This window comes from Dermacentor silvarum, chromosome 6 (genome assembly GCF_013339745.2).
Source record: "Dermacentor silvarum isolate Dsil-2018 chromosome 6, BIME_Dsil_1.4, whole genome shotgun sequence".
Lineage (NCBI taxonomy): Eukaryota > Metazoa > Arthropoda > Arachnida > Ixodida > Ixodidae > Dermacentor > Dermacentor silvarum.
Window position 1 is genome coordinate 74,949,780 of NC_051159.1, and position 144,179 is coordinate 75,093,958.

Sequence of the window (144,179 nt, forward strand, 5' to 3'; positions counted from 1 at the left end):
GGAAAGTTCGATCACGTGGTACTACGCAAGGGGGATATAATGGCTGTGCTCGTTGGCGATGACGAGTAGATAGCTTTTCATGAATATGCTGTATAGCGCTTCGACAGGGCGCTTGGTGTCGACGCGCCGTTGCATACAGAAAGCGTCACGAATACGAGAAGCGGGGGTGGGGGATAACAATTGGGATAAAAGACCTTGGGTTCGCTTATGGATATGCTGTTACGAAACCTCCGCACCCGAGTGGCGCGCCAAGAATACTGTATACCCACCAACGTATACCCGCTGGAGGAAATGGAAAGGTATACAGTGGGGTAGGTGGAGGCGCATGTTGTTAATTTAAGGGAAAATGTGATACGATACTGAGGCAGGCTGCTAATTAAACCTATAAGCTGATGCGTGCACTTTTATAGCATGCTTCGACCGCAAATAGCAATTTGCTGTCGAAGCATGTTAGAAAAGTGTGGATTTTTTTTTCTTACAGCGGAAACTCAACTCGAGTTGAGCTCAAACTCAACTGAAGCCCATTCATTGTGTTTTTACTGTCAAATCGGCCGAACTTAATAGTGACAATTCTTTTAGTTCGAGCCGGCTATACCTTCATAACATACTTGTGACAGAGTCTCATACGGAGCCGCTCGGTGACTCACAGCTGCCTAGTTATAATTGTGAGGATGATGTACGATAAGGAGCAACGCATAAATATCAAGGGCGATTGGTTGAGGTGAACAGAGTTAAGCGAACGGGCGATTCAGTATTTCTGTTTGAAGTCAGTAGCTTCTCTGATTGTAAGCAAAGTTTCAGTCGCTTTGGTTGTTTGAGCGCGCCGAATCAAACCCCTACTCTCACTTCCCCCTCCCCATTTCATGTTTTCCCCGCAGAATACAGGAAAAAAAAAGGTATTAATCAGTATACTGCTCCATTTTTCAAGGAAGCCTGGCCGTACGACAGAAAAGAAACACAACATCGCTAACCACGCAGTTCCGCGCTTGACATTCGAGCAGCTGTATTACGTCTCTTTCAGCATGTGATCTCGCTCGTTATTCGCAAGGTCTCTGTAGCGGTAAGCAACCATCGCTCCGTCAATGTTCTTATCAGTCGTTGCTTGTTCATTTCTACCACTTCGGTGTGCCTGTAAGGTATTTTTATTTGTTTTATAAGCCCATGCAAATCAATGCATTCGCCTCGCCTTGCATCTGCACACGCGAATCTGTTTCAATCATAATGACGACAAAAGTGAGGACTATGGTTCGATTTGAATACAGATCAGAATAGATCTTCCCGTAATATTTCTGTTGTGTTTAAACTATTCTAATCCATTTTCTCCAAACCGCGCAATTCTTGCTCGATCACCCCCCCCCCCCCCCCCCCCGGTGGGTATGTGCCATTTGTAAAGCGGATCATCATCATCATCATCATCATCATCATCATCATCATCATCATCATCATCATCATCAGTTCTGCGTCACGTGTTCTTCATATGCTAAGAAGACGCAGAAGAAGAAAATGTACGAGGAAGAGAGAAACGCGAACGACAGTCGGCTGTCTATTTGGGAGCGAATTTGTAAGTACAGCTCCTTGGAGTAACGGTGTTGGACACGAGGTCGCGGGATCAAATCCCGGCCACGGCCGCCGCATTTCGATGGGGGCGAAATGCAGAAAACACCCGTGTACTTAGATTTAGGTGCACGTTAAAGAGCCTCAGGTGGTCCAAAATAAGTATTCCGGAGTCCCCCACTACGGCGTACCTCATAATCAGATCGTGGTTTTGTCACGTAAAACAGCGTCATTTAATTTAGATCCGTGGAGCTATGCTCGTGCTCGAGGCACTCGCGTAGAAAGTCGAAGTCTTTCGCTTTCTAGCACATTTGGGCCGCCAATTTTTTTACTTACCCGCGCGCATGCTGTTCTGGAGCCCTTCCCCATTATGCAGATTTCGCAATGAAAACGAAACCGTGCGTAATTTCTTCCTTTCCTTTCAAAGGATAATGTCTACTTTACGCAAAGCGACCTTGCAAACGCCGTTTCATCGATTTGCCCATTATTAGAAAAAAAGTAAAATAAATAAATTTTGGGGATTTTCGCGCCAGAACCACAATTTTATATGAGGCACGCCGGACTAGGAGGCTCCGGATTAATTCTGACCACCTTGAGTTCTTTAACGTGCACCCAATGCAGGCGGTACAACAAGCGTTCTGGCATTCCGCCCCCGATGGAATGCGGCCGCAGAGACCGGGACCGGACCCGCGACCTGCGCCCTTCATTACACTACTGCTGTATTCAATGGGTGTATGCAACTCCCAGTGGGCGTCTCTGCATGCTGTCGGACACAGACACAGGCAGATGCGCTCAGCTATTTAGGATTTGGTTTCTGCTTCCAGTCGATCATGGGCCTAAATTCACGATTGCTTTATTCTAACGCGATAGCGTTAAGGGCCCCGTGTCGCAGAAAATCCGGCGCCGGCGTCGTTGGCGGAAATAATCATGCTGAACCACATCATCCCGAGCCACCCCGGCCGGGCAGGCCCTTCGCGTGGCGCAAGGTGTTAGGGAACAAAAATTGAATTTCTCAAGGTAAAATCTGTCAGAAAATCGTAAAGTGCGACCTAACCACAACCTACAGACGTGATGGCGTCGGATTGTAATTTGAATATATGAGAAAAAAGCCTGATAAGCAGCCAGAGATCTTGGAATGCTATAGCGTTCCACTTTTAAAGGCGTACCTTAAGCGTCCTTCAAATTTTTAATGTTTTACTTGATCAGTCCATAATAAGTTATTCTCTTTTTGAATACTATCCAGAAAGATACCGAAATCGTCGTAATTCTGTTCATTTTGCTTCCTTCCGTGGATGCGCTCGACTCGTAGCACTTCATCTGTCTCACAGGTATCGGCGTCGCGCTGATGGCCATCGTGGGTTCGCTGCTGCTGCTCATTGACTACCTGGCGCGCAACAGCGTTTCGCAAGCCCAAGCCGGCGGTCACAAGGCTCTGCACGACTGGGGAACCCACGCGACGCGCTCACTCGCGAACTCCACATCAACGGTTCTGTGACACCTCGATCAGCCGCAACTCGACCGCAGTCCAGTGCGTGGAACGATGCGTTTCATCAACCTGATGGAACAGACCCGGATTCGCCAACGGAATATTATCGCGCCTCTTATTTCTTGATGAACTTCCTAATAGTCTCACTATTTTTGGTATATGCGAAATGAATGAAATGGTCTACCGATTACCTCGAAAACCTGAATTCATCTCGAATGTGCACCTGCGTGTAAAAGTAAAACACTAAGCCCGTTATTGTTTTAAACTTGAGCTTTGGAGCCATTGGCCATTACACGAATATCAATCTCTTTTTACGTACCAACGGAAGTTCAAATGTGGACTTATTTTTCAGAGGTAGAGGCATGCCTTGTGCGCCATCTGTCAAAAAAAAAGTCTTTTGTTGACTTGTTGAAAACTTTATTTATAAAAAGTAGCTTTCTGGGTTGTTTCTAGACAATCGGTGACGACATTTAGGAAATTTTGAAGTGCACGTAGGCGCGCCTTGCGCTGAGCCGTAACACTTTAACAGGGGTTAGTCTTAAAAACGGCCAGCGGTGAGAGATAGGCCGGTATAATGTAGTGATTCCTTCCACTCCACTCAGTTCTATGCCACTCTTTTTATTCCCCGTTCACGGCCGGCTGATCCCACTGATAACGCTGGTGGACCTCCGCTCTGACCACTGACTAAGCGCGCCAAGAAATAGTATTTGAATAGAGGCGAAGTAGAGTTGAAGTGGCATTAAAATAGAATCAGGCATGAACAATGTATGCGCGTGTCAGTATGTATGAATCTAAAGCTAATGCAAGTCGTTTTATGCCTAGTCCGGAACGGTGCCGTATAGCGGGTGTCGTTACATTGGCCTTAGCCTGATGCAGGGTTGGCAGATGACTAGAGAGAGTGAAAGTACCTTGAAAGCACCGTGTCACCGCTGTTAGCTTTGCAGATACACTGTGAGTGAGTTGGTGTCTTCGTCTTAAATAATAATTATAATCATCATCATCATCATCATCATCATCATCATCATCATCATCATCATCATCATCATCACTGCAGGACGAAGGCCTTTTCCCGTGATCAGCCGCTACCTCTGTCATGTGCCAGCTGGCCCTACCTTATGTATGCAGGTTTCCTAACTGCAACCCACCACCTAAGTTCACTGTCGTCCTCGACTGTGCTTCCCTTCTCTTGGTACCCACTCTTTAACTCTAATAGATCACAGGTTATCCACCCTACGCATAACATGGCCTGCCCAGCTCCATCTTGTCGTCGTAATGTCAAGAATACCTTAACACAGAATATCATCTTAAGTAGCACAGCACCAACAGAGACATGGACTAGAATGAAAGAAGCAGCGGGAAAGGCGCTGGGCTCTGAACTCGAAGGTTTATTAGAAGAAAAACAACTTTTATATCCTCAGTCATGTCACATGAGTAGTGGAAACACTCATCAAAAAAGAAAGGAAGAACTGAAACAGAAAACGACGCACGCACGCACACGCACACGCACACGCACACACGCACACACACACACACACACACACACACACACACACACACACACACACACACACACACACACACACACACACACACACACACACACACACACACACACACACACACACACACACACACACACACACACACACACACACACACACACACACACACACACACACACACACACACACACACACACACACACACACACACACACACACACACACACACACACACACACACACACACACACACACACACACACACACACACACACGCAACAAGCTCACTTAATTTGTAGCAATATGCGTGTCTGAAGCTGTATGTCACATAGAACACGATTGCGCGGATACCAAATTGTGTGTGCCTTACGCTGCACTATATGTGCATGTCAGCGGTTCCATAAACGCCGGTAAAAATCAGTTTTCTAATAGATAGCTTTTCTTTCTCTGTACCATGATAAGGTGAGTAACAAGAAGACAACAAAAAAGAGCATCGACACCTTGGCGTTGAAATTTCTTTCATTCGAAAAAAAAAAGAAAAAAAAAAGAAATGCAGGCCGTTCCCTCGATTGTAAGCGTTGTCGAATGCCTTCCTTAAACCCTTATAAGCACAGACATGGTATGACACCTTCCTCACTGTACCCATTCTGTGGAGAAGATGAGGCGATTGAAAATTATTTTTATTATTCTGTTAGCGTTTCGCATATGAAGGAAATACATTTTAGAAATAACATTTAGACAGATTGTAGCGAAATTTTCAATTCCAGGAATTCTTTCACTGAGAGCCTCCTCCAATGGATGCTGTCACGTGATTGTTCAGCCGTTGAAGAAATTCTAATTACTTCAAGGTGACTTTCTTGCTAAAATTATAGTACTTTGAGCTATTTTTAATTATTTGTAATCTGTCCCGAATATTTCAGTTGTTTTCCAGCTAATACTACGCGATTTCCTATAATTCCATTCGAATCTCGGCCAATCCGCCATAGTGGGTATGAGCCATCAGCAGAGGGAAAACAAAACAATGCGTCACTCAGGCAAAGTACCCAGAGGCGGTCCCTTCACGGTCCTGCAGAAAGCATGTACGTAATTGCAGTCTAGAACGACTGAAGGTTGAGCAAGTTGGTTGGTGTTCATGGTACGCAAAAGCAGGCGTGCAAACACGGACACAAGAAGAAACGAAAAGGACAACGCGAACGGCTGGTATTGGTGTCGTTCTTTTCGTTCTACCTATGTTAGGTTTTGCAGGCCTGCGCTTCCGTACCATAAACCATACCTTTTTTTTTTCATTGTTTTTCAAGGGACGCACCAGTCACTGTGTTTCGATAACGCACTAACATCCAGGAGCACAAGTCGACAGAAACGCACAAGCAAAAGTTTGAGACCATGACCGAAATATTTTAATTTCTTTTCGCACAGTCGTGCAACGGGGGAACTAGTTCAATGCATCGCATTGGTCGAACAGGGGCACGTGGTCTGCGCCACTTGGTTTTAGCGAGCATGTCTAGGCTGATATATATATATATATATATATATATATATATATATATATATATATATATATATATAAACTTTATTTAAAGAGCAGACGAAGATGGTCGTCCCCAGGTGGGCGGCATCCTCAGTCCAGTACGCCGTGGTCCCTCTCGCTACCCGCCGTGCTCTGTCGACGAGTCGAAGCTGGTCCTCGGAGCACGAGCTGGCAGCAGGTTCTCCCACGGAGTAGGGGGATCGGGGGCAGTGCCTTGTTGTGCTCACACTCCCATACCATATGGTAGAGAGTGCACGGCGCTGAGCACTTCTTGCAGGCGTATAGTCGTAGCGTGTGGGATACATCACGTGGAACAATGTCCCGTGCGGAAATCTGTTTGTCTGTAGCCTTCTCCTAGGCTGAAAAAAAAATGGTGGCATAAGTGGTAAGCAAACTTTTGCTCTCGAGTGTCCACTCTTTGTCATAAGGTAAACGGCTACGTTGCCTGCGACCGGCATGCTGACTTCAGACTGTTTAAAGGAGTTCATGTAGTTTGTGACAAGTTACAACAACCCGGGAAAGGAAAACAACTTTCGCACTCGCCATCAGGCAGTCTGGAGTGTCGAAGCATCACGGGAACTTCGCCTCACAGCCGAAAAAAACATGTCTGATGAAGGCGTGAAATAGCCTGTATACTTTTGACAAAGACTGCACATGCCTTACGAAATGGTACCTGACAGTCGAATTGGCTCAGTGTGCTGTAAGCAGCCAATGCGCATCTCTGTAAGAGTCACATTACGAGAGCAGTAAAGGAAGCGTTATTGCACAAGGATGGCGAATCAGATGAGTGGGAACTTATCCGCGGTAGCCGTGCGAAGCAAAACGAGGACACAGAAAGAGATATACGGCACAAGTGCTGTCTCGTCTTTTTATTTCAATGAGTTCGTTTACTGTGCGCTGCTAGCATAGAATTTTTATTAATTCTTGTGAGGGCATTGAAAAAACAATATGAGAAGGCGAACCGACCCCCCCCCCCCCCCCCCCCCCCCCCTGAAATCAGTACCTCGTTGTAAACACCCCCTAAAATTACTCGTTAAGTCCTATACGTATGCCACTGTAAGGAGAAAAACGGAGTACCTCTGTGTTTTTAGACCATGTAAAGGTGCATTAGTGTACGAGAAGGATCATTTATATATTACAACCATGTGCTTAGAACAATGTGCAGCCCCTTCACTGTGAGTTGACATGGCGGTTACCGGTCATTTCTTCAGACTGAGGGCTCTCAGAGTACTTAGTTATTCGTACGTTGAGCATACTGTTCTTGCGGTACCCGCGTCATTCGTAACGACTTTGTTTCTCTTGTCAGGCATCACGGTCACCGTGGCGATAATAGTGGCGTCCCTGGTACTTGTGTTCGCTCTGCTTTTGCGCACGGGCATGGTTTCCAAACCCGGGGGCCAGCAGGCACTGCGAGCTACTCCATTCTCTGGACGTCTGCCGAACAACGACACATTTGCGCTGAACTGTACCGATGACTGCCTTCGATAGATAAAAAAAAAAAGGAGGGGGGGGGGGCGGACCTGTTACGAGAAGCAGACGAATGTGAAAAAATCGTCTGAGTGCGACCGTCTTTTGTCTTGCTATAATAAACTGCAGAAACAGCACGCACTGCGTAACGAGTTTTATACAGGGGATATGGTAGTGGGATGCGATCATGTGAACTAGTAGCTGTATTGTATTACAGGTGAGCACATTCTGTCCACAAGCCTAGTGGGTGGGTAGGTGGGTAGGTAGGTAGGTAGATAGGTAGGTAGGTAGGTAGGTAGGTAGGTAGGTGTGTGTGTGTGTACGCGCACGCGCGGACGCACACATGTGTGAGCAAGTGTGATCGCGTGCTTCTGCTCCGTGCACACTCCATCCCTTCTACGCTGTCTTTGCTAGACCTCACGCACTCATTACAACGTCGCATTCAGCTTTATATCGCATGAAATTCTGCACGTGGTTCCAATAGGTATGAAAATCACCTGAGCTGCATGACAAAAAGAAAAAGTAAAACGAAAAAAAAAAAACAACTCGGACGTTTTCAATTTACAGAACAAAACGCCTGCCACGTCGGAATCTTTGCAAGAAGAACGTGCCCTCCAAATGAACACGAAAATTAATACTCAATTTCTCAGGTCAATCACCTGAAGTTGTCCATAAACCTTACGAATACTCGTGTTGGTGCTTCAGCTTGTGAAGAGCTGTGGCCAAGGAAACACATGAAATACCCAAACATGCCCTTCACGTGCACTTTATTAACATTATTACAATTTCACAAAATGACTATACACGCCCCGTGCGAGAGGCGCTGTGTACAGTTGGGGGCAGCGTCGTTTGGGAAATCTGCGAGATCTTAAGCCTCAGCTTCCCGACTGTTGATGCTTCACTGTTCTCGGTTCCCGAGAATCCACTGGACGAGCTGACGCCTGACAAGTTTTCCGAGATTGTTGCGTGGAATCTTGTGGACAAATGTGACGCCGCCTTCCAAGTGGCAACCCTTCGGTGCGTTGGCTGGACAGAGATGAAAAAAAACAAACAAAAAATTGAATAATAAATGAGAAAAAAAAAACACTCACGTTGTCTAAGATAATGCTAGGAATCTCTCGGTTAAATACTGTTTGCTGGTATAAATTGAACACCGGTTTTAGTGGAAGGAAATAAGTCTGCGCAGCGCAATCAGCTGCTTTTCAGCAAATATTGATGTGCTAAGAATAGATATGCAGTTTGCTTACAATAGAACGTAGCGGCCACATTTCGATGGGGGCGAAATGCGAAAACGCCGTGTACTTAAATTTCGGTGGACGTAAAAGAACCCCAAGTGGGTCTAAATTATTCCGTGTTCCCCCACTACGGTGCGCCTCATAATCAGATCGTGGTTTGGCACGTAAAACCTCGTAACTTTTTTTTTTACAATAGAACCTAAAGTGCGCGCATGCCAGTAATAACAAAGTGGGCAGTTTTGCCCGAAGGCCAAGCATTGAAGCAAGGTTTGGTGTTCCACCGAAAGCATCTCGGAAAGCTTGCTTGATGAGGAGCGCCATCAGCAGCGTGGCAGGCATCGCAACTCGATGATCCCCGAGATGAGACCGAAGGCCAAATGATCGGCGTTTGTCAGCCCTCAAAGGCAGGATTAGATAGATTGGCGCTTGTTAGCAGGATTAGATAGACAGAATTGGCTTGACGTTTTACAGTCCGTTCTGCTCAGATCAGTGCATGCACCGAGCTGTGGTACGCACACAGCTGCTCAGCAGCAACACTAATGTGTGAGCGCATAGGGCTCGTGCCAGCAGCGACAGCCAGAACGCTGATCTTGTTCTTGCACAGCCGATTGAGTGAAACACGATGGTGCGCCCCTTTTGCTGCATCGCTTTTTGCAACCAGGTGAACCATCCAAGTTCGAACAGTGGACGCAACCGGTTGGAAGACGATCTACGGAAGACGATGTTAGATACACTCCTTGCTGTGCGAAACTCTGTATACTCTGTAAACTCTGTAAGGAATGATGGCAATGAGTTAACAAGCACAAAGTTTTCCACCTGCTGAAAAAAGATTGGGCAATGAGTTGGCGTCCGGGTAGTCTTTTATGCCCGTTTCAAATTAGTTAGTGTGCAAAACTAACCAGTGGCCTAAAGAAACAGTCTGACATCTTTGTGGAGTGTGCGCGGGGGATGGTCTATAATGTACCTCTGTCAAGCGGCGTAATTTACGTGGGTGAAACTGGCAGATGTCCGAAACGCCCGCCTACGAGAACACGCGAATCATTTCGGCAACGGCAAAGATGGCTTTTTTGCACAACACTGCACTTTTTGAGGATTTGGGAATATTGCATAAACACTGGGACGACTGCACTCACATCATCGTTGTAGCTGCTCAGATAACACGGGAGCACGGCTTATTTGTGAGCAAGCCCTCTCCGTCTCTTTCTGGCAAAGAAATAAGCTTTCTGGGAGGTGCCGATGGCGCGCACCTTGCGATAGTACGGCTTCTGTTGATTGTTTCTTAGCTCCATCTCTTGCCGATGCCGTGTTTTTCATTCGTCTACTTATTTCCGTGCTCTGACACAAGAAAGCTGAGTTGGAAGTTAGCGTTTGTCATCGTCTGCCACGTTGTGTACTCGTCCTTTGCTTAGCGATATAGCTGTCGCTAATTATGACATACCAAGTAGCCCAGTCCGCTACCCTTTTAAGCTGAAGAACCAGTTAAGTTGATGTGCGAAGTTACGATAACGCTGGTAACCATGAGAACTTTCTACATGAGGACACCGAACGTAGCACGTTTAAAGAAGGGACAAGAAAAAAAGAAATGCTAACCTTCCACAAATTGCATGACGTCATCGGCGCTCAGTGTTCTTGCTTCTGGCTCGGGCACAACCAGAGCGTGCGCCACTTCTCCAGCTTCGGGATGAGGCATTCCTACGACGGCGCAGTCATGAACCTCTGGACACTTGAGCAGCACGGCCTCGACTTCGGCCGGCCAATACTTGCCCCCACGGCAGCAGAAGAAGTCGCTCAGCCGCGCAACTAGGTATAGCCAGCCGTCGTTGTCGTAGTAGCACTGGTCGCCTGCGTAGCCCCCGAACGAAAGCGCTTTAACGGGCTGCTTCCTAGCTTGGTGCGGTTGTGCAGTATATATATATATATATATATATATATATATATATATATATATATATATATGCAACGTGATTTATTCACGTGTAGACGTCAATGAATGCGAGAAACGTCAGGCGAACGTCAAGAAGCGGCGAGGCGACCAGCAGTTCAAAATCCGGGCAAGCGCAAGCTCGGGGCGCGTGGTTAGCACCAACACTGTGGCTTGCTTGCTGACTGCTTCGTCGTCGTCTTGTCTTCTTCATTACAATATATATATATATATATATATATATATATATATATATATATATATATATATATATATAAGCTTTCCGAAGTCGCTATCATAGGCTTGTGATGGATTAGGCTAGCTGGCAGTTTTTCCGTGCTACTGAGGTTACAGCGCGAAAGCAGAACACAGGGCAATATTGGAACCGACGAGGACAGCGCTTGTACTCGACGCTTTTAATTTTGTACCGTGTCCTACTTTGCGCTGTCTCTATAGTGCCCGGAAAAGCTATCCTAGGGTCATGGCCGGACCAATCATGTGCTCGCTCAGAGATTAGACGCTATGTGGAGTTTTCAGTGAATTGTGGTTTAGATGAATGACTGTAATGAAAGCTTGTATTGACTATGTGCACGAACGCGTCTACCATCACCGTCACCATCGAATTCCTTCTTCGTTTACTTTTATTCCTCTTCTCCAAAGCCGAATGGCTGCACAGCATGGGATGACTCAGGCAACCTCTCAGACCTTCGCTCATGACAAACCTTTATCTAATCGCTTTAAAGGCACATACCTGGTCGTCCACACCTGGTTGTGGGCTTTAGCAGCTGGTTGTGTGCTTTAGCAGCCTAATTTGGTGAACCTAAACACAGGCGCCTTGCACAGGCATGGACTAGCACAGATACTGCCTGACAAGAACGACGGCTATGCAAAAGCTGTTCACGCTTATAAAGAGGAGTACTAGTGAAGGCATTCAGTGTGTTCCTTCACACTAAATGTATTCCAAAAAAAAGAAAGCTTTACAAAAACTTTTGAGATGCTTACGTAGTTTTGTGGGAAGTCTTATATCGTCCCTGAACGAAGTGGTTAAAATATGTTGATGAACAAATAAAGAAACGTAGAGATAATAATACATTTGCCTTCCGTGTTTTACGTGGGTAGAAGTACGATTTGAATCGTAAGCATTACTGCTTATTTCACTGGGCGCTCATCTGGCAAGTTCTATCGCTCAACGGTTTCTCAAACCTCGTAGTACGTGCACGTTCCACATGCACTCCTACCTGTACTGTACCAGCCTTCTTCGTCGGTGATGGGCTCGTGCAGTCTTCCCCAGTAGCCACGCATCAGGCTTGGACTTCGTATCACGAGTTCTCCACGTTGCCATGGTCCCAGAGGCTTCTTCGTTTCTGTGTCCCTCACCTGTGTGAAAGCCACGACGGCAGCTATACTAAATCTCAATTTAGGGAGTCTAGGAGAGATTTTTATTCGTAAGACGGGTGGAAGGGTGGCACGGACGAGCGTGCTTCTGGTTCACTACCACATGCTAGGAAAGGTGGACAAGAGGAAGCAAAAACAAAATAAGATTAGATGTAACGAGATACTTCTATGAGCGTCGGCAATTCGACCAGTATACTACATACTATACATAGATTTCATGTATCTTCAAAACACCTGGACACATGCGGGAGCACGTGGCGAAGAGAAACGTTACACTGGAAAGTTGTGCAGCTTACACATAGGATGGTTTTAGGATGTTATGGGCTCATTCCAATAGCCCTTTCGGTTCGCGATGATGCCGCCGGTCACGGTGTACGCCGCCGTATGCCGCTATCGCCGGAAATGCGAAAAAAGTACACGATTCCCGCCGGGATCGAGCCCGCGCCCGCTGCGTGGGAGCCAGATACTCTACCACTGAGCCACGCAAGCGCTTGCTATCGGGCCGCGAAATCGCCCTATAAGCCAAGCGCGCAGGGGCAAAGGACCCGAGCTTCCGCCAGTATGGTGGCGCCATCTAGGTAAGGCGTCTGCAAACGCAGCGTGCGCAGGCGCAGACGACGAGATGCGATTCAGACGAGGCGCGCAATCAACGCGATCCCGAGCTGCCCAAGCTACCGAGCCTCCGCCAGTATGGTGGCGCCATCTAGTTAGGGTGCCTGCAAACGCAGCGTGCCCGACATGTAAATTGCAGTTGTAAGGCTTGATCGGGCTCAGCAGATTGCTGTGCAGAGAGCATTACAAGTCGCAGCTCGCCGTCGACGCCGGGCGGACAGTTCAGATCGTTCTCGTCAAAACGAGGCGAACAGACTGCCGCGAAGACCCGTGCTGTGCGTGGTGCCAAAGTTGGAGCTACTCTTGAGCCGCTCCACCAGCTTACGCTGGGACTGTGCTGCGTGTGCCGCGCAGGCCTGTGACTTTTTTAACTGCGATGGGAGAGGCACACGTGGCCCTTTCCACTACAGCTGAGCCCAGTCTAATAAATAAAAGCAAAACGGAGGACGTCTTTAGCCAGGCAAGACAAGCCGTCCGCTATACTAAACTTCGCATGTCCTTACTTCTTGAAGAAACAAACAGCAATTATTATTTTCACCCGTTCTCATCATGTAGTACACAATATCAACAAACCATCAATTTGAGCAAGAGCAAAAATGGATTTGGTTATGACACTGATTGAGTATAGTCTTGTTTAGTCCCACTGAATATCTTCATATTGGGCGTCCGTGCATTAGTCGCGGTGCCACTGTTACGCAAAGCTTTTGCACGCCTCTCTACACACACAATTTTAAATATGCGGTTTATGGGGGCAGTGACATAATCAAACACATACCGATTGCAGAATTTAGCGCTGCCTATATTCCTGCTAGATGAATCTGACACGTGAAACTTGCGTTGTTTTAAGCAGACAAGAAGATTGGCATTCTTACCACTGCTTGGACGCCAACTGCCAAACAACCGATGGACTTGTATTTGCTTGGCGCGTTGTAAAGACCCGCTGAGATGAAAGGTATCTCCGACTGACCGTACACTGCTCAAATGAAAAAGCAAGAGCCGAAACAAAGTTTTGTTATCATCCCACTATGAATCTTCACGCAACGTTGGTACTTTCGCGACTCACTCGTAACACCAGCCTACTACGTTCATGTAAACCACCGTGATGATTAGGGACTACAAGTGCTGGAGATAATACGTATCATAGGACACTGAAAACGCCGAGACGGTTTCAGATTATTTGAAGCAATCTCTTGGGAATGTAGCCGTTAATCTAATGTTAACTCATTACGAAATGAAAGCGAAAGCTGCTTTCAACGAGATATCGCGGCTAAATAAATGTGTTCAGAGTAGCAACACGAAATACTTACACTGTATAAACGATTTGAGATTAAATTCTTTGACCAGTGTCTTCGCAACGTCTTCTCCAATGATTGTGGTCGCCGTAGTGACGTATTGGAGACAATCAAGGTCATAGCCTTTGCGCCGTTCGTTGTCCAACAGGCACCTCACAGTGTAAGGCGTTGTGCTCATGGCTGTGACCTGTTGAGAACATAAACATTAGCCTTCGGTGTTTGCTAACGTACCAAGAATAGCACAGCAGAAGATATCATATATAAAGGCAATGGGCACGTCTCCGAAATTGGTAGTGTTGGTAATTTCACCGGCTTTGAAACTTTTCGTACACAATATCCTAGGACTAGTTATCTCGCACCTCGTGGCATACTTCCACGGCCGTTTACCGAGCGACACCGCGTAATTAACTCTTTGATCCGAAATCCAAGCCTCGCGTTGATTGAAGCTTTTGTCTTTTTCCGAGAGTTGCTGCATCAGATTCCCTTTGCATTTTATTTGCTTCTTCAGTGATTTCAACTATTGACCACAACTGAACTCACATTTCCTGCTGCTTAAACAGCGAGGACTTCTTGACCAGGAAACTGTCTAGAGTATGAGATGTGCGCGACACCAAACGCAGCACTGAAAGGGCAAAATTGTCATCCACACGTGAGTACAGAACGAAGCTACAAAGGGACCCCATACGAGTTTACCCCCCAAAATAAAGGAAATTCGTATAGGTTTCTATTGTAACTTCGTACTGCTGTTGAGTAGATGACAATTTTCCCATTTCGTAAAACTTCCTCCGCCTTGCCTCCTTAGTACAGATTTGGCGAAATGCAGCAATCAATCAATGTAGGTTAAGCACATGCGAAAACATTAAATAATGTATAAAGAACGGGAAGTTTAGCTAAAGTAATGGAACTACAAATGTAACACCGATTTTCTTGATGTGATTTCAATATGTGACATGAAAAGCGTTCTTGGAGGTTGTTCTTTCACACGATGAACTTTTTTTTCGGGCTTGGGGCGCGCCTGAGCACATGTATGTCTTTGTGTTCGAGAGAAAGAGACGAACTACTTACGGAAATCCAAATAATGGTATGTCAAAGCCGACTATAACATATATACTAAATATTCTCTATTGCCCTTTGTTGAGCAAGGAATTATACTTAGATTACAGCCAATAGCTTCAGTGGTGGGTGGAAGGTGTCCAACCCGACATACAGCCAGTATGGTACTGGAGTTGCTTTGAAGGTGTTGGCATGACTAATCTGATTTCAGGATTGACGAGACGAGAAGGTTGAATGCAACCTCTTGCATTATCTATCCAACATGCACAGAATTGGTTCTAACAGAAGCATTTGGAGCTTTGTCAAAAATTAACATTTGCTGCGGTATGAGACATTACGCCTCTACAAGAATGACGAAGGCTAGAAGAAGTTTTGTGTCAATGAAAAACGCATGGCATTGAAGTCAACTTTATCTGAAGAATTGGTTACGTTTTTACGTGACCGATCTAGTGAAGTCATGCTATTTATTAGAGATACACTGATAACCATAGGATAACACGTGAAAACTTTAATGTAGACGTTGACATAGTATTTACTCATACGGACGTTCATAATATTTAACCTTTACGAGAATATCTTTTGGGACAGCGTGGAAAGACAGGCCAAGCTTAGGTAACACGAACACTGTCCCGTATCGCTCTGTCACTAAAATGATTTATCAACTCTCTAAACTGCGGAAAAAGGTGAAATGACTGACTTCTGTTGGCACTTTTGAGCATCGACCCGAGCCGGTGTACTTGTTAGAAATTCAGGTTGAGCAGTATGGCTACTGGGAAAATAGTATTTCCTGTTATGTTGATACTGACGTGTTGTCCCTCTTTTCTCTATTAGTCGTATTTTTCTGCCTTCCCTGCATTTCTCTCTTACAAAAGTAGCAAACCGATTTTTTTCCCCTTCGCGTGGTCCTCCTGGTGTTTACTCTTTTATTTCGTGCCTGTTCTTCTCTCCCAGCGTTTTCACGTATTTATTACGCTTACCCTGTGCTTGTGAATCGCCTCGAGTATAGCAGTGTCATCAGCGGTCTCCATAAAGGCAGCCGACGCTCCCTGGGCGATAGCCTTGCAGACCCCGTCAAAAAGTGCATACACGTGGCTCAATGACGTTGTGGAGAGGGACACGTCCTCTGGACCTAGACCCATATGCCCAGGGTGACTGGAAAACGGCAATGACGAAGAGAAAATATTAGGGATTTTGGCTTGGTGGGCATTTACCCGCAGCACAGCGAAGGCTATAGCTAGGTGTCAAGCAACGAGAACCAGCTACCAGTTTCAAAGAAAGATGGAGGGCTCGCCCATTGTTTACCACTGATTCATTCGTGAAGCTTCCGATCAGTCGGCATCGCGTAAAGGGGGGGGGGGGGGGTCAGCGGCGGTCGATAGAGACGTCCTTGTTTTGGTTCTCCGCTCAGACCGCTTCGTTTGGCTGCGAGGTGACTGCGTGACTCTTACATTTCCTTACACTGCACGGAAGCGGTTAAATAGACAGTAGGCAGACGTACATTTTGAGTACATTTTGAGCACATTTCTGACACATTTTTTAATAACTTCACGTCGGTGCCTTTAATATAATCTTTATGTTGATATTATGTTCATATAATGCATAATGTCATTGTTCATATAATGCTTATGAGATGTTGGCGCCTGTAAGTGATGCCGGATACTCATGCTCACATAGAAATACATCCAATGGAATGCCGATTGAATGGAACACTCATACATTCAACTCTTATAAAAAATGAAACATACTCAATCATAAAGTTGAGTCACATATTTACACCGTAGACAGATCGCAAAAGGTGTCACATAAAGAAACACTGAAACGTAAAGCCCATTCACATAGATCCCCTAAATGCAGGGCACAGAGGTAAACACGGAGTAAGGTAACAGAAAGGCAGATGAAGTAAGGCATAGGATTCGACAAAGGTTTTCTTAATCAGCATGTTCTTATACGGGTTTAGCATGGTGAGCACGGCATAATTAAAATAAAAAGTGAAAACCCCTCCCCTACCGGGAAGAGGGGTGCACGCGAAGCTCGTCCAACCCTAGGGGAGGGGTTGGTTAGTTTTTTGAGCGTTTGAGACACATTAAAGAGACATGGTTGGTGGATGAGAAACGGTGGATTCGCCCGGCGAGCACTTTCACGAGCCCGCTACCGCTGCCGTTCCTTCAACGCAGTCTACTCGCCGTTCTCTTTCTCCTTCGGCACGCCTAGCCCTAACCTCCGGCTGGGCCCGTCGTTGTCGTTCCGCTTCGGCTTGTCGAACTCCTTCATCGGCCCGGCGTTGGCGTTTCGCTCCTGCTTCGGCTTGCCGAAACGCAGGATTATTTCGGCGAGTGCGCGCACGTTCACAGGCCCGCTCCCGTTGTCGTTATTTGAAGGCTGCCTCTTATTCGATGGAGGAGACCAAGCGCGTCCTACTCATAGCGCAGCTGGCCTTTAACTGGCGAGAAACGGTGTGCGCGGAGCGGATGAGGAGGCGAACCTGTCAAGCAGCTGTGGGTGAGGAGCGCGGTTTTCGCATACGACGACAGCCAAACCGACGGCGCGAGTCAGGCAATACAAGCTCCGCTTGAGAAAGCCGGCAGATCCCACGCCGTGTGGGAATAGATGTTATGCGAAGCAGTGTGCGGGGAGCCTACCAAGTTAACGAAACGACCATGAGAGCACCAAGACGTAGGCGGCTCTTTCATGACCTACATCACGCACATGTTATGACATTCATGTCATGAATCCTCAGGAGTCCCTTTAGCTACACTTACGAGACCTTAAGGCCCAAGCCTTAGTCATGCTCATGACTATGACTTCGACCATCAACCTTTAGCCTTTTCTTTCACTTAGTACCACATCCGAACCCATTTCAGTGGTTTTTGAGTGTTATTCTTTTTTTTTGCTGACTCATTGTCATTTTTGCTAAATCATGCTTATGACTACGACTTCTACCAGCATCCGTTAGTGGTTCCTTCACTTAGTACCCACGTCAGAACCCATTCCATTGGTTTTAGAGTGTTAATCTTTTTTCGTGGAGTCACTTATTTTTGCTGAGTCATGCTCATGGCTATGACTTCTAGCAGCATCCTTTAGCAACGCCTCCTTTACTAGGATGCCTGGCGCGTCAGCGCCGAAGCCCCCGCTCAACCCTCTCCTGTTTACGCGCGCCGCTGCCGCGCAGCGGCGCTGTACGTGTTCTGACCCTATCGTGCGCCCAACCGGCAACGCCAGTGCCCGCGCAGTCTCTGTGGTAGCCCATTCGGAGTGAGGATTGACGTTCTAGGTCTTTAGTCTTTCTCGGCGCCCGACGTGCTACTTTTTATCGTGTGTATTGCCGCCTTATTGCTCTGCCTACTAACCGCAGTTGAAGCCCAGCCACACGGTATTACTGCTTGCCCATAGCGCAGCTGGCCTTTAACTGGTGAGAAACGGTGCGCGCGGAGCGGATGAGGAGGCGAACCTGTCAAGCAGCTGTGGGTGAGGAGCGCGGTTTTCCGCATACGACGACAGCCAAACCAGCGCAAGAAGCTCCCTGGCTTTTCTGTCTTATATATCTCGCGTAGTTAGTGAAAAAAATTGCGTGTGCGAACTGTGTGGCTTTAGTTAAGAAGCCAAAGAGAAACTCTGCTATGGATGGTTTGATTTCCCACCAAGATAGGGGTGGCCTCTATACCCGACCGTAGAACTCATTAGTTCTTTGTGGTCGGAAGAAATTTGTGAAATGCTATCAGACCGAAAATATCTCCTGAAACCTATGGAGTAGTGTTTGTAGCACAGCGTGAGTGTAATCACAGTCTTGCCTGTGTTGAAATGTGAAAGCTGAAACTATAACCACGGGAGGCTACAGCTCATATGAAAAAAAAATAAATGAAGCCGATGTCTGCATCTAATAACATCAATATTGAAACTGCATATAATAACTGTAGGCTTCGATGTTCTTTGTTTGTTAAGCGAAGTGACTTTATCGGACTGCAGACATGAAAAACTATGATAACAGTGTTATGAATTGGGGAACCTTTCTTCCCTATTCCCTGTTTTCAGTAATTGTTGGCTTCCTTCATATGTATGGCATAACAAACCCCCTCATTTCCCTACCCTTGTGTGTGATAGCAAAGTCATTTCCTGTTTTAGACCTCCATTAACTGTCTATCTTTTGCATTTCTCTTCATAGCTGGGACTGCTACTAATATGCATAAACAGTGTCATACTTATTCTTGCCATAAAATGTTTACATATTGTTTTTTCTTCTTTGTTCATAATTCCTTATCATTATGTGCATGAACCCATATTTGACCTCGCTTTGCATTCTTGCTTTTGTCATTTTCATATTGAATCAATTTCTGATCTCATTATTACCGTTCTGTGACAATGCGCTAGGGCACCAAATGCGTATCGTGCAACCGAGCACAAGGGGAACTGGCAACGCAATCTCCCACGCGAAAGCAAAAAAGCGGTAGGCAGCGCGGGAGGGAAGGGGGGGGGGCGAGCAGCTTCTACTCTGCCAACAAATACGCTTGCACTGGCTGTGGTGACAGTCGACCGCACCGTCTCTTATCTCCACACGGCTCTAACCTTTGTATGCGCTGTGCATTCGCCGCTCAGTTTCCGTTGAAGCGATAGAACGCACGATTCTTCGCCCGCTGCAGCGGCTGCGCCAGCGTTTTGACAGTCGTTGTCTGCGGTCATTCAGTGTGATCTATTCATGTTTGCTTGTGCGCGATGACACCACGCTTGTAAATTCAGTTAGAAAGCGAATGTGTCCAAGTTTATGCAGCCGATAAAACTGCTATCCCTACTCCGAGTAGCTCTCTACCAATTTGCTATCGCAATTGATGCTTCGCCTTTCGGGCGAAACTGCGACTTTTTTTCATTTCGTCTTCAAAACTACATAATTTCACTCTGCTGAGCTTTGCAAATCTTGAAGCACAAAATTTTTCCACAGTTAAGCGCCGCAAACCTTCGGACGGGGGACTGGAGCAGTGACTTTCTATTGCGGAGCAAATGGTGCGCAGTGTCAGAAGTTAGCGTCACCTCGCGGAAAGCCGGAGAAACAAAGCGGTCCCGGGCGAGCAGTGACTTTCTATTGCGGAGCAAATGGTGCGCAGTGTCAGAAGTTAGCGTCACCTCGCGGAAAGCCGGAGAAACAAAGCGGTCCCGGGCGAACAATAGGAGCGCGGCCGACGTGCCAGGCATCTCAGAGTAGAGGAGGCGCTGCCTTTAGTGTTTCAAAAAATCTGAGCTGTGGTCATCTCCGCTGAAACAACTGTCTCTGCTTCTTCTACACAAGAGGTATGCGGGCAGTGTACATATTTATACTGATGGTTCCACAAACCTCCAGTGTTCGTCCAGTGCTGTAGTTGTCCAGTAAGAGCTACTACCATTAGCTTCAGGACTGACCACCCAACGACATCGACATCTGCGGAACTAGCTGCTCTTCGCACTGCACTTTGTTTCGTCAATCGGGAGCCACCTCGACAATGGTCAATCTTCAGTGACTCAAAGGCAGCCCTACAATCTGTGCTATCAGCTCTGCGTCATGGGCCATACTAACAGTTCGTATTCGATATTAGATACCTACTCCATACATCACATGAGAAAGCACACCACGTGACATTTCAGTGGCTTCCAAGTCACTGCGGTGTCATGGCGAACGGAGACGCCGATAATGCTGCTCGGGCAGCTCTTGACGACACACAGGAAGAGGCCATATCACTCTCACGGTCCGACGCAGCCAGCAGACTTCGAGTGCTTGCACAGGAGATCACGCTCTCTCTATGGTGCACACCAAGCAGCCAGACCAACCGGAGCAATCGTCAATACCACCTGCCCTCTCTGATGCATCTCTGTATGCCAACTGGCATACAAGGCAAAGAGACACAATCTCTCCAATGCTATTCACTGCATGCTTAGAAGTATTCAAGCTCTTAGACTGGGAAGGCTTAGGAGTGAGGATCAACGGCGAATATCTCAGCAACCTTCGGTTTGCAGATGACATGGTCCTATTCAGCAAAAATGGACACAAATTACAGCAAATGATTGAGGACCTTAATCGAGAAAGTGTAAGAATTGGATTGAAGATGAATATGCAGAAGACAAACATAATGATCAATAGCCTGGCAAGAAAACAAGAATTCAGGATTGCCAGTCAGCCTCTAGAGTCTGTAAAGGAGTACGTTTATCTAGATCAATTACTCACAGGAGACCCGTGATCATGAGAAAGAAATTTACACAAGTATAAATTAGGGTGGAGTGCATATGGCAGGCATTCCCAAATTCTGACTGGGAGCTTACCACTGTCGTTGAAAAGAAAAGTGTACAATAATTGCATTCTACCAGTGCTAACATATGGGGCAGAAACTTGGAGGTTAACAATGAAGCTCGAGAATAAGTTAAGGACTGCACAAGAGCAATGGAACAAAAATTTTTAGGACTAACGTTAAGAGACAGGAAGAGAGCGGTGTGGATCAGAGAACAAACGGGGATAGCCGATATTCTAGTTGAGATCAAGCGGAAGAAATGGAGCTGGGCAGGCCATGTAATGCGTAGGATGGATAACCGATGGACCATTAAGATTACAGAACGGATACCAAGACAAGGGAAGCGCAGTCGAGGTCGGCAGAAAACCAGATGGGATGATGAAGTTTGTAAATTTGCAGGCGCAAGTTGGAATACGGTAGCGCAAGACAGGGGTAATTGGAGAAGGCAGGGAGAGGCCTTCGTCTTGCAGTGGACATAAAATATAGGCTTATGATGATGATGATGCCAACTGGACTCTGCCGAAGAGAGGCCACTATGCTTTATCGCTTATGGCTAGGGGTGGCATTCACTAAATCTTATTCATTTCTCATTGGAATGGCCGACAACGCTTTTTGCAATGCCTGTCTTTGCGAGGAGACGCTATAACACATTCCATGCGACTGTCCTGAATATTGACACGTATACATGTTTATCTTTCACCGGTAGCCGCTTTCCACCGGCTAACAAATGTTAAACGTTATCGCTTGGCGTAGGACGCGCCTGTATCGGAAGTTTCTAGAACGTTATCGATGCTTCTTTCCGTTGCCTGTTTTCACCGACGCTTATGTTATCTGATTGTATGACCGACGCGAATTGTCTAGAACTTTCTGGAAGACCCGCGGGCATCAGGGATTAATCTGGAACCTTCGATGATTCAGGTATAAAAGCCGACGCGTTTCGCCGCTTATCAGATTTTCGACGATCGCCGACTGTGTTCGCCGCTATCGTTGTGCTTTGAGTGTAGCTTGCTTTTGTCGGCCACAGGTTCGCCCAATAAACAGCCACTTTCGTCATACACAGTTTTGCGACTGTTTTCTTTACCGTCACTACTACGTGACAATATAATGCTCCGAGACAGTCCCTGGCGTCCGTTCTAGCGCACCTTGACAATAGACCAATGTCAATTGAAACGATTCTCACGTGTCGTCGACAGAAGACATCGCAGCTGAAGGCGACGAAGGGACTACTTAGGTTTTTAAAGGAAACGGGCTTGGACAAGCGGCTGTGACAGTGATGTCAGGTACCACGCAAGAGTGACGGACTGTGACTGACGATGTGTGTGCTGTGCTATGTGCTCTCTCTCTCCTCCCCATATTTCATTCCCCCTCATCCCGCTCCCATGTGTAGGGTAGCAAACCGGTTGTGCTGAACTGGTTAACCTCCCTGCCTTTCCTTCTCCACTCTTTCCTTCCTTCCTTCCTTTAGTGTTTCCTTCACTTAGTACCCACGTCCGCACCCATTTCAGTGGTTTTGGAGTGTTATTCCTTTTTCGCTGAGTCATGTTCGTGACTATATGACTTCTACCAGCATCCTTTAGTGTCTCGTTCACTTAGTGCTCACTTCCGAACCCATTCCAGTGGTTTTTGAGCGTTAATATTTTTTCGCTGGGTCATTGTCATTTTCGCCGAGTTATGCTCATGACTATGACTGCTGCCATCATCCTTTAGTGTTTCCTTCGCTTAGTGCCCACGTCCGAACCCATTTGTGTGGTTTTTGAGTGTTAATATTTTTTCGCTGAGTCATTGACGTTTTTGGTGAGTCATGCTCATGACTATGACTTATACCACCCTTCTTTAGTGTTTCCTTCACTTAGAAACCACGTCCGAACCCATTCCAGAAGTTTTTGAGTGTTAATCTTTTTCGCTGGGTCATTGTCATGACCTACATGACACGTATGTCGTGACATTTATGTCCTGACCTATCACTTATGGTCGGTTACACTCCTGTCATACTATGCCAATTTCGGTAACTACCAAGTAAACGAAACGATCATGAGATCACCAATATGTAGGCGGCTGTTTCATGACCTACATGACATGCATGTCATGACATTCGTGTCAGGAGATATAATTTATGTTCGTCATATACTCTTGTAATAGTGTGTCAATTTTGGTATATACCAAGTTAACGAAACGGCCATGAGAGCACAAAGTTGTAGGCGGCTAGATAGATAGATAGATAGATAGATAGATAGATAGATAGATAGATAGATAGATAGATAGATAGATAGATAGATAGATACTGTCAAAGTGGCAAATGTTCGCCAAGAAATGCTTCGCATTTAAAATCTAACCTGTTTGATTGAACGATGGCCAGGAGGGACTCATGACAATGCACAACCAGCTTCGGTTTGCCAGTCGTACCACTTGTAGACGTCATGTAACAGATCTGGTTCTCTCGATACTCGGCAGGCGGTGGCATTGGGCTTCCTTCTTCGCGGCCCTTCTTCAGTAGCTCATTCCATGTGATTATGCTGTTCGTTGTCCCGTCCATTTTATGCGCCGGTTCATCCAGTACTATGATGTGCTGCAGTTCAAACAACAGACGAATGTTCAGAATGCCGTTGTCACGAAATATGGGCGGAAGGTTTTATGCTTTGTGTAGTGCAGGAAATTTGTCGGAAATTACGGGGATGTACCTTTCAGATATTAGATGGGAAGGAGGGGGGGCAAGGAAAGCTTGGCAAGGTCTGAGATAACAACTTCATAACCACTCATTAAAGTAGTTTGATACAGAAATTTTGTAAACTGCATCTATTAGAGCCTTTAGACGTCCCCTTTTAATATGCTTGCTTACAAGTAACGTGAGTTACTACTTTGAGCGTTTACAAAGGCTTTGCTGGTACTTGAGACTTCTATAATAAAAAGGCTGGCTGTAAAGTATTGATGTACTTCAATACTATGTGCGACATCTCTTTTGATTGATTAATTTATTGATTCAAGGGGCTTAATGTTTCAAAGGGGCATCCGCTTTATACTTGTCCGCTTTATGCGCCCTAAAGCACTGACTCCGATAATTATACTTGTCCTGTGGCCTCTGACGACGAAATGATACGTTTTCCCAGCGTCTCATTGAAAATGTAGTGAAGACTTGCAGTTTAGTACGTACTTACATCTGGATGGAACTGTATATATAAGTGCTTGGCAGTCCGACTGTAAAAAACTGTACTGACAGTATCTTTAGCATGAATACTACATTTTACGTTATAAACAACCAACGCTGGCCAGGAGGCGTTACGGTAGTTTGAGTAATTTACTAAAATGTGCTGACGCCGTCCGATAAGGATGCCACGAGAATGGTGTGGTGTCGTGAACGATGAAAGACGCGCTCTTGTATCTATGCTTGATAGTACCCGGCGCGTAGCAGTGCGCATTCCGAGGAGCGCATGAGCTCCTGCATGCGTTCAAGCTCGCCGGCGCCCGGTCAGTTTAGATGCTGGAAACAGGTGCCTCAAGGTGAGCGGTGAACTTGCTGATGCGAAATCAAGGCATGTCTCACCAAAAAAACATTTTTCTCAGCCCGTTATAGGCTATGTGTTATGATGCTGCTGTTGGCACGCGAAGTTTCAGCGCTGGTTGCCTATGGACGTAATGCTAGACGCTCTGCTGTGCGATCCAAAGAAGCCGCTTTTCTCATGAACGCGTGCTACACATCGTATAAGCATAATCAGGGACTTTGTAAGGGTATGCCAGCAAACGGAAAGGATACCTAGACAAATATATGGTTGAGCCCTTTTTCATACGAATCGGTAGAATACGAAAGTGAAACGTGTCTTCACAGAGCTGTTGCACGTTTGTTTCGTGAGCTCACGGTACGCTGCAGCGAAAGACGCCCGATTTCCGGGTCGGCGACCGTGTTGCAGGTTTGCTTGGCGAGTGGCATCCTGCTACGAAGGTACGAGCATTCTGTCCCGGCTTCGTAGTGTCTTGGGCAGCCAATTAAGTTACGACACGCTCAGCTTCAGGAATGCGAATGGCAGAGTTCGCAGCGTGCGCCTCGAATGCGCGAAGGCGTTCTTCTTCACGCTGGGACGTCTCTCGCCGGACCAAAGCGAGACTCACCCGTTGACGTCGTTGCCTTTTTCCGCCGCTTAGCGCGGAAGTTTTCTTAGTTGGTGCCATCGCAAGCGAAGCAGTACGCGGCGTGTAATCACTGCTGATGCAAGTTGAAGCTGCATTCCGTAGGCGACGAGGCGTCACAGGCTAATCGGACGCGAAAGACACGCGTTGTCAACTAAGCAGAAGGCCTACACCGCCTTGACCAGGCTATACCGCGTTGGAGCCTCCGCTACGCTGAGACTACCGAACCGCTCATTGTCGGTGCTCGTTATTGTCATAATGCAATATTTCGCTTCACCGCTGCTAGATGGCTGCGCTATCCCTGTCAACGAAAAGCATATCTTGCGCGTTCGCGCCGACGCCACATTCGCTACAGGCAGTTGATAGTGGACCTTGGCATAAAACACTTTCGTGCTAAAAATCGTGAGGCAAGACACATGTAAAGGAACAGGAAGAGTGCTGGAACAATCAGGGCTTGCAACACGCCTTAGCGTAATGCGTAAAGCTCCCGCTACCGCTGCCTTTTAAGAACTATCTAATCTGCAGGACATGCCAACTGAGGCTTCTTGCGGAAAAGGTGTGAACAGGCTGCGACAAAAGCAACTTGTTTCGCGGTTATTCATTCCAGCACTAACACTTTCTTCGCAAGTTACAAAATGTTAATATCCACAAGATTGTTTTAAACTTAGGACGGCTCAAACCCTTTGCGTTTTTGCTTAAACTAGGAACTGCTAAGAATCTCGCCAGAAACTACGCTTTGTCGCATACTAGGCGAGCGCTTTTACGTATAGGCGAAACTGAGAGGCAGCCCAAGGACTGCGTGGTACTACTGCGTCATTGTACTTCCTTTATCGAAGTAGTTAGGCAGCGATATTACAAAGCCGAAATCAAACAGAAATCTCTCTCTCCTCTCAAATTACTTATCTCTCTTTCGCAGTAATTGGTCATAACACGAGAATGAAACGTGTATTATAAGCAGCAGTGGCAGCTTTGTTTCACATTCACAAAAGCAAGTGCATAAAGCTGAATTTTTATTAATTTCAGTTCTGCTCGGAGGGCGAAGCAATGACAATGATAAAAAGCATGCGAGGCCTGTGCTTCTGCGCCGCCTAAACAGTACGCCGGAGGCTACCAGGCGTCATAGGCATATCCGACGCGACGGTGAGTGCGTGTGTGAAGAAAGTGCGTCTTTATAGCTCTGGCGGCATCGCGCATGCGTGCACCCATACACACATCTTCAAAATGGGAGGACACGCGTTCTGCGAGTGCGCTTATCGAGTGGCATCTCTGGGCTAAAGGTGAGCATGAGCGAATAACTTTATTTGAAATCCGGTGATTGGGACATCCGGGCCTGCGGCCGTCTAGATGGCCACTGGAAGCTGTTGCTCCTGCACGGCCTCCATGGCTCGCTGGACGGCCCAAAGTTGGTCTTGGAGCTCTGAGCTGAGCAGCGTGGCCGACCACCACGCCCGCAGATTTTCCGGGGAGACTGCCATTTTATCTTGATATATTTTACATCCCCACAAAATGTGTTGAAGGGTGGCTCTAGCAGACTTGCATAGCTTGCATATATCGCTCGCGTATATCTCGGGGTAGAAAGTCTTTAATTGCACGGAACTCGTATAGGTTTCTGTGTGTAATCGCTCGGTGTAAATAACCATAAATAAATACAGTGAAAAGCGAGCGACCTTGGCGGGGCGGACGCGCCGTTTCCCTCCACCTTCCGCTCTCAAACCCGTCCCCTCCCATCCTTCCGCAAGAGGCGCCTCTCTCTCCCGTTCGTGTTGTCCAACCGTTCTCCGACCGTGCCCCTTTCAGATCCCACCAACTCACAAAACTTCGAAATTGCGCCATGTCTCGTGAATGCCAGGAAACTTGCATGATGATGATTTCGTGACGTGCGTGTAACTCGGTATTATTTGCTGATGGGCCATTCAGTTCTAGTGAACAACTTCAGGCCATGGAACCTATGGCCGCTTAGGTTGTATGGGGCCACATAAGTGGGAACAGCTTTTGCTGTCTCGCATGGTTAGGCAAAGAAAACGTTAGTGTTATAAAAACAACAAAAGGCGTTATATTTGTCCAAATATGGTATGTAATATTGAATGCGGAAGGACATGTGTGTACAATGGATAAAATGCCAGAGAAAATTTACACAGCAATTAGTGTTCGCTTGTGTGTTTATCTTGTGACCTTTGTGTCTTTGTGTTTATCTTTGTGTATTGTGAGACTATCTTACATGTGTTTCAATGTACGACTCATTCATTATAAGTTTTTTAAAGCTAGTTATCTAATCTGCGAATACCTATATAGCTTTAAAAGCTTTAAGAGAACATTTGTAAAAAAAATAAAATAAAAGGCACTGAGCTATATTTATATCTTTCTAGAAGATTTGATAAACAGACTAGCAGAGTCTCGTAGACACCTAATTATCACCACTATATGCATAAGCGTTTTTCGAACACCAGGGAATTAGCGGGATGATTATTGCGTGACATAGGCACATGGGACAGATTTGCGCTGGAGCTCGACAGAGCACACTTCCGTGTTAAAAGATTCCTTTAAGTTCGAAGCTCCACCCGCTCCATAATTACAATACCCTATTAAATTAAATTGAACGAATAACATACGAATAATAATTCAATACGCATTTCTGGTTACCTTGTTTCTAAGCATCTGAGAAATGTAATTTCGATTTCTTCTCGCGATTTTAGCATGATTTTGCTTACATTTGTTTACAAAGTTGTTTTAAGTTGTGGGTACTAAAGCAAAAAACTGCTTGTGAAAAGTCGTAGCGCCACAGTAGTTCTTATGACTGTTTAGAATTCATTTTATTCGCAAATTATTAAACATTTTTTTATTCGCTGACAAAATGCAGGTAGAGTTTGTAAATAGTAATAAATCAGTCTAAACTGACTTCGTGCTTCCCTTTAACGTCTCTTCATTAAATTTTGACGTTGCTTTCAACGTCAGACGCCTCCCCCCCTCCATGTACCATTCGCCCTTAATTTTATTTGTTATTGTGGTGATGGTAAAAATGAATTTAACTCTGTGCTTCGATCTGGAGCTTTACCTTCTGCACAAAAACTGTGTGAGAAGATCCAAGCGGCAATTCAATACAGAGGTGGCAAATATAGTTTAACGTGACCAGTATTTTTGGCGCGTACCTTTATAGAAACAAGTCTTCGTTGCAGTTCGAGAGCCTCTTGCACCCGGTCTGGTTCACAGCAGACGCAGACCAGGGACAGGGTTTGCATTGCATCAGCCAGGACATCTGCATTGGCGCATGATTCACTATCGATGAGCACATTCGTAGTGGGGGTAGGCAATCAGCGAAGACCAGAGAACCAGCACAATATGCGAAGGCATTTAGATATTTTAGAAGAGAAAGACCGCCTGAACAAATTGTAATGTTCAGAAATAAATCTTATCAGTCGTGACAGAAACATCATTTTGAGCGATTACACAGGCCTGTTCAAACGTGATATGCCAAGCAAGAAATTTATGCAGAAACGTTGTTCATTGGCTTTGTGAGATTTAACCGTTGCCCCCTGTTTTTGAAGCGAAAGCTTTGCCACAGGCAAAAGTAGTGCAAGAGAAAAACCTGTGAGCGAATAATTTCATTATTAGTTTCTTTTCACTTGTTCTGTTTCAAATGAACACCAGACCGATTTCTAGAAACTTTGCAAGTAAAAAAAGAAATATGCAGGAGGACAATAGTTTTAGTAATTTTCCAGTAGGAGAAAGTAAGGTTGGAGAATCATGTGTTCAGTACTTTCGGTAATGAACACAGATATATATGAAAAAGCAGTTCGCACATTAAGGTCTACGTTGATGAGGTTTGCGCTAGCATAGCGCCGATACTACACGCCTTGGTGAAGACTGCTGCGGCGAGCCACTGTGGAGCCATCTTGCGTGCGTTCGGCGACGACTGCTACCTCCTACATTGAGGTGCAGGCCTTTTCGTCCTTTTGCACCTTTTCTTTTTATCCTAATCTGAATAACACACAATGGAGGACTCAGACAAGGTGACGCGATAAATCTAAACAACAAGTATAACTTGTTATCGCTAGTAAAATTATGGGCGATTACACATTTCAGAGGCAAATATGACACACAAGAGGCTTCGCATAAGAGGCTTTACGAACCAGTGCAAAAACTATGCAAACACTACCAGCGCAATAAAACATGTATCGAAAGAGCAAACAGTGCGGAATTTTTTGAAATGCACCGGAGCATTCCACTACGATGTCTGTCACAGCCCGTAAGTCGCTTTGGGATGGTAAACTCAACCAACTTTCAGTATATTCACTGCAGTGTATATTCACTAAATATAGCTTCCGGAACTAACTTACACGTGGAAAGGAAGAATAGATGCCAAGAAGTGTCAGGTGCTAACCAATGTTAATGGCGATTTGTCGAGCCAACAAAAGATCCAAGTCACAGCTCGCAATTCAACAGGTTTTTGTAAAGGCAAACGAAATTCTTATTTTCATTCGTGATTTTTCGTTAATTTTATGTGTGAATAATTTAGTCGGTGTGCTCGTAGATTCAGAGTAAAACATGAGAATCGAGAATGACATAGGAATGTTTCGGTACCAGTGCTGCCAACCCTTGGGGAATTTCCTTAGGTCTAGGGAATTTGCGCCGTCTTTAGGGAAAAAGGGAAATTTGTCAAAATCCATGGAAGTTTTCCGCTTACACAAGGAGGAAAGAAAGTACTGTCGCGATGGAAGTACAAAGGTGACGGCGTGTTTTGATTTTAGTTCCCGCAAATTACCTTTGCATTGGAATGTTGAGTACAACCTAATTATAATCGTACGTCAGCTCAGTGAACGCATATTGTCAAGTAAACGACAAGGTGTGGATGTCCTGTGGCAGTTCGATCCCTTTTACTTAACTACTGCCGTTCATACCTAGCTGCGTACCTAGCCAAATGAACTGTCGGTATGATGAGGGCAGAACCGAAGTCATCTTTTAAGAAATGTATTGAAAAGTACAAGTTATCCGATGCGAATGAGCGGAGCCGTTGAGGCCGGTATATGACAGCAGCTTATATCTGCTTTCTTGTACAGAACACACATGCTCCTTGGGCTTTCTTGTCCACAGGAGAGAAGCTCCACGTTCACGTCGTCGCGCACATGCGGCTTCTCTACTTTTGGCTAATGTACGTTTTCTTGCTCCTGCATTGAAGCAGAACGTAGCACTTTTACAGCGAAGCTGTATATGGCTATCCCGGCACATTTTCTGCGTCCGTGCGTGTACACCGTCGCGTCGACAAAGAAAAATTTCGTCTCCAGAGCTAGCGTAATTTTGAGTTTCCCCGTAACAGAGTTTTCTTTTCTCGTATGTTCGAATTGTGCAGGTTGTGTGTAAGTCGTACTTTACAAATTTTGTGACGCACTTTAAAAGGTCGAATTAGTCCAATATCGCACTTGCGACAGGCGGAGGGTCTACTAGAATGAGGATATATGCTGCACTCCGGCACACCTGCGTGCGCGCTTGACGAACATGCGCACACGATATATGTGTCCTTGACGAGTGGGCGCTCTGTCCGTTGCATCTGTCGTGCAGAGTGTGCTGCGACCGTAATCAACATCTGGGCAAGACTGTTAAAAAATTACAGTGACGCAGAGTGTGCTGCGACCGCAAAATAATAATACTTTATTATTATTATTATTATTATTATTATTATTATTATTATTATTATTATTATTATTATTATTATTATTATTATTATTATTATTATTATTATTATTATTATTACCGCGTGCCTGATGGTAACAAAAGCGCCTCGATAGGAACAATTTTGCTCCTACGTTTGACATTGAGTTCTAGAGTTTGTTCGAGAGTTCCGTGAACAAAAAAATAATTGAAGACATACTTGAATTACCGCCAGTTAGTATTGAGCGAATCCACCGTTTGGGTAAACGTGCAGAAAACAAAATTAGGTCAGTTATATTCAAGCTACTGGACTTCCGTCAAAAAACAGAAGTTCTAAAAAACGGACGTAAACTAAAAAATAGTGGCATATCGATCGGCGAAGACTTTTCCCTAAAAATAAGGGACATCAGAAGAAAGCTCTGGAACAGTGCCAAGCCGAACCGTGATAAGAAGGATAAAGTTTCATTAGCATTTGACAAACTTTATATCAACAATAAAGCCTACATCTGGGACGATGTGAAGAACGATAATGTACCATTGCAAAAAAACTACCCCAAAAAGTAAGCGCAATCCAAAGCATAGTTACAAATGCAATCAACACCATAGAGGATAACTATATAAGCAATCAGAATGCTTGCACTTTCGAAAGCAGATTGCCCCAAAATAAACGTACTCGAAGTAACAAGGGAAGTACTTTAAAGGACAAGCAGCTCCGAATACTCAACACTAATGCCAGAAGCATTACTAATAAGTCTGATAAGCTTGAAATTCTTCTGCTTCAACATGACCCTCACGTAACTATTGTAACCGAAACGTCGCTTCACAACGAGATTCCTGATGACCTTATCTTTCCCCGTTCATACAGAATATTTCGTAAAGATAGGCCCTCGAGGGGTGGAGGAGTGGCCGTGATTGTTAAAAACCAAATACAGGCTGTTCTGCTCGAATACGTACCTGATCTTGAGTGTCTTTGCTTGAAACTGTTGTGCTGGGGACATTGCTTTATTTTATATGCGGTTTATAGGCCACCTAACGTCGCGCATGATTATTTAACTATGTTACAACTTCACATGTCAAAATACAGAAAGTACAAGACATTATTGGTTGGAGACTTCAACTTACCTGGCATTGACTAGGAAAGACTGCAGCCGTGCTCACAGTACAACAAGCACGTAGATCTTGTCTTCGACATAATGTTTACGCACGACTTGTGCCAAGAGGTTCGTGAACCTACAGGTGTATCTCGTACCAATAGTTCAATCTTAGATCTTGTATTTGGTGCTCATGACTTCCATGGCTACTCTGTATCGGTCGAGCAAGGACTTTCAGATCATAACCTTGTCAGCGTTTCAATGCCCATAAACCCTCTTTCCAATCCAAAAAAGTGTGAAGCACGTTGTATCCTAGACTTTACACATGCCGATGACGCATCAGTGATTGATCATCTTGAAACATGCATTGTTGATTTCGAAGGTAATGACGCCTGCGCACTCTGGCATCAGTGTAAAGAAATGTGCCATTATTGCCTAAATAATTTCATACCTAAAAAGTACAAAAACATTCGGAAGCAGACGCCTTGGATGAATCGCAATATCATCCATCTCAAACGCCGACTAAAAAGGCTAAAGAAACAACGCGTACACAGAAGCACCATCGATCAACTCAGAGAAAGCCTCGCCCTTGCTGTTCGTCAATCAAAGGATTATTAGTTCAAAACAACGTTGCCAAACTTCTTAAAAAATGATCCTAGTAAATTCTGGAGCCACATTAGCGAATCAACAGCACCTATATCTGAAGTAACAGTAGACAATACAACTATTACCAATCAGACTTCCATAGCTAAGATTTTTAACAGTTACTTCCATAGCGTGTTTTCGCCACCAAAGCTGTTTGACGTGCCATGCTCAACACCTGCACACCAATCACAAGTTAACTTCATCTCGTATGACGGCGTCGTTCATATGTTACTAAACTTGAAGACCAAATCATCCCCAGGATCGGACGATATCCCCAATGCGTTGCTTCGGAGGCACGCCGAATCACTAGCCAGATATTTGGTTATCATATTTCGTGCCTCTTTGTTGACCGGTAGGGTACCTGATGACTGGAGGATGGCCCGAGTTGTGCCTGTTTTTAAAAAAGGTGATCGCTTTCAGGTAGAAAACTACCGGCCTATATCTTTAACATCATCTTGCTGCAAATTAATGGAACATGTAATCGCAACTAGTACTAATGAATTTTTAGATCGCCACAACATTTTCACAGATTTCCAACATGGCTTCCGTAATGGATTTTCCACAGTAACACAGCTACTTTCAGTTGTCTACTCTTTTGCAAGAACTCTTGACATTAACGGCCAGATCGATGCAATCTTTCTGGATTTCAGTAAAGCATTTGACAAGGTTCCTCACCATAGCCTAATTCAAAAACTAAAATCTACTGGCCTTCCGACCATTTTCATCTCCTGGATACAAGATTATTTGACTAATCGCAAACAACAAGTTGCGCTTGATCTACACCATTCGGGTTGTCTACCAGTGTCATCAGGTGTACCACAAGGAAGCGTTCTGGGGCCACTACTTTTCTTAGTATATATAAACGACATTATTGCGGAAGTTTTCCCGGGTGTACAAATCCGATTGTACGCAGATGATTGTGTTCTATTCCATGAAATTATTAATGCTAACAATCAATGTGACTTACAAAATAGCCTTAACAATATTGGACAATGGTGCAAGCAGTGGGCCATGACTTTTTTCTTCGAGTAAGCGTTTTTCTTCGAGTAACTAACAAGAAAACCCCACTAGAGTATGCGTACAAACTCGACTCATCACTATTACAACAAGTAACATCCGTAAAGTACTTAATTGTAACACTTTCTAATAACCTCACTTGGAACACTCACATAGACAGCATCTGTTCACTCGCGCTCCGTAAGCTGCGGTATCTCAGGCATAAGCTTCGTAACGCCCCGCTAACGTTAAGCTATTAAGATATAATACTCTAGTTAGGCCGAAGCTCGAATACGCTTGCATAATTTGGGACCCACATACCAAATCTAATATAAAGAAGCTCGAAAGCATACAAAGAAAAGCAGTCCGATTCATATATTCGAAATTTCTACCTACTGACTCCCCGTCAGATTTGATGCGCGCCCACGGCATCGATTATCTTCAGTTGAGAAGGCGAAATTCTCGTTTAGATTTTCTTTCATTACTTCGCAACAATAAACTCAGACTGGACCCTTCACCGTACCTTTCCCCAATGCCAGCAAAAAATACACGATTCTATAACAAAGATTTATTAACACCGCTTTTTGCACAGACCGATCTGTACAAATTTTCTTTTTTTCCACGCACCATAAATGACTGGAATCCATTAACCGTATCTAGCCTACCCCATTGAATCTAACATAAGTTTGTGTTACAATGTTTCTATGATTCTGTGTTGTATACTTATCTGTTATATTACTGTATTGCTATGTATCTATATTGTTATATTGTGACTATATTATCCTATTTTGCATAGATTTTGCCCTTGTATAACTGTGCCCTTCCTGCCTGGACCTAACCATGGTCTGCAGTACGTACATAAAAAAATGCTGTTGTAAGCATTGCACCTTCGACTGTGACGTCATTTCATCTTAAGCACAGTGACCAATAGATCCTTTTAAACGAATACATAAATAAGTCGTAAAACTAAGATCTTCAGTGTATTTGTAAAGCACATACGCAGTTTATCTTACAGAAAGCATACTCAATAACCGGAGTTTGCCTAAATCTAGGGAAATCTAGGGAAATTTCCTATCCGAGTTACGGGAAAATTAGCTCCGGAGGTTGGCAACTATGGGTAGCGACGCTAAAATAAGCAGGTGGGCAACAATTCTAAATGCGTAGCAGGGCTCGCGTAGCCAAAAAAAAAAAAAAAAAGAAACAGCAACAACGAAATTCAAATAGAATCCTCAGTCTTAGGCCACTTTTTTTTACATACTTCTTGACGTGCCACCTGCAACTTGACTATAGAATTACCCTTCGTCCTTGTTAGCTACGGTCGTAATCTTCTAGCGCAATAATAACTAATAAAAAAAAGGTGGACAGAGAACGAGGGCACAAGATAAGTAACAATGCACGAGTCGACAATTCACGCTCACCCTGTGACCTCCATGTTATTTTATTATTTTATTGCGTTGTAAACATCTGACTGCATGCAACCGCACGTTCGTCGTTCCCAGTCACGGCGGCACATGCGATATTTTGGCGAACGTTGCTGGGGCTGATGATCATGACGTCGATTCACACAGGGTAATGGCAATTGTTGCTCCTTAGCATCACTTTTCTGGATATAAACGTGTGCTATCACTTCTTGGTCAGTTCAGATTCTTGCATGAAAAATAAGAAGCTAGCAGAGTGCGCTGAGAATGTTCCGACAGCTATCATCGGAGGTTTAGATGAAGCAATGTGCAGAGTTGCACCAGTTTATGCAAAGTATGTTTCTTGCACTGATGTATAAACGTCTGTCGAGATCAAGAAGAGGACGATTGTCCAAGTTGTCGAGGGCTATGGTCAGCGCTTATTTCACTTCAGTCCTCGATAAGCAGGACAACGCAGCTTAGCAGGATAAAGTGGATTGCTTTTTAGAGAGCTAAATATCTGCAAAAAGTTGGTCCGCTTTCGGAAATAGAATTCTACCCGTTTCGCTTTGGCGAATGCTTGCAAATCATACTTTTAAAGGCCCTGCTCCGATGTTTAGTGAAGAACGAGTTAAGTGACCCGCCGCGATGGCTTAGCGCCTATGGTGTTGCGCTGTTGAGCACGAGGTCGCGGGGTCAAATCCCGGCCGCGGCGGCCGCATTTCGATGGGGGCGAAATGCAAAAACGCCCGTGTCCCGCGTGTTGGGGGCACGTGAAAGATCCCCTGGTGGTCAAAATCACTCCGGAGGCGCCCCCCCCCCCCCCCCCCCCCCCCACTACGGCGTGTCTCATTATCAAATCGTGGTTTTGGTACATAAAACCACTGAATTCATTCATTCAACGACTTCTGTGATCAACTCTGACCACGTGCCGCCGTGACTCCCTTCTTTTTTCCTCCCCCTTTCACTCTCATAACCCCTTTCTTGCGCGTGTAGGGTAAAGCAAACTAGAGTAACTCCCTTATTAACCTCGGTATGTTTCATTTTGCTCTTCTCTGGCCAAGTTGGCCACAGAAGAGCAAACCGGACGTGCGTCGGGTTAACCTCCCAGCCTTTCCTCTCTTCTATTTCTCTCTCTCTTCTCTGGCCAACCTCGCTGCCATTTCTTCTCTCCTTTTCTCTCTCTACGTGTATTTACTTATTGAGCGACACACTTGGACAACTAGGTTGCTATTACATTGCTTTCGTTGAGTCGTTTTTACGCCCATTCGTCATGCTTTGTTCTTATGTTAGATCTTCTGTCGCTTTTCGATCGTCAACGCTCGGATGTTGAAGAACGTGGTTTGCATACGCACCGACACTGAAGCCCGGGCTTTCGCTGACGGACGCCACGTTGGCGCACGCTGCACCCAGAAACATCGGCAGAAATTGCGTCCGATTGGCGCTGAGGAGAAGGATCTTGTCGCCCGCTTCATGACCCAGTCGCCAGAGCGCTGTCCGCACGGCATCCACCTGCTCTGCTACTTCGCCATAGGTGAAGGCTTCGTGGCTTGTGCCGTTGATCTGATTAGAGAAGAATATGAGCAGTCGGAAAACTAATTCAGAGATAAGCGAATGATACAGTTTGTTTGCTTCTAAAAAACGAAGCTTCTGGTACAGTAATCCCTCCTGAAAAGGCATTTCAAGCGAGCCAGCGCTAGGCTGCATTAAATGAAAATGCACTATGGGTAAGCAAATAAATGTGATGATTCGTGTGCGCTACCTTCAATGAATTGAGCACTGTATGGTGACGCGGAGCTATGCTTGAATAAATTACAGATTAATGTGATAAGGTCTGAGAATACACTCCACTTAATAATTTGTTATTTTAATTTGACAGATTTACCGCGTCATACGCATTAACACAACAAACAACGAACTTCAATAAAAGTATTCAGTCCTAAGTTGTAGAGGTGCTGCATCAATCACATTGCGAACTTGTTGTCGATGAACCAACTTGCGTGCATATTCCATGGAACAAGGTGCGGTCCTCGAAGTATCGGGTGTATCAAAATCATTCGATATTTTTGAAAGACAGCTAATTTTGAATTTCGCCCATTCTGGCGGCTGAGTGGCTACGGCGTTGTGCTGTGGCCGTGGTGGTGCATCCCGACGGGGTGGAATGCGATAACGCCCGGGTACCGTGCATTTGTGATTGAGAACTTGTACCACCCTTCTGAAGCAAACAGTATGCACATTTAAGCGTCAACTCTCACGTGGTACGCGTTGACCGAAAAGCCCAGAAAAACAAACAGATAGTGAAGTCTACGACCCCACAAAGCCCGCGTCGTGAGCCGTTATCAAGTTTACACTCCCAGATAAGGCTTCGGAGACGGAGCAGTCAGCAGAGCGGACAACAAATCAGCCTCAAAACGACCTCCACGCGATCTTTCACCGACGCGAATTGTTTCTTCGCCTCTTCCGTCGTCTCGAGCACGTGTTAGATAGGATCCGATGTGGCAGGGGCAACGGGGTCGTGGATACCCCACCACTAATTTGCGATTCCTTGTAGTCTTCTTCAGACTCTTTCTGACCCAGAATAGCTTTCTTTTTTCCCAAGTAGCTAAGTGTAGCGAAAACCACGCACGGCTAAGTGTACCTGGCGAGGTTCATCTAGTTCTCTCTCAAGGATGCCGCCTGTGAGAGCCTGGACTTGGAGACCCTTCCACTACCATGGTATAATCAATATATCGCGATGTTCACACAACGCACGTTTCCCGTTTTGTGCTGCCGTCTGTGCTGTTCAAGATGGTATTAACAAACCAACGAGCCCAATTTCGTACTCTTGTCATCTTATGTGATAAGATGTCTTTATTTTTAATAAAATGTTTACCTGTCTTTTCCGGCGAGGCATACCTCAGTTTCCAGTACAACGCTTTCTTCGCATAACATGTTGCTGGCGCATACTTTACTCATCGCGTTAGTTTAGATTCCTACATGGACGTGTCCACAAAGTGTTCAAGCTCGCAAATGAGATGTTTATACGCCCTGAATATGAATTTGAATAGTTTAGCATATTTATTTACACTCAAGGTACTCCATGAATGTACTACACCAGAATGTACTACACCATTAAGCTTTAAAAAATATGCCAACTCCCGCTTTTTAGCATTAGTGACATGATTACGTGCGAGAGTGAAAGAAAACGAGGCAGAGCAGTTTGATAGTCGATACTTTATTCATTCTTGTTCATCGTAGCGTGCTTAGCTTCTCGTTTTGACACCTAGGAGTACTGGTGAATATATATGGACAGGAGCAATTTGCGGTGGCGGCTTCAAGCGAAACCTAACACGTGCCATCGTTCGCGAGTAGAATGTGTCCATATAAGCATAAAATTGTTGCCGAAGTGTTAGAAGATTGCATAATATCCTATTAATGGGATTAAGGTTCTCGCATGAGTTCCTTTCTCGCGCGAGCGTTGCACCATATCTGAGATAACCTCTCAGTGTAGTTGACTGGTTGTAATAATCTAGTTCCAGGTCGGTTGTGTTAACCAGCGCTGGAGAAGTTGGAGAGAATTCAGCCCGCTGGAGAGAATTCAACTGGACAAGTTGGAAGCAGCGCGCTTCCGGCAACGCCATTTCAATTATAGAGAAATATGAATTTGTTTAAACCTAAAATGACCAACTGTGTAACATATGCTACGCTGTTTTGATACTGCAAAATTCTGATTTACGCACGAGGAACCTAACGCATATCCTATAGCTTTTTTTGATGCACTGGACAGAGTTCTCAACCCAGTCGTGGATAGTTAAGCAAACCAATTATATATAATGAATTACTGTGCTGCTAATTATGTTATAACTCAAATACCTTTTAATTGTCTTTGTACTAACGCTCTCCCCACGGCTCATATAATGGTGAACAAGTCTTAATTTTCTTTTTGTGAAACGGGTGTTGGAGCATTACAGGGTTAAAGAACCTGTTCAATGAGAGTGATTTGTCTAGCTGGAGAGTCAAGGATTTCGGTATTTTTGTTCTTTTTGTTCTTTTTGTTGACCTGAATAAACGTTTGTTATACGTGGAATGAATTACATTCAAATCACTGGAAAGTTTGCGCAAAAAACAGCGTTGTGTTTCGTGCATCTGTACTTGTACAGGTGAAACGGAGTTAGGAAATGCTTTTAAGCGAAGTATCTCTTTGCGCAAGCAAACCCAGGCATGTTCAAATAACTTTTCAAATTCATGCAGACGTGGCAATTATTATTCTCATGGTTTGACACGGGGCATAAAATGCGATTCAAATTTTTACGAAAGCATGGAGGCCCCTTTTGCGCAGTTACTGCAAGAGTGACTGTATAATTATGTTTGCCATTTGACATCACTTATAATCTTCAGGTTCATCTGTGTGTAACCGAATAATATCCCTGAGTGCTTCTTGAAGGACAGTGCCAATGCAGTGTCCAAAGGGCTTTTGATAGTAAGTTATAGAACCGAATAACGCATGCATACGCATGTGGCTTCTATCGAGGAGAACTGAAACGCGAACGGAACGATAAAAAGTCCACCTCTGACAAGTTAAAGCATGAGAGTAAGACTTTGCACCGCTACTTGTCCAGTAGCGAAAGGTGATGCAAAACTCTAACTTGTTAGAAATTCATTTGCTCCCCAACGTTCAATTGTGTATGTGTACTTGCAGGCGTTCTGAATCGTTCTAAAGAATTCTTCTTCTAGGTGAATATTGTGAAATGTACTACTGAGATATATTTCTGCAAAGTGCTGTTCCAGATGTAAACGTTGGGCATCTGCTTTCTCACCAGTTTTGAGCCTGCGTGGCGCCTGAGATGCTGGACCATGTACTCCCCAAAGTTTCTTCGGGTGTCGAACGGGTGTTCCGTCGGATCGATGTAGCTCTTGAGTGGGGAGGTCATCTTTGGAAGTATGTTGAGCTTAGAATGCGCTGTGACCAGTAGTTGACATGCGTACTAGCGCAACGCATCTGCTCGTTTGCGTCGGTGGACGAGAAAACAAACCGGACCCCGGTTATCTCTGTCGTATGATAAGACATGCATCGCAAAGATTAGTTTCATAGTTATAGCTACGCGTATACCTTGCAGTCCTTGGAGTTTCTTGCTTTTTGCCTTTTCTTTCTGTCCGTGTCAAGACGGATATTTGGTCGTAAACGGAACAGCGATGGTGATGTTCATCTCTCTTTCTTACGCGCACGCACGCACGCACACACACACGCACGCACGTTTTCAGCTTTGCAATGTGCGTGTAGACATTGACAAATACAACGAACAAGCTTACTTAAAAGAGCGTAAGATTGAGCGAGTTGGTATTCCATGTCTTGTACTTAATAGCGCATAAAAAGGGACGAGGCACAAATGGACGACGCGGACACAGCGCTAACTTCCAACAATCTTTTATTCTACGAAGCACTTCACACATATATAGTCAACAGATAGCAGCGCACGCAAGCGCATAATTACTGGTTTTTGAACACATGACGGCAACGTGACATGTGTAATGGAAAAGATGAGATCGAAGATGAAAAAGGTGAAAAAAAAAGATTAAAAAAAGATTAAAAAAAGATTAAAAAAAGGTTAAAAGAAATTTTTTTTGTTTCTTGTAGCGACAGATTGGGATGCTATCTTCATCACGCCACCCTCTGTACCTTGTTTAAAAAATCTAATTCTTTTTTCGAAAGATCAATTGAAGGCGCGCTAACACAAGCATTCCCCAAACTAGCGATCTTCGCCGCTTCAATGGTCTCACGTGTTGTTTGCATTGGGCTTCTTCCTATCGCTGTGCACTGCTTATAAACGGGACTGCACCCATGCTTTCTACAGTGGAAAGCCAGATGGCCCACTCCTCCAGTTCGCACGTTATTTGCGTGTTCACGCAGCCTATCATTTATACACCTTCCCGTTTGGCCAATGTATTCTTTGCCACACGACAAGGGTAGTTCGTACACGATATTGTTCTCGCTCTGAACATGGCTTTCCTTGTGCTTTGTCTGGCAACGGGGTTTTCCAGAACCACTATAGCTGGCCTTGCACAAGTTGCACAGCGTTTTTGGCGCTGAGAAGATGACGCTTACATTTGCGTTGTTGCCAATGTTTTTCAGCCTGTGTGAGATATCGTGGATGTACGGTATTATTGAGCGTTTCTGCTTCCTTCGAACGATGTCCGGAGAAGCGAACTGCTCATCATTTTGCCCGCGCTTCACGGTCTTAAGGAGGCCTTCGGCCACCGCTGTGATAATATACTGCGGAAAACCAGCCTGTTTGAGGCGTTCCTCTTGCGCAAGGAAACTGGAAAAACACTTATGAGGGCATGAGCGGCGAAGCGCATTCATTAGGGTTTACTTTGCGATGCCTCTTTTAACCAACTTAGAGTGGCCTGACGAAAATGGCAGTAGCAGCTTGTTCGCCCTTGGTTCATATGCCCAGTACACTTGGTCTCCCTCAAACAACATTCTTATGTCGAGGAACCGTAAAGTACCGTTTTGAGGCATTTCATGCGTGATAGTGAGCGGGTGCAAACACTTATTAAAAATATCTAGCACTTGCGTAACATCAGGAAAAACCTTCCCGCTTGAACTTGAATCGAGAAGTACAAGGTAGTCGTCAACATACCTATATACCTTCTTTACATTTGGGTTATCTAATCTGGCATCCAGTGTCCTGTTTACACGAGCAAGATAAAGGTCACTTAAAATTGGCGCAATACAGGAACCAATGCAAATTCCTTGTGTTTGGAGCACGGTGGAAGAATATTTAGGTGTTGACACTGCGCGCGAGCGAGCGTCCAGATTATGTTCGGCCGCGCGCGGGCGCACCGAGTAGCTCTGCTGCGAGCAGGTAGAGGGCGCCGCGGCCAGCGGTCCCAGCTTAGCGGCGCCGGCGGCTTGGCATTCCTCTGCCTCCGCAAAATTTTCGTTCATAGTGGAGTGAGTAAATCTCAAAGCGCGAAAAAAAAAAACGTTATTTCACATTAAAGTGATAAGTGTACCAGGCTTCGCTAACATGAAGGTTCCTTGCGCAGGGCGTGGATGACGTGAACACGGATCAATCGGGCAGCACTCAAAGCCTACTGAAGTTGCCCTCTCGCGCACAGTTTGTTTCGTCCGGTCTAGCCGCTCATCCGAGCATAAAAAAATGAAAGTGTTAGCCCACGTGCTACCCCTCGATCAGAAGAAAATAGTGACTGCACCAGAAAATGTATTTCATGCTTATCGCTGCTTCCATGCACACTCAGAAAACCGTTCAATCATCGTTGCGCGAATTCAATGTGGCCGCGATATAAATTAAGAAATGAAACGGCACAAGCTTGCGATATGCAATGCACTAGAGCAAAGTTCTTCTTCTTCTTTCTGGGGTTTTACGTGCCAAAACCAGTTCTGATTATGAGGCACGCCGTAGTGGAGGGCTCCGGATTAATTTTGACCACCTGGGGTTCTTTAACGTGCACTACAACGCAAGCACACGGGCGTTTTTGCATTTCGCCTCCATCGAAATGCGGCCGCCGCGGCCGGGATCCGATCCCGCGATCTCGTGCTCAGCAGCGCAACGCCTTAGCTGACTAAGCCACCGCGGCGGGTCCTAGAGCAAAGTGGCTGTTCATGGCTAGAAATTAAGATGAGAATGCACATCAGCTATGTAAAAACTCTTTCAAATGGGAATTTATTAGGTGGGACGAAGGCAGGCGTCTATCTTGAATTAGAGCATCACTACCACAGTTTACTGATGAAAACCTGAACAAATGCCTTTTTATTCCAATTCCACTTGACATAGACCGTGTATATTATTCATTGGGCTTTCGTCCATTGAATAATATACACGGCTCTTGCAAGATCTAAAAAAAGAGGTGACTTTCTTTTTTCTTAAATTACATATGAGAATGTGCCATTGTAAGCGTGTTTCACAATGCATGCTACAGCCTGTCCACAAATACACTTACACCCACCACACAATAATCCCATAGACCTTTTTATTGCGATAGCAATTATATGGACACTCCAAAGCAGATTTCTGCCGTCGGCGTCGCCGTCGCCGTGAGGTTCCGTATGACGTCAATGGAGATAAAATGGTCGCCGCGCGCCGAACGCTGTATGTGCGCGTGAAAGGACGCGAGGGACGTGCGCTTTCACGGGGAGTGAACCCACGGCGGAGAACAAACGCGCGTTCTCCCTTAAGGGCTGCAGAAGTAGGCGTTTCTTTCCTCCTTTACAATCACCACATATGTAGAGCAAACGCGCCTTCTTCCGACGCGCGAAAGGCCGTGGGGGGGGGGGGGGGGGGGGCAGGGAGGCGACGTTCAGCTGCGGCACCAAGTGCCTATTTATATTTTTTTGCGTAGACACAATACGAAAAAACTTGTGCATGAAGCAGCTCGATAATTTTAATAGGGGATAACCATCCCAGAAGCTTGCGGTCTCATACACTCCCACAATGGAAAATTTTGTATAAAAACATGCAAGCGTGTAATATACACCGCACGTGCATTGTATAAAAAAAATTCAGTAGCCAGGAGGGAACAAATTTGAAAATCAGGCACACATCTCCACAGAAAGCAGCAGTATTTTACAGGGTGCACAAATATTTCAAAATATGCAAATGTCACGTAGCTGGACAGAACCACACTAACGTTGTTGCCATCCCTTGGAGATACTCAGTTATTTTTTACATTTCGCCTGATTAGATAATTAGTCTTATTTATTGATCAACTTCTCAATTATTATAGCTAGATTAAAAGTGTCAATGAGGAAATTGTAGAGAAACATCAAAGACTATCTTTTTTCACCTTTTCCTCTTTCGATCTCATATTTTTCTATACACATGTCACGTTGCCGTCATGTGTTCCAAAACCAGTACTTATGCGCTTGCGTGCCGCTGCTATCTGTGACTATACTGTGTGACAGTGCTACGTAGAATAAAAGATTGTTGGAAGTTAGCGCTGTGTCCGCGTCGTCCATCTGTGCCTCGTCCCTTTTTATGCGCTATTAAGTACAAGCTTACTTAATTTGCTGTAATGCCCTATGCGTGTCTGAAGCTGCATGTCAGGTGGAACGCCATTCCGCAGATACAAATTGTGTGTGCCTTATGCTGCATTACGACGTAGTGTGTCAGCGTTTGCATACAGGCGGGCAAGAATTTGTCCGGTTTCTAATAGAGAGCTCTCTCCATCTCGCTAACTGCACTAAAAATTGATGAAGGTGGCAGAGACGCGTAGCGACACCTTGGCGTATAAATTCCTTCCATTGTAAAAAAAAAAAAATCTGTTGTCGATTACGTTGTCGAACACTTTTCTTTAATTTTATCAGAGCAGAGCTGGTTTCGCTCTTTCTGCACTGTGCCCATTATGTGGAGAAATTGAGAAGACGGATCATTTTTTTCTTATTGTGTTGCTGTTTCGCATGTGTAAGGAAAATCATTTTAGAAATAACATTTAGGCAAATTGTACTCAATTTTTCAATTACTCCAATTCTTTCTCTGAGATCCTCCTCTCTCCGACACTGTCGCGTAAGGATGGTTGCTCAACTGTCGAAAAATTTTTAATTGTTTCAAGGCAATTTTATTGCTAAATTTCTAGTACCTTATGTTATTTTTCATTCTTTGGATTCCTCCTCAAATAGTTCTGTTGTTTTCTGTTGAATACTAAACGCTTTCCTATAGTGAGTGAGCAAAAACTTTATTGAAAATAAATAAATAAAAGAAGGCACGCTGGTTGGGGCCCCTATTCCAGGGCTCCACTGGCACGAGCGGCTCGCTCGGCTTGCTCCAGAAGAGCCAATTGGGTCTCCCGGCCCTCGTCCGCAAGCCATGCCTCCCACTGCCTATTCCTCATGAGTGGATGTTTCAGTATTATTGGCCTATCTATGTGCGGATGCCTCTTGGGACACTTCCATGTGATATGTTTTAGTGTGGGTATTTCTGTGCACCACGGGCACTCGTCAATGAACCCCGTGGGGTGTATTCTGTGTAGGTGGTGCAGGTTGGGGTATGTATTCGTCTGAATACGACGCCAGTCCCTCTCCTCTTGGCTGTTCAAATTCGAGTGAGGATGTCCAAAACGTCTCCGCTGCTGCCTTTGCTGTAAAAGGATGTCACGAGGATTCGGTGGAAGGTCGTCGCTGGGCCCTGCCGTTGCTCGGACGTTTAATCCTCGAGCAATACGGTTTGCCTTCGCGTTCCCTGCCAGTCCCTCGTGTGCTGGACACCATATGATAGTGTGGTGCCCTTCTAGTCGATTGCCCAAAATTTTGATTATTGACTGGGGTGCCGTCCCATTTAGAAACAGGCGGCAAGCTGCTTGAGAGTCGGATAATATGACAGTCGAATTGGCTTGGCGCTCGGCGTCCTGAATGGCCAAGACGATGGCTGCAGCCTCTGCCACGCATGCCGAGGAGGTTTTGAAGGATGCCGTTGTAACGTTGGTCTGACACGTAGAGACTACGGTGAACGTGTCGGAGCTGGTTAGACACTCCCGGTCCCATGCCGAAACGTTTGTGAAGAGTCTTTGCCTTTGCTCTGCGTCGTCCGGGATGTTACTTGGGGGGCATGTTCTTAGGAATTGGGGCCACCGCGATGTGAGATCGAACATTGCGGTCTATCTGTGCCGTCTCCTCTCCGCAATACTGGGGCCTCAGCGCAAAGCCTAACCTCGCCAATACTTCCCTGCCCTGAGTTGAAGAACAAAGTCGTTCTTTCTGAGCATATAACGTCGCGACTGCGTACTCATCAAAAGTATTGTGCCGGCCTAGTCCCCGAATCTCTGTGCTAGCGCATTCGGGAAGACCAAGGGCGGCTTTGAAGGCTTTTCTGATTATCGTGTTTTCCTGTATTGTCTCTTGGTTCGTCAAGGCCTCATACGGAAGGGCGTATGTGATCCGGCTGATTACGAATGCGTGGACCAGGCTGATGGTCTCTCCTTCAGTTAGGCCATCTCTGCTTCTTGCCACTCTCCGTATCATCCTGGCAACGTTTCCTGTGACCGCCTTTAGTTTTTGAAGGGTGTGTGTTGTTCCAGCGTTCTGCTGTATCCACATCCCCAATATTCTGAGTGTCTCCACTTCTCTAATCGGCACCCCGTCGAGAGTCAGATTGATTGGCACCCAGTCTTTCTTTCTTGCGTATTTCGCATATAATTCCATCAGAATCTCGGGCAATCCGCCTTAGTGGGTATGAGCCTTCAGCAGACAGAAAACAAAACGCAACAATGCGTCGCCTAGGCAACATTCCGAGAGGCGGTCCCTTCACGTTCCTGCAGATGACATGTACGTAATTGCAGCCTAGAACGATTGAAGTTTGAGCAAGTTGGTTGATGTTCATGGTACGCAAAGGCAGGCGGGCAAACACGGACACAGGAAGAAACGAAAAGGAGAACGCAAACGGCCGGCATTGGGGTTGCCCTTTTCTTCCGACCTGTGTTCGGTTTTACAGGCCTGCGTTGCCGTACCATAAACCATAGCTTCGTTTTTTCCAAGTTGCTCACCAGTAACTGTGACTCGATGTCACACTGGCACAACTTGACAGAAACGCACACGCACGAGCAAAAGTTTGAGACCACGCAATCAGCGAAAAATTTTAAATTCATTGAGAAAAGCCGTGCAATTTGGAACTGTCTCAATGGATTGCATTGGTTGAACAGATGCACGTGGGCTGCAACACTTGGTTTTAGCGAGAAACAAAATCGCGGCACATGTGGTAACCAAACTTTTGCTTGTGAGTGTCCGCTCTTTGTCATAAGGTAAACGAGCTACGTTGCCTGCGACCGCCACGGTGACTTCAGGCTGTTTAAAGGAGTTCATGTGCTATGCGACAAGTTCCAACAACCTGGGAAATCACCTCTCGTACTTGCCATCCAGAGTTCTGGAGTGTACTAGCGCAACGGGAACCGAGCCTCACAGCCGAACAGCATATCTGGTGAACGCGTGAAATATCCCCTATCTTTTTGACAAAGGCTGTATATGCCTTATACGAAACAGTTCCTGGCCCTCGAATTGGCTGTAAGGAGTCAATTTGCATGCTTATTAGGGGCACATTACGAGAAGAGTTCAGGAAGTTTTATTGAACAAGGATGGTGAATCGGGCGAGTTGGAACTTATCAGCACCTGGGAAAATGAAGACACAGAAAGAGATAAACAGGACAAGCGCTGTCTCGCCCTTTCATTTTTATGACTTCGACTCTCGTGTGCTGCTATCATGGAAGTTTTATTAATTTTTGTGAGAAGATTAAAAAACTATGAGAAGGTTAAAAACAAGGAACCTCTGAAATTAGTACCCTTGTTGAAAACAACCCATAAAATTACTCGAAGTTTTAGCTATATCACTGTAGGGAGAAAAAAAGGAGTAGTTCTGTGGTGTTGGACCATGGAAAGTTGTATTGCTGCACGAAGAGGGTCATTTGTGTATTCCAACCAGGTGCATACAATAATGTGCAACCTCTTCATGGCGAGTTGATATGGCGGTTGCCGATCAGGCCACATGTTTGTAATTTCTTCAAACAAGAGGCTCTCATAGTACCTAATTTTTCGTTCGTTGACCGTGCTGTTCTTGCGGTATCCGTGTCATTCGTAACGACTTTCTCTCTCTTGTCAGGCATCACTGTCACCCTGACAATAACAGCGGTGTCTCTGATACTTGTGTTTGGTCTGCTTTTGCGTACGGGCATGGTGGCCAGCAGGCACTGTGAGCTACACCATTCTCCGGACGTCCACCGAGCCACGACACATCCGCGCCGAAATGTACTGACTGCCTTCCATATGCGAAAAAAAAAAAAAATGGTGCGACCATCTGTTGTCTTGCTGTAATAAAGCGCAGGAAAAGCACGGACTGCGCAACGAGTTGCAGGAGATTTTAGCAAGCAGTGGATATGGTAGCGGGAGTCTATCAAGTAAGATGGTATATCTCTATTGTGAGCGCCTTCTGCCAGAAATCTCTGTGCCATATAATGTCTATCTTGCTTCTTTGTACTTTCTTTCAAAAAACTAAGTAATGATCGACGAGCGCTCAACTGCTTGCGAAGTAGACCACGTTACGCATTAAAACGTGCAGCCTCTCTCACTACCTTTAAGAAAGTGCATAATCGGTAGCATGTATAGGTGTTCACCTCCCAAACACCCATGTACGCGCACGTATTGGTGTTTCATGTTTCTTGTTCGCGCTTCATGTTGATGTTTTCACGTTCTTCATATTCCTTTTCGCGCTGCGCACAGCTGTTGATCCATACCAACTCGCCCGCTCGCAATTCGGACTTTGTGACATTCTACGTTCTTTCCTGGCGCGCGCGACCTCCACCCGCCGGAGTACTCGAGAACAGCAGTTAGAGGGAAAGGGGTACATTAATATAATATGTTAGGCTAGTATTCATGGGCGGCTCATTGTACACGTCATCACCTTGTCAGCTTTCTTTGTTAGACACATGCAGCGAAAATGAGACCACCTTCATTCATTAAAACGCCACATTCAGCTTTATTTTGCGTGAAATTGTGCACATGGCTCTAATAATTACGAAAAACTCCTGAGCTGCACAACCAAAAGAAAAAAGTTGAACTTAGGTAAAAATGCCGCACTCGTGCGTTTTTAATATATAGAACAGAACGCCTGCTACGTCACGGTGTGCACGAGCCTTGCGACCATTCTGCTTGGGGCTTCAACATGTTAGGATCCGTGGCCAAGAAATCAGCATGACATATCCGGAGGTCATTCAACGTGGAATTTATTAATAAGTGACAGTCACTTAAGTATCCTTACGTGATTTGAATGTGAAAGCATGATGACTTGTTTAAGTTATCACCTTAAATTAAAGCTCCAACTTAATCAACCTTGCTCTAATTTGTACCATCCTCAATCCACCTTTACCCACCTTAATCCGGCTTACTCCATTTTAATCCACCTTAATTCACGTTAATCCACCTTAATACAATTTTGGTAGTGATCCAGGTCCAATGTAGTGGCTGTTCACCGTGGGATTTCGCAGTGCGAGCCGCAGCAGGTCCAGCGTTGGGAACATTACGTCATCACTTGGTCACGTGGTTTTTGGTACCATCGGATGATAGCAATGGACGCCGGATTTTCCCCTTAACGGGGCGCATAATGCTTTATTATAAATAATATTACAATTTTACAACTCGACTATAGACCTGTGCTTTGGGGTGTTCGGGACAGCGTGCTTTGAGGAATCTGTTAGATCTTACGCGTCAGCTTTCCTACTGTTGATGCCTCCCTGTTCACGCTTCCTGAGAATCCACTGTACGAGTTGACGCCTGACAAGTTTTCCTATATGGCTGCGTGGAATCTTGTCGACAAATGTGACGCCACCTTCCAAGTGGCAACCCGTTGGTGCGTTAGCTGGACAGAGAGGAAAAGAAATGATTAAATAATAAACTGAGTGAAAAAACAGTCACCTTGATTAAGATAACGCTAGGAGGCTCTTGGTTAAATGCTGTTTGCCAGCGTACATTTCCCACCGGCTTTAGTTGAACGAAATAATGGTCGCCGTCTCGCCCGAAAGGCGAAGCATCGATTGCGATAGTAAATTAGTGGACAGCTGTATGAAGTAAGGATAGTAGGTTTATCGACCATATAAACTTGCAAACACAGGCATACTAACTAAATTAACAAGCATGGTGTCACGCGCGAACAAGCAAATATGAACGCATCTCACTCGATGACCGCGGAAACTCGCTGTCAAAACGCTGTAGCGAGTAAGCGCGGCCACTAGCAGCTAGCGAATTGACCTTCGGCTGCCGCTCGCATGCACGCGAAGTAAGCCGCGAAAACACAGCGCAAGGCGGACTTTGTCCCCGCTGCACATGGCTTTCAAGATAAAGTGGCCGGGACGGTCGCGTGTGGCGTGGAAAGGCTCGGTTTTCAACATTCCTCTCAATGTTGAGCTAGAACCTAAGTACAGCGAAACACCATCAGAATTGGAGGACGCTTAAGCTTCGCCTTTAATAGTGGAACACGATAGCATTCAACGATCCCTGGCTACTTATAAGGCTTTTTTCTCGTATATTCATATTACATTCCGACGCTATCACGTCTGTAGGTTGTGGTTAAGTCGTACTTTACGGATTTTACTTTGAGAAATTCAATTTTTGTTCACTAACGCCTTGCGCCACGCGAAGGGCTCGCTCGGTCGCGGTGGTTCGGGATGATGTGGTTCGGCATGATTATTTCCGCCAGACGCCGATGCTTAACGCCGAAGCTGACACCGACGACGGATTTTCTGCGACAGGGGGCCCTTAACGCTATCTCGTTAAAAGATTGGGCAATGTGCTGGTGTTCCGGCTATGTTTTCTGCCTCTTTCAAATGAGTTAGCGTTGCAAAACTAACCAGTACCCTAAAGAAACAGTGACATTTACAATGTTAAGCACAGGCGCAGCTTTGTGGAGTGTGCTCGGAGGGTGGTTAATACGATACCTCTGTCATGCGGCGCATTTTACGTGGGTCAGACCGGCAGATGTCTGAACGCCCGCCTACGAGAACAATAGCAAAGATGGCATTCTTGCACAACAACGCAGTTTTCGAAGACATGCAGATATTGTATAAACACTGGGACGACCGCACTTGCATCATCATTGAGCTCGGCTTATCTGTGAGCAAGCCGTCTGTGTCTCTTTCTGGCAAAGAAATCAGCTTTCTGGGAGGTGCATACGCGCGCACCTTGCGATAGTACAGCTCCTGCTAGTTTTTATAGAGCGAAAGCTCTACTACGCCATGTCTCGCAAGTTCATTCATTGCTTCGCAATGACCTTGCGCCGCCGGAGCGTGAGTCGCTGGAGCGCAAGTGTGGAAGCTGTGACGTCATGCTACTTGATCCGCTGCGGAGAGGCGTCACAGCTGCGCTAGCTCGGAGCCTCGCCGCTGCTCTACCACGTAACAAGGTGAGGCTTTAACGGCTGCTTCGCCGGCGCTTGGTCTCTCAGTCTCGCCAAGGATGACGCGCAGGCTGGGCCGTCTGTGCGTGCGCTTCAGCGCAAGCGACGGGCTAAATATAATCATCGAGTAGATGAGCTAGATGGCAGGTTGCGAAATCTCAAGCAAAGGCAAAGTTGGCTGCTGAAACACCGCATCAATGAGAGGCCAGATTAGCACGTTATGCAGAAGCTTACCAAGTGCTGAAGCGTGCAATAATGAAACACTATGTGCATAGTCTTTGCAAAACCAAGCCAAGCAGACCTTTCGCTCGTGATAACTAGGTATAAAAGAGTTAAAGCTCATCCAATTTTGAAGTCGAAAGCTTTATACGTCTCATCGTTCAGTCGACCTTCAACTTTCTTGAGCGAGAACCGTGTCGTCGAAGCGATATCGTACATTAGGACGACTCGGTGTAGTAATTCACTTACAACACCGACCTGGCGTCGTGTCTTACCTATATGCAAACGCTCACGCAACAATTGTGATGGTGCGCGGATCAAGCAAGCAATGCTCACGCAGCAATTTTGATGGTGCGCCGATCACCGTCGTGATCGTGTGAAGACTTGAATCCACCACCTTCGGTGGGAGTCGAACCCTCAAGCTTATGTGGGAGTAGAACCCACTACCTTTGGCGTTAAGGCGAAGTTAATGAAGGCACAGGTTTTTAATATAGAGTTAATTAGGCCCTCGAACCCACGATCTTTGGTGGGAATCAAACCCATGACCTTTGGTGTTAATTAGCGCTAGGTTAATTAAGACACCGTTAATTAAGGTAGCGTCAATTGAGGCAGCTCGAACTCGCGACATTTGGTCGGAAAAAGCAAGTAATAAGGTGTAACAACGCATTCGAATGAGAATGTCGCTTGAGGGCGCAAGCTTTTGCCTTCACCTAAAGCCCCTATATATAAAAAGTAGCGTCACGCTTTGAAGAATGCCGCCGCCTCCTCGCACACCCTGTCCGAGGCCGACGCCGCGTCGGTATTGGCCTAATGGCATCACGTGGACCGTCGCGCGCCGGGCGCTGGCTGCGTTTGTTTACGATCACGCTCCATCGCCATTTTCGCCAGAGGAGCGTATACCGACTGGCGAGGAGCACAACGATAGCGGCGAACACAGTCGGCGATCGTCGAATCTGATCAGCGGCGAAAGATAAACAAGTGCACGTGTTTCAAGCGGTGTAGGCGGCGTAACGGTCGAAAAAGGAGCGCGAAAGAGAGGAGAAACCAGGAGGAGGGAAGGCGGAGGAGGAAAGTGTCGCTACTTTTTATATATAGGGGTTTTACCTTCACCCTCTTTGGCGTATGCTAAAGTAACCGTCAATTTTTTCTGCGCTTCCGCTCTTGTTATCACATGTTTTAGACCGCATCTCGTAGGCGCCTGTTCCTACGTCGAGCGTCATCGGAGTAGCTTAACCGAGCGAACGAGCACAGCGAAATATGAAAGAGGGAACGCATAGCGAAAGATGAAAGACGTGAGACGCGAACGGCGGAGACCAATGAGAGCGGCCCGGGCCCTTCAGTGACGTCCTCGAGGGAAACTGGTGTTATGCGGAACTAGAGCACTGCACGGGCCTGATTTTTCGGCCCGAGCCCGGCCCGGGCCCTGCTTTACGAGGCCCGAGCCCAGCCCGGGCCCGTAATACAAAGCCCGAGCCCGGCCCCGGCCCGAGCGTACATGACCGAGCCCGGCCCCGGCCCGAGCGTACATGACCGAGACCAGCCCGGGCCCGGCCCGGGCCCGTGGTTCCAAGCCCGGGCCCGACCCAGGCCCGTGTTACTGAGCCCGGGCCTGGCCCGGGCCCGGGCGTTCATTACTAAGCTTAGCTAGGGCCCGCGTGTGCATGACCAGGCCCGGCCTGTAAGAAAAAATTCCTTTTTTTTTACTTACAGATTGTACCGTATCTGTCAGCCTCACCTTCTCGAGGTTTAATCAGCTGCAGTATATAAGCAATAAAAGGCCGAAATCTTTGTTTCTCCCACGGGAACATCAGTAATCCGGCCCATTGCCTGTGCTACTATTTTTCTGGTGGTGCGCATGTACTTACCTTGATTTGTACGATATGGTTCTATGATGTCATTTAGCATGCAAATATACAGGGCGTTTCATTTTAGCTGAACCAAATTTTTAAAGATTGCCTGTGGCAGATAGCACAGTTACAATCCTTGATCTAAACTACTCGATGAGGCGGCCATTACTTCCCCGAGAAATCAAAACGCGTAATTGAAGAATTAACATAATTACGCTAATTAACGTTTTAATTAATTATTTCATGGCACTTCTTTCAATCCACTAATTATATCCGCCGAGTTCGCAAGGCGTATCCACTTGGAACGAATTCTCAGGACTAAACCAGTTTCGAGATAATAATTTTCAAAGTGTCCGACGAAATCAATCAAATCAAATCAATTTATCGTGCAGTTTGCATGCTGGACGGTCATTTTGGACTAGAAGCTACATATGTAGCTTGACATGACCCGAAAGACCACACATGCAAAATAATTCATATATTTCCAGCTATCGCTGGAATTCCTCATCGACAAAATAGCTATGAATGGAAAGGCAAAGAATATTTGCGTAACGGCGAGTTCACAGAATTGGAAAAGTTTTAACAGAATGCATTTTAAACAACACTACAATAACAATACTAGCTATACAAAACAACGCAGCACCAGCTATACAACATAGCATGAGACTGAATTTTACAAGATCAACATTTGCTAAGAAAACGAAACAGGATTTACATTATATACTCAGAACCATACAGAAAGGCAGAATAATAATCACATCAGATACATTACAAGGGACCAAAATGTCAGCTGAGTTCCTTCTTACTGAAATTACCGCCATTTTTGTATCTGTGGAAAGTGAATGGTAGGTCATGTATTAACGACTGATGCTTATAGAGTGTTCTGAAGTATGGAATTGACAATATCTCAGGATTTCTTGTGTTCGCATTAATGCGACGACGCTCTAAGGAGGCTAATTGTTTTTTGTAGTTACAAGCTAATTCTGACATGGATGGCCTAATGGATGGTAAAAACGCCTAATTGAATATTTAACATAATTACGCAAATTAACTTTTTAATTATTTTACGGCACATCTTTCAATCTACGAATTATAGCCGCTGAGTTCGCAAGGCGTATCCACTTGGAACGAATTCTCAGGACTGAACCAGTTTCGAGATATTAATTTTCAATATGCCCGACAAAATTCATGGGCGTTCCACTTAACTTTTTGAGGAAAACGCTGTTTTATGCATTGAAGCAAAAAGTAACTGGCCTTAGCGCTAAAATAATGCCATATTATCGACACTGGTAATAGTGCGATCGCAAAAGCGGTAACATGGAAATGGTTTGAGGAGTGGTTCTTTGTATAATTTATTTTTCCTAACGCGGAAACAATGTTCGTTTTTGCGGAAAAGGAAAAAAAACAAATTAGCGTAGCTTGCACTGGCTGCGCAATGCTAAAGAGACAGCGGAGATGATGGGCACCTAGCTAGTCCTGGCTTCTGGACTAGACTAAGCACTACCAAGTCATTCCCAGCATTTCCCGGAATTTATTTATTATTTATTGATTATCGATTGGCTTTTGATTGTCTATTGCAAGATATTGGCCACGTATTTGGGATAGGCTAAGCACAACCAAGTTATCAGAATTTATTGATTATTGATCCATTATCGATTAGCTATTGATTGGCTGCCGATTGGCTATCGTAAGGTATTGGCCACGTATTTGGGCTAGGCTGAGCACTACCAAGTCATCCCCAGCATTTTCGGGAATTTATTGATTATTGATCAATTATCGACTAGCTATTGATTGGCTATCAATTGCCTATCGATAGGCAATTAGTCCCCACTATTCTTAGCTAGACTTATCCAGGCTCAGCTTCGCTAGTTCACAGGTGTATGTGCCATTGCGCTTGGACCCTTTCTGCACTACTGCCAGGATCGGCCCACATTTTTGGATTCAGCGGACACATTAGGCCCGGCTGAAACAGCTCCGCTATTAAAAATGAGAACTTGATCTGTTTTACTATTTTCTTTGATAAGATATAGTCATCTGATAAGATATACAGTCAAGGGAGCGGTGTGGATCTGAGAACAAACGGGGATAACCGATATTCTAATTGACATTGAGCGGAAAAAATGGAGCTGGGCAGGCCATGTAATGCGTAGGATGGTTAACCGATGGACCATTAGAGCTACAGAATGGATACCAAGAGAAGCGACGCGCAGTCCAGGACGACAGAAAACTAGATGGGGTGATGAAGTTAGGAAATTCGCAGGCGCACATTGGAATCAGCTAGCGCAAGACAGGGTTAATTGGAGATCGCAGGGAGAGGCCTTCGTCCTGCAGTGGACATAAATATAGACTGATGACAGTCATCTTGCACGTGTCACTTCAGCTTGGCACAGAATGCATTGAACCATGCAATGCAAAACGGTCGCGTGTGCTCGAAGGCCTACTTAGGCCCTTCAATGAGCGGGCCCGAGTCTGGCCCGGGCCCGTGGCTTCAAGCCCGAGCCCGGCCCGGGCCCGTGGCCTCAAGCCTGAGCCCGGCCCGGGCCCGTGGCTATAAGCCCGGGCCCGGCCCGAGCCCGCCGACAAAACGATTCGGACGGCCCGGCCCGGCCCGCGGGCCGGGCCCGGGCTTTAGGGCTGGCCCGGGCCCGTGCAGTGCTCTATGCGGAACCGCCCGACCGCTCGATGCGCGCTCGTATCTGATCTAAGAGGGACCGCTCGTTTCGCACTATCGTCTGATCGCGTCAGCGATCACAGCTCGCGCTTGTTTGGTTAGTTTGGTTTGGTATCGTTCACGCTTGTTTCTATTCTCACGGTTTGCGATTGTTTTTTGCAATGATGGGTCTAAATTGAGACGTCCTGATGGAAAGGCTTTACTGCGATGACAATTATCTGGACACTCCAGGCGCATTTCTGCCGTCGCCGTGAGGTTCCGTATAAAGTCCACAGGCGATAAAATGCCCCATAGAGCCGTACGCTCATGTGCGAGTGAAGGCATGCGAGAATGAGCCGGAGAACGCGGCTCAATCTCACACACCAAGGGCAGGAAGCGGGTCGCGCGCAAAGCTCCGGAGTGAGGGTAGGGAGGGGGAGGAGAGCATTTTACTCCGCGCCGCCATGCGACCGCGCGCGCCCGCCGGGGCCAGAAGGTTCCGCAGGCTCCGGGGGGAGGGCAGGGGGGGGGGGAGGCCGCGTACTACGCCGCGCGGTCCCACCCAGGCGGCTGTCTCTTGAAAGCCACCTGCAACGGGGGCAGAGTTATTATTGCGATAGCAATTATATGGACACTCAAAAGCAGATTTCTGCCGTCGGCGTCGCCGTCGCCGTGAGGTTCCGTATGACGTCATTTGGAGATGAAATCGTCGCCGCGCGCCGAACGCTGTATGTGCGAGTGAAAGGGCGCGAGGGGCGCGTCTTTCACGGGGAGTGAACGCACGGCGGAGAACAAACGCGCTTTCTGCGCCGTGCTCGCTTAAGGGCTGCAGAAGTAGGCGTCTCTTTTCTCCTTTACAATCACCATATATGTAGAGCAAACGCGCCTTCTTCCGACGCGCGAGAGGCCGTGGGGGAGGGGGAGGGAAGGGAGGCGACGTTTAGCTGCGGCACCAAGTGCCCATTTATATCAGAGGCTCCGGCAACAGTCAACAACGCCGCACGCACTTTGAGCGAACGCGGGCAAAACGCCGATGGCGTCGACAACAGTTCTGAGAGTTGCCGATGCTGCTGCATGTCCAAGTTTATACAGCTGATAAAGCTAATATCATTACTCCGTATAGCTCTCTACAAGTTTGCTATCGAAATTGATGCTTCGCCTTTCAGGTGAAACTGCGACAACTTTTTCCCTGCGCTGTGTTTTCCCCGGCTTGGTTCGCGTTGATGCGAGCGGCGGGACGAAAGCCAATTCGCTCGCTACTGTTGCTGCGCTTACTCACTCCAGCGTTTGACAGCGAGTTTCCGCGATCATCGAGTGAGATGCGTTCATGTTTGCTTGTTCGCGCCTGACACAATGCTTGTTAATTTAGTTAGTATGCCTATGTTTACAAGTGTATACGACCGATAAGACTACTATCCTTACTTCGTATCGCTGTCCACTAGTTTGCTATAGCAATCGATGCTCCGCCTTTCGGGCGAAACTGAGACTTTTTTTTGGAGACAGTGCACCATATTCGATTCTGAACGACAAGACGAACCCTGAATACAAGGACGCGGAGGCGACACCTAGTACCTCATTCTCTTTGTCTTTGGAATGCGGCGACGCCACAAGAGAAGAGCGCCTACCATTATGATTATGATTAGTGGCAACGACGTTGTCATCTTCATAAGACATGACTCTCGTTAAGAACGAAGGTCGAAAAACGTAAACACAGCGCCGACCTGTCGGCAGACGAAGGAAAACGCACGCGGCATCTCGCATCTACAAAGTGGAGCCGAGATTTTCATGCTGTCACGTGATTTTCATGCTGTCACGTGACTGCCGCAGCAGCTCGCCGCCAGTTGGTGCGGCCGCTCTGCCGCAGCTGCATTGTAACGCGGGCGGCGCGCCGCGCGCGTTTTACCACTAGTGTGTATGGAGTACAGTGTACTAGACAATGGTCGAGTGGGCCGAACGGCGCTCTCGCGCTGAGGCGCCGTGTGTGGAAAAATTGTGCGAGGGCGCTGCGAACGAACTGGATTGGGGCGGAGACGCGCTCCGCGGCATATTCAACGTACTTTCGCTGCGGGCGCCGAGGTCGATTGCGCATAGTAGCTCTTAAAATAGTGCTTTATTTCAACAGCAAATTTATGTTTACACCATTTTGCCAAACATATATATTTGAGGTATGGATTATACAACGCAACGTCTTCAATTTTGCTGTCGTTGTCAAGCGCGCCGTCTGCTAGCGAGCGCGCGTTCGCTACGCGGACGCTGGCGGACGCCCAGTTTTTCTCGCAGAACGTCTGTGCAGTACACCTTTTTTATGTTTAGTTGCTTTGGTGCGCCCATGACTCTTGACGGCCGGTACCAAATGTAGGTTTAGCCTGGTGAAGTGCTGTTTTTACCACTGCCTTCTCAAAGTAACTGGTATCTCTGCAACATGAAGCTACGTAAGAAAATTTTATTATTGATATCTTGTCATTTTACACACGCTTCTTGTTGGTGGATGTTGATCAGCTACAACCATTGAAGAAAACAGCATTAGACGGAAATAAACTACGTTTATTAACTGCGTGGCGCGGAGAATGACCAATGTATTTCTAGATAATTAAATCAAAGGGTACATAGAGTACATTAAATCAAAGGGTACAAAGGCCCTAGCGTGCCCCAAGGGAGCGCACTAGGGCCTATACTCTTTAATATATATGTCTCCGATCTCGGCCTCCTAACACTGAAATCAAAACTTTTTCATTACACTGACGACACTGCGATAGCGCTACAAATGAGTGACTATAACTCGGAATGTGAAATCTTCCAAAGGGACGTATCAGTAATCGTAGACTGGTTCGCACACAATTCAATTTTCATAAATCATCAAAAAACTAAACCTATCTGCTTCAGGAATCCACATAAAGCGCTTTCATTTAACATGAATGTATACTTGCACGCCCCACATTGCAATGCATGTGTTTGTCAACCATTACAGTTCGAGCGTGTGGTTAAGTATTTAGGAATTTTATTTGATCAGCACCTTACCTGGAATAACCATGTGATACACGTTCGTGGAAAGCTAAGAGCTGTCGCGGCCATGATGTATAATCTGCGCGGGAAAACGCCTATCAACCTATTTGTTACTATATATTGGCCATTAGCAGAATCAGCAATTACATATTCTATAACGTTATATGGTACATGTTCTGACTATAAAAAGCAAGCCATTGATCGCGTAGTTAAAAGAATTTTCAATAGTATAACTTATGGAACCGGACTAGAACAATCAGACGGAGGAGAAAAGTATAATATTCTAGGAATACTTCCAGCACAAGAACTATTTAAGTATGTGGTTGTAACACGCCATTATCATTGTAATTATTTTAAAGTATTGGTCAAAAAAGATGTCGCGTTACAAAAAAACAGAATGGTATTTTAAGCCAAGAGTGTTAACAAACTATGGAAAGAAAACAAGAAATTATTATGTTCCCGATATTTTTAATGAACTTTATGCAACACTGTATGATATAAATTCAAAATGTAAAATGATGAAACAAGTGAGGAAGTGGTATTCAACTGGTTATTGTAATATGTGATTTTTTGTTTGTATGCTTACGTGACTGGAAAACGTAGTATTTATTCTTTGTGTGTTTGAATATTTTATTTGCAGTTGTATAATTTTGAACTGTAATTCTATAATGATCCATATCTCTATTCAAAGATGTACCACCTGCTGCCTGGTCTTCTAACTAGCACGATGTGCTTAGATTGATCAGCAAACATTATCTGTGAAAATGTATTTGAAGTAAAATTTGATTTGATTTGTTCACGATATATATGTAAAAGAAAAAAATTACACTATCTTCCCGTAGGGGAACCCTGAGTAGTATGCGAAGCAGCCATGGGGTCGACTCAAGGTAGTTTTATCAGCTGTATAAACTTGGACATGCAGCAGCACCAGCAACGCGCAGAATGTTGCCGACGCCGTCGGCGTTTTGCCCGCGTTCGCACCAAACGCGCGCGGCATTGGTGACTGTATGTTGCCGGTGCCTCTGGGGCGCCTACTGTCGCGCCTCTAACCTAAGCTGCTTCGCATTATCGCGCGCGGAGCCGTAGGTGTTGCCATTCGTTGCACAATCCGGAGAGGAGAGGAGCGTCGGAGAGGAGAGGAGGTGGAGGAGGATGCGCATGCGCAGTGGGGGTGTGGACGCCGCACGGCAGATGGAGGGATGGAGGGAGCCAGGGAGTGACATAGCCCCGACCATAAGCTGCTTCACATCTAAATATAACAAATAGTCTAAATGCACGAATTGAAAAAGCGAGAACTCCCGACCGGGTAATAAGCGCACGTGTTTGCAGTAACACACTTCTTGGGGGAATACTGCACATAAAACTCTCATTCGCAGAAATAATATGCATAGCACGCAAAAACAGCTTATATATATATATATATATATATATATATATATATATATATATATATATGTGTGTGTGTGTGTGTGTGTGTGTGTGTGTGTGTGTGTGTGTGTGTGTGTGTTGATATACTGTACGACGGCGAATAGTCATTTCCGTTCGAATGTAACGCATAACAGCACTGTTGAAGTCTCAAAGGTGAGGGACCGATGGAAGTTAGGGCTGTTATTCCGGATGGTTGTGCTGCCGGAGAGTCGTGGTTGTTGCGTAGAGGCGCAGTTCCTGAGAGAATTAACGCATGGGTGTTAATAAGTCCTGCTTAACAAGTTCCTAGCTGTCATTCAATATAAACGCCCCGTTTTGGGGCAGCCTGTAAATCTGCTAACTTGATTCAGACAAGGAAAACTTTTTTTGACAGTCTCATCATGTTTGCAACCCATTAAAACTGTGTGCACCATCTGGTACAACACTTATCTTCTTCAATGAACGCAACAAATCTGCACATCTCTACGTGTATGTGAGGCATGCCGTTCCTTTAATTGTTTCATTAGGATCGTTATGATAGTGCACCGAATAACTGAAAGCAGCCGTTTATAATGTACAAGCTGCTGAGTTGAGCGGTCATACATTTGGGAACGGCATTACATTGATGTATGAAATATAGGATAATCGCGTAACATGTTTTTCTTCGAAATCAGACTGGAGAATGATTTATTTTACCCATAGAAAAAAGCCGAAGAACGCAGCCACCAACTTTTTTCTCTCTTTAATTTAAACAAATTCTTTGGTTTTACGTGGCAAAACTACGATTTAGTTTTCACTACCTGGGTTCTTTAACATGCGCCTAAATAGAAGTGCACGAGTCTTTTTCCATTTCGTTCCTATCGAATTCCGCAACCTGGATTGAACCTGCGAGCTCCAGTTTAGCAGCGCAACGCCGTATCCACTATATAGCCATTAATTAGGCAACCGCGCAGGGTTTCTTTCTCTTCTTTTTTCTTTTTCTTTTTTGAAGTATCGACTGAAAAAAAAATCCACGTACGACTTACGGCCAAATATTACCATATAGAACGACATAACTAAAACCATTTTCGGCGCTCGGTCGCGGTCCGACTGCAATAAATGACCCGGACCAATTACTCCGCATTCTGTTACGCGAGGAAGGCGGAAATTTGAATGGGATGTTGCGCTGCAGTTTACTCTTTCTTTTTTTTATCTATAATGATGCTTCCCGTAAATCGGAGTACAGGCGCCGGATGGGGCAGATATGCTTTACTTGTTTGAAGCGGCAAGCAAGAAGGTTGCATATGCTTTTTCGTCTGCTTTTCGCAAGACCTACTGATGGAAAACTATATGCGCAACAATACGCACGAGAGATACATGCTGCTTGAAGAATGCGAAAAATATTTGTTCTCCAAAGGGAACCGTACAATAACATAGAATGAAAGCCGACACTGCGGCCGCAATGCACGCGCAATTACCGAGCGGCATTAAAAAATAAAATAAAAAAAGAGAAAGACAGGAGTGTATTCTTAAGGCATAAATACATGTCATACGCAATTATGAACACCATTTGAGCGGTCTGAACGCAAATACCAGCGCGCGAAGTAGTACGAATGACCCTGCCGAGCTGTATCGCCAGCAGTTTCCAACGGCGCGACCTTCATGCGGCCCAATCCAGTTCGATCGCAGCGCCGCCACAGTATTTTTCCACGTCGGGCGCTTCACTGCAAAGCATGCGCCGCCCCAGCCGCTCGTCCCACTCGACCGTATTCTATTACACTCTAGTATGGAGTTAATGTGGCGACGATCGCTCCGAGATAGCGCGCGTCGTCTGTTCACCGACAACGCCATCGATAGGGTATGCGGCGAGCGCGTCAAAACAAAGCTCTGCATGAGCGGAGGTCTGTCTGCGGTGGCTGCTCTGAATCGTGCGCACGCGTCACCGGCGCACTGCCTCTCGCGATCTCCCAATTAGCGAGTCATTCGCAGCACACTTTGATCTATTTGGAACGTGCCGCACGAAACTGATTGTCCGCGCCAGCCAATATATGGCGAAATGGAAACACATATTGTGCTTCGCTCAAAATTTGTATTAGGGAGTATCGAAATCGTCGGTGAATTTTTTTTCTGTCGTCTACCTTTTTCCGTGCTCTGGCACAATAAAGCTCAATTGGAAGTTAGCGATTGTCGTCGTCTTCCATGTTGTGTTCTTGTCCTTTGCTTAGCGCTCTAGCTCTCGATAGTTATGACATACCAAGAAACCCATACCGCTACCCCTTCTAGCTGATGAAGCAGTTGCGTTAGTTTGTGAAGTCAAGGTAACGTTGCCAAAACAAATCCATGAGAACTTTCTACATGACGAGGACGCCGCGCGCAGTACGTTTAAAAAACGAACAAGAAAAAAAGTCACAGGCCTGCGCGGCACACGCAGCACAGTCAGAGCGTATGCTGGTGGAGCGGCTTAAGAGTAGCTCCAATATCGGCACCACGCACAACAAGGTCTTCGCGGCAAAGTCTCTTCGCCTCGTTTTGACCAGAGCGATCTCAACTGTCCGCCCGGCGTCGACGGCGAGCTGAGGTTTGTAATGCTCTCTGCACAGCAGTCTGCTGAGCCCGATGATGCTTGGTTGTAGCCGCGCACGTAGCTCTACGATTCGCTCCTTCAGCAGCGGTTCGTACCTTGCGAGGACATGCCGTAACGTGTACCGAAGAGGTACCGAGAATACGTGGCGCACATCTCACATCGGGATCGCGTTTACTGCGTACCTCATCTGAATCGCATCTCGTCGTCTGCACCTGTCAATGCGGCTTTTGCAGGCCCTTTAACTAGATGGCACCACCATACTGGCGGAGGCTCGGGTCGTCTGCGCCGGCGCGCCTGCCTAGGGCGCGTTTATAGGGCCTTTTTCTAAAGCTGATAGCAAGCGCTTGCGTGGCTCAGTGGCAAATTATCCGATTCCGACGCAGCGGGCCTGGGTTTGATCCCGGCGAAGACCAGGGACTTTTTTCGCATTTCGGGCGATAGTTGTTACGCGGCGGCGGCGGACAACAACGCGAACCGATACGGCTATTTTACAGCTTACGCTGTAAAAAAGAAAAGCTAACCTTCCACAAATTTCATGACGTGATCGGCGCTCAGTGTTCTTGCTTCTGGCTCAGGCACAACCAGAGCATGTGCCACTTCTCCAGCTTCGGGATGTGGTATTCCTACGACGGCGCAGTCTTGAACCTCTGGACACTTGAGCAGCACGGCCTCGACTTCGGCCGGCCAATACTTGCCCCCACGGCAGCAGTAGAAGTCGCTCAGCCGCGCAACTAGGTACAGCCAGCCGTCGTTGTCGTAGTAGCACTGGTCGCCTGCGTGTAGCCCCCGAAGGAAAGCGCTTTAACGGGCTGCTTCCTAGCTTGGTGCGGTTGTGCAAGTAGGAAGCTTTCCGAAGTCGCTGTCATAGGTTTGTGATGGATTAGGTTATAACGTTGACAATTTTCCGTGCCACTAAGGTTACAGCGCGAAAGCAGAACACATGACAATATTGAAACCGACGAGGACAGCGCTTGTACACGACGTCTTTAATTATGTATCGTGTCCTAATTCGCGCTGCCTCTCTAGTGTCATTAAAAGTTATCCTAGGCTCGTGGCCGGGCCTAGGATAACTTTGCTCGCTGAAAGATTAGCCGCTTTGTGGAGTTTTGCATGGATTGCGCTTTAGATAAACGACTGTAATAAAAGCTTGTATTGGCCATGTGCACGAATGCGTCTGCCATCACCCTCAAGACCGAATTCCTTCTTCCGGTTCCTTTATTCCTCTTCGCTCATGACAAGCCTTTACCTAAACGCTTTAAATGGATACGGACACAAAATCTGAAAATTTTACGAAAATGCTGGAAATGAATCCTCAGTGTGTGATTACAACGAAAAGAAGCAGTCACTTAGCTCATTTTTGAGCCGATGGCTTTATTTTTGGCGTTTTTGTGAGCGCGCGCCTCGCCGCCCGACCGTCTGCCATCACCCTCATGATCGAATTCCTTCTTCCGGTTCCTTTATTCCTCTTTGCTCATGACAAGCCTTTACCTAAACGCTTTAAATGGATACGGACACAAAATTTGAAAATTTTACGAAAATGCTGAAAATGAATCCTCAGTGTGTGATTACACCGAAAAGAAGCAGTCACTTAGCTCATTTTTGAGCCGATGGCTTTATTTTTGGCGTTTTTGTGAGCGCGCGCCTCGCCGCCCGACCGACGGGAGTTGGAAGGCGCGACGTCACGACACCCTCGTCGGGTAGCCAGCCGGCCGGCCGCGGTCATTCGAAGCGCGCCGACGCCACCATCGCGAGCATGGATTCGAGTTCTGGTGCGTCTACCAGCGGTAAGTACACGTCTGAAGACGAGGACCATTGCAACTTGGCAAGAAATATTACCGCTTACGGCTACGAGCTTTCCGCGTCAAGCGACGAAGAAGAGCAGGCGGCCGTGGAAGTACCGGTCAGGTTTTCGCGAACCGTAGCGCTAAGATTTCGCTCTGCACCAGACACTTATGCAAGAATTATTGGTCATTTTATGGTGTAAGTTTTCGGCAGTGGCGTAATCATGTTGCTGCCGAAGATTTATACCAGCAGCTAAGTAGAATACACTTGGTTACTGCAATATTAGCTGTTTTTGTCTGTTTGAGCTCTACGCCATCAGGTGGCAGCACCATATAGGCCGCTCACGTTTACGGTTCCGCCCGAACGCCCCAACACCCGCGTTTATCCGATTACCGGACAAGCTGAAGCTCTCTAATTGGCAGGTATCCAAAGTTTACGCACCTTCTCGTCTCTGGGAAACGTGTGCGACGGCGTGTCACGACCGACGATGCTGTTATAACAGCAATGTCTGAGCATTTCCTTCCGCGGCGACGAACGCGTCAATACCGAGCGACGATTGCGGGAAGCCTCATGTAAGACGCATCACTTGCGTGGAGCGCCGACAGGGATAGTGTTTCAGACGCACCACGTGCGAAGATCGCCGAAAGAGGTTAAACAAACGCAGTAAGGGACCGACACCCCTGGAAACACTGCGACAACTGTGGCCGACCTTTCCGCGGGTGGTTGTTATGACGTCAAATTTCAGCTTCTGCCGGCGGCCGCTTGGAGGCAAGGTGCAACAGGAAATCGAAAAAAAAAAAGATGCTTCTCGTTCTTTTTTTCAAAGCAACTTGTTGTATTCGTCATTTCCAACACTTCAACTTTTGTTCCGACGCAAAAAAACCACCCGCCAACTTCTGTGTCCGTATTCCTTTAAACGCACATACGTAATCGTTCACACTAGGGTGCGTGCTCTACCAGCTTAATTTTTGTAAGCCTAAATGCAGGCACCTTGGACGGGCGTGGACTAGTACAGATGCTGCATGACCAGAACGAAGGCTATGCGAAAGCTGTTCGCGCTAATACAATAGGAGAGCTATTGAAGGCATTCAGTGTGTTCCTCCACACTAAATGTATAAAAAAAGAAAGGTTTGAGATGCTTACGTAGTTTTCTGAGAAGTCTTATATTGGGCCTGAACGAAGTGTTGTTAAAGATATGCTGATAAAGAAATAAAGAAACGTAGAGATACCAAAAATTTGTCTTCCGTGTTTTGCGTGGTTAGAAGTACCATTTAATTCCTAAACATTACTGCTTACTTCACTGGACGTGCATGTGGCGAGTGCTTTCGCTGAATGGTTTCTCAAAGCTCTTAGTGCGTGCACATTCCACGTACACTCCTACCTGTACTGTACCAGCCTTCTTCGTCGGTGATGGGCTCGTGCAGTCTTCCCCAGTATCCCCGCATCAGGCTTGGACTTCGTACCACGAGTTCCCCGCGTTGCCATGGTCCCAGAGGCTTTTTCGTTTCTGTGTCCCTCACCTGTGCGAACGCCACGACGGAAGCTATACTAAATCTCAACCGAGGGAGTCAAGGAGAGATTTTATTCGTAAGACGGGTGGAAGGGTAGCACGGACGAGCGCGCTTCTCGTTCTCTACCACACGCTAGAAAAGGTGGGCAAGAACAGGCAGCAAAAGGTTCAGCCAGTGTTACACTCTTAGCACGGTAACCTATAAATTAACCTATAGTTGCAAGTAACCTATAACATAAAGAGTGCTCGGTTACTAAAAGAATTTGGTATGTGTTTTGCTTCATTTCCATCGCGGCTATAGATGCTACATGTGTCAAAGCGTCAATTTAATGGTTACTGCAACGCCAAGTGTATTGTAAAGTTTAGATTGTAACCTGTAAAAAGTCACAGGCCTGCGCGGCACACACAGCACAGTCGCAGCATTAGCTGGTGGAGTGGCTCAAGAGTAGCTCCAGTATCGGCACCACGCACAACAGGGTCTTCACGGCAAAGTGTCTTCGCCTCGTTTTGACGAGAATGATCTGAACTGTCCGCCCGGCGTTGACGGCGAGCTGCGGCTTGTAATGCTCTCTGCAAAGCAGTCTGCTGCGCCCGATGATGCCTGGTTGTAGCTGCGCACGTAGCTCTACGATTCGCTTCTTCAGCCGTGGTTCGTACCTTGCGAGGAGACGCCATAACGTGTACCGAAGTGGTAACCAGAATACGTGGCGCACATCTCACATCCACATCCCTTGACCCATGCCACGGTATGTGGTTCTTGTTGTTGATGATAATGATTGCTTATTGAAATCTTCAAAATGGGCTGGTGACAAATAGTCACCTAGCCTGCTTGAGTTAACCAGGTCCAGTTACATGCAGCGTGCAACTGCTATTGACCCTTTCGCGGAGCGCTTTGTTCTAGAGAAACGAGATGGCGCTTTCAGCGGCGCGCCGCTCAGGTCCCTGTATGTTCAGGGACCTTACTGCAATACAGGGACCTTACGCGCCACACGTCGCCTCAGCGACCTAGAGTACGCACAAATACGAAACCATTACCGCTTCTGCCTTGCTTCTGTGCGATCAGCTGTCGGAAAAACGACTGAGTTTTCGCTAACGCACTGTGCTTCAATCATGCAGGATTGAATCATGTGGATTGAAGACGTGCGCCGTAGTTGACTGCAAAAATAATGACTGGCATATTAAGCAATGAAATGAATCTGCGTGGCCAAGTTCGCGGACCGCTGCTGCAACTGTGCAAACGTGTTATCGGCACTTCGAGATGTGCGACTTTCCTCGAGGATACAAAAAATTTGCTCATCCGCCAGCGTTCTATCGCTAACCTTCAAAGAAAGGGCTTCAGCCCCGGAACATCGGCAAGAGTGAGTACCGCTCGTTATTACAAAGGGAGCATCGCGACTTTCTGTCATCGTAAGTTTCGCGCACAATATCTATACACATCTACTCCAACTGGCACGAAAACTTACGCCCACTTTATCGCCAACGTGTCAAGAACAAGTGGATGGGCGACCGCTTGAATATATGCGCACAATAAATGACGGACTACACCTATAGCGCATGAATAGTCGAAGCTGAATGTTTCGTCACGGCCCACAAGAGTAAGCGAGTTACTAGCGGTAATACATCTTTGCTACAAGGTATTACAATGTTAAAAAAATAGTGACAGGACTGTGCAACTTTACCGAGTCAGAAATGTGACAAGCCACTGCTTCAGAATATTTTCCAAATAAAGAACGAAGAGCAAAACACACTAATCCTGATTCAATTCATGAGCGAAAGTTTGGATAGCTTGGGATACATATTTACCCTCGCTTTTAGAAAAAGCACCGTATGTGCTGCTCGCACCGTTTCGACATAGCTTAATCAGCTCCGAAAGCGCTTTTGTATGTTGTTCGAAGCTGTGGCCAATGCTTCGTGTCGTCCAGCCAGTTACCGTCTACGATATCTCCCGAAACAGAGGTTTGCTAAGCCGCACCGGGCGTCATACACATCCATTGTAAACACTGAGGCAACGGAGGCAGTTGAGGCAAGCAATCGACGCGTCACCACGTGATCAAACATGGCAGCGCCCACGGGATCGCCGCGAAAAGGGTCAATATGCAATTTACATGTCGTGCACGCTGCGTTTGCAGGCGTTTAACTTGATGGCGCCACCATACTAACGGACGCTCGGAATCGCGTTGATTGCGCGCCTCGTCTGAATCGCATCTCGTCGTTTGTCCCTGCGCACGCTGCGTTTGCATGCGCCTTAACTAGGTGGCGCCACGATACTGGCTGAGGCTCGGGATCGCGTTGATTGCGCGCCTCGTCTGAATCGCATCATGTTGTCTGTGCCTGCGCGCCTGCCTAGGGCGCGTGTATAGGACATTTTTCCGCGGCCTGACAGAAAGCGCTTGCGTGGCTCAGTAGTACAGTATCCGAACCGAGGCACGCCGATTCCGGCAGGGACCGGGTACTTTTTTCACATTTCCGGCGACAGTGGTTACGGTCACCGGCATCATCGGTGGAGGCGGCGGCGGCGGACACCGTCGCGAACCGAAACGGCTATTGGAATGAGCCCACAACAGCTTACGCTGTAAAAACAATCTTGTGCGGGTGGGGAACCATCCCACGTCCTCGCATTACGCGTGCGATGCTCTTACCATTGGGCTACCGCGGCGCTGTAACGCGGCAAACATAAACACCCCAGAAAGTGGATGAAAAAACGATAACCAGGAAAGACAGAGACGGTCCGCTATACTAAACTTCGCATATCAGTACTTCTTTCAAGAAGCAAATTATTATTATATTCACAAGTCATCATTATTTAGTAAACAACAACAAACCATGAATTTGAGCAAGGGCAAAAATGACTTGGTTATAACACTGATTGAATATAGTCTTGTTAAGTCCACTCATTCATTTAATATTCGGCGTCCGTGCTGTAGGCCCGATGTGACTGTTGCGCAAAGCTCCTGCACGTATCTCATCACATTTTAAATATGCAGTTGATTGTGGTGTGAGAGAACCAAACATATAGGTATACGGATTGCATGAATTAGGCACCGACTATTCCTGTTGGATGACTATGTCACGTGCTACTTGCGTTGTTTGGAGCAAACAAATAGATTGGCATCCTTACCACTGCTTCGACGCCAACTGCCAAACAACCGATGGACTTGGATTTGGTGGGCCCGTTGTAAAGACCCGCTGAGATGAAAGGTATCTCCGACTGACCGTACTCTGCTCGAATGAAAAAGCAAGAGCCGAAATAAAGTTTTGTTATCTTCCCACTGTCAACCTTGACAAAAAGTCGGTACTTTTGAGAATCACTGACAACACCTGTCTACTACGTTCGTGTAAATCACGGTGACTATTAGGGAACTAAGGTGCTGAGATAATTCGTATCCTTGACAGCGCAAACGCAGAGGCGGTTTTAGATTAGCTGAAGCAATATCTTGGTAGCGTGACCACCAATCTAATGTTAACAGATTTCGAAAGGAAAATGAAGGCTTTTCTTTAACGAGATGTCGGCTAAATAAATGTGTTAAGAATTTCAACACTTGACTTACTCTGTGTAAAAGATTTGAGATTAAATTCTTTGACCAATGTATTCGCAACGTCTTCTCCCATAATCGTGGTTGACGTAGTGACGTGTTTGAGGCAATGAAGGTCGTAACTGTTGCGCCGTTCGTTGTCCAGCAGGCACCTCACAGTGTAAGGCGTTGTGCACATGGCTGTGACCTGTTGAGAACATAAACATTAAGCCTCCGGTCTTCGCTAACATACCAAACATAGCACAGCAGAAGATACACACAAAGGCATACGGCACGTCTCAGAAATCGAGTGTTGGTGATTTCGTTGGCTTTTCACACGTTTTTTTACCTAATTTTCCAATGCCGGTTATATCACGCATCGTGGCAAAATTTCGCAGTAGTTTGCCGAGCGACACCACGTAACTCAGTGGCAATGAGAAGCAAAACACTTCACAGTAATTGCAACACTTCAGTTACTGTCTCGATTTCGTATAGAACAACACCCTTATCGGATGATTGTGGCGAGCTTTCAGCTGTTCAGATTAGGTTGCTCAAACGGCGAGGACTTCTTGACCAGGAAGACGTTTCGAGTACGAGAGGTGCGTGACGCAAAGCGCAGTATTTAAAGGGAAACATTGTCATCCACCCGTGAGTATAACAATAAGCTACAAATGGACCCCATACGGGTTTTTCGAAATGAAAGAAACGAAACTCGTATAGGTTTCCTCCGTAACTTCGTGCTACGGTTGAGTAGATGGCAAATTTTCCATTTAATAAAGTTACTCCGCCTTGCGGATTTCTGCGGTACAGATTTGCCGAAATGCCACAATGCAGCAGTGCAGGTGAAAAATACAAAAAACGTTGGATAAAGTATAAACAACATGAAAGTTCCACTGAAGTAACAAAACTACAAAAACAACGCCAATTTTCTTGGTGTGATTTCAGTATGTGACATAAAAAGCGTTCTTGAAGGTTCTCCTTTCTCACAATGAACATATTTTTGGTGCCTAGGACGCACATGAGCACCTGTATTTTCGAAGGCAAGAATAAACCGGTTTCCTACCATCCAAATAATCGTATGTCTAAGCCGACTATAACAGATGTTATTCGCTATTGCCCGGTGTTGACCAAGTATTTGTACTTAGCTTTCACCCGAAAACTTGAACGATGAGCGAAAGATATTCAGCCCAACATACAGCCAGTAATGTACTAGGGTTGCTTTGAGCGTATTGGCATGACCAACCTGATTTCAGGATTGACGAGGCGAGAACGCTGAATGCAATCTCTTGCATTATCTATCCAACATGCAAGCAGTCGGTTCTTAGAGAAGTATTTGGAGCTTTGTCAAAAATTAGCGACATTCGGTACGCTATGAGACATTACGCCTCTACAAGAATGACGAAGGCTGGAAGAAGCTTTGTGTTAATGAAAAATGCATGGCATTGAATTCAGTTTTATCTGAAGAATAGGTTATGTTCATACGTGGCTGATCTATTGAACTCATGTCATTTGTTAGGAACACATTGACAACCATCGATAATACGTTATATATTTATTAATACGGACGTTCATAATTTTTAAACTGCACGAGAATATGTTTTGGGACAGCGTGGAAGGACAGGCCAAGGTTAGGTAACACGAACGCTTTCCCGTATCGCTGTCACTAAAACGATTTATCAACTCTCTAAACTGCGGAAAAAAACTGAAATGACTGACTTGTGTTGGCGCTTTTGAGCATCGACAAAAGTCAGTGTACCTGTTGTCGGAAATTCGGGTTGAGCGGTATGGCCCGTGGGAAAATACTCTTTCATCTTACATTGATAGTGATGTGCCTTCTCTGTTTTCTCTATTGTTCGTATTTTTCTGCCTTCCCTGCATTTCCCTGTTACAAAAGTAGCAAACCGATTTTTTTGTCATTCACGTTGTCCTCCTTGTCTTTACTCTTTTATTTCGTGCCTGTCCTTCTCTCCCAGGGTTTTCACCTAATTATTACGCTTACCCTGTGCTTGTGAATCGCCTCGAGTATAGCAGTGTCATCAGCGGTCTCCATAAAGGCGGCCGACGCTCCCTGGGCGATAGCCTTGCAGATCCCTTGAAAAAGCGCATACGTGTGGCCCAAGGATGTTGTGGAGAGGGACACGTCTTCTGGACATAGATCCATGTGACCAGGGTGACTGGAAAGCGGCAATGACGAAGAGAAAAGATGTTTTTTTTTCCGGTTCGGTGGGCATATAATCGCAATGCATCGACGACTAGGGCTAGTGTCATGAAACGAGAACCAGCTACGGGTTTCCAAGAAAGATAGATTGCTCGCCCATTGCATGCCACTGATCCATTCGTGAAACTTCCACTCAGTCGGTATTGCGAATAGGGTGGTCAGCGGAGGACAATAGATGATGATCGTGATGAAAACTTTATTTAACTTTGGGAAAGGGTATATAGGGGAGGGGCCCTTAGTCCAGGGCCCCTGTGATGTATTCGGCGATGGTCTTGGTCCGGTGGATGATCGCCCGCCATGCCTCAGGAGCCCCACCACGAAGGTTCGCCTCCCACTGCTCCATGGTGAGGATGAGTATAGTTGGGTAGGGAGGGAAGATGGATGCACAACACTCCACCATGACGTGAAACGTCGTCACCGAGGCTCCACACACCGGGCAGGTGTCCGTGTACTGTGGGGGGTAGAGGAGGTGGAGAAAATGGAGGTTGGGAAAGGTGTTTGTCTTGAGTTGTCGAACGTGTGTGGCCTCTTATCTTGTGAAAGATGGTGGGGGGATAAGTATAGTGTGCGGTTTGTGGTATAGTGTTGTGTAATGTGTCGGTATGTCATTGGGGGAGTGTCACCGTCCGGTGTGGTCACCTCATCGTGCGGGGCAGCTCGAAACGCGAGGTGGCGAGCAGTGCCGTGAGCGCGTTCATTGAGAAGTCCTTGTTCTAGTTCTCCGTTCGGACCGTTTCGTTTGGCGGAAGTGACTACGTGACTCACACCTTTCACTGCACTGCATAGAATTGGTTAAAATAGAGATTAGGGACGCATACTGTTAGCTTTTGAATAATGTTTTCATATAATGTTCATTTAATGTATAATATTGTTAATATATTGTATGTGTGATATGAGCGCCTTTAAGTGGTACTGAATGTTGTATTTCACAGAGGAATACATTCAATGGAAAGCCAATTGAATGGAAAAGTAATGTAGTCAACTCATATGAAATAATTAGGGGCAACTTTGCACTAGTGGCACGAAGACTGGGCAAACAGTGAAGCTGGCGACCCCACCTAGCTTCATCTCGGTTCGGCCAAGTTTTTGCGAGGTTAGGCTTCGAGGCGCGGCCACGTTTTGCGCAAGATCACCCAGGAATCATCGACAGCCCAAGGAACAACGAACACTCGGTCGTAAAAGTATCTGGATACTCAAACGCTTTTTCTCGGTACCGCGGGCTCGTAACTCCGGATCTTCTGCGAATCGCCGACGTTTCGCCGCCGCTTCGGAGGCGCCATACTCGGGATCGGACCGAGGTCGTCTCACTCGCTCTCAAGTAGCGGCGCGACGGCTTTCGCGCCGCACTTCCTCTTCTTCGGGAGTGACGCTCTTCTTCGGCCGCCCCATCTTCGCGGCGATGTGCTCGGCGCGGAGACGGTGGGGCTTTTGTGTCGCCGCGGCGGCGACGCGGAGCTATATATCCCGTGGTTCGGCACAGTGACGTCACATCTGAGCCCCGCCTCTGCGCAGCCGCGGCAACCACTCCGCACGGCGCGGTGACGTCATGGCAAAGATAAGGCGAAGCGATGCGGAGCGCGCGATGACGTCACGGCTCACGCAGCTGTGGCGAGGCTCGGCGCGGTCGGCGCAGCTGGGGTGAAGCGTTGCTAGGCGACGCATGGTGACATCATCGCCAGGCGGAGGTTTTGCGGCATACACTCGACGAACCATCCTCGAGCTCAAACAGCTTCGCTAAATCACAGGGGTATGTGCCATTGCGCTTGGAGCCTTTCCGCACTACCACCAGGATTGACCCACATTTGTGGTCTACTATATACGAACTAAGCTCCGGCTTAAACAGCTTCGCTATTAAAAATGAAACACACTCAATCTTAAATTTGAGTCACATAATTACACCGTAGACAGTTCACAAGAGGTGTAACAAAAAAAAAAACACCATAATCTAAGGTCCAGTCTCATAAATGCACTAAATACGGGCGCAGAGCAAAATACAGAGTAAGGTAACGGAAAGGCACATGAAGTCAGGCACATGATTCAACAAAAGTATTTATTAGACAATCGGTTCTTATATGGGTATAGCAGGGCGAGCACGGCATAATTAAGGGAAAAAAAAGAGGCAGTCGAGTATAAAAAAACGCAACGTAAATTTGACAGGCAACGTTGAGATCAAAAGATTTAGTCGAACTTTGTACTCTCGTCCAGTTCTGAGTGTTCCCGGTTTCAAGGGACATGGCGAGTTGTCGTGGTACTTCCCAGAGTGATTTATTTTGCGAAGGAATCCTTGGCGTTGACGCACTTATACAGCAAGGATACTCCACACTCGTCCTCGAAAGTAGCCTCGATAGGCTTACCTTGTAGGATGAAAACACGTACGTGAAAATAAAAGACAAGGACACAGGCAGAAACGGGTAAATCAAGGAACACTACCTCCAAACTGCTTTTTTTCGAAGCCTTAGCATTTTCTTTTATGCATCCGCTTACCGTAAACAACACAGTAACGTTTTGATAAGGTAATTCACATCCACTCAATCAATATTCAACCATCTAGCCCTAGGAAATGAACTTATTGAACCAAATATAGCAACAAGGCCAACAAACGAGTAACCTTGTCTCGTTCTTGCGCATTTTTTTTCTATTCCGACGTTGTGTCCCCTTTTCTCGAACTTCAACCCACTTCGCCATGTTGTCGTTTTGCGCCTTACATTGAAACATTATAATACAATTTCCATAAACCACTGCGCACAGCCCTAGCTTCACAGTATAATTGCAAAGAAGTCATTGTGCAATCGCTCTGGCTGAGCTTCGATTCCTACCGCCAATAAACCACGCCAACCATAGAGTACAGGTTCATGGGCTGTGCGAGAAGCCGACCTTTTTCTTAAGTCTTTGCTCCCCCCCCCCCCCCCCCCCACACACACACACACACACACACACTCTTTTTTTGGGTATACTTGTATGCATACTATATTAGCCCCGAGAGTGTTAGCCAGTGTCCGTAACTGCGACGTGGATCATACACGTGCTTCTAGGTATTCAGGTTCAGTGTTGCGACGTAACTACGTGTTCTCATATTCAACAGCACGAAGAGCTTCTGAGTGCCTCCCACATTTTATGGAAACGCTGACACGTCGCTGATTTTTCTTGCTCATTTTAAGGCGAAAGTTTTCTATGTCTCGTCGTTCAGTCGACCTTCAACGTCCTTGAGCGAAAACCACGCCGTTGACACGAAATCGTACAAGCAAGTCACGTGACCCCTCAGGCGAGTTAAAGGCTGTTAGAGCGGGCCAAAGCGGGACTAGGCATGAGTAGATGACAAAGCGAATTAAGATGGATGACTAAGCGATCTAAAGTGCATGACTAAGATGGATGATTAAGTGAATTAAGACGGGTGACTAAGTGAATTAGGACGACTGAGCGAATTAAGAGAGATGACTAAGCGAATTAAGAGCGATGACTCAGTGATTTAATGTGAATGACTAAGAGAGTACGTCATGTGCCAGTCTTTAACGTATCGGCGCTTAAGCTTTCGCCTTCAAGTCGTCTTAGGCACGTGCTTGTAGAGACCCTGTGAATTTTTCAGCTGGACATTGATTACATGTTGCCACATTCGGTGTGTGGAAGTATTGGCCCTGCATGCAAAGATACCGAAATTGACCGTGTACATCATGCCTCACGCTTGCGTTATGAAACAGTCGAATGGACATGCTGGGGATGACTTGGTAGTGCTTCATCATCAGCCTATATTTATGTCCACTGCAGGACGAAGGCCTCTCCCTGCGATCTCCAATTACCCCTGTCTCGAATGGACATACTTTGCAACAAATATGCTGAAGCACAGAAACTCGCATTGAATTGAACTGAATTCTATGCTTTTGCGTCCCAAAACCACGAGTTCATTATGAGGCATGCCGTAGTGGGGGGACTCTGGATTATTTTTGACCACCAGGGGATCTTTAACATACACCGAATGCACGGGACACGGGCGTTTTCTTATTTAGCCCCCATCGAAATGCGATAGCGCCGGCCGGGGTTTGATCCCGCGACCTCATGCTAAGCAGTGCAATAGCATAGCAGTGGGTAAACTCGCATTACAGAAATCTTGGAAAATGAAGTAGGTTGTATTATGTATTGCGCAATAAGGGTCTGCGATTAGGCATATTACGATTATTCATGAGGTCAAACAGGCTATAGTTCAGAGATGGAAAACGCAAAGACTTAACAGAAGGCTAAGGAAAAAATAGCACAATTAAACAGAGAAATTGATGAGCACTCGAAGACACTCGTGAAACAACAGTGGGATGAGATCTGTAACTCCGAGGATGGCAGAATCAAACATGGAGGTAGCTGGAATCTCCTTAAGCACTTGCTCAACGCGAATGAAACAAGGACAAACAAGAGAACAGCTATAGCCAAGTTGGTTCATCAGGAGAGCCCGGATAAAACACTGGCAGAAATCATGGATAGACTCGCCGCCAAATATCTCCCACTCAAGCAAGCAAACGAAGCAGAAGATAACGTCGAATATTCGGGTGGCATATGTGAAGAAATTGACATGGATTTCACTGAGAGTGAAGTCAAGGCGGCTCTTCACAGTCTTAATGGTAGATCAGCAGCTGGACCTGAGGAAATAACTAACAGGATTTTAAGAAATCTGGATGATGAATCAATTTCTTACCTAACTGAACATTTTAATGAATGTTGCAAGAAGGGGATATACCCAGAGGAATGGAGGGTGGCCAATACTATCCTCATACCTAAGCCATGCAGGCTAACAATTAACTCTGGACAACCTCCGTCCTATTTCTTTGACGTCATGTCTAGGCAAAGCAATGGAACATGTCATCCTCAATCGGGTCACAAAATACGTTGAGCCGAACGACATCCTCCCGTACAACCTCATTGGCTTTCGACCCGGGTTGTCAACTCAGGATGCTATGCTCTTAATCAAACACCAACTCGTACAGGCCAGCCCAACGCACACGAAAGCTCTTCTAGGTATGGATGTGGAAAAAGCTTTTGATCGTTTAAAACATAAGGCAATACTTGACGCTCTCTCGGAGATGGGGTTAGGTAAGAGACTTTTTAACGTGATTAAGGACTTTCTTAGAGACAGAACAGCCAACCTCATCATGGGAGAACTTAAGTCAGAAGCTAAGAATTTGGGAAACAGGGGCACTCCACAAGGAGCTGTGCTCTCGCCCATGCTATTCAATTTAGCAATGTCTAAGGCTGCAAGAAATTTAGAGAAAATCGAGGGTATACATTATGTCGTATATGCCGATGACATAACCATTTGGAGTGCCAAGGGTAATGTAGGAGAGACAGAGACCAGACTACAAGAGAGTGTATATGTTGTGGAGAACACACTGAAAGACATGGGGCTGAAATGCTGGGCAGCCAAGTCGGAACTATTGGTCATTAAACATCGCAGAAAAGGTCGTAAACCAAGAGGCTACATTCCGGAAGAGGAGCCAAGAGTGTACCTATACACTCATGAAGGAACCGCAATCAGGCTAGTTGGAAAAATCAAGGTTCTTGGTTATCACATAGAGGAAAACAATGCCAATTATAGTACAATACAGCATATCTCGAACAAAACAGATGAAGTCATTAGGTTACTAAGGAGAATTACCAACAGACACAGAGGCTTGGGGGAAGACAGTGCTTTGAGGCTAATACATTCTTTTGCTTTGTGTCACTTCACTTACGTGGCCGGATTATTCAAATGGAAACAGGCAGAACTTAACAAACTCAATGTGATGATCAGGAAACTTGTTAAAATAGCCCTAGGGATACCGAGTACCACTGCAACTGACAACCTCATGAGTCTAGGAGTTCACAACACAATGGAAGAAATCGCTGAGGCGCAACAGCTAGCGCAACACGAAAGATTGAAAAAAAATACGAGCAGGCAGAAAGATATTACAGATAATAGGTGTAGAACCTAATAGATCAAGGAGCCCAATAGAGGCTGAAGTGGAATTAAATACTGAAGTTAGGGATAGGATCAGAACCAACCCTCTCCCCAGAAACATGCATCCAGAATATAATATCAAAAGGAGAAAGGCAAGAGCTAAAGCACTCTTGCAGCAGATAGAACAGCAGAACCAACTGGCAGCTATAGTTGATGCTGCCTGGGTGAAAGGTAAAGAAGCCTATACGGCCATTGTATCAAATTCGCAAGGAAAGGTGCAAGACGCTATCACTATTTTTACCAAGGAACCCATGGTGGCGGAACAAGTGGCAATTGCTCTAGCCATCAGGAGTAATAAGTGGGCCTTCATTTACAGTGATTCAAAAGCCGCTATAAATAGTTTTGATAAAGGCTACGTAGCTGGAGTTGCATCTAAACTATTTGAAAACATTAAGATTAGGAGAACAGAAATCCGATGGTTTCCTGCACATATGGGGAAAGTGGACGAGACTCGGGTAAACCTCAACGAGGTTGCGCATGACTTGGCACGAGGACTTGCTAACCGTGACAGTCATAACCAAGCCGTTCACCATCAGGCCGGGGAATATAGAGATCATTTAATAACTTATAATGAGATAACCAAACACTACTATCTAGGACGCAGGCAATTCCCATTGCCACACTTAAAGCTAAACAGGGCTCAGGCAGTCTCTCTGCGCTTATTGCAAACGAGTACATACCCCACGCCGTACCACATTAACAAAATATATCCAGAGAGGGAGATTAGGATGGAATGTAATGATTGTCATGGCATCATTGAAATCAAACATATGCTCGCGGGGTGCCCCGCAACTCTTCCCAGCCTCCTGGAAGAATGGACTCGATGGCAAAAAAGAATACAAAGCCCATTGCTTCAAGACCAACTAAGGGCTGTCCAGAGGGCCCATGATGTCGCTGAAGGGCTTGGCCTGACAGTGCCAACGTGGGAGCGGCCCGCCTCGGCTTAAGTCGAGCCTCCGGACCTCTTTAAATAAAGTTTACACACACGAGGGCCAACAGTTTCATTTTACTCATTATTTGAAGAGGATGCTTCCGTTCTTTCCATGCAACACGAGTTCGATGGCCTGCATTCTTATCGAAAGAAATTGAAAGCAATGGGGACTATTAAGCACACAATCCTGCTTTCTGTAGATTATTGCTTCCGAGACACGTAACTCTTGCACTACAAATGGCTATTGGTACCAGCTGAAACTCAGCGGTCTAAGTCGAGGCGATTTGTTTTCTTTGGCGCACATAACATCTATTTCTCACAAGTTTCTGTGGATGTAATGCCACCTGCTATATTACTATCACACTTTCCCACGTACTCTTTGTCAGTTAATCGCAGTAAAATTTTAACTTCAAAATTGATTACTTGAAATGCCTTTCAAGTGGACTGATTCTCGAACGTGCTTGTGACGAGTTGCCCACAAGCATGCAGGGGCATTTGATTTATTCGCATCAAATGGCGTTCTAGTCGTCGAATGGAATGTGAGGGCTCCTTCGCGTGCTACATCTGAGAGCCATAAACGTAACAGTTGGAAGAGAAACAGGAAGATAAGCTGCATTCAGAAAAGTAACTTGCTCTCTTTGTATGTTCAGCAAAAGTCTCACGATGACTGTTGATCGTAATGCGTTTAGCATTGTATCAATACAATAACACAACGTATTACCACCGTCGAAACTAGTTATGTATGGGGCATGTACTGCAGCGGGACTCCTCTTTCGCGCTTCCTTAACAGCACTCGGCGCTATCTTGCGCCACCGCCGCGAACCGTGCGCGTTGCCTTCGAAACGCAATGCGCGCCGGTGCGTCTGAACGCTGAGAAACGCGTCATGCGTCCACCGAGCTCATCTTGTCTTGTATTGTCTCCCAATATTTGGCTCATACCCACTACGGGGTATTGGCCAAGAAGCAGGCTGTTTCAACTATGTCTATGAGCCCATCTTTCACGCTTCTTTCTGAACGCGTTGCGACATCTTGCCTATTGCTCTTCACAATCACTCTCTCTCTCTCTCTCTCTCTCTGTGCCATCTAGTGCCGTTGCGAAAAGTCCGCGCATGTTCTCTTAGACAAGAATTGCGGGGCGCCGGTTCCTGCGAACGCTGAGAATTGTTACATCGCTTGCCGCACACCCACTGGCACATACTATATCACCCAAGTCGGCGAGTTTCATTGAAAAGCGGCACATACCCAATGCATTCAAGGCACCGCTCGATAAAGAGTTGGCGTGAAAGACGTTCGTTGAAAATCGGCACGTACGCGCACTGCATTTGTGGCACAGCTTGCTAAAGCATCGGATTGCTGCCCTTGAGGAACCATTCCGATTGGGACGTTTCTTCGATTTCACTCAGCATCAGACGTATTTAATTCGTCGTTGTAGAGTGGCACATTCCGAGTCGCACATACCTAGTGCTCCAAGTCGGCTTCAAAGAGTTTCTTCGAGCAGCGGTTCATACCGAGTCCCGCATCTATAGTGACCCGTGTTCGTTGAAGAGCGGCAGATATGTACACAATGCTACACACACAGAAACCCAAGGAGGCCACGTGGTTGGTTTCGAACCCTGTTACCTCAGCACAGCCGTCTCATGCGCTAATCATTCGCACATAGACTACGCAGTGTTCCAGCTAGGCGGTAAAATGGTTACATACATACGTAGGTATGCATGTACACCTGGCGACAAAATAAGCCGGGACATGAAGTCTGAGAAAAAGCTGAATATCTTCGTAGCCTGTAGCAGTAGCAAGTAAAACTGTATACGACAATATTGTTAGCATATTCTAGTCGAAGCCCAAAATGCAAATACCAGGCTACATTGTGAGGCTGCGCATATATTCAGATTTTTCTCAGACTTCATGTCCCGGCTTATTTTGTCGCCGGGTGTACATACATACACACATACGTACTATCGCGATGGAAAGAAACGCGAACAGCGGAGCGCGTGGCCGAAGCGTAACTGAAGATGTAGTTCGCGCCATCCTGTCATCACCGTTGACAGGCGCGCACGTCCGGTTTCATCGTGCTTTGCGATGACGCACCCCCTATACTGCGATATTTATGTTTCTGTTCTGCTTCTCTTTTATTTGAAACCGAGAAAAGGTTACCGCGCAATAATGATGACAGCGCAAACTGTACTATCGCGATCGAAAGAAACGCGAACAGCGGAAAGCGTGGCTTGTGGCACAGTCAGCGCAGACTAGCGTCTGTCCGCTAGTGCGAGGAAACGTGTCCAACTTCGATATGCTTCGGCTGTCGCTAGGCGAATCTGTGCTTTTAGTCGGCGTCACCGTAGCGCTAGAACCTTGTTCTGACTGGCGCTATCGCACCGCATGTGCGTTCCGAGAGTCAGACATGCCTGGCAGATGATAAGCTGTCCTTGTCAATATCGCAATATATGGGTGCATACATACATACATGCATACATACATAGATCCATACATACATACATGCATACATTGCCCGCGGAAAGTGCTTGAAGTGCCCTAAGAATGCCAACGCATCAAAAAAAAAAAAAGGGGGGCAAGTTTGCATTTCGTCGTGCAAAGCTTAGGAACATCGAAACTGTCGATCCTCAAGTCTTACTGACTGCTATTGCTAGGTATTAACTTGGTTACTGCCACGTCTTAACTTGGTTTAAATTAACTACGCATGTAAAGAAGGTACTTCTATTCTCCAGTGATCATTTTCGGAGGTACCTTCCCTTTCGTGACATTTCACATCATTATCGTTGGATGTGTCGGTGCCTACGAGCGACAGCGTTCCTGGCATACCACAAACGCAGGCAGGCTAACCAAGGTTGGCACAGTGCCAAAAACGCCGTTGCTTGCCGATGCCGAACGTGTTGGAGGCTAGCCGCTTGATATCTAGCGAAAGTTGACACGATAGGCGGAGTCACCTTTATGGTAAACTCCGAGGCCAAGCGCATGCACATCTGGCGAAAGCTATGCACAGTGTACGGGTGGCGCGCAGCAGACGACACGCCGAGATGACGTCACGGCGCATGCGCAGTAGCGCGCTGCAGGCAGGTGCTCGGCGGAGCCGTGTCTGTGTCGGGCGAAGCGAGCGCGCACCTACGCCGGCGGTTGCTAGACAACGTGAAGTGACGCTACTGCTTCGGCGCGTGCGCGGCTAGGCAACGCGGGCGCCGTCGGCAGCAGCTCTGCGCGTTGCCTCGTTGGTGCTGCTACAGTTTCTTTCTCTCTCTATCTCGCTCTCATTTTCTCTTTCCCTCTCCCAAGCATGCTCTCCTTCCCTCTCCTTAACGTCCCATGTCAAGGCAATATGTGCACGGCACGGAGAGGAGGCGAGACACACGCCACTCCGATAGGTGGTTGCTAGGCAACGCAGTGACGTCATAACTCGACGTGGTTCTGCGGCAGCAGGTGTCACTTTTTACGGTTAGCTAGAAAAGCTTCGCTGTTAAAAAATCTAACCTGTATGATTGAACGATGGCCAGGAGGGACTCGTGACAATGCACAACTAGCTTCCGTTTGCCAGTCGTGCCGCTTGTAGGTGTCATATAACAGATCTGGTTCTCTCGATACTCGGGAGGTGGTGGCATTGGGTGTCCGTCTTCGCGGCCCTTCTTCAGCAGCTCGTTCCATGTGACTACGCTGTTCGTTGCGCCGTCTATTTTATGCGCTGGTTCATCCAGTGCTATAATGTGCTGCAATTCAATCAACAGACGGATGTTCAGAATGCGGTTGTTACCAAATATGGGCAGAAGGATATATGCTTTGTGTAGTGCAGGAAATTTGTCGAAAATTACGGGTATTTCACCTTTCTGCTATAAGGTGAAAAACAGGGAGGGTGCAAAGAAAGCTTAGCTAGGTCTGAGATTACAAATTCTTAACCACGCATTAAAACAGCTTGTTACAGCAATTCTTAGACTGAATCTATTAGAACCTTTAAACGTCCACTTTTAATATCACCATCATCATCATTATCATCAGCCTATATTTATGTCCCTTGCAGGACGAAGGCCTCTCCCTGTGATCTCCAATTACCCCTGTTTTGCGCTAGCTGATTCCAACTTGCACCAGCAAATTTCCTAACTTCATCACACCATCTAGTTTTCCTGCCGTCCTCGACTGCGGTTCTCTTCTCTTGGTATCCATTCTGTAACTCTAATGGTCCACCGGTTATCCATCCTACGCATTACATGGCCTGACCAGCTCCATTTTTTCTTCTTAATTTCAATTAGAATATCGGATATCCCCGTTTGTTCTCTGATCCACATCGCTCTCTTGTTGTCTCTTAACGTTAGGCCTAACATTTTTCGTTCAATGGCTCTTTGTGCGGTCCCTAACTTGTTCTCGAGCTTCTTTGTTAACCTCCAAGTTTCTGCCCCATATGTTAGCCCCGGTAGAATGCAATGATTGTGCACTTTTCTTTTCTACGACCGTGGTAAGCTCTCAGCCATGATTTGGAAATGCGTCCAGTATGCACTCCCACCCAATTTTATTCTTCTGTAAATTTCCTTCTCATAATCAGGGTCCCGTGTCAGTAATTGACCTAGATAAACTTTTCATAGGCTGGCTTGCAAGCAACGTGAACGCTGCAAGATGCGTGCTTGTATCTATGCTTTCAGATCGCCTGGCGCATGCGGTCAAGCTTTTGAGTCACATTGCGCGTTCCGAGGAGCGCATTAGCTCCTCCGTTCAAGCAGGCTGGCGCCCAATCAAGTTAGACGCTGCAAACATATGCCTCAAGGTGAGCGGTGAAATAGCTGACGCGGAATTGAAGCTTAAAACCTGTTTCACAGCCCGCTATAGATAATGTGTTAGGACGTTGCTCTTCGCACGCGAAGTTTCAGTGCTTGTTGCCTATGGACGTAATGCTACCCGCTCTGCTGTGCAATCCATGGAAACAAGTTTTCTCATGGATGCGTGTTACACATTGTATACGCAGAATCAGGGACTTTGTAAGGGTATGCCAGCAAACGGAAAGAATAACCAGAGAAAAATTGGGCTCCAATCCACGCTGTGAAGGTGGTTGGCCAACGAAGCTGGGCTATCGCCTGATCCGATAGACCTATGTAGCGTAGCCTTGACTTGAGTCCTTCGGAGCCTCAGCACGAGGCCGTTGTGCATATTGACATTGCCGTTCCTTTGGTCGCTCATCGTATTCGCCCTGCTCTTCATGCATCCTAACTGTGCGTGGCTTGCTTTGGGCAGGAACCGCTGCATCCTGCCTATACGCTGAGCACGACGCCATTGTGCATATTGACGTTGCTGTTGCAGTCATGGCTCACTGCAGTCGTCGCTCATTGTGTTCACACTGCTCTTCGGGAGTCCTAACTATGCGTGACCTTTCGATAGCGCTATCACAACACAAATGAAATCAGTTACTAGGCGGGTTGTTCTTTTACATATGAAAGTGTAGTGACGTCACTGCCTGCTACGTATGCTACAGTTTCCTCTTCCCGCCAACTTCATTTTATGCAACCGTAATCTTTACCGGGAAACGCTTGCGGCGAACGCTGTGCGCCGCAAGAGAAGGCCCCTGAGAGGATAGCCCTGCCGTTCCCGCCACCATTGCCTTTAACGATCCCTCTAACCTGGAGAACATGCCAACTGCGGCTCCATGCGTAAAAGGTGTAAACAGGCTGCAACAAAAGCAACTTGTTTCGCTCTTACAGCAACTTCGATCAAGCAATAACACTATCTTCGCTAGTTACGAAGTTAATATCGTAGCAACATCGTTTTATACATAGGACCACTTACACCGTTTGCGTTCTTGCTTAAACTAGCAACTGATAAGCATCTCACCAGAAGCTACGGTTTGTCGCATGCTGGGCAAGCGCTTCTAAGCGAAGCGGAGAGGCAGCCCAAGGACTGTGTGCCTGAATATTGGTACCACTGCGTCTTTGGACATCCCTTATCGAGGTAGATAAAATTGATATTACGAAGGCGAAATCAAATAGAAATCGGGAAAAAAATTCTAGATCTCTCTTTCACAGTAACTGGCGTTAACACGGAAATGAAACGTGTATTCTCAGAAGCAGTGGGAGCTTTGTTGCCCATTTACAAACGCAAGTTAAAAAATTGGAGTGCGCGTAAGCTTCGCTTTTAAGAGTAGAACGCGATAGCGTTATCGGGACCCGTTCGCATCGCATCGTTCGCATACGGCAAGTAGGCTTCATTCACTGCAACACTGAGCATGGGAAAGCCAGCTTACAAGCACCAAGCTTACACCGATCCCCTTAAAGTCGCCTTCACTTTTAATCTGAAATGCATTGCTGGAAAAACGTTTTTTCAGGGGCAATAAAGTAGTCTTATATTAAAATGTGAAGGCCCTAGCACCTTTCTTTTTTTATTATTTTATTAATTGTTTGCTATTGCTCCGACGCGCGCAGGTGTGGTAGAAATGCTGGAAAAGGGGTTTGTGTCAGAGTTTCCTCATAGCAGAAATAGGTTTTCTCGTACATTCAAATTACAATCCGACGCCGATTGGTGAAAAATCCGACCGCGAACCCGGCGCCGAATGGTAAAGTCTTACTTTACCATTTTTCTGACGGATTTCACTGTGAGAAATTCAATTTTTGTTCACCGAAACCTTGCAGCACGTGGAGGGCCTGCGCGGTCGATGTAGTTGGCTGATTTTCTCCGCCACCCTCGATCAAACGCAGGTTGCCGACGCCGGATTTTCTGCGACACGGGGCCCTAAACGCTATCGCGTTAATAAATGTGCGCTATCCTTTATTAATTACACTTTTGCTCGAAGGGCGAAGCAATGACAGTGGTAGTAAGCACGCAAGGCCTGTGCTGCTGCGGGGCCGGCGCGCCGTTCCTCTCCGCCCTCCACTTTCCAAGCACTCCTCCCGTAGTAGTAGTACGCATTGTAGTAGTACGCAGTAGTACGCATTGCTGGGGCATTCAGTTCTAGTGAATAATTTCAGACTATGAAACTTATGGCCACTTAGGTTTTATGTGACCACGTAAGTGTCCATAGGTTTTGGGGTCTGACATTGCTCGGCAAAGAACACTTTCGTGTTAAAAAACAACAGCCTTATATTTGTCCAAATACGGTACATAAGATTGAATGCGCAAGGACATTCTTGTACAATCGATAACATGGCAGAGAATACTTACATAATATAATAGGCAGTGTTCGCTTGTGCGTTTGGACAACTGCTGAATACTGCGGTTGGAGCCTATCTCACATGCATTTCAGGGTACGACTCGTTCGTTTTGAGCAACAACAGTATCACGGGACTACTTGATAAGTTTTATTAAACTAACTATTCAACGCTGCGAATACAGCTCGAATTCTAAAGGCTTTAAGAGAACATGTGTGAAAAGAAGCGCTGAACTATATTTCAAAGAATCGAAAATGGGTTGGCCGAGTCTTGTTGATCCCGCGTTATCACCCCAATATACATAAGCTTTTTTCGAACGCAGGAAACTTAAGCCATGACGATTGCGTGACGTAGGCACATGGGACAGATTTTCAGTGGAGCTCAACAGAACAGACTTTCGTGTTAAAAAATTCATTTCTCTTCGAAGATCCACTCACTTCATAATTACAATACCATATTAAATTAGGTTGAAGAAGTAACATACCAATAATAATTCCGTACGCATTTCTGGTTACCTTGGTTCGACGCATCGGAGAGATGTAATTTCCATTTCTTTTCGCGATTTTAGTACGATTTATCTTACAACATGGTTTTATGTTGCCTAAAAATGTATGTACTAAAGAAAAAAAAAACCCGATTGTCAGAAGTCGTAGCACCATAGTTGTTCCTATAACTTATTAGAATTCATTCTCATCGCAAATGTTTTTGTGTTCGCCGAGGAAATGCACATAGAGTTTGGAAAAATAATCAGTCAATCGAAACTGACTTCGTGTTTACTTTATTAAATGTTGACGTTGCTGTCAACGTCAAAAGCCTCCCCCCCCCCCCCCCCCCCCTTCCTCCCACGCGTCGCCCTTAGTTTTATTTCTTGTTTGGCAATGACACAAATGAGTTTACCTCTCTGCTTCGATGGGTTGCTTTACTTAGTGTACAAAAATTCCACGATGGAAGACCGAAGCAGCAATTCAAAACGGAGGTGGCACAGAAAGTTTAACGTGACCAGTATTTTTGGCGCGTACCTTTATAGAAACCAGTCTTCGTTGCAGTTCGAGAGCCTCTTGCACCCGGTCTGGTTCACAGCAGACGCAGACCAGGGACAGGGTTTGCATTGCGTCAGCCAGGACATCTGCATTGGCGCATAATTCGCTATCGATGAGCACATTCGTAGTGGGGGTAAGCAATCAGCGAATACCAGAGAACCAGCACAATATGCGAATGCATTTAGATATTTTAGAAGAGAAAGACCCCCTGAACAAATTGTAATGTTCTAAATAAATCTTATCAGTCGTGACAGTAACATCAGTTTGAGCGATTACACAGGCCTATTCAAGCGTGATATGCCAAGCAAGCAATTCGAGCAGAAACGTTGTTCATTGGCTTCGTGAGATTTAACCCCCGGACCCGGTTTGTGAAGCGAAAGCTTTGCCACAGGCAAAAGCAGTGCTGTTCAAACATCATTGAAGGTGATAAATATTCGGAGGGGAAGAGAAGAACATGTGAGCGAATAATTTCGTGATTACTTTCCTTTCAATTGTGCAGTTTGAAATGAACACCAAACCAATTTCGAGAGCCTCTGCAAGTAAGAGAAGGAATATGCGGGAGGACAATAGTTTTGGTAATTTTCCATTAGGGGAAAATAAGTTTATAGAATCTTGTGTTCAGTACTTTCGGTAATGAACACAGATATATATGAAAAAGCAATTCGCACATTAAGGTCTACGTTGATGAGGTTTGCGCTAGCATAGCGCCGATACTGCACGCCTTGGTGAAGACTGCTGCGGCGAGCCACTGTGGAGCCATCTTGCGTGCGTTCAGCGACGACTGCTACCTCCTACATTGAGGTGCAGGCCTTTTAGTCCTTTTGCACCTTTTATTTTTATCCTAATCCGAATAACACACATGCAATGGAGGACTCAGACAAGGTCACACGATAAATCGAAACAACACATATAACTTGTTATAATTATGGGCGATTACACATTTCCAAGGCACATGTGACACACAAGAGGCTTCGCATAAGAGGCCTTACGAACCAGAGCAAAAACTATGCAAACACTACCAGCGCAATAAAACATGTATCGAAACAGCAAACAGTGCAGAATTTTTTTGAAAGACACCGGAGCATTCCATTACGATGTCTCTCACAGCCCATAAGTAGCTTTGGGGTGGTAAACTCAACCAACTTTCAGTATATTCACTGCAGTGTATCTTCACTAAATCTAGCTTCCGGAACTAACTTACATGTTGAAAGGAAGAATAAATACCAAGAAGTGTTAGTTGCTAACAACTGTTAATGGCTGTTTCTCAAGCCAACAAGTGATCCAAGTCACAGCTCGTAATTTAACAGCAGTTTATGAAGGCAAACATACGAAATTGTTAGTTTCATTAGTGCTTTTTTATTAGTAAAATGCGTGAATAATTTAGTAGGTGTGCCTGCAGAATCTCAGTTCGAAATGATAATCCAAATGACATTGCAACGTTTCGGTAGCGACGCCTAAGTAAGTAGGTGGGCAAGAATATATTCACAGCAGGGCTCACGTAGCCTAAAACAAACGAAATACAACAGTAACAACAACAAAGTTGAAATAGAAGCCTCATTATGAAGCCACTTTTTGTTGCATACTTCTTGAAATGCCGCTTGCAACTTCACTATAGGGTTACCCTTCGTCCTTGTTAGCTATGACACGGTCAAAAGTTCCTAGCGCAATAAAAAAAGGGTGGACGGGGAAAGAGGAATCAAGAAAGGTAACAATGCACGAGTCGACAATTAGCGCTCACCTGTCCTTCATGTTATTTTATTATTTCATTACGTTGTAAACATGTGGCTGCATGCAACCGCACTTTTACCGTTCTGTGGCGCGGCGGCACATACTTGCCCGGCGGCACAACGTACGATTTTTTTGGCAAACGTTGGTGGAGCTGATGATGATGGTGTCGCTTCATAAACGGTTAGTAGTGACTTTGGGTAGCAATTATTGCGTATTAGCATCTCTTTCCAGGTTATAAAGGTGTGCTGTCACTTCTGCCTCAGTTCAGTGGCTCGCAAAAAAAAAAAAAAAAAAAACTGGTGGAGTGCGTTAAGTATGTTTCGACACTTATCATCAGATGTTTAGTTGAAGTATGGTGCATAGTTGCACCAGTTTATACGAAATGTGTTTCTTGCGTACACGTGTATACGTCTATCGAGATCTGGAGGAGAACGGTTGTCTAAACTATTGAGCTCTAAGGTCAGTGTTAGTTCACTTTAGTCCTCGATAAGCCGGACAATGCAGCCAAGATGGTTGAAGTGGACTGCGTTTTTGGATAGCTCAATAGCTGGAAAAAAAAAAAACTGGTGCGCCTTCTGAACAGCATTACAGGCGGTTCGCTTTGACGAATGCTTGCACATCAGACTTTTAAAGGCCCTGTTTCGATGTTTAGTGAAGAACGACTTATGTGACCGACCGTGACCGCGTGTCGCTGTGACTTCGTTCTTCTCTCACCCTTTCATTCTCATAACCCCTTTCCTGCGCGTGTAGGGTAAAGCAAATTATATTAGTTATCTTGTTAACGTCTGTAGCTTTTATTTTGCTCTTCTATGGACAACCTCCTTTGCCCTTCCTTCTCACTTTCTCTCTCTCAGCGTTCTTTATTTACTTATTGCGCTACACAAACATGCAACTAGGATGCTATTACACTGCTTTCATTCAGTCGTTTTTTACACCCATTGGCTATGCCGTGTTGTGATGTTGAATCTTCCATCGCTCTTCGATCGTCAACGCTCGGATGTTGAAGAATGAGGTTTGCATACATACCGACACTGAAGTCCGGGCTTTCACTGACGGACGCCACGTTGGCGCATGCTGCACCCAGAAACATCGGTAGAAATTGCGTCCGATTGGCGCTGAGGAGAAGGATCTTGTCACCCGCTTCATAGCCCAGTCGCCATAGCGCTGTGCGCACGGCATCCACCTGCTCTGCTACTTCGCCATAGGTGAAGGCTTTGTGGCTTGTGCCGTTGATCTGATTAGCGAAGAAAATGAACAAACAAAAAGGAATTATTCAGACATTAGCGAATGATGCAGTTTGTTTGCTTCTAAAAACCGAAGTTCTTTAAAGTGATCCTTCCAGAAAAGCCATTTCAATGGAACCAGAGCTAGGTTGCATTCAGTGAAAAACCACTACGTGTAAACAACAAAATGTGATGATTTGAGTGCTGTACTTCCAGTTGATTCAGCACTGCATGGTAACGCGGAGCTATGCTTGAATGAATTAAAGCTTAACGTGATAAGGTCTCAGAATGCACTCCCCTTAATCCTTTGCTATATTAATTCGGCATTGTTACCGCGTCATACGCATTAAAACAACAAACAACGAACTCCAAATACAAGCGTTTCTTCCTACATTGTACATGTGCTGCAACAATCCCATCGCGTATTCATTGTCCATGAGCCAACCAGCCCGTATGTTCCCTGGAAGAAGGTGCAGTCCTAGAAATATCGGGTGTATCGAAATCACTCGACATTTTTTGAGAGACAGCAAATTTTGAAATTCAGCCGTCGCGGCGGCTCAGTGGCTACGGTGTGTGCTTCTGAGCACGAGGTCGCGGGTTCGATTCCCGGGCGTGGCGGAAGCATCACGACGAGATGGAATTCGAGAACGCCCGTGTACCGTCCATTGGTGATTGAGCACTTGGAGCCACCCTTAATAAGCATTACGGTGTGCTCATTTAAGCGTCAACTGTCATGTGGTATGCTTTGACCGAAAAGCCCAGAAAAATATGCTGAAATTCCTCTCGGAGTTGTCTAAGCAGGTAGGCGTAAGCATTGTGGCACTTGCTCATCTCCACACAGCCCGGTGTCATTATCAATGTTATGAAAGTTGATCTGAGGAGAATAAACGAAGAGTGCTGCGGCGACACGACCTGCTGTGGATGGCAGCGCAAGGTGAATTGATGACGCAAGCAAGCTACTGCATGTGGCGGCGCCAGGTGCGCTGATGACGTTTCGATTAATATAGGCCGTTATAGCTCTTTAGTGCCTTATCCATCCGCATCGAACCATTATGAGTCGTGATCAACCGTACTGCGGCGGCGACTGCGTATGGTGCGACCGTGCGGGCCCTATATTGAAAGCGATCTGAGATGGGGACCGAGTGCGCCAAGTGCTGATAGGTTCGTGTGCGCTGCGTTCTCGCCGCTTAGTTCGCGTTGAAGCGAAACGGAGAACGAAGACTATTTCGCTCGCTGCTGCGGGCCCTGTCTTGAAAGCGGTTGCCTTACGTGACGGCTGGATGGATGGAAGGACGCACGGCTCTCCTCGTTGAGTAAGCATGGAAATGCTTACGCATTTAAAACAAACAGGTAGTGAAATATACGAGGCCACAAAGCCTCCGTCGTGAGCAGTTATCAAGATTACACTCCCAGATAAGGCTTCGGAAATGGAGGAGTGAGCATGACTGCGACTCTCTTTTCTGCAGGACTAGAGCGAACAACAAATCAGCCTCAAAACAATGTTCACATGGTCTTTCACCAACGCAAATGGTTTCTTCGCCTTTTCTGTCATATCGGACATGTGTTTGATTGGATCCGGTGTGGCAGGGGCAACGGGAGTTGCGGATACCCCGCCATTAATATGCGATTCATTGCAGCCTTCTTGCCAATCTTTCTAAACCAGGAGAGCTTTTTTTCCTAGTCACTAAATGCAGCGAATACCATGCACGGCTAAGTGCACTTGGCGAGGTACATTTAGCTCGCTCTCAAGGACACTGCCTGTGAGAGCCTGCAGTATACTCTTCCGCTACAGTGGTATAATCGAATACCGTGATATTCGCGCGACGCATGTTTTACAGCGTTAGCTGTTATGGGCTCATTCCAATAGCCGTTTCGGATCGTGATGGTGTCCGCCGCCTCCGCCTCCGCCGACGGCGTCCGGCGAACGTAACCGCTATCGCTGGAAATGCGAAAAGTACCCGGTTCCCGCCGCGATCGAGCCCGCTCCCGCTGCGTGGGAGCCAGATACTCTACCACTGAGCCACGCAAGCCGCTTCTTATCGGGCGCCGGAAAAATTCCCTTTAAAGCAGGCGCAGACGATCCGAGCCTCCGCCAGTATGGTGGCGCCATCTAGTTAAGGCACCTGCAAGCGCATCGTGCGCAGGCGCAGACGACGAGATGCCATTCAGACAAGGCGTGCAATAACAAAAAAAAAAAAAAACGCGATCCCGAGCCTCCGCCAGTATGGTGGTGCCATCTAGTTGAGATGCGCAGCGTGCCCGACATGTAAGTTGCAGTTGTAAGGCTTGATCGGGCTCAGAAGACTGCTGTGCAGAGAGCATTACAAGCCGCAGCTCGCCATCGACGCCGGTCGGACAGATCGTTCTCGCCAAAACGAGGCGAACAGACTGCCGCGAAGACCCTGTTGTGCGTCATGCCCAAATTGGAGCTACTCTTGAGCCGCTCCACCAGCTTACGCTGTGACCGTGCTGCGTGTGCACAGTCACAGCGTAACTGTGACTTTTTAGTTTTGTGCTGTCGTCTGCGCTGTTCACGATGGCATTAACAAAGCAACTAACCTAATTTCAAACCTTGTCCTCTCATGTGCTAAGATGTCTCTAACAGTTAATAAAACGTGTACCTATGTATCTTCTCGCGAGGTATACCTGTTTCCAGTACAAGGCTTTCATCGCATAACGTGTCGCTGGCACACACATTAAGGTAAGTTCAGACTACGTACGTAATGTGCAGATATTTCGCAACAAGCGCAAACGCAAAAAGCGCAACTAAATTGTTCAAACTACAATCGTATGAAGCGTTAAGAGCGCAACAGTCATCACACACGTGAGCGTAATTGTTGGAAGGCCCGCTACGTTTACGTTTCATACAGATACGACAGTTACGGCGTGGCCAATAAGCGCCGCAGTTTTGGTTTTAAGTTTCCGGTGACGCGACTACCGGTATCCCTATTAAAGAAACGACCCAACGGACATGGCTGCGTCTGTGCGTAGTAGCTTGTGCGTAGTTGTGTGCGTAGCCTATTTACAGGCGCCACGTTGAAATCCACTGAGATGCAACTGGCCAGCTCACGTTTTGATTAGCTGGTCTTAAGATGCGTAACGTATGCAATTTGAACGACCAGCATTGTTAACGATCTTAACGCTTGTAACGCGCGATACGGTCTTTATAACAGATGCGCGCTTTGCTAACGTTATGACCGCAGTAGTCTGAACATACCTTTACTCATCGAGTTTGTTTCGATCCCTACAAGGACGTGTCCACAAGGTGTTTAAGCTCGCATATTAGAGGTTGATATGCCCGGAATATGAATTTGAATAGTTTAGCATATTTCTTTTTCACCAAGTACCCCATGAATGTACTCCCCCAATAAGGTTCAAACAATATGCCAACTGCACCTTTCTTTCTTTACTGACATGATTATGCGTGACAGAAAACGAGGCAGAGCATTTTGATAGTCAATATTTCATTGCTTCTTGCTTACTGTTGCAGTTTCGCGTGCTTATATTCTCGTCTCGACACAGAAGAGTGCCCGTGAATATCGAAAGAAAGAATTTGCGGTTGCGGCTTCAAGTGAAACTGAACACGTGTCATCGTTCGCGAGTAAAATGTGTCCGTATAAGAATGAAATTGTTGTCGAAGTGTTAGAAGATTACATAATATGCTATCAGTGGGATTAAGGTTTTCGCATGAGTTCTGTTCTCGCGCGAGCGTTGCACCATCTCTGAGATAACTTTTCAGTGTAGTTGACTGGTTGCAATAATGCAGTCCGAGGTCATAAGTGTTAACCAGGCACTAACTGGAGAAGTTGGAAGTACCACGCTTCTGGCTACGCTGTTTAACTTTTAGAGGAAATATTAATTTTGCTCAACCCTAAAATGACCAACGTATAATATATGCTACGCTGTTTTGATGCCTCAAAATTCTCGTTTCGGCACGGGGAATCCAAGGCATATCCAATAGCTTTTTTGATAGGATGGGCAGAGTTCTCAACCCAGTCGTGGATAGTTAAGCAAAGCAACTATACATAATTAATTACTGCGCTGCTAATTATGTTATAATTCAAATAACTTTTAATATTTTTGTCCTAACGCTTTTTCAACGGCTGCGCATCAATTCATGTAGACGTGCAATTTATTGTTCGCATGGGTTGACATGGGGTGTAAATATCGATTCAAGGAGGAGGAAAAAGAAGAAAGGAAAGGAAGGGAGGTCAACCAGAAGAATGTCCGGTTTGCTACTCAACACGGGGAAAGGGGTTAAAGGGACGAAAAAAAGGAAAGGAGAGAGAGGGAAGAAAGTACTCTCAGTATGGACGCGTGTGGTTGTCCAACACTTCCCAACCAGTCACTGAGGCCAGTCGACTTCATGAACTGTAGCAATGCCCGCGTCGCTTTGTAAGCCTGCGACGCGTGGGGCCACGTTCAAGAACGGTCTGCTGTCTAAACGGTTCAGCACACTCCGAAGAACGTCGCGTTCGATGTCATAAAGATTACAAGAACACAACACGTGCTCGATCGTCTCATCACAGTTGCACGAGTCACAGATTGGTGTGTCGGACATGCCCATAAGGAATGAGTATAGGCGTTCGTAAAAGCCACCCCTAACCAGATGCTACAAAGTAAGGTTGCATCACGGCGGGGGAACTTCCATGGAATCTGCAGCTTCAGTGTAGGATCCAGCCGGTGGAGACAACTTGTTCGACAAAATCAGGGTGTTCCATGAAGTTTCAGTCTTGGTTTGAGCGAGTAAACGAAGACTCCTCGCAGCGTCTGCCCTTGATAAGGGTATAGGATCTGTTAGGGTTTCCTTATGGGTCGACCGGGCAACATCATCAGCAAGGTCATTACCGACGATGCCACAGTGCCCCGGTAGCCATTGAAAGATGATGTCATGTCTGTTCATGAGGGCTTGATCGAGAACCTCTCTGGTTTCAAACACCAGTTGTTCATGGGTCTTGCGTCGTAATGCTGACTGCAGACTCTGAAGTAGAGATGGGTCGCTCAGGAGCAAGCCCGATCTTATGAGCGGCTCTTTTAAAAGAGCGAGTGAGCCGTGGTTCAGTAAAAGTGAGCGGCGGTTCTTTTGGAGAAAGGGAGCCGATTCTCTCTCGTTCAGTGAACCGTGCCGATGCGCTCCACCAGAGCCGGGTCTTCTGCTGGATGCGACTTCCGCGCCATCTATTAGCGGTACGAGAAAGCAACTGCCCTCCCGCCCTTCCTCGCAAGAGTCGCCTTCACCCCCTCGCCTTCGGCTGTCTTTTGAGCCGCTTTTTTGAAGAGCGAGGGAGCCGTGGTTCAGTAAGTGAGCGGCTGTTCTTTCGGAGGGAGGAAGCCGGTTCTCTCTCGTTCAGTGAGCTTTGACGAACCGTTCCTGGAGAGCGCTCAGGAGCGAGTCGGATTTTTAAAGCGAAGCTTTGTACCTCTACCAGCCAAGGGTTCTGTCGTGTCCGTCGTTGTAATCAAAAAACGATCCCGACGAACCGCTAACAATTGCAGGTATAGCAGTATAGCTTACTTGAATTCAGGCATTCAGTGTACAACTAAGCACTCGTTTTCGCAAGATAAAACACAAAAACAAGCTTCAAAGTGATGAGCCAACATGATGGATGATAAGGGCTGCGGGCAAACAATGGAAACAGGCTCGGCGCGGTCCGTAAGATTAGATTGCAGCTGTTGCAAAGCTTATGCAGCTGCTTGAAAGAGGGTTGACGTCATTCGAAACCCTTCCAGCCTAGTAACTGCTTCGGTTCATTATCTAGACTACCCCACTATGGGTAGACCACGGAAAGTAAAGACGGCAGAAGAAGAGCGTGAATATAAGGCTCGGCGGAAAGAACATATCAAGTGCGCCGCAGTCACCGTGAGGGTGGCGTAAAAAGCTTCGCTTTCCAACCACCTTCACAGCGTGGATTGGCGGGCAATTTTTTGAGCCGCTCTTTTGAAGAGCGAGGGAGCCGTGGTTCAGTAAGTGAGCGGCGGTTCTTTCGGAGAGAGGAAGCCGGCTCTTTCGTTCAGTGAGCCGTGCCGAACCGTTCCGTCAGAGCCGGGTCTTCTGCGGGGTTTCGAGGTTTCGTTTTCTGACCGACGAGTGGTGGCCGGCGTGGGCAGACTCACGCTACTCGTACTCGCTCGCAATGTGTGGTGTGCGCAGCAGTCCCTTTGGTTTATTGTGCGTCCTATGGCGTGGCACCCGATGCCACCGAAGGGAGAAGTAAACAAGCCTTAATTGGCAAAGGATGATACCGTTCGTTGCCTGCTGCTGAGAAGTAAACAAGCCTTAATTGGCAAAGGATGATACCGTTCGTTGCCTGCTGCTGTTTGATAGATGTCTCGAGACTCTCACCAATCGCACATCGTGCGCTGGTGCAAGAACACTTCAAAGATGGTCTTCCGTGTCTTTAAAGACATCAGGTGAACGTACAGTTTACATCCTGATCTTCATTTTTGCTAATCAGTGTAGTCATGAGAATGTCGCCCATGGCATCCACTTCTGTGCATTTTCTGAGCGTGTATCATTAGCACGTCATTAAAACGAGGCCAATGATCTGTTGTGTTGTAATAGAAGAAGAAATAAACTTTATTGAAAGAGCCGGCACTTTTGCGGCCTCGGGTGTCGGCTCGAAGTGCTTGGACTCAGGCGGCATCTTCGGCTTGCCGGACGGCCCAGAGCTGGTCTTCCAGCTCCGAAATTTTCAGGGCCACCTCCCAGCGGCGGAGACACCGACGGACAAGGTCCCCGGCACTTAATTTTTTTCTTTTTTTTTGTCCTGGCGCCAGATGGCATGATCGCCAGTATCGCGCGTGCGCTTAAGAGAGAGAGAAAAACACAACAACAACCAAAGGTACGTGAGGCAGTCTTGTGGATCTTTCGTATGATTTTTGTATTGTACATTCATATTGCATGGCGTTACAGCTCACTCATATCATTATAGTGAGCGTGCGTATGTGAATAAATGAATAAAGTTCAAAGATAGTGTACAATCATTTTGTGTTCTTATTTTGACGAAAGTTGATTTTAATGTACCATAAAAACAGACAAGCTTCTGTAATGATGATAAAGTTACACTTTTTTTCTGAAAAAGGTACGTCGCATTCTGCCTGTCACAGTATCATAAGCATTTTATCCCCAATATCAGAAAAGAAAGTTTCATTACAACTAAAAATTCACGCTTTTAATATATATAAAAGTATTCTCTAAACATAGCGAAAATACCAATAACACGGTTATTCAATTATGCAGATATCGTTTTTTCAAAGTCAAATAACTATAAAATATGCATAACACTGGTTACACATTTAAGTGAACCGGTGAGCCGTTCAAGTGAACCGGTTCATTTCAGTGAGCTGAGCCGTTCCGAGCCGCTCACTGAATATGAGGCGTTTTGTCCATCTCTACTCTGAAGGGCTTTCTTGGAGTCACAAAAAATGACCCACTTTCGAGGTGGGGCTTCTACGATGCAATTAACAGCAGCAGCGTAGGGCGGCAAGTTCTGTTGCCGTGGTGGTCGTTATGTGGGACTCTTTGAACTTCCTTGTGACTTGTAAGGCCGGGATGATAAAAGCACCTTTGGCGCTGGTGGCTGAGACAGCGATTCAAATTTTTATAAAATTGTAGATGCACCTTTTGTGCAGTTACTGCAAGAGCTACTGAATAATTAGTGTTTTTCATTAGACATCGCTAATGGTCTTCAGGTTGGTCTGTAAGTAACCCGATGATAGCTATGTACTTTATGAGGGACAGTGCCCGTGACGCGGAATGTCCAAGGATGTCTTGACAGCAAGTTATAGACCCCAATAACGTATGCATATGCATGTGTGCACTATTGGGGAGAATTGAAACGTGAGCGTATTGATAAAAAGTACGCACCACCTCTGACAAGAAAAGCACGAGAGTAAGTTTACGCGTGGGTAATTGTCCAGTAGAGAAAAAAAGATGCAAGATTCAAACTAAGCCTAGATAATCAAATCGCGCCAAAATGCCCCTAACTGGTAATAGGTGAGATAAAATTACGCGTTCTAGTTAGATCTAACTTGTTAGAAGTTCATTTGCTCACAAACGTTCAATTGTGCATGTTAACTTGCAGGCGTTCTGAATTGTTCTCAAGAATTGCTCTTCTAGGTGAATATTGTGAAATGTAGTACTGAGGTATATATTCGCCAAGTGCTTTTCCACATGCAAACGTTGGTCATCTGCATACTCACCAACTTTGAGCCTGCGTGGCGCCTGAGATGCTGGACCATGTACTCCCCAAAGTTCCTTCGGGTGTCGAACGGGTGTTCCGTCGGATCGATGCAGCTCTTGAGTGGGGAGGCCATCTTTGGAAGTATGTTAAGCTTAGAATGCGCTGTGACCAGTAGTTGACATGCGTACGAGCGCAACGCATCTGGGAATTTGCGTCGACTGACAAAAAAAAAAAAAAGAAAAAAACATCGGACTCCGGTTATTTCGGTCTTTTGATAAACATGCACCACTGAGATTAGTTTTAGGGTCTAAGCTATATACGTGCGCGTTGTAGTCATTGCATTTTGCCTTTTCTTTAAGCACGCACGCACAGTTCCTGCGAGCAGTTCGTGACATGGGGAAAAGAACATACTGGTGGGATGTGCAAGGAGCTTATTGAAACCGAGTGCAATGGGATTCAGACAACGGTGTGGCACCAAATCGACCAAAAGACCGGGGGAAATCTTACCGAATAGACCGATTTCACCGAATTCAGTGTGCGCGCGGAGTGCTCTTGCTGGCGCCAGGAAGACAGTAGCCCACATCTCTTTCCCGTGGTGCGTGGGTTCTCGGCAACATTGAGTGGAAGACCGTGGTTATTTCTAATGAACTTCAGGGGGAAGTAGGAAATGGGGGAGGGTCCTCTCAGCCCAACTTCTATTGTAGAATCTTGTTATTGTCACCTTCCTGCGTTTTGATCTGGAGGACTAAGCAGATTATATTCAGGGTGCAAGTACGACACGAAGTCTTACCTTAGTTGCCATTCTGCCCGCTAAGGAGAGCTGCTATTCCCATGTTTGACGGCAGTGGTGGCGTCCTGAAACTCGTCATCAAATCGGTCCATGGAAGTTCAATGAGATTGATATGCACATTTCAAGGGTTCATGTTATACTGGGTGTTTCACGTAAGTCAGCCAATCTTTAAAGAATACGCATTAGATGGATGTGACCGACGGTATGTTATTCGCAGTTGTTCTCAGTAATTCAGTGTATCCATCCAATGCCAATATTTAGCTAATTATAGGCTAGTTTTATTGCGCAAATCTGTCAATGTTTGTTTTATGGCATAAGCGGTAGTTGATAAGTTTCGAGCGTGTTGACGAACACCCAACGAAGTTTTTCGCGCAATCACTGAAGCTGTTTTCAATAACATTGCTTCCATGTTATCGTTTAGGTTGCGTTTTCTTCTAGGCCCCGAAGAACATGCGGCAGATATGAAGAGAGTCACTTCACGGCGCTATTGCGCACCTAGATTGCACCGCTCTCAATGGGGTTTCCAATGGGCGAAGCCCAGATGATTGTAGAAAACTTATATAAGTTGGACCCCTTGCTACGTCTACAACTGCCATCTAGCCTTTCCCGCGGCGAAGCAACCTTGCTGTGCCGCTTGTGGCTGGGAGTGGCGTTCATGAACGCTTACTCACATCGTATGGGAATGGCCGAGAGCCCGATGTGCGACTCCTGTATGTGCGAGGAAACAATCGAGCACCTATTGTGTACCTGTCCTCTCTACGACGTACAACGCCTCTCTCTCAGGACAACTTTAAACCGGCTGGACTCGAGACCGTTCTCTGAGTCAAAGATACTCGGACCGTGGCTACACCCGTCACTGGCACAAAAAGCGTTGCGTGCATTAGTACTGTATTCGAAGTGCACCGGTTTAAGAGACCACCTATAGTGTCTCTGTACATCGTCCCACGTGTACTCAGTGCTCATTCTCTCCCTATTTTTCTCTTTCTATTTCCCCTTTCTCTTACCCCTAGTGCAGGGTAGCAAACCGGATGCTATTCTGGTTGACCTCCCTGCCTTTGCTCTCCTTGCTCTCTCTCTCTCTCTTGATCGGCCCCGGCGTCAAGCGTAAGCCTGGCAGTTACGTCCGTGTGTTCATTGTACAGATGGAAAGCCGCCGTGGTCGAAAATTATAAGCGATAGTTTGGCTCTGAAAGTCGGTGAGTCCATTTTTTGTCAGTTTTAACGCGACAGCGTTAAGGGCCCCGTGTCGCAGAAAATCCGGCATCGGCGTTAAGTATCGGCGTCAGGCGGAAATAATCGTGCCGAATCACATCATCCCGAACCACCCCGACCGGACGGGCTGTTCGCGTGGCCCAAGGCGTTAGTGAACAAAAATTGAACTTCTCAAAGTAAAATCCGTCAGAAAAATCGTAAAATACAACTTAACCACAATGTACAGACGTGATAGCGTCGGATTGTAATTTGAAATATACGAGAAGAAATCCTGTTAGCAGCCAGGGATCTTTGAATGCTATCGCGTTCCACTCTTAAAGGCTAAGCTTAAGCGTCCTCCAATTTTTGCTGTGCAGCTGTGTGCGTGCACTAGTCTGAGTGGAACGGAAATTAAACATCTTTCCAAGGAGCGTCAGCGCAACGTCAAACCTTGCTATCGCTTTTAAAGATTTGCCCCGGTGGGTGAACTAGCCAAAAATAATGTTATTTCCATAGAAATTTTATGGAAAGTCAAGTCGAAGTTTCACGGTCACCGTGATGTTCCTCTCGTTGGTCGGAAAATTACGTGGCGTAAACACAAAACGCCATACCACATTCCAGCGGTGCGATAGCTCAACACCACCTAGATTCTCTCTTCTAGGTGGTGTTGGATAGTTTCGCCGAGCTCGGCGAGGGGGAGCTGAGAGTGAGTGAAAGCAGAGTCAAACCACGATGGACACGGCAGCGGTTACAGACAACAAGTCCCAGCAAGTAAGACATCTGATGACCTTACTACGAATTCAAGTCGAGGCGAGGGAGGAAGGCACCTTCGACCAAGCCAGCTCATCTGCAAGCCGGCGGCATCATCCGAATCGCGATCTCTGGAGCTAAATCCGCCCTCTGCAGCGGCTCTGTCAACTGAAGTGAGGTCGCCGAACACGCGTCCCTGCCTCCTGTGCAACACGTCGGACCACACTGTTCAGGAATGCTCCACGTCGTTCACTTCAGAAGAAAAGCGCAGGAAGCTTCAGGTGCGCAGGTGTTGCTTCCGCTGCTTTAAGCGCAACCGCGTTGCCAGTGAATGCCGAAACGCCAGGAATTTGCAATGTGCCCACTGTGCTGGACAACACTTGACGTCGCTGTTCAACGTATCTACTCCAAGTCAAGAACAATCAAAGCGTCTGGACAACACGTCTGCGCCATCCGTGCAATGCGCAAGCGGGCCGGAGTCAATCGACACACCACGTCCATGCAACATCTGTGTCCGCGAGTGACACCGGTCTCATGCCAGTATTCCTACAGACGGGCATAGCTTGGGCTGTCGCACCAGCAAGGTCAATTTCGCTGCGTTTCCTGCTAAACACGGGCAGTCAGCGCACTTTCATTCGGAGGGACGTTGCTCGAGCACTTAATTGCCCTGTTCAAGGCGTTGAGCGCCTCAGCCTTTTCACCTTCGGGAAAACGCATCGTCCTGTGACCCTTACATGTAACCGAGTGTCCGTCACACTCCGAAGAGCACAGCACCAACGAGCTCACTATATATGTGCCCTCGAAGTGCCGGAAGTTTCTGCGGTAACCAGCCCACCAGTGGATGGCGCGATCATCACCATGATGACGCATCACTGGTCTTGTTCCAGTTGATGAACGCTCTGAGGCGAAGATTTTCCGGGAGGACGATCAATATCAGCATCCTGATAGGCTCCGACTTCTACTGGGACGTTGTAACAGGCCAGGTGTCTCGATTATCACCTCAAGTTACTGCAGTAGAAACCCGTTTTGGATGGACGGTCCAGGGAACCCTCCACAACTTCTCCCAAGGTTCAACTGTACAAAGAACGTCTGTGGTCTTTGGTACTGAAGAGTCCCCCAGAGACGATGCGCCGATGAAGTCTCCCAAAGGCGAGAAACGTCCACCTCCGACAAGGCTGTCCATTCGGAACAAAGTGACTCAAAGATGGCTGAAAGTGACTGCCAAAGATGGTTTCATGTACTCCAAACGGCAATTCAACGACGAGTACAAGCCTGACAATACGCAACTATCTCAATAGGCAGGTGTACAAGCGCCGCCCTTCCGGAATGAGCGCTGGTGCACAACGGTCCAGCGAATATCAAGACAAGCGGGAACACACGTACTGCACAAATGCTATGTCGAGCCACAAGAGCGCCTGCGATAGAAGGCAACTGCCAATGCAGCAACGAGTCGAAATGCGAATGACGACAACATCAGATGCATTATGATGCCCACGACATACCCTGCAGCCGACAGGATCCGTATTTGGAACTCGAGGAGCAAAGCCTACCACAGGCAACGTCAGGACCTGAGGCTGATCGTTACCATTCTAGCCAACACAGACATTGCGACTCATATAATCACCTCGATCGATCACCAAGTGACCATCTGTATCGCTGTTCAGGTTGTCACTTGAACTGGCCCTGCCATCAGTTGAATTGCCGCTCAATGTGGTAGCTCAGCGATCCGTGGCTACGGTCCAGTGTATGCACTTAGGCGTGCAATAGTGTACTTGCTGCTTCTGCTCTCTGCGCACGAGGCGACACCGAAGCTACCACCACGGCTTCAAGTTGGAGACGTCGTCCTAACGCACGACGACGATTCGCGCCTATCCTGTGGAAACTGGCCCGGGTAACGGAACTGCTTCCTGGTCGTGACGGTGTCGCTCGAGCGTGCTGCCTGAAGCTGCCGTCCAGCTCCGTGATAGGGCGTACCGTCCAAAAAAGTTGTCGCAGGTTCACCTGAAAGGCGAAGCATCAATTGCGATAGCAAATTTGTAGAGAGCTATACGGAGTAATGATAGTAGCTTTATCAGCTGTATAAACTTGGACATGCAGCAGCACCGGCAACACGCAGAACTGTTGTCGACGCCGTCGGAGTTTTGCCCGCGTTCGCACAAAATGCGCGTGGCGTTGGTGACTGTTGCCGGAGCCTCTGATATAAATAGGCACTTGGTGCCGCAGCTAAACATCGCCTCACTTCCCCCCCCCCCCCTCCCCACGGCCTCTCGCGCGTCGGAAGAAGGCGCGTTTGCTCTTCATATATGGTGATTGTAAAGGAATAAAGAGACGCCTACTTCTGCAGCCCTTAAGGGAGCACGGCACAGAACGCGCGTTTGTTCTCCGTCGTGCGTTCATTCCCCGTGAAAGCGCGCGTCCCTCGCGCCCTTTCACTCGCACATACAGCGTTCGGCGGCGCGCGGCGACGATTTCATCTCCACCGACGTCATACGGAACCTCACGGCGACGGCGACGCCGACGGCAGAAATCTGCTTTGGAGTGTCCATATAATTGCTATCGCAATAAAAAATTTACTTTCTAGAAGCCGGCAACCTTTAGCAATTTTTCGGCCGCGGGAGTGTCTTGCAAACAAAGAAGAAGGTGCGCCGAGCACGCGCAGCGGCCACGGGCGCTGCGATCAATTGCTACCAGATGACGAACGAGTGCGACGTCCGGGTCCGGGTTTAATCCCCGTCGCTGTTTGCTACAGGCAGTGCACTGAAAAGTCACCATGGGCCTCCGTCATCAAAGCCATGCTGCGACAAATAATCGTCGCCTTGCAGCTGCTACTGTCTAGTTTAAATACGCCAGTGGTGCTAACAGCGGAGTTGAAACTATAATCCCCCACGGCTTCTCGCGCGTCGGAAGAAGGTGCGTTTGCTCTACATATATGGTGATTGTAAAGGAGAAAAGAGACGCCTACTTCTGCAGCCCTTAAGCGAGCACGGCGCAGAACGCGCGTTTGTTCTCCGCCGTGCGTTCACTCCCCGTGAAAGACGCGCCCCTCGCGCCCTTTCACTCGCACATACAGCGTTCGGCGCGCGGCGACGATTTCTTCTCCAAATGACGTCATACGGAACCTCACGGCGACGGCGACGGCGACGGCGACGGCGACGCCGACGGCAGAAATCTGCTTTTGAGTGTCCATATAATTGCTATCGCAATAAAAAGTTATGAAAGCTATAGACAGTCGCCTAGCTACACTGCAGTAACCTCTACCTCAGCCCGCGAAGGTGACCACCGTGCTGTGAAGTGTGCACGTACGCGTTTCACAGACACAGTATGCTTTGCAGCCCTAATCATCATCTTCACCATACCACCACCCTCCTTCCTCTTCACATCCTATCTGTGTTATTACCCCAAACCACTTCCCCAGCATAAGTAGCAGGCTAGAACAACTTCACTCAGGCCAACCTCTCCACCTTTCTGCCATTTAACATTATCTCTCTCTCTCTCTCATGCACCATGTCTGCGGAAGTATCGATCACTCGTTCGAAGCATGCTTGTAGGCAATAATGTCCCGGTGCGGGAGTGCCTAGCCACGTGGTAATTTTTCACATCTCGGGCACTTTCTATTGAGCTGAAAAAAGTTTACAACACAGTCATCTTCATGAAAGAAAATACTCTACTTCTCCGTTGAAGGTATTGCTATTAAATCAATAACTGAGTCACCTAATTACTTCTTGAAAACAATGACGTAAGCTCGAAATAAAAGGTACTTGGAGTTGCCCAAAAGAGAATAATATTTAGTTGGCTGCCTTCGCGTGGCGCACACCTGATTTATGTAGTTATTCCAGCCTAGTTAGAGAACAAACCCGGTGTACGAACATATATGAACCGCGTATATGTGAACTGCTTTTTTATTTACCTCATGTACACATGCGTTCTCTCAGTCATTCCTTCCTCGAATGTCACTAGAGTGAAACCATCTTCCCGGGAAAATTATTTCGATAAGCAATATATGCGTAATTGCTACTTCTGGGACGCCGTGGCCAATATTGCTTAGAAGAGTACAATTTTATTTACCGATACATATCATAGTATTCTGTTTATTAGTTCTTGTTGTGGTACTCAGTGAGACAGGGCAAGAAGGAAAGTCAGGGAGGTTTGATAGACTTTGGACTGTTTACTACCCTACAAACGGATAGTGCGCGGTGAAATAGACCATAAAGACAGTTCATATCAATCACGTGCACCGAATTCTTACTATAGTATCTAGTATGTGTCTGAACTTTTATTCCTGATTAGTTGCTTTCCTTCTTGTAATCCTTGAAAAAGGCTCTGAAGTTCTAAATAAATAAATAATAAATAAATAAATAAATAAATAAATAAATAAATAAATAAATAAATAAATAAATAAATAAATAAATAAATAAATAAATAAATAAATAAATAAATAAATTCAATTATTTATACTTATGTGGCACTGTAGACCTGTCCAATAGGCATTCTTGCGTACAGCGTCGCGGCAAACGCCACCATAACGGTTAAATGCCTTCGCGAAATGTATTCTTTTGCTAGACCCGATCGTCGAATTTGCAGATCGCATTACTTCGTTGCTTTTCCTGCATCACTAATTTGCAAAGAGAAATGTAATAATAGACGCAAGAACTGATTACGAGATTTAGAAACATGAAATTAAAAAAAGCAGGTAAATCTAGCAGCGAATATCAACGGCGAGGCACAAAGTGATCGCTAACACTTTAATATACGTGCTGGGCATTACTGTCATGTAACAGGGGGGGGGGGGGGGGGGGGGAGAGGCGTGAATCCTTACTGTTACGATGAGTCCTATAAGACAAATAATTTTCAGGTTTACTTCGAGTAAACTGCAGCCCCACGAACGCGATCATGATGCAACGATGGGTGCAGTTGTTGGGAAGTGTTGACAATGACATCTATAATAAAAAAAGAAGGAAATGGGGGTGCGTGCTAACTCCAAACCCCATAAGAAAGTCAAACGCTCACGCAGGCCTGTGAATCAAACGAAAAAAAAAAAAAAGGAGAAACATTGCTAACAGGGCACTCGGTGTTATTACATGCAGTGTTTTTGTTTTTACAGTCACCTTTGAGAAGGCAGAAAAATACTTACGAGGGTCAGTTCTTTTCTAGGCTTGTGGAAAAACACTCGCACAGCAGTAGCAACTGTAACTCGTACAGAGCAAACGGCACAGTACGTGGTGTGCAGCAACTGCTATATAGCTAGGCACGCCGTCATGCCATATATAGAGCACACCTGTGCTCGTAAAACGACCTTGTGACAAACGATGCACCTAGATATAAAAACTGGTTTCTGACTCGAATTCGAAAAAAAAAAAAAATTGGGTTCCAGTTTACGCTACAAATGTGGCTGTTGCGTGTACACGCGGGATTCTTTCACGCTCGGAAAAACACTTTTATGTTGCGCGTATTGAGCAACAGAAAGCAGTGTCGGGAGTTTTTCATGTTGCCCTACAATTTTCTCATTGACAATATTCATCTAACTATAGTATTTAAGAAGTTGATTAATTAATTAAGACCAGTAATGTAATTATGCGGAATGCAAAAAAATAACCTGAGGAGCTCCAAGCGACGGCACATAACATTACCTTGGTTTTGTCCAGCCACGTGACATTTGCAAAGTTTTAAATCTTAGTGCATGAGAGTTGGGACACACACACACACACGCACACGCACACACACACGTGTGTGTGTGTGTCCCAACTCTCATCTCTCGCATCAGGAATAAGACACAAGAAGAGGAACACGGGCAACACACGTTTCGCGCTAAACGTGTCAGCCTTCAGTGATGTACCACCTTCTTTCTTCTCGAGTGAGGGGGGGGGGGCAAACAGCACACGATCTGAGTCTCTCTCTCTCTCTCTCTCTCTCTCTCTATATATATATATATATATATATATATATATATATCGAATTACCATTACAGGTGAAAAAGCCTGGAAATACCTCTGTCAGATATTTTTCTATTTACCAGACATTGATCTACTTATAAAGCACACATGGTAGAGCACGGAGACCCGAACAAGTATTTTAATTTGCGTTTATTTCTTGCCACCATATAAAACCTCAAGATGACGCAGGGACAAAAGGCAGTGAGTACCCAGAGGTCACTGATCCCGGCCGCATACATTGCAGTGCCCATGAAAAAATGCCCATCTGTTGCACCCAATTTTACTAATTAAACAAAGCATTGTGCTTGCTGTTTAAGTCTACAGCACAAATGTGTCGCTAGTTAAGGTAATAGTATTTTCAAGGTTATACACAACGAAGTACAATCAACATAAATGACTTGCAATATTCCCAAGGAAAAAGACAGCAGATGTGTGCGACCTTGGAGAATTGCAACCAAATCACCAGCGTTGCAGTTTCTTTCGAACATTGCAAACTTGACTTACAGCGCATGCGTAGACAAAGGGACGGCAGAAATGACGAAAGACACACTTGTCTTTCGTCATTCTTGCTTTTCCCTTTGTCTACGCATGCGCTGTAAGTCAAGTTTGCAATGGTATACCAACTAGCCCATACCCAAACCTTGCTTCTTTCAAACAGTTTCAATAAATGTTTCAGTTTTCTGTAATTATGACGCATAGTTTAATAGGTTGCCCATATATGGCTGTTCCGTTTGAAACCTCACCCGCATGTAATGCCTCGGAACACTTTTTCCTGTAATTTTTGTTTAAAAGCCAGTAATCCAATCACACACATGTCACTACACCGTACCATTCACCATAGTGTACTCCCTCCCTCCATACGCCCCCCCCCCCCCCCCCAGACCGCCCACTCAAATTTCGCTAGCTTTGACATCGGTTGAGTTCGCAGTTCTCCCCGGGCAGCAGAATAAATTCTGCTTTGCTCGTAAAACGCATTCATAAATAGGGGGGAAGAACGACGACTCAGTAATTATTATTGCGATAGCAATTATATGGACACTTCTACCGGATTTCTGCCATCGCCGTCGCCGTCGCCGTGAGGTTCCCTATAGATAAAATCTTCGCCGCGCGCTGGATGCCCGAGCGGAAGCGTGCGGGGACGCGCGCTATCACGGAGAGCGAACGCACTCAATCACCCACGCGCAAGCAAGGAAGCGGGAAGCCAGCGCCGGAGGGAGCGGGGGGGGGGGGGGGGGGGGGCGCATTTCTACGCTGCCAACAACCGCGCTCGTCGCTCGTCCGCACCGTCTCTTATCTCCACACGGCTCTGACCTTTATGCGCCGTGCATTCGCCGCTCAGTTTCCGTTGAAGCGATAGACCGCACGTACCTTCGCCCGCTGCTGCGGCGTATATATGCGCTTGCTGCCAGCGTTTTGACAGTCGTTGTCTGCAGTCATTCAGTGTGATCTATTCATGTTTGTTTGTGCGTGCTCACACCACGCTTGTTCAATCAGTTAGTAATAGTCGGGCCACATTTTCCAACGCACGCTACACATGCAATGCTGCCCGGGTCGGCAGTGCAGCGCTACAGGTGTGTCCCTTCGCACGCGCTGCCCACGGGAAGCGCTTCTCATCAACACCACCGTTTCACACGCGCCTCCTCGTGGTCATCGAGTCTCTCTTCATGTCGGTATACTTACGCCGCAGCACACCTGCTTACTTAATCAGCTCATGTTTACTACAATTCATAGTGCTACCAAAGCCGCTCACCTTACTTCGTATGACATTGCTGTGTTGCTATCGCATTCATTGCTTCGCCCTTAGGGCGAAACTGTGACATTTTTTTGCAACGTTTATAACTACACCAGGAACGTAAAAACTTTGTCGCACATTGCACTTACCATGACCACCCTCTCCTTTCCACGAAATATTAACCTGTTGTAACCTGCAGCTATGTCAGGACACTGGGAAGCATAGCTGAAAGCGGCCATATCACACACTCTAACGCTTGAATAATAATTTTTTTTACGACTACTGTGTTTGATACAACCTCATTTAACTTCGTACAGAGATTTTTCATAGCGTACCACCAATTTTTGCTAAACTTGGTCTTGGTGGCGTTCATAATTCTGTCAGGGCGGTGGGCGCAATTCTTCCCCGCTCGTTAGATAGGCTCATAACACGATAGAGTGCTTGCATACGTAATTTATTGCGAGAGCCTCAATTATCCATCCATTTTGAACTTTACCTACATATCAAACATTACCTGATCCTGAGAGTCACAAAATCTAAAGAAGCTGCTTTCTTTAGTTCTGTGAGGACACCAGGCGAAGCCAATACATCACGCATGAAAAAGTAAAAAAATGTGGTTGATCCCTCTTATATAGGAATCGGTATAGAACACGAAAGTGAAACGTGTCTTCACAGAAGTAGTGTAATGTTTATTGCACATTGATATATAATGTCTATTGGTGTTTTGTGGCTAAAGCGCCCTTAGGCGTTGATGCCCCCACGCTGACGCCTGGTGGCACGTCTCCTCCATCACGACTACCAACGTCGATGACCATGAGCAACCGTCGTGCATATGGAAGCTGCACTACGCTGCACACGCTAGCACAACGCGAAAGACGAAGCACGTAACTGACACACTAACACAACGCGCAAGACAAAGCACGTAACTGAATCGTCACCGAGTCAAATCAGCGCGTACAGCGCGTCGTAATTGCAGCCTCCGCGATCAACTTCAGAAACAATAGACAGTTTTAGCAAAGCGTTGCTTACGCTCCGCTCCGCTAACGTTTCACGCACACCGCTGGCTGCGTGAACTGCGTTGATTTGGCTTGTTTGACAAGCGCGTCTGCCAGAGACGCCGGCCACGCGCGCTCAGCGCGACTGTAAAACGGCAAAGCAACCAGTAGACGCACCCAAACGCTCCGCTCAAATGGCTTCGTAGCGGACCGTGGGCCGCGTTCTTCGTTCCGCTGCCGATATGAGCGTTGTGCGCACGCGCATTAGCGTTCCCGCTAGCGTTCCGCTGAGCGGCTCTGCGCGAATCGTTCGGACACGATGGTCTGAGCGGAGCGGACCGTGAACGCTCTGCTAAAACTGTCTATTTTCAGAGCTAATTGCGGAGGCCACGCTCCGCTGTGCTGAGTACGGTGAACGCCACCTAGGTGGCGTTGGTAGTGCTTCTTGATGCCAGCGTCCCTTCGAATGCTGGCATCGAGGCGTCGTAGTGCTGAGACCACCGAAGCGTTCACTGTCGGTGCGCGTTAGTGTCATAATGCAGTACTTCTCTTTTCTGCTCGTAGGCGGCGGCACCGCCCCGAGCAAGAGCGCGGGTACACGGAGGAGTGTTAGATATATAAGGCGCGTCTGTGTAGCTCTCTGCAAATGCGTTTGTGGCGCAATGGGTTAAACGCTCGGCGATCTATCGTCGTGGACCGAGAGGTCATGGGTTCGATTTCCAAATTTTGCATGTTTGTGGAACTTTTTCTTCTGTTTTCTTTCTTTGTATTATGTTCGTGTACATTGTAAGCTGACGTATTTCCGTGACGGAAATACGTCAGTGAAGTCTTGGTGGACCCCGGCATAAAACACTTTCGTGTTAAAAGAAAGAAATGAGGGTCCAATAACTATTCGTAACGCTCCTAAATAAGCCAGAAACGTTAAAACTTCCAGACACATTGTAGCTAAAATGCTGCCTATTCCGCCATAGTATAAAATATCTGAAACGCAGAGTTAGCTTGAGACATTGGGAAAACTAGCTAATTACAGAAGCGTGATACTTACAAATATTTGCTTGCAGATTTTTTAAAGCTGTATTTGATCAAGACGAAGTTACCATCGCAGATAACTTTGGCGTATTGTTCCTCCTGTGTTCGCAAAATTTGATCTCAGTTGTAGTTTTAACAGTGACAGCACAGCTGTCTATTCTATCGGAAAAGGTGAATTTTATTCATACATTTGAAACATTGCCTATATATTGCCCATAAAATGACTCTAATTTGCCCCGATACAATTAAGAAGCCATGTTTAGGTCACCGAGGACACCGGAGAAACGAACTACGCATCTCGTATGATGCACGGAAACACATGGAAAAACGAGGGTTCAGTAATTATCTGGAACACTTGCATTTAAAGCAGGAAAATGAATGTTTCGCAATGCACTGCGCTTAGAATTCGCCATATTTTCACGGAATTTCAAGTCCGTATCTCGTGCAGTTCAGTAAGGTTTTAACTTGGTCTTGTTGGTTTTCCATTATGAACGTGTAGCGTTGCGCAGAAGTAACATGGACAAAAGAGGGAACATGGTTACACACACGGGGCGCAAACTACCAACAGTTTATTGCCGAGAAGTTGTTTTAGGAGTCTGGGAAACATTTCGACTAGCGCCAGTGTGACCCACTGAAACACTTCAATCAGTCACTTTCTTCAAAGGCTGTAATGAACCTATGCATAATAAACATATATCGCTCGTCACTGAGAACATTGCTTCGTACTTCGAGTAAATATGAACACTGTGCCAGGCATAATTTAGCGAGGATACCGGGTGGAAGCAACTAAATACCGTGTATAACGCATAAAAATTGGGAGAAAGTAAGCTATTCATTAACTGTTTTCAGAGCACATAAACAACCTACACGGTTCAAATTTTCGGTACACGTCATCAAAAGGTGGCCTTCATTTCTTCAAACTATGGAATATCTGCTGCTCTTGCTCCTACCAGAAAACAAGTAATAGTGTAGCTCTTATTTACAAACAACCTGAAAATGAAATTGACCAATTCACAAGTGACACGTGCCTTTAGAAAAAAAAATGAGGTCAGTGTTCTAATGCTATTGAAATGGCTCTGCACGTTCGACCATGGTCATTTTCACGAACATACCTGCGATAAGTCATGATTGCACACTGAAATTCGACAGTTAGACCCGTAAGAGGTTTGATTAAGATATTTATGGTGATAAGATACTGAGACTGCAACGCTATGTATACTATCTCTGGACGGAGATTCAGTAGTTCCCGCATCTGGTAACCTAACGATTTCATGCCGTAAGGCACACAAATCGCTGGGCGCGGCGGATTATAATACTTTATCTGGACCTCTCACCTCGCCCGCAGGTCAAATATAGCAGGCCGATTGTGGTTTAAAATAAGGTTAGGTGGTCCCAAAATACTGGGCATTATGCAAGCAACGCAAGCGGAAATTTGTTACGGCTGGAACTGTCCAGCGCCAGGCCTTCTCCGCCATGCGAGCGTGTTCGGCGAATCCAATCCTGCGCATCGCCCGCTATAGCGCGTCGCGATGCTCAGGCACAAAAGACAATCCACGCTGCCCAAGCAGGGGATACGTAGTAAAGAAAAGCATTACTTACGTGACCACTCTATTAAGAAAGAAAAGTTAGCTTAAGCTGTAGTTTTGTTGGGCTTTCCAGCGTGCAGCCGAAAATGCCCGCTTTCAAAAGTGCGGGAGGGGGATGGCAAGTGCCAGCGGGTACCAGCGCGGTGAGAGATGGCTCCGTGATGTCACATGGAAGCTATCTATAACAGGACTTTAGTGACGTTTAGGCCGGGGTGCGGCCTTCATCAAGAGTGTGATTGCAAGCACACAGAGCTCAATTTATACTTTTTCTCCGTAAGAGTGAAAAAAAAATATATATAAAAAATAAAAAAGGAATACAATAAAAATCACGATTAGAAACTTGCGCATACACAGAATGGCATTATTTAAGAAAAAAAAACACGAAAAAACAACAACCGTGAATTCAACAATGACTTGAACACAAACTTGTATGACGTAGGTAGCCTATGACGACAAGCGCGCGTAGATTTAGTGGTGTCATGAATGTCAACACGTACATTGTTGACCTATGTCAAAGTCACCAAAAAACGACGGACATATACAGTGGTGCTATAAAGGGGTACAAAGAAACATTATGAAAACATGTTAAACAAACACATGCGAGGGGTCGCTGCTGCCAGGAGAGTAGCCTGAATGACGTGGTCTCTTAAAATCATAGGTAGCGGTACAAGATAGATTTTGAAAAAAGAAGAAAAAGATTAATGAGAGGTAAACAAAATGCTAGATAAAAAACAAGTATAGTATACCTGATTAAATCATGCAGGCTAGGTGGCTATTTGTCACTACCCCGTTTCAAAGGGGATGCCAATAAATCATCATCATCATGTTTGACCACAAGGACGGTCAATACACCCTCACGTGGCCGTAGGAAGCCTGCACTGTGACCGCCACTAACCTCTGAGTTGAACGAACTGCGATCCATTGCATTCTTTGCGCACGTGGGATCCTCTGTGTTTGCGGGGAGGCGTTTTTTATACAAAGTCTATGAGTGTGTGAAAAAATGAAACAAATATAAAATAAATGAAAGATTTAATTACAAGATTAAGTAATAAACATCAATACAATTTCAAATGAATGCTGTTGAAATATGCATATCACTGCATAAACATGCCATATAATATGTGTTATATAGCCGCTACGAAATGATGTATATATATATATATATATATATATATATATATATATAGTTCGAAGAACACGAGAATGTAGTAAAAGAAGAAAAAAAAAAATACAATAACACGACTTTACTGACGTTTCGGCCGCACAACCAAATGTCAAAACAAAAATAGCAATAGAAAAGTAGGGAAGAATGACAGCTAGAAATGCACGTGCACACCTTTTGACATCAAAGAAACCAAAAGTTATAGGGATAAATGTATGTGTGAAATAATAATAAGGGGCGAAGAAACTTTCAAGGTGTTAGCACACTAAACGGGTAAGAAGGAAAGTTTACCAGCACTTTCATTGATTCCACAAGTAACCGCTTTAAATTTATGACTTAGGTAGGATTCTCGAAGCTCTCTTTCGTGGTGGGAATGAAAACAGATTGAAGGATTGTTGCGGTGATTTTATCAAATCAGTAGCCCGGAATGCGCATGTCTTTTGATAGTGGAAGATGAGGGAGAGTAGCAGCGTGGCACTTATGGTTGTTAAAGCGATAACTGAATCGCGTTTCAGTTTGTCCAACGTACTGTAATTAGCAAACAGAACATTTGACCAACCTTGCACCGTGTTTTCTTGTAAGGTTGGCAACCCGCAGTCTCAGGAATCCTCGTTTTAGATGACGTTAAAATGCCATGCAGGTTAATAGGTGGTTCTGGAAAGATAACTTTAAGGTGATCACTCTGTGCTAGTATATTGAAATCTTTTTAAGGATAGCATGTGTTTTTTTACCTTACTAAATCTGTAGTGCCCGTTCATCTGCCTCAACTTTGCACGTCTTTTGCTAGCAATGAATTTGTTCGTATTATTTCGATCACTGAGTGGTCACATTTTCCTAACTTCACAGATCCTGAGGCTGCTCTGTCTGAATTTTATTCCGTCATTACTGATGCGATACAGAGATGCACAACAACTACATCACCCAAAAGGCGATATCGCGCTCCACGCGCCCCTTGGATTACTCAATCTCTTCTTTCTTCTTTACGGAAGAAGGATAACCTATACAAAAAACAAAACGACAGCCATTCAACTGCAAATTAAAATCACGCTATGAAAAGTATTCGGCTGTATTAGCCACTCTTCTCAAAGCAGCCAAGCGGCACTATTACAGTAAGCAGCTGCAGGACTGTGGAATAGATTCAAAAAGAAAATGGAAATTGCTCAATCAGTTTTTTAACAAAGTAAAAACACATAAGCAAGTGAGTTCGGTTGTTCAGGATGCCTTATGCATTAATGATGCTTCAGGGATTGCAAACGCTTTTTCTGAACATCTCTCGTCTGCTTGCTTTGATACCTCTTCCTCTCCTTACTCCTGCACTATTCCCCGTTATCCTCACTCTTTTTTTATATCCTACATTTCCTGAAGAAGTGCAATCGGTGATAACATTAATGGTGATGTCATAAAATTAATCAGTCCTTTAATTGCTCCTGTGCTCGCTCACATGTTTAACTTGATATTTAAGACCGGAGAGTTTCTGCAACAGTTCAAGGAAGCAAAGATATTGCCTGTCTTTAAAAAGGGGGACTGTAAGCTTGTCGAAAATTACAGGCCAATTTCTGTGCTTCCTTTCCTAGACAAGGTTTTAGAAAAAGTAATTGAAATCCGCCTTAGTAAATATCTCACAAAGTTTCATATTCTCTCTGATTCTCAGTTTGGTTTTCGTGAGGGGCTTTCTACTAATATAGCCATTGCTAACTTCACTGACACAATTAAAATATGTATTGATAATGGAATTTATGCTGGAACTATTTTCGTTGATTTTGCAAGGGCTTTTGACTCTATTGACCACAACATACTTCTTATAAAACTGTAGCGTTATGGCATAACTGGACCAGCCTTAAACATTTTACGGAGTTTTCTGAACAATAGGAAACAATGCATTTCTATTAATGGTGCTAATTCCGACCCAATTACTATAAAATGTGGAGTTCCTCAAGGCTCTATTTTGGGACCGATTCTCTTCTTAATCTTCTTTAATGATCTCCCCCAGTGTCTATCTTCTTCACAGTGCATATTATATGCGGATGACACCACCATTATTTTGTTCCCATACTAAACTTGACAACCTAATGTCCAACCTTCAAACAGATTAAACTCTCTTCATAATTGGTCCTCTACAAATAAACTAACAATGAACGCAAAGAAAACGTGCTTTATGCTTTTTACGTGTCCTCAGAAAAAAAAATTGAATTCCTCGTTCTCTATATATTCAATCGCAAGAAATCAAAACGAACAGTAGCACTACCTTTTTAGGTGTTGTTATTGACACTAACCTAAAATTCCGTGACCATATCTTGTCTGTTATTAGGAAAACCGCACCAGGACTTCGGGCACTCATTCGCGCTCGAGCTTTTTTTTGATATCACAACACTTGTCACTTTATATTGTGCATTTATTCACAGTCATATCAATTATTGTATTGAGTCCTGGGGCAGCACTTATAATATCCATCTATCACCTCTCCTAACCCTTCAAAAACAAGCTATTAGAATTATTTCTTTTGCACCTCGACAATCTCACTCACTGCCGTTCTTTATTAACAATCGCGTACTACCTTTATCCCTATCCTATTACTATAATCTTGGTCTATTATTTTTCAAAGTATTTCATCGCTATCTCTACCTCGATATAATTCCATCATACGTATTCGTTAATTCTAACTGCACCCGTTTTTCTGTTATGGGCAATCTACTTTTGCCTAAGGTACGCACTAACTATGGAAGGAAAACAAACTATTCTTTTTTCTGCTATATCACTCTGGAACTCCCTGCCTACCGACTTAAAACAATGTAACTCCCTTTCCATATTTAAATCTGACTTAAACGACTACCTATTTGAATCTAAAAATAACTGTTCTAATTAACTTGCTGTTGCATTTGAATGTGTTCGTCACTTTTTCAATGTTTTTGTACTGGCATGTTATACCATGGTATTATTATCTTTTCTTTTTTGATTTTTATGTTGTGTCGGTTTTCTTGTATTTTTTGTGCAGCTTTTATTTTGTGTAACTTGGTTTTTTAGTATATGATTATGCATGATATTACTGTAATTATTTCGTCTTTCATGTGCTTGTTAATTTTTCACCTATGCAGTGTTAGTTTCGTTTCATTAGTCGATATTTAATTCATCGTAAGGGGTCCCGCCTGCAGCTTTTACTTTGGGACCCCTTCCTGTATACTACTGTCTATGTACTAATTTACTTATCAATAAAAATGAATTGAATTGAATTGACGAGACATTTGTAACCGATGCTAAGTGGGTTGGAACAAGGGTACTTTGTGGCTGAATGGACGATTCCTGTTTTGCGCGGAACAAATCCATCCGATTCAGCGCATCGGCCCTTTTAACGGCATCATCCACAATATGACGTGGGTATTCCTGCTGGATTAAAGCTTCGCGAAGTTGTTCACAGTTTTCATAAAGGTCTTATTGTTCCGGGCAAAGCTTTCTTAAAGCGGAGCGCCTGACGGAGTGCACATATGGTATACTGGTTTTCCAGTATTTTATGTGAGAACTTTTAAAGTGAAGATAACGATGCCTGTCCGTTGGTTTTCTCTAAAGTTTAGTGGTTAGTTTGTTGTTAGATAGGGAAACTGTAACGTCCAGAAAGTTAATCGCAGAACGAGAGTACTCATGCAAAAAAGAAATGGATGGGTGAGCGGTATTGAAATCAGCTATAAACGATAACAGTTCATACGGCGATTTTCAATTGGCGATAGATTTGGGCAACTTTTCACGCAACATGCGCCTACGGGAATATTTCCACGACCGCCCATTCACTTCTGACACGCCGCCAGTTATGCATGCCTTCTAGCAATCGTTGGATCCCTTCGTCCCAGCGTGATAAATGCCTAGACATGTATATTGCCGCCGTCCAACGTGACGTCCTTAAAGCTTAGGAAAACTGAAATTAATTTCAGCCAAATATTTCATTAGAAGAAAGGAAAGCTATCACGTCATTGGTTAAACACAGTGATATGGCGATAAAACCAGCGGACAAAGGTGGTGCCGTAGTAATCGTGAGCAAAACGAATTGATAAAGCCCATCCGGCGTTACAAAAGCGGTCTTTTCGCGATCCAAGTCATCTACAGTGATCTGCCAATACCCTGAGCGAAGGTCTATCTATGGACGAGAAGTACTAGTTTCTAAACAGGCAGTCGAAGGGGTCATCAATACGTGGCAGCGGGTAGACGTCTTTGCGCGTGATCTAATTCAGATGTCGGTAATCGACGCAAATGCGCCAGTTGCCATCCTCCTTCTTAACAAGGACAACTGGGGAAGCCCACGGACTAGACGAATGTTCCGTGACGCCTTTAGTCAGCATTTTGTCCACCTCGTGCTGTATAACTTGACGTTCGGTATGTGAAACGCGGTACGGCCGTCGGCGTATGGGATTGGCGTCTCCGGTATACGTATATACGGTGAGTGACCACTGACGTCTGGCCTAAAGGACGACCATCAAAATAAAAAGTGTCGCGATAAGCAGGCCTCCAAGACGCGGGGTATGTCAGCAGCCTGCGTAGGTAGGTCAGTTGCGATCATCTTTATTGGTTCCTCTGCTGCAGGGTTGGACTGATCTAACTTGCCTGCGGATGATGGTGGACCTTCTCTGTCTAATGCGGAGATCTCGAGATCACCAATAGGCGAGATATCGGCCAGCGACATGCCTCTCGGGGGCACTTGCACGCAGTAGTTAAAGTTGAGGAGAGGGAGTGTGGTCCAGTTGTCTGCAACAGTGAGTAGCGTGTGCGGCACGGCGACGTTCCTTTTAAGCATTACTTGAGCACGTGGACTCACCACATAGACGCCGTCAGGAACAGGCGGAAATTATGTCACACTAACGTACTTGGTGGCTTGCGGGGGCACGCGGGCGTTCTCAAGAGAACGTAAGCCCGGTTGGGTCTCTTGTGGGATGTCGCATCTCTGGGGCGGTTGAAGCTGAATCACACCGGACGCACAGTCAAAGAGCGCGTAATGGGAGGATAAGAAGTCCAATCCTAGTATAATGTCGTGAGGGCACTTTTCCAAAACTGTAAACAATACAGTGCTAAGGTGCCCTGCGATGCTGACGCGAGCAGTGCACATTCCGAGCACGGTGGGCGTTCTTCCATCGCCGACGCGGAGGGTTCGTGATGCGGCAGGCGTGAGGACTTTGTTCAGGCGGCGGTGCAATCAGGCACTCATAACAGAAAGTGGCGCACCAGTGTCGATCAACGCCGGAATGGCTATGTCGTCGACTATAACATCAATGAGATTTTGTCGGGTCGGTAAAGTGAGCAAAGGATTTGTAGGTAGAGTCTTCGGTGCAGCATCACCTCCGGGAGCTGCACCAGTTAGTTTTCCGGGGAAGAGCGTCGGAGGTTCATGGGGGACGGCGGGCGACGAGTCTGAGGCGATAGGGATGACGGCCGACGAGCTGGTGGCGAACGGGACTGGTGGTGGCGGAATGACGGGGCGGAACTGTTCCATGTAACAGTAGCGTCGGTGTTAGGCTGTTCCTGGTCAAATGGAGGCTGGAAACTGGCGTGGGCACAGTCCGTAATGGTGATAACGATAGGGCGGTCGTGGAAGTGAGGATCCGACTCGGCTGCGGCAATGGCGGGAAATGTGACCGATTCGACGGCAGGCAAAGCAGATCGGTCGATCATCTGCAGTTCGCCACTCAGCCGGGTTTCGACAGCCTGGAGGGATCCGCTGGCTAGGTGAAGGAGCAGGTCCATCCGAGAGTCGTGAGGGTGCAATAGAGCAAACGGAATGAACTCCGAGATCTTCGAGTTCTTCGCGGATTATTGCTTGGACAAGTGGTACAACGGACAAGCTGTTCGTATCACTGACACGTGGAAAAGGGGTGACAGGTGACATTGCTTCAATTTCGCAACGCAAAATTCGTGTCACGTCTTCCGAAGTCGATGGTCGCCGCATTATGCTGTCCTCGCATGAGGAAGTCGCAGCTGTGTTCGGCAAGCGGGCGAACGACATTGGCAACGTTGCAATGCGGCGGCTCTTTGCCTGCTCAAAGCGTTGGCACTCCTTGATAATATCGCTGACTGTCGCACAATTCCTACACATTAGCAGATTGAAAGCATCGTCAGCGATGCTCTTCAAAACGTGCCCGACCTTGTCCGACTCGCACATGTCACTGTCAGCCTTGCGGCGCATCGCTAGCACGTCCTGGATATAAGCGACGTACGATTCCGTGGACGTTTGCGGACGAGTCGCTAGGTCTTTCTTCGCAGCGTTCTTACACCCAAAGTGGACGGCCAAAAAAGTCCTTCAGCTTCTGCTTACAAGTTTTCCAGTCCGTAAGCTCATCTTCGTGGTTGTCAAACCACGAAGATGAGCTTACTCGCCATACCTCGCCGTGCCTTGCAAGTAGGACATCAAGCTCGCCAGCATTACAGTTGCATCCCACCTGTTGTGGGTACTCACACGCTCATACATGGCGATCCTATCTTCCACGTCGACGTTATCGGTTCCGGAGCACGTTCCTGGATATTTCGGATATGCTACGACAATGGTTGAGATTGTCGCCACTGGCGCAGGTCCCGCGTCCTCCGTCATGATGTTAATCCCGAGGCGACGACCACTGCGGAGCTCCGTGGTCTCTTGGAAATACCCCGCACCTCCACCAAAATGCCACGGGGCAGAAATAGTCAAGCGAAGGTGTACTTACACAAATTGCAGCAACGCTGGATACACAAGATGGCTGCCCGAACCAGCCGCGCGCTCTCCTAGCCAAATTGTCTTCGTTGTTCATGGACACACCATGCCCCACTGCTCCGTAACAATATATATATATATATATATATATATAGGTTATCTTAGGTTTATTATTTACCCAACAGTTTCGGTCGGTGGACCAACCTGTTTCAAGGGTCGGTCCACCGACCGAAACTGTTGGGTAAATAATAAACCTAAGATAACCGCGAAGTTGTGCTTCTGATTTTCCAATATATATATATATATATATATATATATATATATATATATATATATATCTATATATATATATATATATATCCTACCGCAGCGATGGCCTAGCGGTAGAGCATCCGCCTCGTATGCGGGAGGTACCGAGTTCAAATCCCGGTGCCGCCGGGAACCCACCGGTTTTTCTAATGGGTAGAGATGTCCCCTGGCCTGGTGCTCGGCTGTCGTGGGGGTCCACATCTCGAAAGAGGGCCCAATAGAGATTTCAGCTGTTGTCTCTGGGTGCCTCTTGTCCAACCACAGACGGCCTTGTAGACGAGCATCCGCCGCGGCTGTGGGAGGCAAGTGCTGCCGCCGGGTACCTACCGGTAAAATAGGTACAAGCGCGAATATATATATATATATATATATATATATATTAGATATATAATATGAAAGAAATTATCACACGTTTAAAAACAAAAATACTATTATTTTACTGATGTTTCGGCCGGTGGTCCGGCCTTCATCGAAGTGAATGAGAATACACAAGACGTTCATTCCCAAGGTGTCGGAATGTCACGTGGAAAAGACATGTAGCTCCAATCAAAGTGTAAATGGAAAGAATACAAAAATAAAAATTAACAACTAAAACACGCGGTTTCTTAAACGAGGGACTAACAGATGGACAGAGCACCACACGTGGATGGCTGCGGTGAGTCACGGATGTGGAGGCGTTGTCCTCACCGTCGAAGAAGCGAAAAAAAAAAAGAAAAAAAAATGTTTCATGTGGTGGAAGGGGGAAACGAGAAAACACACGTGGGTGGCTGTGATGAGCTGCCCCTAAGGCCGCGCGCTCCCCAGTCTTGAGGGACCACCATCGTTTAAGATAAGACGATATACTCTACCGCAGACTAGCCGTGCGAAGGGGGCATGCGACCCAATAGCGTCTCCAGATTGAAAAATAGAGAGGATATGCGGACGTGCTAGCACGAAGCAAGACCGTTTTACATGCTTCGCGGTTAGACTACAAGGGATTTACTTTCCGCTATAACCACATTGTTCTAATCAGATGACAATCACATGAGTTTCCCGGTGCTTTCATTAATACCCGAGGCGGTGGTATTAAACTTATAGATAAGATAGGACTCGCAAATTTCCCGGTCGTGGTGTCAGCGAAAGCCTGATTCCAATATTGTCGCTTTTAAGTCACTGAAAGATTGACCGGGGAGGTTGACATGTTTGGTTACGGGAAGATTCAAAGGAGATTTTGTGTGCGACCTGTGGTTAATAAATCGTATCCTGCAGAGGTGTCTCTGTCTGACCAATATACTGTTGATTACAAATTTTACATTCAAGAAGGTAGATCACATTGGCGGTGTCGCATGTAAAGTTTCCATTTATTTGAACAGAGAATTTGGACGTGGTACTGGTTGCTGGATCATAATACTGGTATTACTGGGTCATAATATTTTCACCGGGTGCAGCGTAAACCCCTAATTGACCATATATATACATAATATATCCGTGCGACTGGCAGCTCGAGGCACTTTGCCTGTTTTCGCGGGCTTCTTTCACGCTCGGAAAAACACTTTTATGTAGCATGTATTGAGCAACAGAAAGCTGTATCGGGAGTTTCTCACGTTGCTCTACAATTTTCTCATTGACCCTTTGATAATTATGACTGTACTTCTCGAAATAGATAATTATTTCAATTACCTAATTAAATACCAGTAACGAAAAAAAATTACTGACGGCTACTCTACTGTACTAGAAACAATATGCACTAGGTTTTGTTCGAGTAACACAATTGCTCTTTTTAAAAATCTTGGTGCATGACAGTTGGGACAGCATTTATATCTATATATAGTGCACTCGACAATGGTTTGCTCCGGAACACCGTCAGTTGCACGTCAAAGGTGTGGCGAAATGCTGACGCATCTCTCTCGCCACTGAATTTTTTAACGACATAACCTTTTAGGCATATGGGCCGATTAAAGAATAAAACAACGCAATTTCTAATATTAATGTGTTTACTGCTCTATTGGAGCAGTAAACAGCACACTAGCTAAATAGAGATGTTTGTTAAGGTCCTTCTTGCCCACACCTTTTCCATGTTTTCGTGAAATTAAAAATATAGAACTCCGACATTTACGTCGTTACCGGCCAGCAACCTCAACTGCGACTAAAGGCCCAGGTGAGGTACGAAAAACGTTCATCCGAAAAGACCAGCGGCAGACGTATTCATTTCTGTGGAACATATAGTTTGCCTATCAATCAACCAGTAATGACAGTTCGCACCACTGAGTAAGGCGCCACGCTGCCTAATTGACTCTTGCTACACCAAGAAAAAGAAGCTCTTGTGCCTAACCCACCCAACAATTACCAATGCCACACTCACACGGATTCATTGTTGAACTTGCGCGTCTGTTACTCCATTCATCGCAGATAATTTTAGCCTCCAACTAGCGCACTCTACATGCGGTGAAAATTTCCCCACCATGACGCATAGGTGACGCTCGTGAACGCAGGGTTGCCATAATACTCGTGAGCAGACATCAGAGGACTGGCCTGGATCCAGCGACCGCGTACGTAGGTCGCATACACAAGGCAATAATAACAAGGACGATACCAACTCTAAGGGTGAAGAAAGAGATAGTCGCTATATAAAACAACAACCTGGCGAGTTAGACAGAAAGACAAAAGACATGCAGAACGACGTGTAGCTTACACATGGTTTGTGGAAAGAAAACAGGATGTAATTAATGTCATTTTGTGAGTCAGAGAGTTTAAACATACCTGGAAAGTACCTGCCACCTGCTTTGGAGTGTTCTGTAAACGAGGCTCTGTGGAGCTTGCTGCAGCATATGGTTCAAAGGGAATGGTCCTGATTTCCGCTCGCGAGTCAAACCAGACGAGAGCGCAGCGGTAAATCACTGTATTTTTTAAGCTTTAGAAGCAGTGACAGGTGAGGGTGGAATGCGCAATGTGAACAGATATGGAACATCCTTAAACCACAGGCATCATTTACTACATGAACCTATAGAAACAGGAAACCGACTAATAAATACTCGTATGATACCTCAAAGCAACTAGCTGCCATAGTCGAGACACTCTCTGCAGAATGAACCAGAAGAATTCGGTGAACAGTGGACCTCAATTTTCAGTAACAACCATATAAAACCAACGTACGAAGTATAATAGTTTATTAGCTCTTTTGTTTGCTTGGTGTCAGCGCCTGCTCGCTTGCTTGATGGAGTAGTTACGTGGCTAAAAGACGAGCACTCCTGGTTTCATTTCGGCACTCCCAGTACCCGTTCCACACTTTCGCTAATAGAAGCTTCCTGTAGACCCCCGTCTTCAATAATGTATTCATATTCAAAATCTGTTCATATCCAATAAAGTGTCCAATGTTTAATAATCAGGAGACAGAATCTACCACCGTGTCATATGGCCGTTTCAGAGTAGTGAAAGATTTTGGCCAATGTAAGAAAGATGAGATAGAGAGAGGAGGGGGGGAGGAAGGACACGGTGAGCTCGCGCAATCGCGCGGAGGGCCTGAGCAATTCAAAGGCGTTCACGTAGGCCAGTCGTCCTCAAGAAAGACAACAGTGCCTTCACAGCTTTGTGGGCCGACGAGCGATGGGGATGGTCTCCAAGGAGCACCTGCACGGAGAACGGTCGATCGTCAAGTCGTCGCAATGCGTTCGATAAAGTTTGTCGTTCCGACTGAAATCGATCGCAGTGACACAATAAATGTTCTATGTTCTCTTCGCTGCCGCAGACGTCGCACGTAGCACTTTTGGTCATTCCAATCAAAGCACAGTACGCCTTCGTGAAAGCCACTCCCAACCACAGCCGGTATAGAAGCGATGCCTCACGTCGGTGAATCCCGGGTGGAGGTTGGAGTTGGAGCGAAGGGTTCAGTTCGTGTAGCCTGGTGCGCCTTATATTTGGGGTGTTCCACTCAGTTAAAGATAGCTTGCGTGCCAGGTGACGAAGCTGCCTTGCAACGTCTGTCCTGGAAAGAGGAATGGGAACGCTGTGTTGTTCTTGATGTGACTCTCGGGCAGTTTTGTCAGCGAGATCGTTTCCACTGATCCCGCAATGGCCAGGTAGCCATTGGAAAATAATTTCGTGGCCTTTCTGTTTGACGTCGTGGTGAAGTTTGACAATTTCGTATGTTAGTTGTTCGTGAGCTCCACGTCGGAGAACTGCCTGCATACTTTGTAAAGCCGGTCTCGAGTCGGAAAACACGGTCCATGTACCAGGACTCTCTGCGTCTATAAATTGCCGTGCACTGCGCAGAGCCGTGAGCTCTGCAGCCGTGGAAGTCGTGACATGTGAGGTCTTGAATCGCATTGTTACTCCTCTCGTCGGTATAAACACAGCCCCGCCAGAACTGGTCGATGTAGTCGATCCGTCCGTATAGACATGCACGTGACTGCTGTATCTCTCGTACAACAGGAGAAAGATCAATTGTTTTAGGGCAGATGGTGATAAAACTGACTTCTTCTGAAGTCCTGGAATTCTAAGTTGGACTTCAGGACGGCACAAACACCACGGAGGAGAAACCAGCCTGGCCGGAGGTGCGTACCCCGGTGTAATCGAGGCACGATATGCACTGACAGTTGTGCTATATGACGTGTGGGGTCTTTCCACGGTGAGTGCGGCGAGGTGGTGGCAAGGAGTCCGGGCAATGTGCCTGACATGTGCACGCATTGCCTCGATGGCGATGTACGTTGTGATTGAATAATCTTGAGCAATGGCGAGTTTCAGCCATTGACGCACTGCGTGGTAGTCCAAGGCATATCCTAAGAGCTTGTGCCTGAATGCTCTGAATTGTACGCAAATTAGTTTTGCAGGTGTTGGATATAACAGGTAGGCTGTGCCGGAGGAACCCAACAAACAACACCCTGTATAGCTGTAACATGGATTGTGTAGATACCCCCAGTTCTTTCCTGCAAGGAACTTGAACAGATGACAAATAGCCATCAGGCGCTTTTTCACGTGGTTGACGTGAGGAGTCCAGGACAGATCTCTGTCAATCACAACTCCCAAGAACCTGTGACTCTTGCTGAACTATATCACTTGTCGGTTGATTGATATGCCGTATGCAGACATTGGCTTCCGCGTAAATGCCACCACTGCGAACTTTTCCCACGTCACCTCCAATCCTTGTTTGCGAAGGTAGCACGATGTCGATGAGGCCGCCTTCTGAAGCCGAGCGCGAAGCTGAAGCCATGTCACCTCCGACGTCCAGATACAGATGTCGTCGGCGTGGATAGAGAGTCGAGCGGTGCTTGGCAGGTTCTCGATTAGTCCAATAAGGGTCAGATTAAAGAGCGTCGGGCTAAGTACTCCGCCTTGAGGGACTCCGCGGCTAGTTGCGGGCTGTAATTACTGATTCGCAAGGACGCACAAGCGAGCAACACGACAAGGGAGAGCAGGGAGCGCGCGTACGTGCTAGCAGACAAACCGGAAGTCGTTGGTCCTTGTTCGACCAATGGACATCGTTTCCGCAGTTGACATCACCAGATTCCCCCCGATCACATCGTTACGACCACTGCGGATACAGGAAAGGCGAGGGGAGGAGGTGAGCATTTTTTTTTTATTTTGTGGCGCTCCCGCGGCGCGTAGCGCTGCAGCGTTTGACATCGTTGATCGTGACGACATTCTGAACTCGATGCGCGTGTTTACTTGTAATGTTCAAAACATATCTGAGGTGGTTTAGGGGCCCTTTATCGTCTCGAATACTCACGAAACAGCGGAGCTGGTGGTTTATACTAGCTTTTACTTTGTTTTAACTTGGCTTTTACTTAGCTATAACTTAGCGTTAACTTGAAATTTTTCTTAGCTTTAACTTTGCTTCAACATCGATTTGTCTATCTTCATGGTGAGCTTCTTCGTAGCGTTGCCGAGACGCAGCTTCTGTCTCTGTAAACTTTAGATCTCCAACCCTCCTCCGTCGCTTTGCTTCAGCAGCCCTTGCTCGGAATTCCGGATCTTCGCGCAGTCATTGAAGCCGCTCCAGAGTAGCATCACGACGAAATTGACGCCGCGCGTCTTCTTCTTCGGGAGAAAGCTGCTTCTTTTTTATTGCGACAGCAATTATATGGACTCTTCAAGCGGATTTCTGCCGTCACTGTCGCCGTGAGGTTTCGTATAAAGTCCAAGGGCGATAAAATCGTCGCCGCGTGCCGTATGTGCAAGTGAAAGCGCGCGGGGGACGCGCGCTATCACGGAGAGCGAACGCACGGTGACGAGCAAACGCGACTTCGGTCACTCGAAAAGCCGTGGGGGTATGGGAGGGAGGAAGGAAGGGAGGGCGGGCGACGCTGTGCTGCGGCACCAAATGCGTATCTTGCAACCGGGCGCAAGGGGAACTGGCGACTCAATCTCCCACGCGAAAGGAGGAGAGCGGGAAGGCAGCGCGGGAGGGATGGAGGGAGGGGGGGGCAGCTTATACTCTGCCAACAACTGCGCTTTGCGATGGTGCGGCCCGTTGCGTCTACCGTATCTTGAAATAGATCTCCACACGGCTCTGACCTGTGTATGCGCTATGCATTCGCCGCTCAGTTTCCGTTGAAGCGATAGACCTCACGAACCTTCGCTCGCTGCGTCGGCTGCGCTTGCTGCCAGTGTTTTGACAGTGGTTGTCTGTGGTCATTGAGTGTTATCTATTCATGTTTGCTTGTGCGCGCTGACAGTACACGCCTGCTAATTCAGTTAGTAAGCGAATGTGTCCAAGTTTATGCAGCTGATAAAACTACTACCCCTAGTCCGAATAGCCCCTAGTCCCCTAGTCCGAATACTAACCACGGCGGTGGTTAGTATTGGTTGTATGACTTTCGTTATGAAACTTTGTTAAAGCAGTATAAAGCAAAATTCGCAGAATACATGCCATTTTGGTTTACCTGTAGTGTGAGTGCCCGAAGTCGACAAAACTTTTATGCGAAACGTCATCATCACTGCGCCTCCATGACAGGAGCGGTCAGAGAGTCGTTAAAAATTGGTTTATTAGCAGTACCAATTAGCAGTACCAAGCGCTGGTCTGAAGTTTTAGCATCATTGGCTCAGCTCAAGCATAGCGCGGAAACGGGCATGTTCTTTAGCGACTCTAGTTTAAGCAGCGAGACAAAAGCGATCGACTTACAGGTGCCGATTTCAGATGAATATTAAAATGTACGATGTTGTTGGATTCTCGCCGATTATTTTTTTATTAAATTCCTCTTGGACGTTATTGCCTGTTTCTTTTTATACTCGGTGAAAATTTTCCGGCTCTCAATGCAGACATTCGCAGAAGAGATTTTGGAACGAGCGTTCTCTGCTGCATCCGGTCGCAAACACAGCTTCGCTGTAAATAGGGCCTGTCTTGCAACTCTTCCAGCGGCAAAATTTCTCATACCGTGTGCCACAAGGCTTAAAAAATAATAAAATAAAATAAAATAAAATAAAATTATACTACATACCTACATAAAAACGAGCTACATACCGAAAAAGTTAACGCATTTTGTCATTTTTCTATTAAGACACAGTATTTGTTTAGCATAATTTTCATCATTCATAGCTCCTTAGCTTCTGCAGTATACGTGAAAGAGTAGCAAAATGCGCGTGCTTCCAACCACAGCAACTGATCACTCAGCCAAATCTATCTCGTCTTAAAATTTCGGTACGTAGCTGATTTGACAGAGTGATTTCTCGTGCGCGTCCGTATCTACAGCTAATCTGCCTGACCAAAGTGAATGCCATGTTTAGTGGTCTGCCATCTTTCTTCTCTGTCTTCTGCTCACGTCTGCGGTTCACAACGAAAATTATTTTTTCACTTTGCACCTGCCTTGTTGGCTACAGGGGATTTGGAAATTCGAACTAAAATGCTAAATGTTTCACCCATCGCGTTAAGTCTGACATCGATAGCTTGCGCAAGTCAGGAAACCGGCGCTGTCGCTCTTCCTCTTTATTTTTTATTTTTTACATTCTGTGCCTCAGCTGTCTTTAGTATAGTGGTTCCTCGAGTAAAGACTACAGCTGTGTCTCAATACTCGCAGTAGATGGCTAAATAGACTGCTAAGCGGACAGCGGTCATCTTAAGTCTCGTTCAATTATTATTATTATTATTATTATTATTATTATTATTATTATTATTATTATTATTATTATTATTATTATTATTATTGTTATTATTACTATTATTGTTGTTGTTGTTGTTGTTGTTGTTGTTGTTATTTGATTTGAACATATACATTTGACAGGAAAGGCAAAGCGCTGAGCAGGCTGGCAACTGCCGCCGGAAGGGGCGCAATGCTGGCCTACTCTTTAGAAAGGAGGAGATAGAAACATAGAAATGGAAGATAGGAAGAAGGGAATGAAAGAGGAAAGAAAGAGCAAGACGACAAATCTCTAAGAATAAAGTAGAACACACAGCACAAGTCAGACACAGTAGGGCCGGTCAAAGACAAACTGGCATAATTAAGACATAACTTCGCGAAGCGAGCGCCGAAGCCAAAAAGCGATGCAGGCTACTTTGCTGTTCAAACAAGATGGCATTAGGGCAGGAAGCTTGATAACTCGACGTGAAGGTCGTCTGCTCAGAGGGAAACGTAGTTACGCTTTATTACGAGTTTAATGTAAGCTACGTAGTGTTTTTCATGGGTTCGCACACGCAAAGCGTTAAAATACGGCGATTTCATGCGCTTTACTTAGCTTTTTTTTTTTGTAAACGCGAGGTGGCGTCACGTCACGGAGACGTCTTCCAGGTGGTTCGAGATGCGTACCATTATACTTGGACTTTTCCACCATTATGCGAGAATTTTATCTTCCTTTCAGATATCTGTCTTTGCATCCGCATGCGTATATCGACAGGCCGCTTAATTATCATGATCATACAGGCTTGTGGAAGAAAGTTATGCCTAGTTTCATTAGGTTGTACATTAAACTTCATGCGCATCAAGTACAACATTACGTGATGTAGGAGGACGAATAACAATAGCCGCCACGAACGACAGCTACGCGAAGCCGCGGGCACCAATTTACTGGCAGAGAGGCGGGGCGCAAAAGAGAGAGAGAGAGAAAAAAAAAGCAAAAAAAAAAGAAGCGAGGGTATAGTTTGGTCATTGTACATAATCTCCAGATGAACATTATAAACAACGTGTTGCGAATCGAAATTGCGCGGACGCCAAGAGTAGTATAAATTAAAACGGAAATGTAGGTAACACAAATAAATACCACCCACCAAAGACCATATAAATGCAACCGTAGGAATGTAACATGCGAATAGTAAGAAATGTAACGTAGGGACCCAAGTAATACAAATCAATTTCACACAGCAAACGTTTACCCGCCGTGTTTGCTTAGTGGCTATGGTGTTGGGCTGCTGAGCATGAGGTCGCGGGATCAAATGTCGACTACGGCGGCCGCATTTCGATGGGGGCGTGTACTTAGATTTAGGTGCACGTTAAACACAGGTGGTACAAATTATTCCGGAGACCCCACTACGGCGTGCCTCATAATCAGATCGTGGTTTTGGCACGTCTTTGTCTGTCTGTCTGTCACAGCAAATGGTATAAACACCATCAAGAAAAAAAAATAAAACAGAACAACCAGTATACAAAGAAAGATAAAAAATACTGCAATATTTATCGACGCTACAAAAGGCCGACCATTCAAGACAATTAAAAAAAAAGTTACGCTTTTCTTGAAAATTCAGTTTCAATGGTTATTGCTCTACTAATTAACGTACGTATTTAACAGTCGAGGATTGTTTGTAGCCTTTTAATGCATTAAGCTGTTCTAAATGCTGCCGCCGTCCATTGTTAAATGTTGCATATATGATATACATTGTCATGTTTTCTTGTAGAGTTGCGAGTTGCCGTTAAAAATGCTTTATTTCTTGCCTTTTGTTTGAAGACTTCGCAAATCTGATAGTCGCGCATCTTGGGATTAGGTATTGCGTTTCATGAATAGGCTCGAAGTATACAGGGTTTTTCACTTAACTTGGGCCAAACTTTAAAAATATGCAAATGCCACTTAGCTTGACAGAACCAAGGTAATGTTGTTTGCCGTCGCTTGAAGATACTCAGTGTATTTTTTTTGGATTCCGCCTAATTACATAATTAGTCTTAGTTAATTTATCAACTTCTTAATAATATAATAAGATGAAAAGTACCAATGAGAAAATTGTAAAGCAACGTAAAAAAACTCCCGCTACAGCGTTCTGTTGCTCAATACGTGCTACGTGAAACTGTTTTTACGAGCGTGAAAGAAGCCCGCGAATACACGCAAAGTGCCTCGAGCGGCGAGTCGCACGGCAATTTTGGGTGTATTCGCAAGCACCAGCGATTAGGCTGGAAGGTTCATTGAGTCATGTATAAATAACCGACGCGTCTGATCCACAGATCAGCTTTCGACGATCGCCGACTGTGCTCACCGCTATCGTTGTGCTTCGAGTGTTACTTGCTTTTTGTGGGCACAGGTTTTCCCAAAAGGAAGTTAGGTTCGCGATTCACAGTTTTGCTTTAGTGTGTGTGCCTGACCGTCACTACAACGTGACACTATGGAAAACACACTGTCCAATTTGCATATTGACTCGAGCCAATATATCGCGAAATGAAAACACGTATAAAGCGGCGCTCACATTTCGCATTAGGGAGTATCGTAATCATCGGTGAACGTTTCTCAATTTCCTTCAAACTTCCGTCATCTTGCCTAGCTCTGCAGAACAGATTTGCCACAACCTCAATAATTATTTTAGGCTTGCAAAGGAAACTTGCATGAATCCGACTGGCGCAATTCCTCCGTAGTCATAAAGGTACCACGCTATCGTCTTACTGCCGCTTTATTTCCCAGCGTTTCGACTGGTTGTACTCGCGATGAACGACCCCGGTCTCTGACCGACGAGGATGTCCGGCCGTAAAGATAGCAGAATTCGGTCATCAACCGCAGTGTAGTTGTTGTTGACGCGTCAAGGTTGACAAGGAAAACGTTAAGCCCTCACGGGCTAATTCACGCAGTGTTCAACGGATGGCAGTACACGTCTATCGCTTGCTCTTGGGAAAGAAATAGCCTTCGCAGGTGTATGTAAATCTAAGCAAATCATGCAAAAAACAGCGAAGTTGTACAAAAAAACTTTTTACACCCCTTAGGAAGCCCTTCTTTGCCCCTCTCCGCAATCTACCCCAGACAATGTACACTATATTATGTGTAATTCCTTCGCTTTGACCTGAGCTTTTTTTTAAACGCTTCACTATATCCGAGACTAGTACCTGCATACTTTCCAATATATCCGAAGCATGTTCCTGCAAGTTGGGCTGGCTCGACTGCGTCCGCTTCGCTCTGCACAATGCGCCTTTGGCTGATTGATACCGACCAAGCCCCCATAGCGTTACCGCCGCAGGAAAACAGGGGCCAAATTCACAAAAGCTTTTCGTTCGTGATTGCTCAGGATACTCCCCTATTCCTTCATCTTCACCTTCCTCCTGGGAGACTGCGCTGATCAGCTCAGACCCGCAAGAGCAGTGACGGCTGATCCAGCGGGCACGCGGGGTGGTGCGAGCCAATGGGGCCCTGAACTAAGAGCTTCACCCTACGAGTGTCGCCCCACCTCATGGACAATAAATGTTTTCTCTCTCTCTCTCTCTCTGCGAATGGCCGTCCTCCCTCGCTAATGATGTGTTCAGCTTTAGGATTGGCTGAAATGATCTCCTACGAACAGTTCTAGCGTAAGAGGGTTTTGTGAATACGGGCTCTGTAAGAAAAAATAATAATAATGGCGTAGAACAATGCGCCGCTGCCCTTGCGTGTCTTGAAGAATATCGAACGCCAGTTGTCACTTGAAAATCATTGCTTGGGGATGGTCGATAAATTTTTTTATTTGTTGAACTATTAATCATTCATCATTTTAGCCTTTGATCGATAATTCGCTTTCGATGCAAGTTGTTTGATTGATTTATTGATTAACCGAAAATTTTGCCGGGCACATTAAAAGGGTTCAAACACAATTATCTACTTCTGTAGGATCCTATTTTTTCTCTCTTAAGAGGTGGAATCAAGTTAGAAACAAAACGTGTATAAACGTTCGATTAAGAATAATATTTAACTTGTTAAAGACTAAATGGCCACTAGTTGGCACTAGTGGCTTTTGAAAAGATAAACAATATATGTTATAAAACGGCACTTAGTGCAGAATAAGGTACAGGGCACTAGTGAATCCCTGTACAGTACAGTTAAACAACAAATAAGAAAAATAGCGGAAGTAAATGGTGAAGCCCAACTAAAATATGGAAGAAATTGCAATATGACAGGGTAAAAACAATACTTGTTTAGAATTTTTAACCACATATGCTCTTCTATACTAAGCAAAAGAATGTCAATCGGCTGGGATGTTTGTGCGAAACCGGCACCTTCTTTGAATGGCCACACGACCAGTATGCGAGAATAGATGCACGGACGCTGTAGATTTGCTGTAATATCGACACGGACTCCGTCGATATGGCAAATACATGCTCCAAACTGGTGCGTATGCTGTGCCACGTCTTTAGTGGACTGGGAGTGGCACGACGATCAACGACTGGGTTGCTATAGTGTGCCTTGAATTGCGAGGGCATTTCAGGCCTCCGGCATCGTGCGGGGTGGTGGCGTGGGTGGTGCGGGGAAGGAGAGGGCAAGCGCTCGGAACAGCATCACTCGGGACTCGAAAAAAAAAAAAACAGTCGACAGTCGCTCTACCTCAGCCGCACAGTCACTGCTCATGACTGTGCGGATTAATCGAACAGGCCTAATCGTTTAACTCGATTAAGTGAAAGGTGGACATCGATGAAAATTAATCGTTTTGTGAAACCAATTTAAACGATTAATCGATTAAGTTGTCATCGATATTACCAACCCTATGAGTGCTCTTGATGCTTGTAATAAATGCTGCCCGTAGAGTAGTCTAGCTGATACTATATCATCGTTCTTTTATGGCAGAAATGGATAAGACTGCGTGCATTCTCTTGACAGCAACTTGTGTTTTGTCGACATAATACAGTGGGTGCGAGGCCGAGCCGGATGTTAGGTATTATATTACATTCTAAGTGTAATAACCCTTCAGTTAAATCTTATGTTACTCAAGTCTGAAGGGCATCATTTTGCTATGATAACCATGAGAATTTCTCGACGCAAAGCACCTGTTTCAAAGTGCGTAATGGTTTGGTTTACAGACTAGACACATCAAAACATCTCTCTCTCTCTCTCTCTCTCTCTCTCTCTCTCTCTCCTCTCTCTCTCTCTCTCTATATATATATATATATATATATATATATATATATATATATCGACCTCACCGTTGCACTTCGCTCCTCGCAGAGGCAGGAGGACATGTGTCGAGGGCGTTGATGCACAACACTTCGCAATGTGGTGAACGCGGTTTCAATCATGGATCCAGGACCTCAAAGAGCAATTGCTCATATTAAGGTGAAAGCTCTAATGGAGCTGCGGACATGACACCTACATCACTTACACGTGTTTCTTCGGATTCCTGATACCCACCCATTTTTTTTTCATCTTTTCATTAATTTAAGAACGTTGAACTCAATGTTTACTTCGCTCACCTGCCAGGGTGAGACTAAAGGCCCAGATGAGGTAAACGAAATCCTCTCTCAGCCGTTTCTATTACGCGGATTCGCCTCGAAAGAAGTTAATCCGAAACGACCAGCGGCAAACGTATTCCTTTCTGTGGAACATATAGTTTGCCTATCAGCCAACCAGTAACGGCATTTCGCACCACTGAGTAAGGCCCCACGCTATATAATCGAATCTTGCTACATCCATAAACTCTTGCCTAACCCACCCGACAATTACCAACGCTACGCTCGCAGGGCTTCATTTTTGAAGCTTCACATTTCCATTCGTCGCAGATAATTTTAGCCTCCAACTGGCGCACTCTGTGTGGTGAAAATTTCCCCACCATGACGCATAGGTTACGCCGGTGAACGCAGGGTTGCCATTATTCTCGCGAGCAGAAATCAGAAGACTGGCCTGAATCCAACGACCGCGTACGTAGGTCGCATCAACAAGGCAATGATAACAAGGGCGATAACGACTCTAAAGTAGGAGAAAGAGATGGTCGCTATAAAAAGAAGAACCTGGCGAGATAGACAAAAGCAAAAAAAAAAAAAAAAAGACATGCAGAGGGACGTGTCGTAAGCACAAGATTGGTCGAAAGAAAACACGATGTAGTCAAGCTCATTTTGTGAGTCAGAGTTTGAACATACCTGGAATTGCCGGCCACCTGCTTTGGATCGTTCTGTAAGCGAGACTGTCTGCAGCTTGCTGCAGCATATGGTTCAGAGGAAATGGTCCGTATTTTCGCTCGCGAGTCTAACCAGACGAGAGTGCAGTGGTAGGTCACTATATCTTTAAAGTTTTAAATGGAGGGACAGATGAGGGTTGAATTTGCGATAATCGTTACATTGCTTACAACGGACTGTGGGCGAAAGCGAAAGCGAAAGAAAAAAGAAACAACTAACTCACTGCCGTTGTTAGCCAAACCTACAATCTCTGCGAAACGCATGTGTTGCTCTGCGAGTTAAGCTAAAGCGACCACTGGCCCTCCATCCACATTATATGTTGTTTATGTATCAGTATTCGTAAGCTAGCGTTGGGAGTGTAAGCCAGCGCCACTCGCGGCCATGGTGGCGGATATCGAACATCCATTAAGCCATATGCATCATTTAGTACATTAATTTACAGGAACAGGAAACGTGCCAATAAACACTCGAATGATGCCTCAAAGCAAACAAGTCTGCCAGAGTCGAGGCACTTACTGTAGAGTGAAAAAAAATGAGGTGAACAAAGGACTTCAATTTTCAGTAACAACCATATAAAACAAACTTGCGACGTATAATAGTTTATTCGCTCTTTTGTTTGCTAGGTTTGCTGGCTTGATGTGATTTTTACGTGGCAAAAAAGACGAGCTTTCTTGGTTTCATTTCATTACTCCTAATACCCGCTGCCCTTTATAGGTTTTCGAGCAAGCCACCGTTTTTCTGATAGAAGCTTCCTATTCGTATCACTGTGTCATGTCGCCGTTTCAGAGTGGTGCAAATTTTTGGGTTATAGAGCAGAGTTTGCGGGGTTTTCCCAACATGGGCTTTCTTCCAGTGGGTAATGGGAAACTACTTTTCCCAATAGCGGTTGCAAAACTCCGTGGATAAGCGCTTCGAGCAAACACCGCTGGGATCCAGCCTATTCAAGGACATATCAAATGCACTTTACTCGGCCAAGAAGGCCGCAACACAAAGTTCCGCGGAAATTTTCGTTGGTGTACGAAGAAAACCTTCAGTCACTTGTTATGCGGTGAGCATGAATTGTACAGACGATATAATTTTAGGCATTTGTGGTAACCCGGTGCGTTTAGAAAGCAGGCTTGCATCATTTTTGTATGGTGTCACGTTGTATTGATACCAGACTACTTCAAACTTACTTTAGCAACATGAAGCCAGTATACAATGAAGCCGATGCAAGCAAAATAAAACTATGTTAAAAACATAGTTAATAAATGAAAGAAATTAGTGATAAAGCTTGCATTCGTAAAAAAGTAAAATGTAAATATAGTCATTCCCTGCCAAGGTGGCGAATGTAAAACATCCATAAAGTCTCAGGCATCACGTGGTAGTACCTTTACTTTTCCTATTACCACAACGGAGTAAACAGACCCCAAGCAAAAAACTAGTTCTGAGAAGCTTGAGAGACTCTCAAAACGTTTAGAGACAACAAAAGCAAGGTCAGTAACAACGCTTAGTCAGACACTGAAATATAATGTCATAACCACTAAGCAACACAATTACACTCTATTGCTCCTAAAAATCCAAATGAACGCAAAGGGTATTTTTCTGCATGCAATGATCAGAATAGGCAGGGGGAAAAAACACGAGACACTGGAAAGCTGCGCCAGCACTTGTAAGAAATAAAACAAAATAAGACCAACATACAGAAAATCAGTTGAAATTTTTGTTGAAGGAGGCTTTGTATTATTTAGTTTAAATTTGTTTAATATGGCTGGAAATAAAAACTGTATGGTCTGATTACTATAACTGACCCTTATTAGATAGGAACTGCCCACTTCTCGGTAGGATCTTGTCAGAAATATTTTCCCCTAGGCTTCGGTTGAGCGAAGGCTTTCAATAAATTAAACATGCGAAGTGGAGAAATTTAAATAATTCAGCAACTTATATTCACACATGCCATATATGCAAATAATTCTGTATTAGGTAACATTACAATTACGAAGTTAACATTAACGTTTACGGGCCTAATACATACGACTTTCGATTTGTTTGTATTAATATAGGTATTGTTTTTTCGTCATTGACCATTTATTCATTAAACTAAGGATCCATTTGCATATGCACCTTCGCTGTAAAAGACTCCGGGTTCGCCTTTTTCTCGGTCATTGCATAGCAAGGGTCTAGGCTCTGTTCTGGTCGATGCCTCGAGGTAGCACACCCAAGTTTACTGGCCAGTTTCTTAATCCTAAGATAATGTACTACGTGATGCCTATGGTTTAATGGATGTCCCTAAAGATATCTGATTTGTACCCGGGTTTCGGTACTAATTTGAAGGGACGAACGCCTTCGGTGCTTAAATAAATAAATAAAAAAAGATGTCGCAGTTTCACCCGAAAGGCGAAGCATCAATTGCGATAGCAAATTAGTCGAGAGCTATACGGAGTAAGGATAGTAGTTTTATCAGCTGTACAAACTTGGATATGCAGCAGAACCAGCAACGCGCAGAACTGTTGTCGACGCCGTCGGCGTTTTGCCCGCGTTCGCATCGAACGCGCGCGGCGTTGGTGACTGTTGCCGGTGCCTCTGGGGGTGGCTCGGAGGTTTTAGACGAGATCAAAACGGGACGCTCGTCGAGCAGCGTCTGAAGTCTTTACTACCTTCTCGCCTCGCAACGTTTCTATATAAATGCGCATTTGGTGCCGCAGCTAAGCGTCGCCTCCCCTCTTTCCCTCCCGTCCCCCCCACGGCTTTCGCGCGACGGAAGAAGTCACGTTTGCTCTCCACCGTGCGTTCGCTCCCCGTGAAAGCGCGCGTCCCTCGCACACATACAGCATACGGCGCGCGGCGACGATTTCATCGCCGTTGGACTCTATACGGAACCTCACGGCGACGGCGACGCCGATGGCAGAAATGAGCTTGCAGTGTCGGTATAATTGCCATCGAAGTAAAAAGGTTTCTTGCGGAAAAGAATTCATGCTGATTGCAGATATAGGTCAAGCCAATCGCTGGATATCGCATAGTTGTTGTTCTTGCCTTAAGCATATGGCACGAACCCACGAGGGGGGATTGGCCGAGGTTCGCAACTCTGAGCGCCAGCTAGTGACAACTTCTTCTTCGTCGTAAGTTGTAACAAGTTCCACCTTCGCCACTATGGCTGCGAGGGGCGCTGTCGAACACTCTCAGTTGTTTACGACTTATAAGTCGTCTACACTCCCAGGGTGTAGACGACTTACGCGAGATGTCACCTCGGATGCAGGTTGTGGTATGCATGGTGTCGGCGGTACCTGTACGTGACATTAACGTATAAAGAGCAGTTGCGGCCGCTAATGAGGCGATTTGGAAAGCGAGCCGAGAGAAATGTCACAGTTTCGCCCTAAGGGCGAAGCAATGAATGCGATAGCAACAGAGCAATGTCATACGAAGTAAGGTGAGCGGCTTTGGTAGCAACAACACGCAGAACTGTTGTCGACGCCATCGGCGTTTTGCCCGCGTTAGCTCAAAATGCGTGCGGCGTTGGTGACTGTTGCTGGAGCCTCTGATATAAATAGCCACTTGGTGCCGCAGCTAAACGTCGGCTCCCTTCCCTCCCCCTCCCCCACGGACTCTCGCGCGTCTGAAGAAGGCGCGTTTGCTCTACATATATGGTCATTGTAAAGGAGAAAAGAGACGCCTACTTCTGCAGCCCTTAAGCGAGCACGGCGCAGAACGCGCGTTTGTTCTCCGCCGTGCGTTCACTCCCTGTGAAAGCGCGCGTCCCTCGCGCCCTTTCACTCGCACATACAGCGTTCGGCGGCGCGCGGCGACGATTTCATCTCCAAATGACGTCATACGGAACCTCACGGCGACGGCGACGCCGACGGCGACGGCGACGCCGACGGCAGAAATCTGCTTTTGAGTGTCCATATAATTGCTATCGCAATAAAAGGTTTCGAGCACGGTGTAAGAAGATAGGTGCTCCGACGGCGCGCCCGCGCTGGGGCGAGAGAGCGGCCACTTCGTGTGACCGGAAGTGAGCGCCGCCGCTAGGGGCAGCACGTGTTCAGGAGGCCTTGGAGAAGCGGCACAACAGTGGATAATTTACGACCTCCGTCAGCATTTAAACACCTATACCCAAAGATATGCAATTTTTCGTTATTTAGACGCCAAATACTGAGCAGGTAGAAGGTTTCATGCAACTTACAGTCAAAATACCGTCATTTCAAACACGAGAGAGACGCGACGTCTGCTCGAGCAGACGGCGCGCTGCGCTTACCGCAGCTCGCCGCGTCGGAGTCAATCAGAATGTCGGCAGGGACGTTCCTCCAACCAAGTAGAGTCGTTTTAAGCAGGCGAACGACATATATTAATCGAAATAAAGCACTTCTGCCGCGCGTGCCCATAAAAGCGTCAGAAAAGCGAGCGAAACAGTGGCCCCCAGAACAGGTGCTGCCCCTTGCGGCAGCGGCGTGCGTAGAGTCACACTAAGTGGCCGCGCCTCGCGCCGCCGTCGGATCACCTTCCTTTTTTACACCGTGGTTTCGAGGTTGTGGAAGTCAACAGGAAGTGAGAAGGTATTGTGGTTTTCAAAGAGACGGAATCTACTTCAATCACAGGCTTGGACGAGAAGTGGGCTGGCGACTTGCTGGTCGTGCAATTGCTTTATTTAACAGCAAAGCTCTTCTAGCTAACCGTAAAAAGTGCCGCCTGCTGCGGCAAAACCTCGCCGAGCTATGAAGTCACTGCGTTGCCTAGCAACCACCTCGCAGAGCGGTATGTGCCTCGCCTCCTCTCCGTACCGTGCACATGTTGCCGTGACATGGGACGTTAAGGAGAGGGAAGGAGAGCATGTTTGGCAGAGGGAAAGATAAAATGAGAGCTAGATAGAGAAAGAAATTGTAGCAGCCCCAACGAGGCAACGCGCAGAGCTGGTGCCGACGCCGCCCGCGTTGCCTAGCCGCGCATGCGCCGAAGCAGTAGCGACGACATCACCTCGCATTGCCTACTAACCGCTGGCGCAGGTGCGCCCTCGCTTCGCCCGACACAGACACGGCTCCGCCGAGCACCCGCCAGCTGCGCGATACTGCGCATGTGCCGTGACGTCATCCCGGCGTGTCGTCTGCTGCGCGCCGTCCGTACACTGTACATAGCTTTCGCCCAGTGTACAGGCGCTTGGTCTTGGAGTTCGTCATAAAAGGGGCTGCGCCTAGTCATGTCAACTTTCGCTAGACATCGAGCGGCCAGCCTCCAACGCGTTCGGCGTTGGCAAGCAACAGCGTTCTTGGCACTGTGCCAACGTTGGTTAGCCCACCTGCGTTTGTGGCATGCCAGGAACGCTGTCGCTCGTAGGCGCCGACGCGTCCAGTGCTAGTCACGCGAAATGTCGCGAAAGGGAAGGTACCTCCGAAAATGATCGCTCGAGAATACCTTCCCTACAAGCGTAGTTAAATTAAACCAAGACCTAGCAGCAACCAAGTTAATACCTAGCAGTAGCAGCCAGTAAGACTTGAGGATCGACAGTTTCGCTGTGCCTTAGCTTTGCACGACCGAGAGCAAACTTGCCCGTTTTTTTTTCTTGTCACCATTGCAATTGCTCTATTCACGCTGAACAACCTTTCTTTTTTTTTTTTTGGGGGGGGGGGGGCACTCAGGAGGCCGGAGTAAGTAGTAATGAAGAAGGTCCTTTAGGGTAGCTTCAGACTAGCATCACCGGCAACAACAGAAAAACGAGAAAGAAAAGACCTCGCTGGGAAATAGGTTACATAAACATGTAGGGCGGTAGAACAAAGGAAAAGTGGTTAGAGATTGAGGAGCAGTTAAATAGAGAACAAATAGGTGTGTATGCGGTTGCAGAAACGCACCTTAGATACATAGAAGAGCCACCAATGATTGCGAATTATGTTTGAGAATGGTGCAACCGAACAAAATTGGAAAGAAAGGGAGGGAGAGTCGGAATGCTCATACATGAGGGGCCAAATATGGAAGAGTAAATTCAAAGTGTCAGGAGAATCTTTGGCTATCAGATACAATCAGTGGAAAGAAAACTTGGCTGGGCGTGATGTATTTATGGACGGGTAAAAATCGCAAAGAAAAAAATCAAGAGTTAGTGGAATGCCTAAGTGCGGATATTAGGAGTTTCGGGTATGAGGGTGAAATTATCTTGTTGGGTGACATGAATGTCCACATACAGAATCTAGACGGTTATACAGGCAACAACGGGAAGTTAATGCTAGATCTGTGTGAGCAACGTAACCTCGTTATCGTAAATACGGTGCCCACATTTGATGGTCAGGTAACATGGGCAGGCGGAAATAGGCAATCGGCCATCGATTACTATCTGATGGCAGGAGGAATTTATGATAAGTTGAGTGAAATGGTTATTGACGTCGAAGGATATAGCAGCATAGGAAGTGACCATAAACGCATCATTTTGCAAATGGAATGCGTAGTTGGTAAAGAAAGCAAGGAACGAAGTAGGACCAGTCCAAATTTGAACGGTGAAAAAATAGCTAATATAGTCACAAGAGTGGAGATAGAACTTGACAAATGGCCAAGCAAGGAGTGGGAAGGAATATAGTGAGCTTCCGCGTGGAATGACGAGAGAAAGGAGGAAGTAGAAGCAACACGCTTGTTGGAAAGGAAAAAGGGAGCCGAAAAGCTGGTGGAACTGGGAGTTCCTGGAAGCGATCGACGAACGACGGAAAGCATTACGAGAGCACAGGCAAGCAAAAAATGCACAGTTGCAACAGGATGAAATAGACAGAAAATTGTAAATATACCGGGAGAAAAAAAAAAAAAAACATGGTTCAAATACTGGTTCAAGGAAAGATAAAAGGTGAAAATGAACGTTGGTTGTCAGAAATACATGAGAAAAAGAAGGCCGCACCTAGCATATTTTGGAACCACATTAACTTATTAGGCAGGAAATCGAGAACAACAAAACAACATATCCTTGACGAAGATGAAAACAAAGTGGAAGGGGATGTGGCATTAAATTACATCCGATAAATAACAGCCGAATCTTTCCAAGGCAATGACGAGGTTGTATTTGAGGGGGAAGAACAGAGCATGAAATAGAAACAGATGGAAAAGGGAGCTGGTGTAGAGTGATTTCAACAACTGGAAAAAGGCCGAACAAAAAATTCCTAAACGCAGAGCCACAGGTTTACACAAGGTTCCCGTTAGGATGAATAATGAGCTAGGACAAAAAGTAAGGAAGCTCTCTTGAAAGCAGTAGAATAAAGCTTACAAGATAGGCGAATACGAGACAGTTGGCGACAAAGTGGAATGAATTTCATTTACAAAGGTAAGGGGAAAAAAGATAGGATTCACTCGTTTTAAACCGCTGACCCTTTACACCTTCGGTAATATACAGGTTAGCAATGCAGGTGCCTAAATTAAAGCTGCAAGCATGGGCAGAACAAAATGGTATATTGGGAGAACTTCAGAGTGGCTTCAGAATCGGTAGGCGTCTGGACAATAACTTATTTGTTCTCGCTCAATTTATAAAAATTTCCGTCTTTCATTCTCAAGGCAGCCTGTGGCAGGAGGCGGGAGATGCGGGTCTTTTTCTAATGACGGACCCAGCCTTTCCCACCAGACGCGGCACCTCCTCGACCAGGGACTCTGTCCCGGATCTCGCCTTTGTTAAAAACGCTGGCTCAGCCGTGTGGTCGAATCTACTCATAGACCTCGGTAGCAATCATTACATCACGGCCACCAGCCTACAAGTGGAGCAGAAAAGAAAAAAGGCCTTCTCGGTCCCTGACTGGGACAAATTCCGTGAGGTTCGCAAGGCCCGCGCCGCCCGTAGAGAAAAGCCCGAGAGCCTCGTCCAGTGGTCCGAACTAATTCTGCAAGATGTCTGCTCCACCACCAAAATCATAGAAACGGATCTGCAGACAGACAAAATGGATAGCAGGCTAGCACACCTACTCGAGGCCAAGCAATCAATCCTCGAGAGGTGGAAAAGCCAACGCTTGAATCGCAAGCTCAGGAAGAAGATAGCCGAGATCAACAAACAGATAGACGAGCACTGCCGAGCTTTGTCTAGGCAGCAATGGGACGAAATTTGCAATTCAATCGACGGGCAGATGCGCACGGGAGGGAAGTGGAATCTTCTGAAACATTTGCTCGACGACTCGGGCACCAAATCAAACCAGAGAAGTGTCCTCGCTAAAGCGCTACACGAAGCCAAGAAGTCGTCTTCGGAAGCAGAAGTGCTGGAGACGCTAGCTAAGAAGTACCTGCCACTCAAAACTGTGGCCGATGAGGCGCCATACCCAGTATACAAAGGGAAGCCGAACTCCGTGCTGGACGAGCCTTTCCAAGTCAGTGAAATCCGCCGCGCCCTACATGACCTCAATGGTAGGTCGGCACCTGGTCCTGATCACATTAACAACAAGGCTCTCAGAAACCTAGAGGACGAATCAGTCGAGTTTCTCACAAATGAGATAAATCGCATTTGGGAGGAGGGAATTGTACCGGAACAATGGAAAGTGGCGAAGGTCATACTCGTCCCAAAGCCCGGTAAACCGCCGAGCTTGGACAACCTCCGCCCCATCTTACTGACGTCATGTGTAGGGAAGGTGGCCGAACACGCCATCCATAACAGAATTGCCGAGTATATCGAGACCAACGAGCTTTTCCCTCACAACATGATAGGTTTCAGGCCAGGCCTCTCCACCCAGGACGCCATGAAGCTTATCAAGGTTCAAATCCTGGAACGCTGCACTCAGGACACGAGAGCCATCCTTGGTTTGGACCTGGAGAAGGCCTTTGATAACATTCGTCACGAGTTTGTTCTCGACGCCATCTCCAAACTCGACCTGGGCTCCTCCTTCCATGCCTTCGTCAAGTCTTTCTTGAGCAAACGATGCACCATCCTCAAGGCTGGAGATTTGGAATCAGAGAAAATGGAGCTGAGTGTAAGAGGCACCCCCCAGGGGTCAGTCATCTCACCGCTGCTCTTCAACATCGCAATGGTCGACCTCTCGAGATACCTAGGCAAGATCCAGGGCATCGGTCACACGATCTACGCGGACGACATCACTGTCTGGTGCGCGGGAGGCAGTGACGGAGAAGTCGAAGCCGCTCTGCAGGAAGCTGTCGACACTACAGAGCGCTTTCTAACGGACACGGGACTCCGGTGCTCCCCAAAGAAATCGGAACTCCTTCTCTACAGCCCCATTAGAAAAGGGCCGCAAGCCACAGAACTGGAAACCCCCCACCGAAATCGACATTAATCTCTACATCAAGTGCGGAGATCCGATTCCCAAAGTCGCGTCCATTAGAATGTTGGGAATGACACTCGAAGGGGCGGGCACAAATAGCATCACCATTCACAAACTAGCAAAGAAGACGGATAGCGTCATCGGTCTAATCAAGGGGTAGCTAACAGAAGGAGAGGCCTGAGTGAAGAGAATCTGATAAGGCTAGTCCACGCTTTCTTGTTATGCTATTTCACGTACGTAGCGGCCATGCACGTCTGGAAGAGGGCCGAGCGAGAGAAACTAAATGCCATGATAAGGAGGGGGATCAAGAGCGCGCTCGGACTACCAAACTACACACGCACCGACCGACTTCTGCAGTTGGGTATTCATAATACACTAGAAGAAATTGCAGAAGCACAAGAAAGGGCACAGATTCTCAGACTCTCCGGCACCACGGCGGGCAGACGACTCCTAACAGAGATGGGCGTCCCCCCGGCTAAAGTCAAAGACTCCTACCAGGGCCTTCCGAAAGAGCAGAAAGACCACATCATCATATCCCCTGCCCCACGCAATATTCATCCCCAGCGCAACGTGGAAAGACGGAAGGCCAGGGCCGTGGCGCTCCTACGCCGGGCGACAGAACTTCCTGGCGGCAGCTGCTTCGTTGACGCGGCCCAAT

At 46.2% G+C, this 144,179-nt stretch overlaps 1 protein-coding gene across 2 annotated transcripts; it reads right to left on the bottom strand.

Annotated features, from left to right (window-relative positions):
• Positions 1-8,289: 8,289 nt before the first annotated feature.
• Positions 8,290-98,191, bottom strand: LOC119455601 (uncharacterized). Of its 2 annotated transcripts, none has more exons than XM_049668895.1 (10): positions 97,993-98,191; positions 36,537-36,744; positions 28,556-28,662; positions 23,624-23,856; positions 16,023-16,197; positions 14,008-14,179; positions 13,573-13,673; positions 11,932-12,070; positions 10,363-10,614; positions 8,290-8,563 (listed from the first exon to the last, which is right to left on the bottom strand). In XM_049668895.1, exons 1-10 carry the CDS (start codon positions 98,104-98,106, stop codon positions 8,436-8,438), a joined length of 1,629 nt encoding a protein of 542 aa, XP_049524852.1. In that variant the 5' UTR covers positions 98,107-98,191; the 3' UTR covers positions 8,290-8,435. The 2 variants fall into 2 exon arrangements, with proteins under 2 accessions (XP_049524852.1, XP_037572943.1); XM_037717015.2 differs by lacking the exon at positions 97,993-98,191 and adding an exon at positions 39,978-40,165.
• Positions 98,192-144,179: the final 45,988 nt, after the last annotated feature.

Coding starts and splice junctions, on each gene's coding strand:
- LOC119455601 (XM_049668895.1), bottom strand. CDS start 98,106: ATGGCCTCCCCACTCAAGAGCTGCATCGATCCGACGGAACACCCGTTC. Junction 16,198..23,623: donor GCCATCGTTCAATCAAACAG/GTTAGATTTTAA, acceptor GCCGTTTTCCAG/TCACCCTGGGCATATGGGTC. Junction 13,674..14,007: donor TCTCAAATCGTTTATACAGT/GTAAGTATTTCG, acceptor TCATTTGAGCAG/TGTACGGTCAGTCGGAGATA.